Here is a 112,284-nt window from a genome sequence, read left to right as displayed (position 1 = left end):
TCCCAACCTGGGACTTCAGAACCTCAGGCATAAGAGTCTGTTTGCATAACCATTAGGCTATCCTACCCTCCATCCTTTAATTTCTTTATTGGGGCATTAATGGTTTACAGTAAAATACAGTAGTTTGTACATAACATTTCCCAGTTTGCCACAACAATACAACCCCCACTAGGTCCTCTGCCATCATGTTCCAGGATCTGGATCCCCAGCCCCACCCTGGAGTCATTTACTTTGGTGCAATAGAGAATATGACATTTCCACTTTAGAACAATAATTTTAAAAAAGCAACATGTGGTCTGGGAGGTGGCACAGTGGAGAAAGCACTGGACTCCCAGACATGAAGTCCTGAGTTCAGTCTCCCAAAAGCACAAATACCAGAGTGGTGTCAGGTTCTCGTTTTCTCTCTCTCTCTCTCTGCGTCTCTCTCAAAAATAAAATATTTTTTAAAAATTGGGGCCTGAGTGGTAGAGCAGCGGGTTAAGCACACATAGTGTGAAACGTAAGGACCAGCATAAGGATTCCAGTTCAAGCCCCTTGCTTCAAAAGTGGGTGAAGCAGGTCTGCAGGTGTCTATCTTTCTCTCTCCCCTCTGTCTTCCCCTCCTCTTTCGATTTCTTTCTATTCTATCCAACAACAGCAGCAATAACATGGGCAACAAAAATGGGGGGGAGGAGAGAAGGCCTCCAGGAGCAGTGGGTTTGTAGTGCAGGCACCAAGCCCTAGCAATAATCTTAGAGGCAAAAAAAATTAAATATTGTTGTCCAGAAGGTGGCGCAGTGGCTAAGGCACTAGACTCTCAAGCATGAGGTCCTGAGTTCAATCCCTGGCAGCACATGTACCAGAGTGATGTCTGGTTCTTTCTCATAAATAAATAAATCTTTTTAAAAAAATTAAATATTTTCTTATGAAGTAAGTACTAAAGATAGTACTAAGTGCTTAAAGGGGAATAAATGTAGGAATGAGACAGAGGTCAAACTCTGAAGGCACTGTTACTGCTAGATTGTGAGGAATAATCCTGTGTCTTGGCCCAGAAGTTCTGAGTCAAAGCAGACTGTCAGTGATGGCTTCCCTTAACATGGAGACATTGGGAACAGTGTGCATCCGTCCGGAACTGGCCTGCAGCAGTCAGCATCTACCCAGAGAACAAGACCGAGTTACAAGCAGGCTCTAGCTGACCATCTATACCTGCACTGTATGGACAAGATTGAGCACCTTAAAGGGGTGGGGGGAGGCAGATGGTGGTATGCCCAGTTGAGCACACGGACCAGGTTCAAGCCCCCCCTCCAAGTTGTATGCAGGAAAGCTTCATGAGCAGTGCAGCAGATCTTCAGGTGTCTCTCCATCTTCCCCTCCCCTCTTAATTTCTCTCTGTCCTATCAAGTAAAATAGAAATAAAGGACATGAAGGAAGGAGAGAAGGAAAGAAAGAAAAGGCAGTGGGTGGGGAAGATAGCATAATGGTTATGCAAAAAAATACTTTCATACCTGAGGCTCCAAAGCCCCAGGTTCCATACCTCAAAACCACCATAAGCCAAAACTGAGCAGTGCTCTATGGGGAAAAAAGAAAAGATACCATAGTAAGAGAAAACAGAATGCCTTAGCTCCCGTCATGTCTATCTTCTCTCAAAAATGAAAGCTGGAGACCATGAGCAAGCAGCCATCACAAGCGCATTCACTTCTGCCTCCTGCTGGTACTGACCACACTGTCCAGGAGACAGGGGCCAACTGTTAGATAATTGTGTCCAGCTTCTCTCTAAACAGGAAGCCCTGCAATCCACTGATACCCAGATGGTCCTATAAGAGACTCAAGGGATATCTTTCTCGTTTTTCACATTCAGCTAATTAGACTGTCTACCAAATAGACACTAGAAGACTTTGATGGATGGATTCTAGTGGATTTACAGTGACAGACTTGCTCCCCGAGGGGCATGTAGCTTGCTGGCCAGGAGAGCGTGATGATTGAGCTTGGCTTCCTTAGTTTGCACATCTCTCACGCTGGCTTGCTGTAGATTTAAGAACATGCTCTCCTTAAGATAGGATGCCCCATCTGAGAATACTTGTCTCCAAAGGCAAAAGGAGTTCCAAAAGTAAAGTTAGTGTGCCCCTCTGAGACCACTGGCTAGAAAGCTGTTAACAAACCCTACTTTGGTGCACATGCAGGGAGTTCAATTCTCTGCTCCAGAAAGATGCCCAGATCAAGAGCCAGGTGGTGGCACACCTGGTTGAATGCACATTATAATGCACAAGGACCCAGGTTTGAGCCCCTGGTCCCCACCTGAAGGGGAAACCTTTGTGAGTAGTGAAGCAATGGTGCAGGTGTCTTTCCCTCTCTACCTCTCCCTACCCTCTCAATTTTTGACTGTCTCTATCCATAAATAAAGATAATTTAAAAAAAAAAAAAGTGCACAGTCCAACCCTGAGTCAAGTCAAGGAGTAGGTATGTCTCAGGGTTGTAGGTGTCACTGTCTCTTTCCCTCAATTTCTGGCTGTCATTCGATAAATAAATAAATATTTTAATTTTTTGGTTCCGGCTCTGGTTGCCCATTCAAGCCCCTAAGACAGCTCCCTTCACTTTGATCCATGGCCCCCTCAGCAGCACCTGTTGGCCTCAGGAAGCCCACCACAATATAAAGCCCCTTCAGTGCAAGGTACTGACAGGTTAGTGCTCCTCAGGCCACTAACCTCTTGCCTTCTGGGGGGTTAGATTCTCTGCACACAGCCCTATGAGGAGAATTTGCACCTGGAGCTACAGCTTGCTTCTGAGAGCAAACCAAAAAGTGGAAAAAATAATAATCCTACAAGATGCATTTGTGACCGCAGACTTTGCAGTCTGGGTTACACATAGCCCCAGTTAAATTTCTTTTTAATTTTTTATTGGGGGATTAATAGTTTACATTTGATAGCAAAACACACTAGTTTGTACATGCATAACATTTCCCATTTTTCCACATAACAGTTCAACCCTTACTAGGTTCTCCTCTGCCATCATGTTCTTGTCAAAAATGTAATCAAGTACTGGTGAACACACAATCCAGGTAGATTCTAGGGATGTTGTCATGGTACTCTGGAATGTCCTTTTATACACAATTAACTTTAACTCAGCCATCTTTTCCAGGGACAGGCTCTTTTCTCTAGGTTGAGAATTTTTTTTCTCCTTGGGTGAGGTCTATTCTTCAGTGTGTGTGGGAAGTCTTTGGAAAGTCTATATAGGACAACACATCTTTTTTAGCATTTGTTGACTATATGTATATTTTTAACCCCTTTGTGTATGTGCCCAATGATAAAATGAGTGATGGTTTAAATCAGTGTTAGCAGACAAGCTCTGCTCAGTGATGGTTGTCTGTCTGAATCACAGGATGTTATGAATATATCTATTTGCACTACTTTAAAATAAATATTTACTTATTTAAAAAAAAAAAAAAAGGCCTGAGATCACAGGCCCATGCCTGGAGCAGCCCTGTCCCAGCATTCCCCCAGATTCCTACAGCACTCCAGGAATGCAGGGGAACTGTTTAAGTGACATCAGAAAATGTCAGGAGGTTCAGTGCTTTGCATTACTCTGTAAAGGATTTGTTTAAGGCCCAGGCAGTGGTGCACCTGGTTAAGCACGTTATAATGTGCAAGGACCTGAATTCAAGCCCCTGGTCCCCACCTGTAGTGGGAGGCTTCATGAATGGTGAAGCTGGGCTGCTGGTGTCTGTCTCTTCACTTCTCTGTCTCCCCCTCCCATCTCACTTTATCTACTCAATAATAAATAAATACTTTAAATAAACATCTGGGCGGTAGCATAGTGGGTTAAGTGCAGGTGGAGCAAAGTGCAAGGACCAGTGTAAGGATCCCGGTTCAAGCCCCCGGCTCCCCACCTGCAGGGGAGTCGCTTCACAGGCAGTGAAGTAGGTCTGCAGGTGTCTGGCCTTCTCTCCCCCTCTCTGTTGTCCCCTCCTCTCTCCATTTCTCTCTGTCCTATTGATGACATCAATAACAACAACAATAATAATAATCACAACAATGATAAAATAACAAGGGCAATAAAAGGGAATAAACAAAAACCTCTTTTTTGTTTGTTTTTGCCCCCAGGGTAATCACTGGGACTCGGTGCCAACACTAGGAATCCACAGCTCCTGGCGGCCATTTTTTCCATTTATTGGATGGGACAGAGAAATTGAGAGAAGAGGAAGAGGAGATAGGCGGGGAAGAAGACAGATACCTGCAGACCTGATTCACTGCTTGTGAAGTATCCCCCCTGCAGGTGGGGAGCTGGGGGCTCAAAGCCAGATCCTTACATGGGTCCTTGAAATTAGTACTATGGTGTGCTTAACCAGGTGTGCCACTGCCTGCCCCCCTAAAAATAAAAATATTTTTAAAGGGGGCAGGGGGTTTATTCAAACAAGATCTTTCATGGAAAATGTCATATCAGATCATGAGGAGCCTGTATATTAGCCTTAAGATGTCAGGACATTTCTATCCGCAAAAATTATTTTACCGGTCGGTAGTGCAGCTGGTTAAACATAGGTGGTTAAACATAGGTGGTCTGCAGTTGTCGCTCTACCTCTCTACCTCTCTCCTCTCTCCCCTCTCAAATTCTGTCATTATCCAATAATAAATAAAAATAAATTTACATAAGTAATTACTATTATTTTTTAAAATTGGATTTACAGAGTAATTAGGCAGATATTAGAGTTCCTGTCTCCTGGGAACACCTCTTCACCCTGTCCCAGTACCCCCAGTCTCTTATATCTATATTATTTTACTGTTTCCAATGTTTTAGAACACACACACACACACACCCTTTATATTTTTAATTGGCACCAGTATTATCACTGGGGCTCTGTGTTGGCACTGCTAATCCATTACTCCTGGTGGCCTTTTTGGTTTTCTTTTTTCCTATTTTGTTGAATGAGATAGAAATTGGGGGGAAAACAAAGCATGAGAGAGAAAAAGACACTTGCAGACCTGCTACACTGCTCGTGAAACATCATCCCTGCAGGTGTGGAGTGGGTGCTCAAACCCAGGTCCTTTCAGATGGTAACATGTGCTCAGCCAGGTGCACTATTGCTTGATCTGTGTTATGCCCTTTGCAAAATGTCACAAAACTGTAAAGACAATGCTTTTGCCTTCTGTTTGCTCATTGCAAACTGGCTTCTTACTGATTTATTCATTTATTTATTATGAGAAAGATAGGGAGAGAAAGAATCAGACATCACTCTGGTATATGTGCTGTGGGGGATCGAACTCAGGACCTCATGCTTGAGAGTCGAATGGTTTATCCACTGAGCCACCTCCAGAACCCAAATTGGCTTCTTTGATACAGCAGGTCTGTCTATTGAAGGGTCTTGACAGCGGAGAGAAAGAATCAGACATCACTCTGGTATATGTGCTGTGGGGGATCGAACTCAAGACCTCATGCTTGAGAGTCTAATGCTTTATCCACTGAGCTGCCTCCAGAATCCAAATTGGCTTCTTTGATACAGCAGGTCTGTCCATTGAAGGGTCTTGACAGCTCATTTCCCTCAGTTTTATTGAAGTATAATTGAGCAATAGAACTACATCTATAAATAGTATACAACATGATGATGTATACCTTGTGGGACAGCTACCACTTTCAGGTAACGTTAATTAACATTACCTCAAATAGTTCTCTTTTTTCTTTTTCCATTTTTTTTTTTTTGTTTTGTTTTTTGTTACCACCAGGATAACCGATGGGCATTTGTCCCTGATCCACCACTCCCAGCAGTAATTCACCCCTCCTTTTTTTTTTAAACAAAGAATAAAGAAGGTAAAGAGGTGGAGAAAGAAAGACACCTGCAACACTGCTTCACCACTTGTGAAGTTTCCCTTCCCCCTTGCAGTATGTGTTTTACTGGATGAATTCTTTCCCAGTCCACAGTGCTCTCTGAATTTTTTTTTAATGAAAAAGTCAACCCAGGAATAGTGAGATTGTACATTCTCTCTGCACCACACATGAGTGTGCGCACACACACACACACAGTTGTACACATTATCAACTACAGTTTATTATTCAAGGCTGGTTCAATATTTGAAAAGTCAACTAATGTAAGGTACAGTATTAACAGACTAAAGAGGAAAACATAATATTAGATCCACAGATGTAGAAAAAACATTTCTTTAAATTTATTTTTTATTTTTTGCCACCAGTGTTACCACTGGGGCTCTGTGCTGGCACTATGAATCCACCGCTCCAAGTGCCTGTTTTTCCCTTTTTCCTTTTTTTCTTTCTTTTCATTGTACTTGATAGGACAGGGAGAGATTGAGAGGAGATGGGGACGGGTGGTGGCACACCTGGTTGGGTGCACAAGGACCTGGATTCAAGTCCCTAGTCCCCACATGCACAGGAAAAGCTCTACAAGTGGTGAAGCAGTGCTACAGGTACTGTGTCTTTCTTCCTCTATCTCCCCCTCCCCTCTGGATTCCTGACTGTCTCTATTAAATAAATAAAGGTAATAAAAACTAACAATGGTAAGGAGTCTGGCGGTAGCACAGCAGGTTAAGCGCAGGTGGCACAAAGCACAAGGACCCGAGTAAGGATCCCGGTTCAAGCCCTCAGCTCCCTACCTGTAGGGGCATCGCTTCATAAGTGGTGAAGCAGGTCTGCAGGTGTCTCTCTTTCTCTCCCCTCCTCTGTCTTCCCCGTCCTATCCAACAACAATGACATCAATAACAATAACTATAACAACAAAAAAAAAAAAACAAGGGTAACAAAAGGAAATAAACCATACTTTTAAAAAAAATTAACAGCAGTAGTGGTCCAGGAGGTGGTGCAGTGACTAAGGCATTGGACTCTCAAGCATGAGGTCCTGAGTTCAGTCCCCGGCAGCACATGCACCAGAGTGATATCTGGTTCTTTCTCTCTCTCCTATCTTTCTCATTAATAAATAAAATCTTTTTTTAAAAGTTCATGTAAAAAAAAAAACAGCAATAACAAGGGCAACTAAATGGGGAAAATGGCCTCCAGGAACAGTGCCCTAGTGATAACCCTGGAGACAAAAAATAAAATGAAAGGGAGGTAGAGGGAAGATAGAAAAAGAGACACCTGTAGACCTGATTCACCATTTATGAAGTGCCCCGTTGCAGGTGGGAAGTAGGGTGGGGTTGAACCCAGTTCCTTCTGCATGGTAATACGTGCACTTAACTGGGTACACCACCACCCGGCCCCCTAGGAAAAAAAAAGCATTTGTTAAAAGTCTAATAACTAGGGGCACTGCTTAACTACTGAAGAATTTCCCCATGCAGATATGGACTGGGGTTTGAATCCAGGTCCTTGTGTATTGTAACATGCAGCATGTAATCTTCTTCTAGCGTTTGCCCTTCTTCCGTAGCCAGTCAACAGCGTCAGGTTGAGCCTGATGTAAAGTTTCGAGACCTCCTTTGAATCTGGAGAGGTGGCAGTCGTTGACTATGTGGGTCATAGTCTGTCTGTAGCCGCAGGGGCAGTTCGGGTCGTCTCTGGCTCCCCAGTGATGGAACATAGCGGCGCACCGGCCATGATCGATAGCTATTGAGGAGGGCCCAATCATAACGTGCTAGGTCAAAGCCGGGTTGACGTTTGCAGGATGTAATAATACAGTGCATCACTGCCTGGCCCCTTCTGGAATTTTTTTTTATTATTTATAAAATAGAAACACTGACAAGACCATAGGATAAGAGTGGTACAGTTCCCCCCACCAGAACTCCATATCCCATCCCATCCCCTGATAGCTTTCCTATTCTTTAACCCCCTGGGAGTATGGACCCAGGGTCATTATGGGGTGCAGAAGGTGAAAGGAAGGGCTTCTGTTATTGCTTCCCCGCTGAATGTGGGCATTGACAGGTCAATCCATACTCCCAGCCTGCCTCTCTCTTTCCCTCAGTGGATCAGAGCTCTGGGGAAGTGGAGCTCCAGGACACATTGGTGGGGTAATCTGCCCAGGGACTGTCTGGAATTTTTTTTCCCTTTTGTTGCCCTTGTTGTTTATCATCGTTGTTGTTATTAATGTTGTCATTGCTGGATAGAACAGAGAGAAATAGAGAGGGGGAAGACAGAGATGGGCAGAGAAAGTTAGACACCTGCAGACCTGCTTCACTGCCTATGAAATGAACCCCCCTGCAGGTAGGGGAGCCGGGAGCTCAAACTGGGACCCTGATGCTGGTCCACTGCACAGCTTCCTGATTGTCTGTGATTTTTAAAGGAAAAACAAAAAAGTCTATCAGATGACCCAGGAGGCAGAGCAGTGGTTAGACTCTCAAGCATGAGGTCCCAAGTTTTGTCCTTGAGATCATCTGTGCCAGATTAATGCTCAGATTCATTCTCTGTAGTCCTCTTTCTCCCTCTCTCTCCCCCTGCAATATAGGTACATATCTGTGTGTATACATGTATGTGTATATGTATATAACTCCCAAATTACAAAAGAGACTGCCTGAAGTAGTGGATCTCACAGGCACAAAGCCTTGAAAGCAAGAGAGAAACTAAATGTTTTCTTCTAATATAGGGGACAAGTGAAAGATAGCTCCATTCCACCATTGCCGCTAATTATCAGGTTTAAACAGGGAAAAAAATGGTCTTTTTATGCAGCGTGATTTTTCTTAAGAAATAATTACTGAAAGTAGATAAAAATGAGGGGATTTCTTTTTGTTTGTTTTCATTGCCACCAGGGTTATTGCTGGCGCTTTGGTGCAAGTACTACCAATCCACTTCTCTTGGCACCAATTTATTTCCTTTTTTTTTTTTTCTTTCTTTCTACATTTATTTTTATTTACAGGACAGAGACAAATTGAGAGGGAGGAGAAGATAGAAAGGGGACCAGGTGGTGATTTACTTGGTTAAGCGCACATAGTACAAAGCACAAGGACCCACTCAAGGATTCTGGTTCGAGTCCCTGCTCCCCATCTATGGGGGGACTCCTCACAAGAGGCAAAGCAGCTCTGCAGTTGTCTCTTTCTTTCTCCCTTTCTCTCCCCCTCCTCTCTCAATTTCTCTCTTTGCTATCAATAAAATGTAAAAAATGGCCTCCAGGAGCAATGGATTTGTAGTGCAGACACTGAGCCCCAGAGAGAGAGAGAGAGAGAGAGATGGGGAGAGAAAGAGAGAAACCTGCAGACCTGCTTCACTGCTCATGAAGCCTCCTCCCTGCAGGTGGGGAGAGGGGGCTTGAACCTGGATCCTTGTTCAGGTGATATGTGTGCCACTGCCTGGCCCCCAATGAAGGAATTTCTTGCCAGTAGATCTGATTTATAAGAAATGTAGGGAGTGGGGTGGTAGCGCAGTGGGTTAAGCGAATGTGGTGTGAAGTACAAGGACCAGCATAAGGATCCCGGTTCAAGCCCCCTGGCTCCCCACCTGCAGGGGAGTCGCTTCACGGGCGGTGAAGCAGGTCTGCCGGTGTCTATCTTTCTCTCCCCCTCTCTATCGTCCCCTCCTCTCTCCATTTCTCTCTGTCCTATCCAACAACGTCGACATCAATAACAACAACAATAATAACTACAACAAAAACAAAGACAGCAATAGGGAAAATAAATAAAAATATTTTTTAAAAGAAATGTCAAGGGCAGGGGAGATAGCATGATCTTATCTTTGTTTTTCTACATGTAAGTTTTCCCCTCATGTGGCTTCTTTCAAGATTTTCTCTTGTCTTTGGGTTTTGTCTTCTGTATTTTGAATAAAGTATACTTGATTGGATATGATTTGGTATTTCACTGCTCAGTGTTGTCCTGAATTTGTGATTTATTTTCTGTCATTAATTTTGGAGTATTCTCACCCATTACTATTTATTTATTTATTATAATTTATTTTCCCTTTTGTTGCCCTTGTTTTTTATTGTTGTTGTAGTTATTATTGTTGTTGTTATTGATGTTGTCATTGTTAGGACAGAGAGAAATGGAGAGAGGAGGGGAAAACAGAGGGGGAGAGAAAGACAGACACCTGAAGACCTACTTTGAGGCTTACGAAGCATCCCCGCCCCCTGCAGATAGGGAACAGGGACTTGAACCTGGGTCCTTGCACATGGTAATATCTGTGCTCAACTAAGTGCGACACTGCCTACTTCCCTCCCAACCCCCAGTACTACTATTCTCTCCCTTCACCTACTGATGTCCCTTTTATCATTGTTCTACATTCCATGTCCCCCTGCACCCCCCTATCTGTTTTGTTCATTTTTTGTTCTCTAGCATTCCAGTTTGGGAAAGTTTCTGTTGTCATATCTTCAAGCTTGTTGATTTTCCTCAGCCATGTCCTGTCTACTGAAAAATGTCAAAGACAGTCTTTTTCTGCTTGTGCTTTCTGACTTCTCTCATTTCCTCTTGATTCTTAGAGCTTCCATCTCTGTTTATATTGCCCATCTCCTCCTGTCCACCATCTATCTGTTTCTTTTAGAGTTCTTATCATATTAATCACAGTTGTTTTCAGTTCCCTATTTAATAGCAAAATCCCTGCCATATCTGAGCCTGTCTCTGACACTTGCTTTTTCTTCAGAATGTGATTTTTTTTTCTATTTTTAGCAAGCTTGTCATCTTTTATGAAATCTTGGGTAACAGAACAGGTGGCTAGGCCTTCCCTGTGAGATTTTTATTATATTTCTTTATTTTTTCCTGACTAGATGTCCGGCTATTTACTGATTGCTCAGCTGTAGCTATCAGAGGTTGAAATTTTCTGTCTTTGTTATCTCTGTTGACTTTGGATTACCTAGAAACTTCTTATGTATAGTTTGAGTCTTGCCTTCCTTTAAATATATATACAATCTTTATTCGGGGTAGCCAGAAATTGAGAAAGAGAGGGAGATAAAGAGGAATAGAGAGACATACCTGCAACCCTACTCTACCAATCGCAAAGCTTTCCCCCTGCAGGTGGGGACCAGGGGCTCGAACTTGGGTCCTTGTGTTGAGCCTTGTCTTTCTTTCAGCTGTAATCCTCATTTATACCAGAGTCCTGTGCACGGGGCATCAGGAATTGGAGGCAAGGGAACTATTCCACAGTCATGGCGTCAGGTCCAGTCGTTTAGTGAACCTGTGACCCTGGCATGTGGTTTTCACAAGTGCTTCTCAGGGCATTTTTGCCACTTTGGGTAAGACAGGTTAGAGGGGGCTGGAGTGTGTATGTCCATTCCTCTGTGCTGGGTGAGACCCTGGGGAAGAGCTAGCTGACTTTGCTAGCTAGCTACCCTTTCCACTGAGGAATAGTCTGGGCTTACTTCCACTTCTTTGCCCCCTCCCCCCAGTCAAACCCAAGGTGATTTTCCTCCAGACTTCTTTTTTTTTTTTAAATATTTTATTTGTTCATGAGAAAGATAGGAGGAGAGAGAGAGAACCAGACATCACTCTGGTACATGTGCAGCCAAGGATTGAACTCAGGACCTCATACTTGAGAGTCCAATGCTTTATCCACTGTGCCACCTCCCAGACTGTTGGTATGCTTTTAAAAACCCCTTCTGTTTCATTTGGTTTAAATCCCCCCTGCCTAACACTATTCTATTTATTTACATAACCACTTCATTCTATTTACATAACCGCTGTTAACAAGCACCACCCTCCCTCCAGGGCATTGGTGGTTCAGTGATAGGATTCTCACCTGCTCCACCCCCTTCTTGTCACACTCTGATTTTCACCAGTCACTTTTCTCTCCACCCTCTCTATGTCACATCCTGTTTCCACCCTACTTGGCAAGTATATATAAAGACAGCATTGTGAGTTTTACGGTACCTTTAGTTTAGTTTAGCTTGGTATAGATTGTGCTGCGTCCTGCATGAATAAAGAGATACTGCCTACAGCTCAACCATGAGTCCCTGGTCGTCTGTTACCCGCCCGTGAAGCCAGCCCAGCAAAAACAACATAACCTGTCGAAAACAACACCAGACCACTTCTTTTTTTTCTTCTTGTTTTTGTATTTATATATTCACTCTTTAAAATAGGGGAGAGTGAAAATTTGGTCCCCCACTACCACCAATTATGCAGTCGAGTTTCCCACATTTGGGGAAATTGCCGGCATCAGCACATCCAGAGTGTAATGGATAAACCTCTCCCTGGGTAAACCACCTTCGTGATCATGGTATCGCCCCTGCCAAATAAGTAGTCCTCCAGTCTTCTTTTAATCCTATTATTATTTTTTTCCCTTTTCTTGTCCTTGTTGTTTTTCATTGTTGTTGTAGTTATTGTTGTTGTTATTGATGTCGTCGTTGTTGGATAGGACAGAGAGAAATGGGGAAGACAGAGAGGGGGAGAGAAAGATAGACACCTGCAGACCTGCTTCACCACCTATGAAGCGACTTTGCTGCAGGTGGGGAGCCGGGGGCTCGAACCGGGATCCATACACCGGTCCTTGGGCTTTGCACCACGTGTGCTTAACCCACTGCGCTACCACTCGACTCCCCTAATTCTATTATTTAAAAAAAAAATTGTTTGGGGCCAGGCGGTGGCACACCTGGTTAAGCACACATGTTACAGTGCGCAAGGAGCTGGGTTCAAACCCTGGTTCCCACCTGCAGGGGGAGGCTTCACAAAGGGTGAAGCAGGGCTGCAGGTGTCTCTCTGTCTCCCCCTCCACTCTCAATTTCTCTCTGTCACTATCCAGTAAATAAAATAAAATAATTTTTAAAAAGAAATTTAAAAATATTTTGTTTATATTTAATGAGAGGTACAGAAAGATCCTGAGAGAGAGACCAGAGCTATTCTCAGCTGTGGTTTATGGTGGGGCTAGGAATTGAACCTGGGACCTCAGAGCCTCAGGCAGGAAGATCATTTGCATAAACATTATGGAGTCTCACCAGCCCATTCCAGTCTTTATTTTTTAAAATAGAACTATTTCTCTTACAGGATTTTTTTTTGCCCTTGGGGGGTATTTATTTATTATTTATTTATTTTTCCTCCAGGGTTATCGATGGGGCTCGGTACCTGCACTACAAATCCACAGCTCCTGGAAGTCATTTTTTTCCCATTTTGTTGCCCTTGTTGTTTATTGTTACTATTCTTTTTTTTTCAACATTTAAAAAAACTTTATTTATTTTCCCTTTTGTTGCCCTTGTTGTTTTTATTGTTGTTGTAGTTATTGTTGTTGTCATCATTGTTAGATAGGACAGAGAGAAGTGGAGAGAGGAGAGGAAGACAGAGAGGGGGAGAAAAGAAAGCCTCTTTCTCATGCCTGAGGCTCCAAAGCCCCAGATACAATCCTCAGCCCCCACCCCTGCACCACCATAAACCAGAGCTGAGCAATGCTGTGGAAGAAAAAAAAGAAAGAAAAAGAAAAACCTCAAAAAAAAAAAAAAAAGTGTAGAGTCCTCATAGACTGAGTCCCCATGAGGGTTTTATTTGCTTGTTTGTTTTTATAGAGCTTAGACCTTGGCCATGGGCACTTTCACTGCTCTGAGGGAGACCTTTTGCGTTCAAAGAGATAGAAAGCAAGACAGAGGGAGACAGAGACACCACAGCACTGGAGCTTCCCCCATGGCATTGTGATACTCCCCTGTGGTGCTGGAGCTCCATCCAGGGCCTCTGCATAAAATAGCTCCTCCAAGGTGAGATTTTTGTCTCAAATCAGTCAACACCCAGACTATAGCATTTCAACCATGTTACACCATAAGAAGAGGGTGAGTGGGGGTGGGGGGTAGATAGCATAATGTTTCTGCAAAGAGGTTCCAGACATTCCAAAGTCTCAGGTTCAATTCCCTGCACCACCATAAACCAGAGCTGAGCATTGCTCTGGTAAAAAAAAAAAAAAAAAAAAAAGTAAAGAGACATTTGAGTGTTTCCTCCCAGTTCTAACAGGCTGTGATTCTGTGTCATTTTGTTTTCTGTTGAGACAGAGGCAAGAGCATTATAGTAGGTGATGTCAAGGATAGAAAACAGTGGGGAGACGGGTGGTAGTACAGTGAGGTTAAGTGCACCTGGCCTGAAGTGGCATAAGTATCCTGGCTCTCCACCTGCAGGGGGGTCACTTCACAAGTGGTGAAACTGGTTTGCAGGCGTCTATCTTTCTCTCCCTCTGTCTTCCCCTCCCCTCTCAGTTTCTCTCTGTCTCTATTCCAACAATAAAAATAAATAAAAATATTTTTTAAAAGAAAGAAAAAAAAAAAGTGCCTCCTGCATTCAAGGTTTGCTCAGCCAGGAATCCACTTTCTTAGCTCCATAATTTTGTTTTCACCTGTTCCTATAGTTTTTGGAGTGAAAACCTGGCCTATTGCTTCAGTTCTCTAGTGGGTCCTTTTTAAAAAAAAAAATCATTGATTTTCTGTTTTATGGTGCTTCTTTCTTGCAAGGGGTGGGTGTGATGACTTCCAAATGTTTCACATGCTAAAGCTAAAACTGGAATTCATCCCTATTTTTATGCTCTGTACCAAAATGTCTTTCCTGACAAACACATCTAGAAGAGCAGGCTGTGCTCACCCAGCAGGTGTGTTTGGAAAAAACTGTTAACGCCACTGGCTTAGACAAACTGAAGGGCTGGGGAGAATACATACCTGCAAACCCCATTTCACATCAGCCAATGTGATCTCATCAGCAACTGGAGTTGATCGACAGAGGGAAGTCTTATAGGTCATGGGTGAGCACAGATAGAAGTTTGTTTTCCAGGGGCCAGGATATAGCCCACTCAGTAAAGTGCACAATTTGCCCTTTGTGAGAATACATGTTTGAGCCCTTGGTCATCACATGGGATGACTTTGCACAGGGGAAGGCTCACAAATGGTGGGGCAGTGCTGTGGTGTCTCTCCTTTTCTCTGTCTCTATCTTTCCCTCTCGCTCACTGCCTCTCCCCCTTTATCTAGGAAAAAGAGAACTGGAGAGATAGCCTATCTCATGCCCAGGTTCAATCCCAGCACCACCATAAGCCAGAGCTGAGTGGTGCTCTGGTAAAAAATTTTAAAATAGGACGAGGGTAGATAGCATAATGGTTATGCAGAGACTCTGATGCCTGAGGCTCCAGAGTCCCAGGTTCAATCCCCTGTACCACTATAAGCCAGAGCTGAGCAGTACTCTGGATATATCTTTCCTAAGGAGCCCAACACACCCATCCAAAAAGATCTGTGTACACATATGTTCTTGGCAGCACAATTTGTAATAGCCGAAACCTGGAAGCAACCCAGGTGTCCAACAACAAATGAGTGGCTGAGCAAATTGTGATATATATACACAATGGAATACTACTCAGCTATAAAAAATGGTGACTTCATCGTTTTCATCTTAACCCCCTAAGCTACCGCCCCACTCCAAATCATAGTTATTTCTGGGGTTCTGTACATGATTCCACTGCTCCTAGCAGGTCCTCTTCCTCTTTTCCTTCCCTTTCTTTTTCTTTCTCGGTTCTTTTTCTCCATTATTGTCAGAAAAGTCACAACACATTTTTGCAGAGCGTGGTGCAAAGCGCAAGGACCGATCCCTGTTTGAGCCCCTGGCTCCCCACCTCCAGGGGAGTCACTTCACAGATGGTGAAGCAGGTCTGTAGGTGTCTATCTTTCTCTCCCCTTCTCTGTCTTCCCTTCCTCTCTCAATTTCTCTTTGTCCTATCCAACAATGAACGATATAAACAACAACAATAACCACAACAAGGCTACAACAACAAGGGCAACAAAAGGGGAAAAAAAGGCCTCCAGGAGCAGTGAATTTATGGTGCAGGCACTGAACCCCAGCAATAACCCTGGAGGCAAAAAGAAAAGAAAAGAAAAGAAAAGAAATAACTCTGATGGCAAATAAAAAGGAGTCACAAAGGGGCAAACACCTTATTTCATTCCCAACTATAGTCAACCAAGAGTGTCTACAGGTGAAAATAGATTCAGTGTCCTTAGTTATTAAGAAGCTGCAAATTAAATGAAAGATGAAGTGGCATTTAGTACTTACACTACTTTGCATCTTTTAGCAAGAGAGAAATGATAAAAGGCAAACAGAGTTGCGCGGAAACATGTACCCTTTGGCGTGACTAACAGTGCCATGAATGAATAGAGTAGACTCTGACAGACATGACTGTCAGAGACAATCAGATGTGTTTTGACTCAGTGATTTCATTACTGGAATATTCTTCCCTAGACAGTAATTCAAGGAAGAACAACCATGTACACAAAGATGTTTTTCTTTATCTTTTCCTTTTTTTTTTCCCCTCCAGGGTTATCACTGGGGCTCAGTGCCTACACTATGAATTGACTGCTCCTGTGGCCATTTTATTTTTTATTTTATTTATTTTTTTTTGATAGGACAGAGAGAAATCGAGAGAGGAGGGGAAGACAGAGGAGGAGAGAAAGATAGACACCTGCAGACCTGCTTCACCACCTGTGAAGTGACCCCCTACAGGTGGGGAGCTGAGGACTCGAAGCCGGTTCCTTGTGTGCAGGTCCTTTTGCTTAATACTGTGTGTATTTAACCAGGTGCACTACTGCCCAGCACTCTCCTTCCAGCATTATTTTTCTTACAGAAAAAAAAAAAGTAAGTAGCCTTCAAGCCCAGGGAATGGTCTCACAAATGTAGTGAGTTACTACAGCAGTTGCCAAAAGTGTAACTTGTCTTCAAATCGCCTCTCTCCCTTGCTTTGAGCCTCTCTCTAGCACACAGGTTCAAGTCACACAGGATCAGGTAGTCTCTGTCTATGTCCCTGGAGTAACAGGGCCCCCTCTCGTGTCCACTTGCTAGAATGTTCTTGAAAAAGCATGCTGTCTAGGTTGCTTGTTTTGCCGTGCCTGCTCTGACCCAAAGAAATACTCTATGAAGAAGGGAGCTGGGGCCTCGGGGAACAGGGGTAAACAGCATAATAGTTATGCAAAGAGACTCTCATGCCTGAGGTTCCAAAGTCCCAGGTTCAATCCCCTACACCACCATAAGCTCTGGTAAAAAAAAAAGGGGGGGGGACTGGGCAGCAGCATCTCCTAGGTACTCATTATTATGCTTGAGGACAGTTTCCAGCCTCAAATCCCCACCTGCAGGGGGCACTTCACAAATGGTACAGCCATGCTGCAGGAATCTCTCCTAGTCCCTCTCTATCTGTAAAAACAGAATGAAAAAGTGGCCACCCAGAATGGTGAACTTGTTGTGCAGGTGTTGTTGCTTCAAGACTCAGAGCCAGCTGATGGAGTCAACAAGAGGCTTTATTAACATGAATGAATGGGCCACAGAAACAGCTCATTCTCTTAAAGAATTCTAGCTCCAAACAAAGGGACGGTCCAGCTTCTATAGGGGCTGCAGGCTGAGAGCAGAAAGCTCATCAATAAAAGCAGAGGCTGCAAGGTTAAGGGGTGGGACTTGTGCCCATTGCTCAGGATCTGGTTGCCTTAGTTACTGTTATCTTTCCAGCATATCTGTGTCTGGAGAAAATTTTAGCCTCAGGACTCGAGTGGGGGGACTTTCTAAAGGCCTCCAGCTATCTGGGGCTTTTCTTTTTTTTTTCCCCTCCCCTATCTGGGGCTTTTCTTCTCCCTAGAGTTTAGTTACTTAACTCTTTCTTTGCCTTAACATTCTCTCTTTTTCTTTTCTATTTCACAGGTACCTAGGCCCAGTGATTACCCTGGTGTCAGAAAGGAGGAAAGAAAGAAAAGAAGGAAGGAAGAAGGGAGGGAAGGGAGAGAGAAAGAAAGAGCTCTAAAAACCAAAAACCCTGGTGTACAAAGTGTGGCTTGCGGATCAGCAGCAGTGCCACCACTAGGGAAATGTTAAAATGAAAAATAAAAATCAGGTTTAATAGAGTAAATTTGGAGCCAGAAGATTGTTCACCTGGCAGAGCAACACTTGGCCAACAGGAGGGTCCTAGATGTCAACTCCTAGTACCACATGGGAGCCCCAAGCACAGAATCAGATCCTCTCTCTCTTTCTCTTTCCTTTTTTTGCCACCAGGTTTATCACTTGGCTCAGTGTTGGCATTTTTTCAATTTTTTTTTCCTTTTAAGTACTTTATTTTTATTTGACAGGACAGAAAGAAATTGAGAGGGAAAGATAGACACCTGCAGCCCTGCTTCACTGCTTATGTGTCCTCCCTACAGATGGGGGGATGGGAAAGGGCTCGAACCCAGATCCTTGCACATAGTGATATGTGCCCTTAACTGAGTGTGCCACTGCCTGGCCCCCTTTTCCCTCTCTTTCTTTCTTCCTCTCTCCCTCTCGTTGTTTCTCTCTATCTAGAGAAAGAATAATGGCCACTGTGAGCGGTGGAGCAGTGCAAGCACCAAACCCCAGCAGTAACCCTGGTAGCCAGTGGATTTTTTCAAATAGAAACACAGAGACAGATAGTGAGGGCAAGATAACTCTGGCACCAAAGCTTCCTCCAGAGGGTGTGTGGGGCGGGTGGAGGTGCAGGGAGAGACGTAACCCTGGGTTACATGCATGGCAAAGCAGGGCTGACAAGATAGCCCAAGTAAGCTATCTTGTCAGCCCAATAGTTAACTGTTTCTTTCTTTTTTTGGTTAATATTTATTTATTTATTCCCTTTTTGTTGCCTTTGTTGTTTTATTGTTGTAGTTATTATTGCTGTTGTTATTGATGTCATCGTTGTTGGATAGGACAGAGAGAAATGGAGAGAAGAGGAGAAGACAGAGAGGGGGAGAGAAAGATGCAGACTACTTCAGACCTGCAGACCTACTTCACCGCCTGTGAAGTGACTCCCCTGCAGGTGGGGAGCTGGGGGCTCAAACTGGAATCCTTACGTGGGTCCTTGTGCTTTGTGCCACCTGCACTTAGCTCACTGCAGTACCACCCGCCTCCCTAGTTAATTGTTTCTAATGAAACATATTCTTCATGTTTTTCCGTGACTATGAGAGGCTCATCTCCATCTTCCTCAAGTCCTTCCTTTGCATGAAGGATGGGGTGCTAACTCAGTGGCAGCTGGCACACTCTGAGGACAGTGTGATGCCATGGCAACTGCTTCCATAAGTAACTTCATGTCATCTCTGCATTTACATCTTTCTCTCAGTCCTGAAGCTGGGGGGGGGGGGGTTAATTTGGAAAGAATAGAAGATGGCATGTGGTTGCTATGCCAACAGCAATGGCCTACTTCCTGATGGGCTTGCATGCCATGAAGGAAGTGATCAGCAAATCATGGAATCAGGTCCCGATGCTTACCAAGCACACTCATCCCAGCCCCTAACCTGGCTGAGGAGATCACTAGGTAGGAGGTAAGACCCCTCTGTTGCAGTCACACCTGCACAAGCTGCTTAGTCTGGCCAACTCCAGGCTCCCAGGGCAGAAGGCAGGATGGGAGACTCTTTAAGGGGATTTGCTTTGGTTGTAAAGAAGTGAAATAGCTCACTTGGATAGCGTACTACTTTGCCATGTGTGTGACCCAGGTTCAAGCCCAGCTCCTACTGCATTTGATGCTGTTGTCTGTCTGTCTCTCTCCCTCTTTATCTTTTTTAAATCTTTTTTAATTTTTTATTTTCTTTATTTATTGGGTAGAGACTGTCAGAAATCTAGAGGGTAAGGGGACATAGAGAAGGAGAAATAGAGATACCTGCAGCCCTGCTTCACTACTCTCAAAGCTTTTCCCTTGCAGGTGGGGACAAGGAACTTGAACCCTGGTCCTTGTGCATTGTAACATATTCACTCAACCAGGTGCACCACGACCCAGCCCCTCCTCTTTCTTTCTCTTTCCTCTCTGCTTTTATCTAAAGAGAAAGAAAGAGAAAAAAGGAAGAAAGAAATTGCTATAACAGATTATGTCAGCCTGGGCAGGGGGCATGGGGACACACACACACACACACACACACACACACACACGTGGTTAAACAACTGGGATCCTTTCTTGTGGCTCTGGAGGCTGGTAATGCAAGACCAAAGTGTCCACACACGGGAGGCTTCTCTTTAGCTTGGAGATGGTTGTTGTCCTCCCCAACCCTCCACCCCTGGGTTCTCATGTTTGCCCCTCTGAGTGTATCTGTGTCTCTCATAATGATTAGGACTCACACTTTTTTTGCCACCAGGATTTTTGTTGTGGCTTCATGCCTACACAAATTCCACCAGTCCCAACAGACGGTTTTATATCTATGATAATCTTTTTTTAGAGGCAGAGAGAGAAGCCACAGCACCAAAGCATCCTTCAACACAACACTGGACAGGCTAGAACCTAGGTTGCGTACATGGCAAAGCAGCCCACTATCCAAGTGAACTATTTTTTGTCAGCCCTTTAAAATGTGTTTTTGTTTTTTTTAACTTATTATTGAGGGTGTGAGAGAGAACCAAAACATCACTCTGGCAAATGCAATGCCAGGGACTGAACTTGGGACCTCATGCTTGAGAGTCCAACACTTTATCTCTGGGGGCACTTCCTGGGTCACTGTATTTACATGTTTATTTATTTTTGCTATCAGGGTTACCACAGGGGCTCAGTGCCTACATGATGCCATGTTCCTAGTGGATTTTTCCCCTCTGTTCATTTCTGTTTGTTACAGGGTGAGAGAGAGAGGGAGAGAAAGACAGGGAGTACCTGCAGTACTGCTCCACCCACTAATGAAGTTTTCATCCTGTGATGGGTACCATGGACTTGAACCAGGGTCTTCAAGTGTGGTCAATATAGGTTCAAGTGAGCCTATTAAGTGAACTATAACTGCCCTCCCATACACACACACTTTTTTTTAATGGAAAGTACAAAAGAGAAGAATTGCTCCTCCACCGCTCATGAAGCTTCCCCTTTGCATGGTCCTCTCACGTAGTGACCAAAAGGCCAAAACCTGGATATTCATACATGGAAAATTGTGCGCTCTACTGGTTGGGCCATCTCTCTCTCTCTTTTTTCCTCCAGGGTCATTGTTGGGGCTTGGTGCCTGCACTACAAATCCATTGCTGCTGGCGGCTATTTTTTTTTCCATTGTTGTTCTTGTTGGATAGGACAGAGAAAAATTGAGAGAGGAGGGGAAGATAGAGAGCAGGAGAAAAAGAAAACATCTGCAGACTTGCTTCATCACTTGTGAAGCGACCCCTCTGCAGGTGAGGAGCTGGGGGCTCAAACTGGAATCCTTGTGCAGGTCCTTAAGCTTTGCGCTATGTGAGATTAACCCAGTGTGCTACTACCTGGCCCCCTAACCATCTCATTTTTAACTTAATCATATCTTTTTTTATTTTTGAAATTTTTTTTGTCATGGTCTGGGAGGTGGTGCAGTGGATAAAGTGTTTGACTCTCAAGCATGAAGTCCTAAGTTTGATACTGACATTGTGTGTACCAGAGTGATTTCTGGTTCTCTTTCTCTCTCTGTTTCTCTCCCCCCCCTTTTTAATAAGTAAACAAATTCTTTTTAATATTTATTTATTCCCTTTTATTGCCCTTATTTTTTTATTTAAGAAAGGAGACATTAACAAAACCATAGGATAAGAGGGGTACAGTTCCATACAATTCCCACCACCCGATCTCCATATCCCATCCCCTCCCCTGATAGCTTTCCCATTCTCTATCCCTCTGGGAGTATGGACCCAGGGTCATTGTGGATTGCAGAAGGTGGAAGGTCTGGCTTCTGTAATTACTTCCCTGCTGAACATGGGCACTGACTGGTCGATCCATACTCCCAGTCTGTCTCTCTCTTTCCCTAGTAGGGTGGGTCTCTGGGGAAGCAGAGCTCCAGGATACATTGGTGGGGTCGTCTGTCCAGAGAAGTCTGGTCAGCATTGTGCTGGCATCTGGAACCTGGTGGCTGAAAAGAGAGTTAACATACAAAGCCAAACAAATTGTTGAACAACCATGGACCTAAAGACTGGAATAGTGCAGATGAGGTGTTGGGAGGTATTCCCTGCAGGCTCTTGTGTATGTCTGCTTTCAGGTATATATTTTTCCCCTAGTTTATGGGCACGTGTGAACATATGCTCTATCTCAGGGGACCTGGACTATATCTAGGTTTGGGGACTTTATTGGGGAGTGGAACACCTGGAATGGAATTAGAGAATACTATGAAAGGAAAGGTCTCACCCGAGTGATGAAACTGAAGGGTTGTCATTCCACACCTGAAGTCTCTGGTCACAGTCTGAAGTGAAGCCTGCTGGGGCAGCACTCATTGTGTTGATTGGGCTGCAATCCGTGGATGCAATATTACTTGATTTGAATTGAGAGCAGCATGCAGGAAAGTGGGCCCCACCCTAAGGTTCCAGGACTGGGGGAAATATAGGCTCTATAGTGGAAATGTGAGGTTCCTGCTGTCTTAGGGTTCAAGAAGACAATGGATAGTTATTGTTATCATCACATTATTTGGTGATTGGGTTAACTTTGAAAAGTCCCTTTGTTAGGGTTTGCTTTATAATACTCAGCATCTTGTATATAGCTGTGCTACCAGTTGCTTCTGTTCTCCCTGGTCTAGGCTTTTGAGAGAGTCAACATATCGAAGACAGCCTATGTATTAAAAAGACTCAGTCTGTGTTTTAAGAGGTTCTAGACATATGATCAATTTTCCCCTCTCATATTAATTAAATAGTGATTTATATGTCTATACTTTAATAGGAGTGTACATAAACACCATACCCACCACCAAAAGACTGTGTCCCATCCCAACCACCCACACCTACCCCCCATCCCTCCGCCACACCGGGAAGCCCAATGGCCACCCTCCCCTTCACCACAGGGTTTTTACTTTGGTGCCCTGCTCTCAATTTAATAAGATCCTGCTTTTAGTTTCCCTTTCTGTTCTTCTTTCTCAACTTCTGTTAATAAGTGGGGATATCCCATACTCATCTTTATCTTTCTGGCTTAGCTGTCTTAACATAATTCCTTCTAGCTCTGTCCAAGATGGGTCAGATAAGGTGGGTTCATTGTTCTTTTTTTTAATATTTATTTTATTTATTTATTCCCTTTTGTTGCCCTTGTTGTTTTATTGTTGTAGTTATTATTGTTGTTGTCGTTGTTGGATAGGACAGAGAGAAATGGAGAGAGGAGGGGAAGACAGAGAGGAGGAGAGAAAGATAGACACCTGCAGACCTGCTTCACCGCCTGTGAAGCAACTCCCCTGCAGGTGGGGAGCCGGGGTTCGAACCGGGATCCTTATGCCAGTCCTTGTGCTTTGCGCCACCTGCACTTAACCCGCTGCGCTACAGCCCGACTCCCATTCATTGTTCTTAATAGCTGCAATTGCCCTTATTTTTTATTGTTGTAGTTATTATTGTTGTTGTTATTGATGATGTTGTTGAATAGGACAGAGAGAAATGGAGAGAGGAGGGGAAGACAGAGAAGAGGAGAGAAAGATAGACACCTACAGACCTGCTTCACCGCTTGTGAAGTGACTCCCCTGCAGGTGGGGGGCCGGGAGCTCTAACCGGGATCCTTATGCGGGTCCCTGCGCTTTGAGCCACTTGCGCTTAACCTGCTGCGCTACTGCCCAACTCCCAAAATCTTTTTTTAAATATTTATTTATTTATTCCCTTTTGTTGCCCTTGTTGTTTTTCAAAATCTTTTTTTTAGTATATTTATTTTTTATTACCACCAGGGTTACTGCTGGAGCTCGGTGCCAGCACTATGAATCCACGGCTCCTGGAGGCCATATATATATTTTTTCATTTTGTTTTTGCTTGACAGGACAGAGACAAATTGAGAGGGAAGGGGAGATAGAAAGGGAGAGAGAGTGGTCCGGGAGGTAGCGCAGTGGTTAAGGAACTAGACTCTCAAGCATGAGGTCCTGAGTTAAATCCCCAGCAGCACATGTACCAGAGTGATGTCTGGCTTTTTCTCTCTCTCCTCCTATCTTTCTCATTAATAAAATAAATAAAATCTTTAAAAAAAAAGAAATAAAGGGAGAGAGAGGGGCTGGGTAGTGGCGCACCTGGTTGAAAGCATGTATTACAATGCGCAAGGACCCAGGTTCGAGCCTCCAGTCCCCACCTGCAGGGGGAAAGCTTTGTGAGTGGTGAAGCAGTGCTGCAGGTCTCTGTCTCTCTGTCTCTCTCTCTGTCTCTCTCTCTCTCTCCACTGTTTCCCTCTTGATTTCTGGCTGTCTCTATCCAATAAATAGATAATTCTAAAAAAAGGGAGAGAGAAAGATAGACACCTGCAGACCTGCTTCACTGCTTGTGAAGCATTCTCCCTGCAGGTGGGGAGCTGGGAATTTGAACCTGGATCCTTGCGTATGGTGATATGTGTGCTTAATTTGGTGTGCCACTGCCTGGCTCCCAAATAAAATCTTTTAAAAATTATTATTATTATTTTTACCAGAGCACTGTTCAGCTCTGGCTTATGGTGGTGCAGGGATGAACCTGGGACTTTGGAGCCTCACGCATGAGAGTCTCTTTGCATAACCATTATGCTATCTACCCCTACCCCAAAAATGATTTATCTATGAGAGTTGGGGAGAGAAGAACCAAAGGATCTGGGGAGACAGCAGGATGGTTCTGCTAAAGACTCTTCATGGTTGAAACTCTGAAGCCCCAGGTTCAATCCTCAGTACCACCAAAGCCAAAGCTCAGCAGTGCTCTGGTCTTTCTCTCTGTGTCTCTCTTTCATTAAAATTAAATAAATATAATTAAAAAAGAAAGAAAAAAACAAAGCACCACTCTGGTACATGCAATACTGGGATTGAACTCAGGACCTCATGCTTGACAACCTCATCCACTGCTCCACCTCCTGGGTTGCTTAATTGCCTCTTTAAAGACACCATCTACAACTACCACGACTCTGAGGGCATGGAGAACACAGTTCCACCTGTCACTTTTAGTCAGTCTGGATTCTCTGTGTGTGAGCCCCTGTGCAGCGTCAGCTCCAAGACATAACAGCCCCCACATGTTCTCCAGCTGTATGGGGGCTAATTCGTTGTTGTTAGATAGGACAGAGAGAAATGGAGAGAGGAGGGGAATACAGAGAGGGGGAGAGAAAGAGAGACACCTGCAGACCTGCTTCACCACTTGTGAAGCAACTCCCCTGCACATGGGGAGCCGGGGTCTCGAACCGGGATCCTTACTCCAGTCCTTGCGCTTTGCACCACTTGCACTTAAGAGTCAATCCTTTCTTACCAGGCATGTTTGCTGGTAACTATTGTGGCACCGTGGTGCCTCCATATGCACAGACCCTGGATGACTGTTGCTGCCACTCTCCTGGGTGTGTGGGAAGCACTGCCAACCACCAGGACAGACTCTTTTCTTTTCTTTCTTCCTTCCTTTCTTTCTTTTTTATATCCAGGGTTATTGCTAGGGCAAGAGCATAAATCCACACTGCTCTTAGCAGTAATTTTTTCCATTTTATTGGACAGAGAGAAATTGAGAGAGGAAGGGAGATAGAGAGGGAGAGAGAAAGAGAGACACCTGCAGACCTGCTTCACCATTATGAAGTGATCTCCCTGCAGGGTGGGAGCGGGATCTTGAACCTGAATCCTCATGCATAGTAATGTATGTGCTTAACCACCCACCCACCCCCCATTTTCTTAATTTTTAATATGGCACCAGAATCACACATGTTCATGGTAACACTGCTTTTCATATGAAGGAAAGAGAATGGAGACATGGAGAGACTGACAAAGGAGAGCTCCAGTCGTTCCAGTTGGTGCCAGGACTCAAACAAGTACCTCATGCATGATGAGACACACACCCTAATGCATGAGAGGGCTCTCAGCACCTGTTCCTTTGATAAGAGAAACTAGAGCAACTGGACGAGCACCACCACTCTGGCTCAAACCTGGGTCATGCACATGGTGAGCTATTTCACCAGCCCTATAAATGCAATTGTTATGCTGTGTTTTCTGGGCTTTTTTTTAAAAAAAATTTTCTTTATTGGGGGATTAATGGTTTATAGTCATCAGTAAAATGCAATAGTTTGTACATGTATAACATTTCCACATAACAATATAAACCCCACTAGGTCTTCTTTCATCATGTTTCAGGACCTGAACCCTTCCCCGCACCCCAGAGTCTTTACTTTGGTGCAATACACCAACTCTAGTCCAAGTTCTGCTTAGTGTTTTCCCTTCTGATCTTGTTTTTCAACTTCTGTCTATGAGTGAGATCATCCCATATTCATCCTTCTGTTTCTGACTTATCTCACTTAACATGATGTCTCCGAGCTCCATCCAAGATGGGGTAAAGGAGGTGAATTTACCATGAACCTAAGACTTTGAAGCCTCGGGAATAAGAGTCTCTTTGCATAATCATTTTGCCATCTACCCCTGTTCACACATTTCTCAGTTTTCCATGTAACAATTCATAGCCCCTCTAGGCCCTCCTCTGCCATCATGTTCCAGGACCTGAGCCCTCCCCCTCAGCCCCACCCCAGAGTCCTTTACTTTGGTGCAATACACCAGACCCAATCCAAGTTCTCCTTTGTGTTTATTGTTCAACCTTTTTAAAAAAAATTGGATTCATTTCATTGAATGCCTTTAAAATTAGATGGAAGGGACTGGGCGGTGGCACAGCAGGTTAAGTGCACGTGATGCAAAGCACAAGAACCAGCATAACGATTCCAGTTCAAGCCCCTAGCTCCCCACCTGCAAGGGGAGTCACTTCACAAGTGGCAAAGCCGGTCTGCAGGTGTCTGTCTTTCTCTCCCCCTCTCTGTTTCCCCTCCTCTCTGGATTCCTCTCTGTCCTATCCAACATCAATGGCAACAATAACAAGGGCAACAAAATAGGGGGAAAAAGGCCTCCAGGAATAGTGGGTTCATAGCACCGAGCCCCAGTAATAACCCTGGAGGCAATATATATATAGCCATGTGCAAGAACCTGGGTTCAAGCCTGGTATCCAGCAGCAGGAGAGTGATGCAGAGAGGGAGAGACAGAGAGAAGGAAAGACGCCTGCAGCATTGCCCAACACTTATGATGCTTCTTCCACCCTGCAGCTAGGAACTGGGGGCTTGAACTTGCATCCTTGTGCATGTTTGATAAAACATGTGCTCTATTGAGTGTATCACACTCACCCCAACAAATAAACCTTTTTAAAATTAAAAAAGAAAAAGTGTAGTGGGCTAGTGAGATAGCTCACTTTGTAGGGCCCTTTCCTTGCCATGTTCAATTAAAGTCCCAGTCCCACATGTGAGTGCCATAGGACAATGGACAGGTCTGGTGTCTCTCCATCTCTCTCATTTTTTTCCTTTTATTGCCCTTGTTGTTTATTGTTATTGCTGTTATTGTTGTTGGATAGGGCAAAGAGAAATGGAGAAGGTAGGGGAAGACAGAGAGGAAGAGAGACCGACACCTGCAGACCTGCTTCACCACTTGTGAAGTGACCCCTCTGCAAGGGAAGCTGGGGGCTCCAACCGGGATTCTTATGCCGGTCCTTCCCGCTTAGTGCCATGAGCGCTTAACCTGCTTTGCTACTCCCGGCCGCCTGTCATTCTTTTGTTTCTGTGTTTGAATGAGAAAGAAGCCTGGGGCCCTTGAGAATTAAAAAAAAAAAAGCAACAAAAAAGTAGCCTACCAAATTGGTATTAAAAAAAAAAAAAGGGAAGTTGGGCGGTGGGTTAAGTGCAGGTGGCAAAGCGCAAGGACCGGAGTAAGGATCCTAGTTCAAGCCCCTGGCTCCCCACCTGCAGGGGGGTCGCCTCACAAGTGGTGAAGCAGGTGTCAGTCTTTGTCTTCCCCTCTCTGTCTTTCCCTCCTCTCTCGATTTCTCTCTGTCCTATCCAACAACAGCAGCAATGACAATGATAAATACAAGGGCAACAAAAATGGGGGAGGGGGGAAATGGCCTCTAGGAGCAGTGGATTCGTAGTGCAGGCATCGAGCCCCAACGATAGCCCTAGAGGCAACAAAACAAAACAACCATAAGGTAGTGCAAGCATTGCCATGCCGGAAGGCCGGGATTCCCAACGGGAAGAGTGGAAGCTTTTACAAGAGGTGAGCAGTGCTTGGTGTTGCCTCTCTCATCTGTCTCTCCCTCTCTGCCTCTCACCCTGTACTAAAAATAAATAAATAGGGAGTCAGGCGGTAGCGCAGCAGGTTAAGCACAAGTGGCGCAAGACGTAAGGACCGGCCTAAAGATCCCGGTTCGAGCCCCTGGCTCCCCACCTGCAGGGGAGTCTCTTCACAAGCGGTGAAACAGGTCTGCAGGTGTCTATCTTTCTCTCCCCCTCTCTGTCTTCCCCTCCTCTCTCCATTTCTCTCTGTCCTATCCAACAATGACGACATCTATAATAACAATAATAACTACAATAAAGTAAGGGCAACAAAAGGGAATAAATAAATATTAAAAACAAAACATTTAAAACTAAATAAATAAAATGAAAATCAGGTGTTGTCATTTTGCAGCTAGAATTGTAGAAGCAGAGAATTGGCATATCTTGAGTAACTGTTGTGACACGTTTGAGGTGTTTTTAGAAGTATTTTAAATAATAAACGGGTCGGTCGGTGGCACACCTGGTTGAGTGCACATAGTACCATGCATAAGGACCCAGGTTCAAGTCCCTGGTCCCCCCCGTGCAGGGGGGATACTTCCCAAGCAGTGAAACAGGGCTGCAGGTGTGTCTCCTTCTCTATTGTCCCTCTGAATTTCTCTGTCCTATCAACTTAAACATAATAAAAATAGAGGCCGGACAGTGGCACACCTGGTTGAGCACACGTTACAATGCGCAAGGACCCAGGTTCGAGCCCCTGGTCCCCACCTGCAGGGGGCAAGCTTTGCAAGTAGTGAAGCAGGGCTGCAGGTGTCTCTTTGCCTCTCTCTATCACTCTCTTCGCTATTTCTGGCTGTCTCTATCCAATAAATCAAGATAATAAAAATTTAAAAGTAATAAAATAATAAACAGTTGTCCCGAGAGACAGCGATCCTCACAGCTACACTGACTTGCAAAGCAGCAGCAATAGGGGTCTAAAGGCTGCTAATATGTATAAAAATGAATGTAAGAGATACATTGTAATTGTGGCACCGGATTATATCATTGGTGTAACTGGGGTGAGAGCACAGAAACACCGAGAGCTGTGAGGCCAAAGCAATGTCGTGGGTGCAGCGGGCCGAAGTGTGGCCGGGAGTGGGTCTCACGGGGAGCACACAGCGCTGCCCCCCAGTGGGGCTTCTCCCGGGGAGTAAGGGGCAGGAGCAGAGGCCTGGGAGTCCAGGGAGGCGGTGCCGAGGAACCGCTCCTTTGGGACTGGGTGCAGTGAGGGGCGGGGCGGGGCAGGGCGGGGCAGGGCGGGGCAGGGCAACACCAGCCAGCCCAGCGCGCTGACTGCCTGGATAGTCCCAGTCCAGTGGCTCTTGCACCCATAGCAAACCCAAACCTCTCAGTCTCCCAGCCCCGCCAAACCTGCGCTTGCGCGCGCGCTCCCCGTTAAAACCCCGCCTCCTCCCGCGGGCCTCGCCCCCCAGCATCCCTTGGCTCCCATAGGCTGGGTCCGAGGCCGCGCTCGGCAGTATGACCAATGGGAGCGTGGCGCGCCCCTCGGCACGTGTGGCCCCGCCCCGCCCGCCGCCAGCCAGCAGGCCGAGCCTCTGGGGGCGAGCCCCAGGGGCGGGGCCTCGGGGGGCGGGTCTAGGGGCGGTGCGGCGCGCTGATTGGCCGGCATCGCCTCCGAGGCCGTTAACGGCGGCGCGGCGGGGCCGCGGCTCCAAAACAAAGGGCTGGCGGCCCGCGGGGCGGCGGCGGGAGGATGCCTCGTGCCCTGCCCGGGCGCCAACGGCCGCAGCGCGGCCCGGGCCCCACCGGGGCCCCCTGAGAGCCGAGCCCGCGCCGACCGAGGCCCGGGCCGGATGGGCGCTGCGGGCGGGGGCGCGCACCGCCGAGCGGCAGTGAGTAGCGGCGGCCTGGGCGCTGCGGGCGGGGCGGGGGCACCTGTTGGGCCCCGGGGCGGGGGGTGCAGCTTTGTTCCCGCCTCGACCCCCCGTCCCAGCTGCCGGACGTTTCCAGAAAGTCGAAGCCCGATGATAGAAAGGCTCTTCCTTCTTGGGAGCAAAAGGAAGGAAGGAAGGAGAGAAAGAGAGAGGGAGAGAGAGCAAGCAAGCAAGCAGGGAAACAGCTTCGTGGTTGTGCAGAGAGACCCTCCTGCCCGAGGCTCCGGGTCGCAGGTTCCCCCGGCGCCGCCGTCAGCCGCAGGAATGTTCCCAGGTCGCCCCCGTCGGGGCTCCGACAAGAATAAGTCGCCCCCGCTTTGCTTCCCCACTTGTGGCTCCGCCGAGCTGCCGCCCCCGGGCCTGCCTGCGCCCGGCCTGGGATCTCGTTTCAGGCTGGTTTCTGGGTCCCCCACTCCAAGCCTTTTCTGTTTCCATCATTTGTCACTCCTCCCTCTCCCTTCCTTTTAATTTGTCTTTTTTTTTTTTTTTTTTTTATGGGAGAGAGACAGAGACCCTCAGCCCTGTGAAGCTTTCCCCCTGCAGGCGGGGACCAGAGGCTTGAACCTGGGGCCTTGCGCCCTGTAACTGCGCGCTTAACCAGGTGCGCCACCTCCGGGCCCCTCATCCTTCTCTTTCTATCCCCAAACACTTGCTGATTTTGTTATTCATCCCAAGCACCCGTCGGGGCCTCCAGACGAGGCTTACCTGCTCTGGGTCATCCCTTCATTCTGTTCACCTGTGTTCCCGGGTCTCGGCTCCATTCCAGCAGATGGGACACAGACTTGTTGGGTCCCTGCCCTGTCCTAGTGCTGGGGGTGATCCTGGATCTTAGTGCCGAGGAGCCTTTACAGTCACTCTGTGGCACCAGTGGGTACTGCCAGTACCAGGAGTCCCAGGGTCCGGCTGCTCCCTGCCTGGCATCCCTCAGGCCCAGTGTGTCTTCTCCTTGTGGGAAGTGCTGAAAATTAGTACAAGGCAAGAGCATGTCCTGCACAGCCATATAGCACAGGGGTGGGGCAGTGGCACATCGGGTTCAGGATACAAGTTACAATATGCAAGGACCCGCTTCAAGCCCCTGACCCCCACCTGCAGGGGGAAAGCAGTTCTGCAGATGTCTTTCTGTTTTTATCTTCTTCCTTCTTGATTTCTCCCTCTATATCCAATAAATAATAACATCTTTTAAAGAGTCATTTTTTAAAAAATCTTGCCACCTGGGGGGGTGGGGGTAATGGACACATAAGGTGTTGGACTCTTAAGTTTGATTAACTCCTAAATTTGATTCCTGGCATTCATTGCATGTGCCAGAGTGATGCTCTGGTGCTCTCTTTCTCATAAATAAATATTTAAAAGAGATGGATGGGTAGTGGCGTGCCTGATCAGAGTGCACGTTACCATACCTGAGGATGAGGGTTCAAGTCCCCTTGCTGAGAGGAAGCTTCACAAGCAGTGGAGTTCTGTTCCAAGTGTCTCTCTCTCTCTCTCCCTCACACCCCCCCATGGCTCTATTATAATAAAATTTGAAACTGTTCTTTAAAAAGAAAGTAACATAAACAGGGTAATAATACCTCCATCAATTACCAACAGACTTTTTTTTCCATTCCTGAGGCACCAGATTTTTTAAAAAAATTTATTATTTATTTTTCCTTTTGTTGCCCTTGTTGTTTCATTGTTGTTGTAATTATTGTTGTTGATGATGTCATCGTTGCTAGATAGGACAGAGAGATGGAAAGGAGGGGAAGACAGAGGGGAAGAGGAAGACAGACACCTGCAGACCTGCTTCACCGCCTGTGAAGCAACTTCCCTGTAGGTGAGGAGTCGGGGCTCTAACTGGGATCCTTACGCCGGTCCTTGCGCTTCATGCCATATGTGTTTAACTCACTCTGCTACCACCCGACCCCCGATTCTTTAAATTTTAAAACAATGTTTTATTAAGAGGGAGGGAGGAGAAAGATAGGAAAGCATTCTCTCTCTCCCTCTCTCTCTCTCTCTCTCTCTCTCTCTCTCTCATAGAACTCATGTATGGAGCCAGGGCTCAAATCCAGGGCTTCGTGCATAGTCAGGTACATTCTACTAGGTGAGCTCTTTCCCAGCCCCAAATGTTTTATCATTGTTTCTTTCTCTTAATATTTTATTATTTGTCAGTGACAGATACACACAGATATCAGAGCACTGATATCACTGATATGATGGTGCTGAGGAAAGAATCTGGGGCCTCAGAGCCTCAAGCATGAAAGTCTTTTTTTATGACTATTATGCTATGTCTTCCACTCTAAACATTTTAAAATGGGACCGGGCTGTGGCACATTGGGTTAAGTGCACATATTACCAAGAGCAAGGACCAGGGTTTGTGCCCCTAATCCCCACCTACAGGGAGTCTGCTTCATGAGCAGACTTTTTTTTATTTTCCTTTCTCTCCCTCTCTCTCTGTCTTCTCTTGATTTTTCTCTGTCCTATCTAATCAAAATTAGAAAAAGTGGACACCAGGTGTTGGAAGACCTGGTGAAGTGCACGCATTATAGTGCACAAGGATCCATGTTTTTTTTTTATTTATTTATTATTGGATAGAGACAGAGAGAAATTAAGAGGAGAGGGGGAGATTGAGAGAGGGAGAGACAGAGAGAAACTTGCAGCCCTGCTTCACCACTTGTGAAGCTTTCCTCCTGCAGGTGGGGACCAGGGACTTGAATCCGAGTCCTTACACACTGTAATGTGTGTGCTCACCCAGTTGCGCCACCACCTGGCTCCGAAGGATCCAGGTTTAAGCCTCTGGTCCCTGGGGGAGAACTTCATGAGTCGTGAAGCAGGGCTGCAGATGTCTCTCTGTTTCTTTCCCTCCTAATCTTCCTCTCCTCTCTCAATTTCTCTGTCTCTATCCAATAGTAGGTAAATTAAAAAAAAATTTTAAAGGGTCACCAGGAGCAGTAGATCTGTAGTGCCAGCACCAAGCCCCAGCAATAACTCTGGTGGCAATAAAAATAAATAAATCATTTTAAAACAGTAGTAAGATCAGATCAGTGAAATCTTAAGGAATGGGAATGTAAAGGGAGATTGGAGAAAGCTCTGAACTCCAAGAGTGGAGGATTGAGGGTTCTGAGAAAGCATTGCTTTGACTTTGGGATAGGAGTTGTCACCCCACCACCACTGTCCAGTGAGAGAAATCAGAACACTGTTGAAAACTTGCCCTCATGGTCCAGGAGGTGGCATAGTAGATAAAGCACTGGACTCTCAAGCGTGAGGTCCTAAGATCAATCCCTGGCAGCACATGTAGCAGAGTGATGTCTGGTTCTTTTTCTTTCTCCTATCTTTCTCATGAATAAATAAAATCTTTTTTAAAAAGTGCCCTCTGATAGTAGAATGGAGATCCTGGAGACACCACTATCACCTCCACCCTGGGAAGAGCCCCCTACTCTAGCACCTTGCACCCCAGCCCCAGGACCAGAATTCTCAGCAGCGGGGGTGGGTGGGGGTGGGGGGATGTGTGAAAATACTGAGAGGAGCATGTCCCTTTCTGCTTTATAACAAGGATAGGCTCTTGTGTTATTCTCTGGAACACCTTGTGAATCACACCTTAGACCTGTTTTACAGACAAGGTGACACTGTTTGTTTCTTTGGCTCAGTTTGAGTTAGTTCCCAGCTTCAGCTCTGTGTTCCCTTAACTGACACTTTGGCCCCCACCCCTCTTGGTACCTTCCCAGTGACCATACTCCCTGAGTGTTGACCACCACACGCACCCTTTCTGATTCTCTGTTGTGTCCTACTGCTTCTCAACCCTTGCCCAACACAGGGCCCTTGAGTCTTGTTTGTTTTTATTGCTTCCAGGGTTATTGCTGAGGCTTAGTCTGCACAATGAATCCACTGCTCTCAGTGCCCCCCCCCTTTTTCTAATAGAGACAGAAAATGAGAGGGGGAGAGGAGAGAAACATCTGCAGCCCTGCTTCACTCTTCCCCTTGCAGATGGGAATATGGGCTTGAACCTGGTCCTCATGCATGGTAACGTGTATTCTATAACCCATTATTAGTTTTGTATTTCCTCATTTCGTAATGATAGAGAACCAGAGCATCACTCTAGCACATGTGGTGCAGGGGATTGAGGTTGGCTTCATGCTTCTAGACTCAGTAGTCTTTTTTTTTTTTCCCTTTTGTTGTCCTTTTTTTAAAATTGTTGTAGTTATTGTTGTTATTGATGTCATAGTTGTTGGATAGGACAGAGAACTAGAGAGAGGAGGGAGCGAGAAAGATAGATACCTGCAGACCTGCTTCACCGCCTGTGAAGCAACTCCCCTGCAGGTGAGGAGCCAGGGACTCGAACCAGGGTCCTAACGCTAGTCTTTGTGCTTTGCGCCACATGCGCTTAACCCAATGCACTACTGTCCGACTCCCTTTTTTTTTTTCTCTTTCTTACCAGAGCACTGCTCAGCTCTGGTTGATGGTAGTGTAGGGAATTGAATCTGGGACTTTGGAACCTCCAGTATGAAAGTCTCCTTGCATAACCATTATGCTATCTAACACTACCCTAGTCTCAGCATTCTAACCACTGTGCCACTTCTCTGAGTTGCTTGACTATGTTTTATTGGGTTGTTGGAAAAGTCATGATGTATTTTTCTGTTTTTCTATGCAAAAATGCTTCATGATTTTTCTGACAACCCAATATTTAGCATAGAATTAATGAAACTGATAGTTTAAGATTCCCAAATTCTTTCCTCCTGCTTCAATCCAGTCTATAAGGCCTAGCTCCCCCCTCCCCCTTCTGACTGGCAAGAAAGGCAGAGTTGAATATGTACCCTGTGGTTTTTTTCCCTTCTTGTTGGCAGTGAGCCTCTGCAAGGATGAGTCCCATGGCTGCTAGTGGGAGAAATAAGCAGAGAACCTATCGTGCAGGTTCTTGAGGAAGACAGCCCTGAGCAATCACATTACTCAATAGTTTCGTGGGAGGCAGCTGAGAGCCGGGGTGGGAGTGAGAGGTTCCTGGGCCCCTGGGTGGTGGAGGCACACAGCCTCTCCGCTTCCTTGGAGAGACAGGGCTAGGTGGGAGCTTACCAGGGCTTTGGGTCAGGGGAGGGTCCTGCCCAGAGAGCAGCTATGCAGGAAAGCTCCTTATACCTACCAGGGCACAGTGCTTCAGCAAGGCTGCAGCCCCTGCACCATGGAGAAGAGGATTTTGTCCTGCAACCCAGGTCACAGTCAGTGTGCATGTGTGAGGGAGGCCAGGATTGCCCGAGACAGTGTCCCTGTGCCATTATTCTCTGGACCTTGCCGCACCTGTGTGTGCTCACACCGGGTGTGTCTGAATCATCCCACCACTTGACATTAAAGCTGTTGGAAGGCCCCTTCCCTGCCTTTCTTGCTCCTGGTGGAAATATTTCGGACCCGCATCTACTGGTACATTTAGCCAGTTTCTCTTCCTAGGCTGGATGTGGATTCTAGGTAGTTGCTACTGCAGGTGATATTGTAACAAATCTTTATCTAGTTATTTTGTATTCCTGGTCCAGGATGTGAGTTGATAACATGCCTCATTGCCGCCTACCCTGGCCTCTAGTAGTGTCTGTATTTTTAAAAAGTTTATAAAAAGTTTATGTACTTCATGAGAGCAGGAGAGAGGCTGGATGACCATTTGATTCCATCATTCCAGTGCTGGGGCCTTGGATCTGGGGCCTTACATGTGCTGGTCCTATGCTCTGCTTGCTGAGCTCCCTCACAAGCTATTCTGTTCATTCTGCAAGTCAACAACTTTTCATCTTCGCCTGCCAGCATGCCTTTAATTATTTTCCATCGGAACACTGCTCAAGTTGTGAAATTTCTGCATGACTGTGACAGTGTCTCACGACTCTCCAGCATGCCTCTAATTTGCACCTGTGAGTGCAAATCACACATCTTTTCATGTGTCTACAGGCATAATGGTTCTGAATGTGAACTTTGTCTTTGAGCCAGTTCCATAGCTTATTAGCTGTGAAACCTTGGTAAGCTGGTTAATGTCTTTGGGCATCAGGACTCAGTTTCCCTGTCTGCACAAAGGGGCTAATTACACCCTCCTCCTCCTTTATTTTATTGCCACCAGGGTTATCTCTGGATCTCAGTGCCTACACAGCAAATTCATTGCTACTGGCAACCACTTATTTTTCTTTTTTTATTTAATAGATAGAAATTGAGAGAGGGGGAGTCGGGCGGTAGTGCAGCAGGTTAAGCGCACGTGGTGCAAAGCACAAGGACCGGCACAAGGATCCCGGGTTGAGCCCCTGGCTCCCCACCTGCAGGGGAGTCGCTTCACAGGCGGTGAAGCAGGTCTGCAGGTGTTTATCTTTCTCTCCCCCTCTCTGTCTTCCCCTCCTCTCTCCATTTCTTTCTGTCCTATCCAACGACGACATCTGCAACAACAACAATAACTACAACAATAAAAAAACAAGGGCAACAAATGGGAATAAATAAATATTTTAAAAAAGAGAGAGAAAAAAATAAATATGGTGAGCCCCCACACCTATGGACATCTACTCTTTGACAAAGGGGCCCAGACTATTAAATGGGGAAAGCAGAGTCTCTTCAACAAATGGTGTTGGAAACAATGGGTTGAAACATGCAGAAGAATGAAACCGAACCACTGTATTTCACCAAATACAAAAGTAAATTCCAAGTGGATCAAGGACTTGGATGTTAGAACACAAACTATCAGATACTTAGAGGAAAATACTGGCAGAACTCTTTTCCACATAAATTTCAAAGACATCTTCAACGAAACGAATCCAATTACAAAGACGACTAAGGCAAGTATAAACCTATGGGACTACATCAAATTAAAAAGCTTCTTCACAGCAAAAGAAACCACTACCCAAACCAAGAGACCCCTCACAGAATGGGAGAAGATCTTTACATGTCATACATCAGATAAGAGTTTAATAACCAACATATATAAAGAGCTTGCCAGACTCAACAACAAGATAAATAACAAGAGCACCTTCAGAGCTCTGTGATTTTTAAAAAATATTTATTTATGTATTCCCTTCTGTTGCCCTTGTTGTTTTATTGTTGTAGTTATTATTGATGTTGTCATTGTTGGATAGGACAGCGAGAAATGGAGAGAGAAGGGGAAGACGGGGGGAGAGAAAGATAGACACCTGCAGACCTGCTTCACCGTCTATGAAGCAACTCCCCTGCGGGGGGGGGGGGGGGCTTACGCTTACAGCTGCACTACCGCCGACTCCCCCTCCCTCCTTTCAATGCCTGACAGAGAAATAGAAGGAACGAAAGGAGAGACACCACACACCATAGAAGTATCCATCGTCTGTGAAGCTTCCCTGTGTACGGTGCTCTTGTGCTTCTGGCTTGAACCCAGGTTCTAACTCATGGTAAAGTGTGTGCTCTACTGAGGTGCTCTTGTGCTTCTGGCTTGAACCCAGGTTCTAACTCATGGTAAAGTGTGTGCTCTACTGAGGTGCTCTTGTGCTTCTGGCTTGAACCCAGGTTCTAACTCATGGTAAAGTGTGTGCTGAGTGAGCTATCTTCTAGGCCCACGGTACTTGTTCACCATTGACTACCCGAACCTAATCCCCTTGACTTGTCAACCACTAATGAGTTTTTATCACAGCACTGTTCAGCTCTGTCTTATAGAGGTGCCAGGTATTGAACCTTGAACCTTGGAACCTCAGGCTTGGAAGATTTTTGTCTAACCATTATGCGTAAAAGCTTTGCAAATTGTTTATTTCTTCAGATCTTTCTCATGTGAAGGTTCCCAAGTACATAAAAAACTGTATGCTTTTCTCCTGCCAATCTTAGTCAGTTTAACTTTTAGACCCAGTCAGGAACTTTTAAGAAGGCTAGGGCGATAGCGCAGCGGGTTAAGCAAAAGCACAAGGACCAGCATAAGGATCCCGGTTGGAGCCCCTGGCTCCCCACCTGCAGGGGAGTCGCTTCACAGGTGGTGAAGCAGGTCTGCAGGTGTCTGTCTTTCTCTCCCCCCTCTGTCTTCCCCTCCTCTCTCCATTTCTGTCTGTCCTATCCAACGATAGCAACAGCAACAACAACAATGATAATAACAACCACAACAATGATGGAACAACACTGGCAACAAAAAGGGGGGGAAATGGTCTCCAGGAGCAATGGATTTGTGGTGCAGGCATGGGAGCCCCGGCAATAACCCTGGGGGCTAAATAAATAAATAAATAAATATAAAAAAAGGAAGGCTAAGGGCCCGCAAAATAGCTCATTTGGATAGTGTGCCGCTTTGCTATATGTATACCATCTGAGTGCAAGCCTGGCCCCCACTGCATTGGAGCAAGCTTTGGTGCTGTGGTCCCTCTCTCTCCCTTCACTCTCTTTTCCCCACCCTTCTCCCCTCCCTCTCTGTATCTTTAAAAAAAAAGGGTTGAGGAAAAATTTTTTCACCCCTATAGATACTTCTAGGATAACTTTTAACACTATTTCTCTTTCCCTGATACATGCACATAAATACACATCTACCTTATTTCTGGATTTATATTTGAATTACTTTTAATTAAAAATTACTTTTGGGCCACCTGGGAGGTGGCCAATGGATAATATGTTGGGCTCTTTCAAGCATGCAGCCCCCAAGTTCAGTCTCTGGCATTGTATATGCCAGAGTGACACTATGGTTCTCTTTCTCCTCCTCTCTAAGTCTTTAAAAAAATTTTTTTAAGTGGTCCAGGAGGTGGCACACTAGATAAAGCACTGGACTCCCAAGCAGTAGATCCTGAGTTCCATCCCCTCTGTCCTTTTACATTTCAAACAGTGAGAGCTGGGGAGAGAGAGAATGAGGAAGAGATACAGCAGAGTACCACTCTTCCATTTCTCTCTGTCTTTCTAGGGGAAAGAAAGAGGGAAGAAAAGTCACTAGATGTGGTGGTGGTGGTGGTGGTGTTCTTGCAAGCACTGAACCCCAGTAACAACATGGTAATGAGTGAGGGGAGAACTGGAGCATCACAGTGGCACATAGGATGCTGGGGATTGAGCTCAGTGCCCCTGAAGTGCAAGTTCAACTCTGGGGCCACCCAGTTTTTTACTCTATATATTTTAATATATTTATTTTAATGAGAAAAATATAAGGAAAGAGAACAGAGCACTGCTTCACTCTGGCTTGCGATGGTGCTCAGGATCTGTCTAGATATTTTAGAGGAGAGACCCCAAAGCACACCTCTCATCATGGCACATGCACATGTTCTCTCTCTTTCTCTGTCTCTCCCTCCCTCCCTGCCGTGTGGTGCTGGAAATCAAACCCAGCATCTCAGACATGGTAAGGTCCCAATCCTCATTTTCCCTTCTTTTTGCCTGCCAAGGTTTTTGCTACAGTGTAATCCCACCACTCCTAGAGGACTCTTTTTTGTTTGTTTTTTAGATAAAGCTTGAGAGACAGAGATAAAGAGACATCAGAGCACCCCACTCATGAAGTTCCCTGTGCAGGTGCTTGAACCAGGGGCCTTGTGCATGGGAAGTGCACTGTCAGGTGGGCTACCTCCCAACTCCTCCCCACATTTCCTTTTTGGATAGCTATTATTTATTCTCTCCTACTTTTTTCTTTTTTTAGATGTATTTACTAGTTAGGACCAGAGCACCATTTTAGTGTATTTGATGCAAGAGATTGAGCTCAGGACCTCAGACTTGAGGGTTTCCACTTTGCCCTTCCCTAGGCTAGGTTTTTCCTTTTTTCCTTAATTTTATTTTAACAAGAAAGAAAGAAGGACACACAACAGAGCACTGCTCAGCTCTGGCTTAAGGCGGTACTGGGGACTGAACCTGGGACTTCATTGCTGCAGGCATGAAAGTCTTTTGCACAGCCATTATGCTGTCTCTCTAGCCCTTTTTTCTTTTTAAATTTTATTTTATTGTATATGAAAGAATTTCACAAGAGCACTACTTGAGTGAACTTCAGACTCCTTCCCACTCTTACCAGCGCACTGGCGGGCCTTGTTTTGTTTTGGCCCCCACAATCTGTTATTTATTTTATGTGACTGGAACCTGATGCTTGCATGACTCTGCCATGCCTGGAGGTATGTATTGTGATAGAGGTTGAAGGACAGAGAGAGATGGAGAGGTAGACAAGAGAGACACATGCAGCACTGCTCTCCTACTTGTGAAGCTTCCTCCTGAAGGTGGGGGCCAGGAAATTGGACCCAGGTCCACACATATGGTGATACGTGTGCTCTTATTATTTATTTATTTGTTTATTTTTTGCCTCCACAGTTATCACTGGGGCTTGGTGCCTGCACTGAAACCCACTGCTCCTAGAGGCCATTTCCCCCACTTTGTTGCCCTTATTGTTATTGTTGCCATTGCTGCTGCTGTTGGATAGGACAGAGAGAAATGAGAGAGAGGAGGGGAAGATAGAGAGGGGGAGAGAAAGATGGACACCTGCAGACCTGCTTCACCGCCTGTGAAGAGACCTCCCTGCAGGTGGGGAGCTGGGGGCTCAAACTGGGATCCTTGAGTCGGTCCTCGTGCTTCACGCCATTTGCGCTTACCCCACTGGACTACCACCCAGCCCCCTACTCTTTAGTTTTCATGAGCTATAGACTGCTAGACAGACCAAAGTACCGCTCGGCCAGAGCATACAGAGTACTAGGGTCTTAGCCAAGTGAGCCCTCTGCTCTACAGATTAGTTATCTCTGCAGCTGTACTGTCAGTTCTATTAGTCACCACTCACTCATAATAAAATAATAAAATCAATTGTAAAAGGAAAAAAGTGGGGGGTGGGGTGGGGTGGGCGGTAGCGCAGTGGCGCAAAGTGCAAGGTGCAAAGTGCAAGGACCACCTTAAGGATCCTGGTTCGAGCCCCTGGCTCCCCACCTTCAGTGGGGTCGCTTCACAAGAGGTGAAGCAGGTTTGCAGGTGTCTGTCTTTCTCTCCCCCTCTGTCTTACCCTCCTCTCTCCATTTCTCTCTGTCCTATGCAACAACAATAAACAACAAGAGCAACAAAAGGGGAAAAATAGCCTCTAGGAGCAGTGGATTTGTAGTGCAGGCACTGAGCCCCAGCAATAACTCTGGAGGCAAAAAAAAAAAAAAAGAAGAGAAAAGAAGGGCTAGAGAAACAGCATACTGGCTGTGCAAAAGACTTCCATGCCTGCAGCTCTGAGGCCTCAGGTTCTGTTGAGTGTTGTTCATGTAGGTCAAGCTCAGAGCCTCAGGGCTGGTGAGGTGTTTGTTTGGACCCACTGACTCATCTCCCTGTTCTTATATTTGGGTTTAAATCTTATTTTTTCTATTGTGTTTACCTCTTCTTTCTTACATCCTTTATACTGTCAGTTTGTCATTCCTTTATAGGTTTAGACGTTACATACACTTTTGTTCTGATATGTCATAGGAAATTACAGTGGGGGCAAGGCAGGAGGTGGCACACCTGGTTAAGCTCACATACCATCATGCATAAGGACTGGATTCAAGTCCTTGTTCCCCACCTGCAGGGGGAACACTTACTGAGTAGTTAAGCAGGTCTGCAGGCGTTTCTATCTCTCTTCCCCTCCCCTCTCGATTTCCCTTTGTCCTGTCAAATAAGATGAAAGAAAGAAAGGGAGGGAGAAAGGGAAACAGAAAAAATGGTGAATTCAAAGTGCTGGCAGTAGGGTAGGGGAGATAGCATAATGGTTATGTAAGGAGACTCATGCCTGAGGCTTCAAAGTCCCAGGTTCAGCCCCCCCCATACCACCATAAGCCAGAGCTGAGCAGTAAGTACTCTGATAAAAAGAAAAAAAAAAAAAAAGACTTTTTGCAAGGACCCAGGCTCAAGTCCCCAGTCCCCACCTGCAGGGGGAAAGCTTCAGGAATGGTAAAACAGGGCTGCGGATAGCTCTTTGTCTCTCTCCCTTTCTTCCTCCCTCTGTCTCTATTCAATAATAAACAAATTAAAAAATATTTTTAAAAGTGCAAACAATGAGCCCTAGTGATAATCCTGGTGGCAGAAAAAAAAAAGAAAAAAAATCACATTTATCCTAAATTTACCATTTAATAAAGTTAATGTTCATTTTGATATTGGAACTCTAGAAATTTTTCAGTCTTTATTCTGAATTACTGTATTATAGTGAGTACTTGTTCAAGTACTACAGTTGATCTTTTTAAAACTTTAAGACATCATTCTGTTTACCCCTTTTTATCAGCTTTGTTTACATTACATTTTTATTTTTTAATTTTTTTTAATTTTTTTAAATATTTATTGTATTTATTCCCTTTTGTTGCCCTTGTTGTTTTATTGTTGTAGTTATTATTGTTGTTGTCGTTGTTGGATAGGACAGAGAGAAATGGAGAGAGGAGGGGAAGACAGAGAGGAGGAGAGAAAGATAGACACCTGCAGACCTGCTTCACCGCCTGTGAAGCAACTCCCCTGCAGGTGGGGAGCCGGGGTTCGAACTGGGATCCTTATGTCGGTCCTTGTGCTTTGCGCCACCTGCGCTTAACCCGCTGCACTACAGCCCGACTCCCTTTACATTACATTTTATCGTGTGTTGATTTTGCTCTGTTTGAAGCATATCCTTGAGCTTGCTCTGTGACATTTTGCTGAAATCAGACTTGATAGTTGTCTGAGAAACGTCATTTCCTAAATTCTTGAAAGATAATATTACAGACTGTGGAATTCTGGGATAGCAGTTAATATCTTTCAGATCCGAGTCAAGCCTGCTGCTGCCTGGGCTCCATTGTACTTGAGAAGTCGTTCTGTTGAGCAGAAATTCTCCCATCCCTTTTGAATATTTAAAACATCCCCCCTACCCTAGCATATGATATACAGTTTTCCCAGTACCATTTGTTGGAAAAGTATGTCCTTTCTCACATCAAGTGGTCTGGGTCCCCTTGTCAAAAATCACTCTACCATGTAGGAGGATTTCTTTTTTGACGGATACAGAATTAAAAAAAAAAATTTAAATTATCTGTATTTATTGGATATAGACAGTTAGAAATTGAGAGGGAAGGGAGGGGTTGAGAGGGTGAGAGACAGAGAGACACCTGCAGCACTGCTTCACCACTTGTTAAGCTTTTCCCCTGCAGGTGGGGACTGGGGGGCTTGAACCTAGGTCCTTGTGCATTGTAACACATGTGCTCAAACTGGTGCACCACCACCTGGCCCCCCAAATTTTTTTTTTTGCCTCCAGGGTTATTGCTGGAGCTCGGTGCCTGCACCATGAATCCACTGCTCCTGGAGACCTTCCCCCCCCTTTTGTTGCCCTTGTTATTGTAGCCTTATTGTGGTCATTATTGTTGTTGATGTCATTCGTTGTTGGGTAGGACAGAGAAACGGAGAGAGGAGGGGAAGACAGAGGGGGAGAGAAAGACAGACACCTGCAGACCTGCTTCACTGCCTGTGAAGTGACTCCCCTGCAGGTGGGGAGCCGGGGACTTGAACTGGTATCCTTACACAGGTCCTTGCGCTTTGTGCCACGTACGCTTAGCCCGCTCGCTACACTACCGCCCGACCCCCCCAGAATTTCTTAAAGATCAAAACTGGAGGTGGTGCAGTGGATGAAGCACTGGACTCTTTAAATTCGAGATCTGTAATTCAATCCCCAGCAGCATATGTAGCAGAGTGACATCTGGTTCTTTCTCTCTCTGTCAACCATTCTTCATGTAGTAAAATACTACATGTAATAAAATACAATCATTCTTCAATAAGTAAAATCTTAAAAAAAAAAAATTAACTGGGTTTATCACACATGTACCTAACTGTCATAGTGCTTTGAGTCATTAATTTTGTGAGTGGGAGCAAGATGCCTTCAGTGCTGGCCTCAGACAGCAGTCTTGCCAGCAGCTTGTGTCCTTCTTGCTTCCTGAAGTCACATGCGGTTCCAGAGTAGTCATGTATTTTGCTCAGATTACTTGTCTGTGAAAGTAATTTACCTGCCACTTCCAACTAGCTGTAGATGGTGACTGAGTATTAATACTGTATGCAAATAAGTATATGGAGAGTGGGCTTTTTTCAGTTAGATCCAGTCTTGCCCTCTGCCTCATTGCTCCTGCTGCATCCACCATGATCAATTTCCTTCTCTCCATAACTCATGATTTTGTCTCCATTTTTTGACAGGTTGTGACATTTTCCCCTCATTCCAGCTGTGTAGACAGTGACACATTTCACTCACTGGATCTGTGTGGACAGTGCCACACGCCCTCTGAACAACAACGGCTCTTGCTTGCATACTACAGTGCTTCCTTTGTCAGAGAGCCCAGCACAGCCATAATTCTTCCTGTGCCAGCCCTGAGCTGAGCGAGGTGAGCCTGGCAGAGATGGTGAAGATGACAAAATCCAAGACGTTCCAGGCTTATCTGCCAACCTGTCACAGGACGTATAGCTGTGTCCACTGCAGAGCCCACCTGGCCAATCACGATGAGCTCATCTCCAAGGCAAGTGGTTGTTGTCCAGACACTGAGCTCCCCTCACTCTGCTGACCGTCATCTTTCTGTGGCTTCCCAAGTCTTGTCCTAATGTGAGCTAGAGCCTCTGGGCAGCATTTATGACAGCTTTATTTGTGCTTAAGGGTGATAACATTGTCACCACTGGCCTTGAACTCTGCAACCCATCTGAGAGGAAGTTGTTCTGACTGCTGGTGTCAGTCATATGCCCTCATCGAAGAGAAGCGCTCTGAAGGCCCCGTGGAACAGAGGTGCTCCTGAATATGTGGGGAGAGCTTGGAGAAGTGAATTAGCAGATTCTCATAAATCAGAATGATTCAGAAGAAGCAAAGAGGCTCTCCAGGGGGCATGGATCTTTGAGAAAATGTACCGGAGGGAAGCTCGGGACCCTCTGGGTGAGGCGGGAGCAGCTTCCCAGCTGTAGGGGGACATCCCTGCTGCCTCATTGAGCCAAAGTTTTTATTATCACATAGATGTTTACAGTCAACCAGCGAAAAACATTTGACACAGTCCACACTGTGACTGAGTAAGTGCTTGCTCTGGAAAGTGTGCTCACGGGCCAGCCTTCACAGCTGCCTTCCAGGGCACATGGACCCCAAAGTGAATTCTCAACTCTCGCTCTCGAAGCAATTTTGTGTGTAGATTTCTCATCTCATTCAAGTAGAATACCCCCCCCTTTTTTTTTTTTTTGCTATCAGGGTTTCTTGCTTGCCACCACTCCAGGCAGGTTCTTTTTTATTTACTTATTTATTTTTCAATTTTAGAAACACAGAGAGAGAAAAGGAGAGAAACAGGGAGAGAGGGACAGAGACAAGGACAGAGACGCCATGATGAAGCCCCTTCACCTGTGCATGGTGCTTACAAGTGACACGGGGGCTTGAACCCTGGTCCTGGCACATAGTAAAGGGAGAGCTATTTCCCTGCTCTAAGTAGAGTATCTATCTACCTGGAATGTAATTCACTGGTAAGTAAACAGTCCTATTTCTGTACATCATTGAAATTAAAATGGCTAAAATTAAGGCTTTAGAGGGACCAAGTGGTGGAGCACCTGGCTGAATATACACATTATAGTGCTCAAGGACCCAGGTTCCAGCCCCCCCATCCCCACCTGCGGGAGGAAAGTTTCATGTGCTGTGAAACAGTGTTGCAGGTGTTTCCCTCTTTACCTCCCCCTTCCCTCTCTTTTTCTCTGTCTCTATCCAAAATAATAAAATAAGAAAGCTTTAGAAGTATCTACTCTCTCTCTTTTATTTTTTAAATATTTGATTTATTTATTAATGAGAAAGATAGGAGGAGAGAGAGAAAGAACCAGACATAATCTTGGTACGTGTGCTAATGGGAATTGAACTCAGAACCTCATGCTTGAGAGTCTAGTGCCTTAGCCAGTGCACCACCTCCCAGACCACTCTCTCTTTTAAATAGAGACAGAAGTGTGGCCCAGGAGGTGGTGCAGTGGATAAAGCATGAAACTCTCAAGCATGAGGACCTGAGTTCAATCCCTGGAAGCACATGTACCAGAGTGATGTCTGGTTCTTTCTCTCTCTCTCCTCGTATCCTCATGAATAAATAAATAAACATATATTTAAAAAATAGAGACAGAAGTTAGGAGTGAAGGGGGAGATGGACAGAAACACCTGCAGCCCTGCTTCACCTCTTATGGAGCTTTTGCCCCTGCAAGTGGGGACCAGGGGCTTGAACCCTGATTCTTGTGTACTGTAATGTGTGCGCTTACTCAGGTTCATCACCACTTGGCCCCTCTTCTTGGTTTCTCTTTCCCTTCAATGTTTCAAGTCAGAAATAGAGGCTCTAAGGGCACCTAGTTCCAGTGTTCTCCGACGCAGGCTTAGTGTGAACAGGTCTGGTAATTTAAGGATGGCAGAGCCATCAGATTAGGTCTGAGGCAGGACTTAGCTGAGCTGCTTCTGGACCTGTAGGGAGCTGAGGACCCTGGCCTAGGTGGAGGAGGCTGTAAGGGAGGGAGGGGCGGCCTCTGGTTGCCACCTCATGTTGAGGCCCATGAATAAAAACTGCTCCACTTTTGTTCCAAAATGTAATTCTCACTGTTAACTTTTCATCTTTCATCACAACATATCTTTTAAGACTCTTTTTTTATTCTTACAGTCCTTCCAGGGAAGTCAGGGACGAGCCTACCTCTTCAATTCTGTGTGAGTATCACTGCTGTGCAGATGCGCCATGGAAGGTCATAGTTGTTTCTGTACATGCATTGTTCAGAATTGGAGTATGTGAACAAGTTCACCAGTGGTCTGGACTTTTTTTTTCCCTCATATTCTGTGTGACGGCTTGTTTAGGTTGTTGAGACTTTACTACTCAGGGCTGACTTTTTCAGATAGAGACAGGAGTAGGAGCCAGGTGGTGGCACATACATTACAGTGAATAAGGACCTGGGCTCAAGCTCCTGGTCCCCACCTGCAGGAAGGAAGCTTCACAAGTGGTGAAGCAGGGTCTCTCTTCCTACCCCACATTCCCTTTCAATTTCTCTGTCTCTGTCCAATACTAAAGATATTTTTAAAAAGAAAGAGAAGGAAAGCTTTATCAAAGCCACCCTGGGTGGTGGTGGGGCTGCTGGGTCAGTGTGAGGAAAGGGGTGCACATGCCGTGTCCTGCCTCCTTCCTGCAGGGTGAATGTGGGCTGTGGCCCTGCAGAGGAGCGCGTCCTTCTTACTGGTCTCCACGCAGTCGCAGACATCTACTGTGAGAACTGCAAAACCACGCTCGGCTGGAAATACGTGAGTGACCTTCCTGCTCAACAGTTGAGAAGGGACAGCATTGATTTGTGAAGCAGAATTCCCCTGGAAGTACGATATGAATCAGGTCACAGAATACGTTTTCAAGATAGCTATTTTGTTTAAAAAAAAAAAATTCAGGGAGTCGGGCTGTAGCGCAGTGGGTTAAGCGCACAGTGGTGCAAAGCGCAAGGACCAGCGGAGGGATCCCGGTTCAAGCCCCCGGCTCCCCACCTGCAGGGGAGTTGCTTCACAAGCGGTAAAACAGGTCTGCAGGTGTCTTCCCCCCCCCTTTCTTCCCCATCTCTCTCCATTTCTCTCTGTCCTATCCAACAACAACATCAACAACAATAATAGCTACAACAATAAAAAACCTCTTTAAAAAATATTCAATTTTTTTTTTTTTAACTAGACCACTGTTCAGCTCTGGCTTATAGTGATACTGGGAATTGAACCTTGAGAACCTCAAGAGTTTCAGGCATGAAAATTTTTTTAGTGTAACCATTATAACCCCAGCACCTCAAGTATTACTTCCCTTGACTCAATTAAGATTTATTCATTTGTTTATTTGTATTGCCACCAGGGTTATCACTAGGGCTTGGTGCAAATCATGCATCCACCACTTCTGGTGGCCATTTGCTTTTCTTTCCTTTTATCTGATAGGACAGAAGTTGAGAGGAAGGTAAGATGGAGAGGGAGGGAGAGACACTGCAGCACTGCTCCACCACTTAGAAAACTTCCTCCCTTTAGGTGGGGACTGGGGACTTGAACCTGGGTCCTAATTTATGATAATATGTACTTTAGAGGGGGCACCACCCAGCCCCAAGATGTATGTATTTTATGAGACACTAGTGAGCAGAGCAGTGCTTGTTCATGACAGCACTGGACTTAAAGCCAGGCCTTGAGGCTTGCAAAGCAGGAGCTCCCTTTTTAGCCACCAACGCCCTAAAAATATGACATATTCACAGAGGTCCCGGTCTCTGGAACCAGTTAAAGGTGGATGTAGTCATATGGGCCAACATTATCCACAGGCTAGGGGTGACCACCCACAATGGATAACTTGTTCCATGGAAGCTCTCTGAGGGGAAAGAGCTTTCTCTCCTATCCAGAGGGTGCTCAGTAGAGGCTCAGGGTGGCCAGTGACATCCCACTACAGTGGTAGCCTCAGGAGACCTCCCTGTGGCCCCTGGCACTATGGATGCCCAAGGCTTGTTTGGGATTTAAAGACAGGAGCAGCTCTCCACCTATGGGCCTCTGTCCCAGCCCCTTGTCCAGACTTTGAGCTGAGCCTCTAGATCCCACCCTCCGCTAGCAGCCCCTCATCCACCAGCCCATGGTCTGTAGCCCCAGCAAGGCCTGGCCTCCCTTTGCTTTGTGACTTGTGGGAAACTTCAGTGCTCCTTTTCCCTTCTCTCCTCCCCCCAGTTCCGCCGGAGTCTACCTCCTACCTATTGAAAACTGCAAACCTGCACCTTTGCACCTGTTATGGGCATGCGTACATAGACTCTTGACATGTAGGGCCTATCTTGTATGGAGTCTCTTACAGCCATTCTGATTGATTTCCTTCAGCATGGAGATGGGCCCAGCAAGGCTGGCCTACACATTCTGCTTAAGTGTTAGGCCCAGGGAACATCTAAGTAGATGTGAAGCTACAGATTTGCTTGTGGGAGTCGGGTGGTGGCGCAGCAGGTTAAGTGCACGTGGCACAAAGCCCAGTGTAAGGATCCTGGTTCGAGCCCCCGGCTCCCCACCTGCAGGGGAGGCGCTTCACAGGCGGTGAAGCAGGTCTGCAGGTGTCTATCTTTCTCTCCCCGTTTCCCCCTCTTCTCTCCATTTCTCTCTGTCCTATCCACCACCACCATCAATAATCACAACAATGTTAAACAACAAGGGCAACAAAAGGGAGAATAAAAAAAACTTTAAAAGAAAAATTTGCTTTCTTTACCAATAAATAGTGTAATGAGATTGAACACTGAGGGCCAGTGAAGTAATTCAACCCAGGTTCGAGCCCAGCACCCACCACATTGAAGGAAGCTTCAGTGCTGTGGTTCATTCACTTTTCTCTGCTTCTGTCTCTATCTTGAATAAAAATAAGTCTCTTAAAAATTAATGAAACATTTTGTTCTAAAACCTTTTTTTTTTCCTTTTCCTTTCTTTTCAAGGAACATGCGTTTGAGAGCAGTCAGAAATATAAGGAAGGAAAATTTATTATTGAGCTTGCCCACATGATCAAAGACAATGGTTGGGAGTAAAGTGAGACTTTCCGTTCTCTTTTGAATACTATTTTGTGAAAGAGACTGCAAATGTCACAGAAACCTAGGAACATCTGGATGGCAGTTCATTCACACTTGGCCTCTCCCAACTGTTAACTTGGGTAAGGTGTCCTCCAGTCTGTGTATTCTTTGTGTACATGGTTGTTTCTGAAAACTTCAATGACCTTTTTCTAACTTTTCATGTTCTAGAGAAAGAATTAACCAATTGATGACTTGTCTGGTCAATGCCTTCCTTTACCCTGTGCTCTTCAGATAGCGTATGGCTGTACTTTCATATTGAATAGAGAACTAAGGCGGTAGGGCAGAACTTCTTCAGAGAGCAAGTCTCAGCCAAGAGTGTTGACAGTGAAGGTACTGTAACCTCTTTTTCCTAACTCACAAAACTACAGTTGGCTTGATCAATGTCCCTTGTAGATGAGCTGTACAGGCATTGTGCTCACTTAGGAATCTACAAAGTCAAGAAATCAACTTACCAAAAATGTGTTTTTCCCCCTAGTGTTATTTAAAAATAGTATGCCACTGACATCATTATATTGATTGATAAGCTATAAAAAGAGAAAAGTGTCTGCTGGAACATCTCATAGATTGGAGTCAGTAGCTTCCTTATCCAGAAAGTATGAACTTGGCCTTCACAGACTGAGGCTCCTGGGGCTGCAGGCAGCCTGAGCCAAGGGCAGGGCCACTATGGCTCTGCTCATGGGTCTGTTAGCCATGCACTCAACTCAGTGTTAACAGAATCCAGGAAAATTGGGTTTCCTTTTCTACTGATTAGCTTGAAAAGAAAATCTTTTGTATGTAGAAGAGGTCAGAACCACCAGGAAAAAGCCCACCTGTGGTGGGCTGGCTGACTTGGAAATGTTTTCAGAAAAGGTTCGTGTTGCAAGACAGGAGCTTAAGAGCTTTGTGTCAGAGGGTCTGCTATGCTGGACTACTCACTCCTGGCTTTGTCCTTGCGCTGACACAGGGCCTGTGCAGCATCCTCAATCCTGTATTTTATATTTTTCCCTTTTTCAAGAGCCGGGGTTTCCTGCATGTGCAATTTCATTGCCCCTGGGCTGCTTTTTGATTCACTTACAGTGACAGAAATTCCTGTGCTACAGCTCCTTGCACTGGCAGTGCCAGGGACTTGACCCCAGGCCACGCGTATGGCAAGGCATGCCTCCTACCAACACTCAGCTCTCTCTCCAGTTGCTTGCCATGTTTTTTGTTTGTTTGTTTGTAACTAGAACATTGCTTAGCTCTGACTTATGTTGCTGGAGATTGAACCTGGGACTTCTGGTGTTTCGGGCATGAGTCTTTTGCTTATTATGCTGTCTCCTCTGCCCCTGTGTATTTTTAAAGTTTCAGTCCACCCATGCCTCTACCTGGTCAGTGGGCACTAAACACAGGGTTGAACTAACTCAGAGAGTAGAGGACAAAAAAAACATTCTCAGTAAGTTTTAGTTTTCAGAGTTCTGTCCCAACTCCTGCTAAGGATCTGCAGTGGTCTCCAGTGGTCATTAACATGCGACTCAAGAGACCAGTGCTGATGGGTAGGGAGCGAGGAGACGTGCCCAAATATCTCTCAGCCTGAAGCCAGCTATGAAACTGCCTTCAAACAAGGTCAGTTTGGTGGCGCGAACTGGCTGGGACATGGAGAACATCCCGGTCTAATGGGGGTCCCTCCCAGGATCCCATGCCCCAACCTGGGCCAGGCTTAGCGCACACCTCTGGCTTTCCCTTTGGCACCATCTCCGCCCATGACCCAGTTGCTGCCTGCTCTTGACAGTGTGCTCAGTGTGACTGAGCACAGGGAGCCCTTGCTTGATACACATCTGAATACACATGTGAAAGGAAGGTCCGGTATGCAAGTCTTTGAACTTGCATCTACTCCAGCAGATGTAGGGTATCCCCACAGTCTGTTTCTAAGGTGTTCAGCTATGCAGCCTCCAGACCCCCTGAGCAGTCACTGAGAGGCAATACCCTCACACCATGAGGAGAAATCTGAAGGCCCTTCACTGGCAAACATTTCAAATGTTTGTCTTTAGGGAGAACTTGGAAAGGACTGGAAGACATCTTCCTTGGCTGAATATTAGAAGCTGAAAACTTGGCCTGTGACTTTTGCCCTCGTCTTGGTTCCTCCCCGAGCCTGGGTGGTATGCAGAGGTTCCCCATGGACTTAGGGTGTGTGGGCTGTGCCCAGACACCTCACAGAGCACCACAGGCAGCAGGCTCCAGTGCTTCACATAAACTGAAGGGTCTCTAAAATTCTTCCCATTTTTGTATATGCTGAAACTTCTATTTGAAGTTTTTTTTATGTTCCGGGCAAGTTAACTGCTCTTTCAATCTGAGCACTTTTTTTTTTTTTTTTTTTGTATTGTCTTTTGTAATAGCACTGAAAACTTTTTATTAAGTGGTCTTCTGACTTTTGTATTTTTTTTAATTGATACCAACAGACCTTTGATTTTTGTTGGTCTTCTCCAAAATCCAAGATCCTTTTGAAACCAAATGAACTGGCCATGAGCTGGCTTCAGCAAAGAATATTCAAGATTCAGCCAGATGTGCTGGTGAGGTGTTAAGTGTTCCACCCTCTAAAATTCATAAGTAACTATCATCCTATAGTATTTATTTATTTTAAATGTTTTTTTTGAGAAGGGCAGGTGATGCTAGGATTCACAATGCATTTAACCTCAACTGTGTAGTAGTGTCCTTTTGTGTAGTATTTAGAAACATGGTTTTGTTTTACTGCCATTTTATATATAATATGTAAAGTATTTTTATACCTTAATGCTTATTCTTGATGGCATCTGTCAGATATTAGGATCAGAAATGTGAATTTTTTCAAAAGTTCTTTAATTTACCTGATGAACCCCACCAGGTACTTAACAGTATCCAAGTAGTTTTAATACCTAGAAAAAAACCCTACAATTTAAACTCCCAAACCACCTACAAAAATGGAAAGCTTTCCTTGTGGAGGGCCCTGGGCAGGCCAGTCTTCCCGACGTGAGGCAGCTCATGGCACTGCAACCTCCCTCAGCAGGCGGTGTTGCTGAGAGTTGAGGCTGGACATAGTGGACAGCAGCACGGGGCTGACCTGAAGCTTCGTCTGGTGGCGCCAGCCTGGTAGCCACTCTCACGTCTCTCAGCTCTCTGTGTTCAGGCCTCAGGCCTTCCTGTCTGTGTGAGGTTTCAAAATAAAGCTTCTAATGTCATGTTTCCTCCAAGAAGCCATGACTTTATCTATCTGCCCACCAGCACACCCTCTGCCATGTGCCTTTCACAAGTGCATTTGACATCTAGCTGGAAGGGGTGGCAGTAGAGACAGCGTGAGGAGGCCTAGTGTAGAGGCCTAGGAGGTCACTCTCAATCCCAGATCTCATTCTCAGTCTGGTGGGAAGGGAGGGGCCCAAAGCAAGATGACGTAGTAGACCAATAAGCTGCAGTGCCTGTGGTGTTAGTTCCCTGGATAGAAGCAGAGAATCTCCAGGCTGGGATTTCAGCATCAGAGATGGAAGAGAGTCGAGGTGCAGTGTGGAATTGACAGCAGCTGAGGCCTGTTGGTGAATTTGAGGTTTAGAGCACAGGAAAAGGAGCCTAAAAGATTTCAGTGTTGATGAGCTCGAGGGAGTGACCCCAGGACGACAGACATTGGTGTATGGAGTGGCCAGTGACACTTCCCACGCCTCCCTGCAGAGGCACTTTGGGAGCCCAAGTAGTGGTGTCCAGGTCAGAATGGAGGCCAGACTGGCACAAGCTGCAAAATGAACAAAAGCAAGAAATGGCAGGCAAATACGGTTTTTTGTTTTTAGACATTTAATAGCAAGTGGGGCCCCAGGAGGGGATCTTGAAGTTAGGAAACAGGTCACTGGCCTCATCACCATCCTGAGTGGGGTGAAGACCAGAGCAGGCACAGAGGGGCTGTCTTTGACTCATGGTCCTGGGTGGCAAGTAAGTGGGCCCCAGGGAGCCCAGGCACAAGGTGGCAGAAGAGTTGCAAAGCTCTAGCGAGGAGTCCCACCACTGCGGAGTCTACAGCTCAGAAGGTCTGGGGTCTGAGAACCTTTTAGCCATGATTCATGTACTTCTGAATGAGAGTGGGAAAACGAGAGTCCAAAGCTGCACTCCAGGAAGACCCCCCACCCCACCCCAGACCATGTTCTTGGTCCAGACCCCCCAGGCAATCCTGCACTGGATGAGGAACAAGGGAGCCTGTGGGCTCCCGGGGCAAGAAAGGGGATGTGAGCATCAGACCAGATTCACTGTGCCATAGCCAAAGGGCAGGAGACAAGTGCCAGGACTCTACCTCCCAGTTAGTTCTACCACGAGCTGAAGTCCCCAAACCCTCGGCTAGGCTTCTTCTTGGCCACGGGGGGAGCTGCACTGGTTGATGATTCCTCCTCTGCTGCACGTTTCCTAGAAAAAACCAGACCCTGCTGCTATGGGGGTACCACCTCCAAACCCCCACGCAGACCCCCAGTTCCTTTAGCCTGTACTGAGGCCCCCTCTCCGCTTACGTGGCTGCCGGGTTGATGTACTTGCCCACTCCCTGCCGGTATGTCTGGGGGCCCTGGTTCCCCGCCTTGGGCTGGCTCCCTGCCTTTACTGTGCTCTCGAGCGGCTCCTCCTTGACCTCTGTCTTGTTTCGTTCCTCGGCAATCTACGGCAGAGCAGAGCACTGAGCCAAGCACCTGAGCCAGCAGAGTAGCCCATAATCCTCCCCACACCAACTGCTCTCACCTGAGCATCTGCCTCGTCGTAAGGGTCCACAAAGACAGTGGTGGAGTTAATGCGGATCTCCTCCTGGCAACAGAGGGCAGGCAGTGAGCAGGGCTGGCAGCAGGTGGCACTCCCCCCCCCCCCCGGCCATATACCTTAGGGCGGTCAGTTTTGGGGTCACTCTCCACATTTTCCATGGCAGTCAGTGTGTCAAAGCCTCCAACAACCCTGTGGAAGGACTGGGCTGTCACTGAACACCCCTGGAGCCACCCCCAACAGCAGGTGCCAGGCAACAAACACACAATTTTCAGTGGCCATCAAAAAAAAAAAAATTTTTTTTTAAAGGCAAGAGCTCATATTTTCTTTTTTTAAAAGAGTTTATTTATGAGAAATAGGAGAAAGAGAGAACCAGACATCATTCTGGCACATGTGCTGCCGGGGATCAAACTTGGGACCTCATGCTTGAGGGTCCAAAGCTTTATCACTGCGCCACCTCCCAGACCACAAGTCATCAAAATTTTATTGATAGTCACACCCTTGGTATCTGTGCTGTCTGTAGCAACTCTTGTGGTACAAGGAAAATTTGTTAACCTCTGGGTGAGAAGCTGTGACTGACCCCTTGTGAGCAGGGCCCCAGAAGGACTGCAGGATGAGGCTGGAGAGGCAAAGCTCCCCATGCCCAAGTTCCCATTTCTAACATCTACAAAAGCGAGGGCTAACAAGCATGGCAGGTGGGGGGGGAGGGGTAAAGAGGCAGGGTCCCCAAGGGAGAGGGAAGCTGCCTGTGTTAATACCCCAAACCTCCCACAAGGTTCTCTTACCTCCCAAAGATGGTGTGCTTCTTGTCCAAGTAAGCGCAAGAGCGAAAGGTGATGAAGCTAGGGAGAGAGGAAGAGTCCTGGTAAGAGTCTGTGGGCTTCCCTGCCCAGCCTGCCAAGGACTGCTGCCACGATCAGCCCCCCAAGCCTGCTCCTGGAAGCTGGGGAGACCTGTATGCATGTGTAAGCAGTCCCCACCCCTGCCTACCACCGAGGCTGTACCAATGGCTGAGGTCTCTAGCTCACAGAAGGCCCCAAGCACAGCCAACCAGTGAGGGAGTGTAAGTGAGCCATGAGCCCAGCTCCGTCCACAGTTGCCCTGGAGAGGCATCGGTATGGGGGGCAGGGGAGTGGAAACTGGCCCCATCTCTTAGAAGCCTGTTGAAGCAAAAAAGACTCAGATGAGGGGTGGGGGGTCGGGTGGTAGCGCAGCAGGTTAAACTCATGTGGTGCATGTGGTGCAAAGCACAAGGACTGGAGTAAGGATCCCGGTTCAAGCCCCCAGCTCCCCAACTGCAGAGGAGTAGCTTCACAGGTGGTGAAGCAGGTCTGCAGGTGTTTATCTTTCTCTCCCCTTCTCTGTCTCCCCTCCTCTCTCCATTTCTCTGTCCTATCCAACAACGATGACATCAACAACAATAATAACTACAACAATAAAACAAGGGCAACAGAAGGGAAAATAAATATTAAAAAAAAAAAAAAAAAAAAAGACTCGGAAGGAATGTAAAAACATTGATATATCAGTCTTTCTCTCCCCCTCACTGTCTTCCCCTCCTCTCTCCATTTCTCTCTGTCCTATCTAACAACGACGACATCAATAACAACAACAATAAAAAAACAAGGGCAACAAAAGGGAAAGTAAACAAATATAAAAAAATTAAAATGTTGCTATAGATAGAAGGGACAAACATAAAAGCTAAGAAAACTGTAATATCTGATTAGGTACCCCAAAAAGGCTGGAGTTAAAATACCTAGCCAGGGTGACTGGAAGGTTCTTGTTTGGGAGGTGTTGGAGATATTAAGGATAACTGTAGACTTCAAGTAGATTATTTAGAGAGAAGACATAGCATCCAAACAATGAGGAGAAAGAAAAAGGAGGCTGGGAAGTTAAGCAGTGGATGGGGTGTCCCTGAGTCTGATTCCCAGCCAGCCACACTATCTATGCCAGAGTGATGCTCTGGTTCTTTATCACAGACATGGAGGCAAAAGCCTCAGGTCTGTCAAGTTGCAAGGGACTGTGAAGGCACAGGCAGGCTGCCCTGCGTGACTCAGGAGCTACCCACATGCCCAGTAGCCCCCACACAGTGAGAGATGAACACTTAACCTGCATTAGCCAACCGACCAGGCCTGCACTCCTTCAGAACCCGCCCACTCCCACCAGAGAAGGCCAGTGTAGTGTAGACTGAAACCACGCCGCTTGTCTACATCTCTCCTGCTAATGTCCAACACCAGTGAGCTTCAGGAAAATGAAATAAACCTGGAGGAAAATGTAGAAAAAGTCTGAACCCCTGCTCTCCACCTGCAACAAGGACACTTCATAAGAAATGAAGCAGGTCACAAGGTGCCTTTCCCTCTACCCAATTAAACAAAATGGATGTGGCGGGGGGGGGGGGGGGGGTGGTGGTGGCTGCCAGGAGCAGTGGATTCACAGTGACATTACCAAGCCCCATCAATAAGAATGAAAGGGAAAGGTAATGAAGTATAGTTTCCCTAACGCCAGGGAGATCCAGGACCGAGCCCATAAGAGGTGCTGGGTTACCAGAATGCCTCTCTCTGAACAACAATCCGGAGCAGTGAAATTGCCTCTGTGAGGCCCCATTTCCACAAAAGAAAAATTACAGTCTAAAATTAGATCTGTAACGACCCAAGCAAAACCTCTGGCAACTACTGTCAGAGAATTCATAAAATAGTCAAAAAGATACACCAACTCAACAGTTTATGGACAACTTAAAAGTAGTAATAAGGGGGTTGGGCGGTAGCACAGCAGGTTAAGCGCACGTGGTGCAAAGCACAAGGACCGGTGTAAGCATACCAGTTTGAGCCCCCGGCTCCCCACCTGCAGGGGAGTCGCTTCACAGGCGGTGAAGTAGGTCTGCAGGTGTCTATCTTTCTCTCCCCCTCTCTGTCTTCCCCTCTCTCCATCTCTCTGTCCTATCCAACAACGCCGACATCAAAAATTAAAAAAGGGGGGGAGGGCAACAAAAGGGGAAATAAATAATAAAAAAAAAAGTAGTAATAGAAGGGAGTCGGGCAGTAGCGCAGCGGGTTAAGCACATGTGGTGCAAAGTGCAAGGACCTACATAAAGATCCCGGTTCAAGCCCCTGGCTCTCCACCTGTAGGGGAGCTGCTTCACAAGCGGTGAAGCAGGTCTGCAGGTGTTTGTTTGTCTTTCTCTCCCCCTCCCTGTCTTCCCCTCCTCTCTCCATTTCTCTCTGTACTGTCCAGCAACAACGACATCAATAACAACAGTAACAATAATAACCACAACAATAAAACCAGGGCAACAAAAGGGAATAAATGAATATTTTAAAAAGTAGTAATAGAAGGGAGCCCCGCTTCAATCCCCAACAAAAACTAGAGGTAAACTCCCACCTTAACCTTTAGCTAGGAAGATGGTAACGGATATGCCTTCTAGCCAGCAGCAGACAGGAATGCACTCTCAACACGACACCTTCAGTGGTGAAAAAGCAAAGTATGGAACTGGGCTCGGCAGGCGGCAAAAGGGAGAAAGCTTTTTTTTTTTTAAATTAATTTTCCTTTTTGTTGCCTTTTAAAAAAAAATTTTTTTTTGCCCTTGTCATTTTATTGTTGTAGTGATCATTATTGTTGTTATTGATGTCGTTGTTGTCGGTGTCTTTCTCTCTGCTTCTCTGTCTTCCCCTCCTCTCTCCATTTCTCTCTGTCCTATCCAACAACAATGACATCAATAACAACAATAATAACTACAACAAGGGCAACAAAAGGGAATAAATAAATATTTTTTAAAAAATGGTTATGCAAAGATTTTCATGCCTGAGGCTCCAAAATCCCAGGTTCAATCCACAGCACCACCATAAACCAGAGCTGAACAGTGCTGGTATCTCTCCCTCTCTGTATCATTAAAGTAAAAGCAAAGGGGGTGGGCGGTAGGTAGCGCAGCAGGTTAAGCTGTGTGGCACGTGCAGGTTAAGCACACATGGCACAAAACACAAGGACCAGCATAAGGCCCCTGGTTTGAGCCCCTGGCTCCCCACCTGCAAGGGAGTCGCTGCACAGGCGGTGAAGTAGGTCTGCAGGTGTCTGTCTCTCCCCCTCTTCTCTCCATTTCTCTCTGTCCTATCCAACAACGAATGACATCAACAATAACAATAATAACCATAAGACTACAACAACAAGGGCAACAAAAGAGGGGATAAATGACCTCTTAGAAATTAGAAATAAGGGGAGTCAGGCTGTAGCGCAGCAGGTTAAGCGCAGGTGGCGCAAAGCACAAGGACCGGCATAAGGATCCCGGTTCGAACCTCGGCTCCCCACCTGCAGGGGAGTCGCTTCACAGGCGGTGAAGCAGATCTGCAGGTGACTATCTTTCTCTCCTCCTCCCTGTCTTCCCCATCTCTCTCCATTTCTCTCTGTCCTATCCAACAACGACAACAACAATAATAACTACAACAATAAAACAACAAGGGCAACAAAAGGGAATAAATAAATAAAATAAATATTAAAAAAAAGAAATTAGAAATAAATAACAGGTGTGGCAGTCAGAGCTCACCAGTTAAGGTGTAAGAGCTACACAGAAGTGCTACAGCTTCTCTCCCATTCTCGGAAATGAAATGAATGAAAAAACTGATCTGGGACCCATTCAATCATGTGAGACTGAAGTTCCTCAAAATGAAAAAAAAAAAAAAATGAATTAAGAAAGAAAGTAGACGGGGTCGGGCGGTAGTGCAACAGATTAAGCGCACGTCACACCAAGTGCAAGGACAGGCGTAAGGATCCCGGTTCGAGCCCCCAGCTTCCCACCTGCGCTTCACCCCATGGGTGGTGAAGCAGGTCTGCAGGTGTCTATCTCTCCTCCTCTCTCTGTCCTATCCAACAACAACAACAATAATAATGACAACAACAAGGGTAACAACAAGGGCAACAAAGTGGGAAGAAATGGCCTCCAGGATTTGTAGTGCAGGCACTGAGCCCCAGCAATAACCCTGGAGGCAAAAAAAAAAAAGTAGACAAAACAGCAAGAAACAACTAAAGATAGAAAAGATAGAAACTGAAGTAATTACATGAGCCGCTAACAAAAACAAGGACTTTGATGGACCAGAAAGAGCAGACACCAGGAGTGGAGAGGCGCAGGCGCTGATCCCAAGTGTGCATCCATTCCCACATGCTCCATGCCGGGGAGGCCCTGACTTGAAGCACTCAGCTCCACGTGACTTCAATGAGTCCAGCCGGGCTGTGCTCAGGGCACCCAACCAGCACAGCCGAGTCAGACAGGACCAAGGGCTGGCCTGGGGTTCCTCTAGGACAAAGTGAAGGAAAGGCTAACACAATGTGGTACCAACACAATTTTCAGGAGCGATACATGAGCCTAAGTGCTGTAATAGCTGGGACCAGAAAAGGGCCAGAGTGGTCCGGGAGGTGGCGCAGTGGATAAGGCACAGGATTCTCAACCATGAGGTCATGAGTTCGATCCCCGGCAGCACATGTACCAGAGTGATGTCTGGTTCTTTCTCTCCTCCTATCTCTCTCATGAATAAATGAATAAATTCTTAAAAAAAAAAAAAGAAAGAAAGAAAAAGAAAAGGGCCAGAAACTGCAGTATCCCCTACAAGAGCAGGCCCACTACAATGGTGGGCAGATGGCAGAGGACAGAGCAGTGTGTCCCTTGGGAGGGTGCCACCACTTTGCCCTCACAAGGCCAACACCGAGATGACTGGCACACCAGACATATGAACATCTATAAAATCCAAGGCCAGGGGCAGGGCAGGAGTGCACCTGTCACCATGTGCAAGGACCCAGGTTCAAGTCCGTGGTCCCCACCTGCAGGGGGGAAGCTTCACAAGTGGTGAAGTGGAGCTACAGGTATCCCTCCCTCTCTCTATCCACCCCCCTCAATTTCTCTGTCCTATAATATAAGAAAATCCAAGGCTAGCCAAATTACAATTTGATAAAAGTATATTTTTCTCTCCATACACAATAATCATCTACAACCCAAAAAATACATTTACAAAGCTATCACAAACTGTAACAACGTAAAGGAGTAGCTATATCCAGGAAGGCAACTATCACAATAAAAGATATAAAATATGTCCACAGGCAAATCAAGTCACATTCTCAGATAAAAAGTCATGCATAACTACTAATCCAAATGTAGATATCACATCCCTCCAATTAGAGGGCCAACAAGGTGTTATCAAATTCTTATGTAAAATCTTCAAGTAAACTGAGACAGTAAATAGTAGATCCAAAAAGGGTGGGGGCTGGGCAGTGGTACATAAAGTGCATGGACCTAGGTTCAAGCCGCAGGTCCCATCTGCAGGGGGGTAGCTCCATGAGTGGTAGAGCAGTGTTGTGGGTTTTCTTCTCCTTTCTTTTCATTCCCCCAACCCTACTATCAAAGAAAAGGGGGGGGGGGGGGAGTGGCCACCAGGAACAGTGGAGCCACTGTGCAGGCACTAAGCCCCAGTGATAACCCTGGTGGCAATAAGTAATCAGTGAGGCTGGGGCGACTGCATAATGGTGGTGCAAGACTTCCACACCTGAGGCATCAGGGTCCCAGCTTGAAGAATGAGGGTAGCCCCCACCTGAACTATTGTTGTACTCATTCTACTGCCAACAAGGTCATTGCTGGGCTTCAGTGCCTACATGATTATGACCCCACTGCTCCCAGCAAACATTTTTTTTCCCCATCGGGAAAAAATTAAGGGGGATGGGGTGCAGGGAGCAAGAATGACACCTACAGCAGTTCCATTGTTTATGAAGCTGCCATCACCCAGCCCTGACCATCACTTTTCTTTCTGGATTTTTCAAGAGCATGTGTCAGCACCAGACAGCTGAGCACTACTGCTAGGGAGAAGCTGAGAGCTCAGGGTCAGGACCCTGAGGCCCCAACTAGCCCGACCACCTAGGAAACTCACAACTGAGACTTATTGCTGTTGGGTCCTGAGTTGGCCATGCTGAGGATACCCCGACCAGTGTGTGAGAGGTTGGGCCGGAACTCATCTTTGAAGGGTTTTCCCCAGTATGACTCCCCACCTGAAAGAGAAAGAGCAGGGCTGGCAACAAGAACACTCAACAGGAAGCAGCCCAGTCCCAGAAATCTCTCAAGTCTACAAGGACACTGGGCACTCTTGGGACTGTATCTGAGGTGGGGACACTAGAGGGCAGCCTTGACCAAGGCCCAGAAGGTAGGAAAAGGGCCCTGGTCACAGATCATCACTACTCACAGCACAAAGAATGTGCCAAAGGGCCGACTGGCTGAGGTGGCAAGAAGACAGCCAGGGGTCCGGTGCTGAGCCCACCAAGCCTGTGCTGCAGCCCCCTGGTGCCTCCCTTCATTGCCTGTAAAGGTGGTGCCCTGTAGGTCCTGGGAGGAGGGTACAAGTGCCACTCTCCCATCTACCACTGGGCTTCCCAATCTGATGTGAGAAACTGAGGGGCGCGCACACCTGTGGTGCAGACTCTCCCAGCAGCACCACTTACCTGTGCCTGTGCCAGTGGGGTCGCCACCCTGGATCTGCAAGAACAATAAAGCCAGTGAACAAGTGGTGCCCCTGGGCTGCCACCGCCCATCATTCGCCAAATGATGAATGCCCCCATCCACCAGGAGGGCACCGTGAGGGTCCCAGCTCTTGGTGAGGACCCTTCCCAGGCCACCTATCTGCACGAGCTGAATGTGGTTAGGCTGGGGACCCAAGGGACCAGCCTGAGAGCTCCCTAAAAAGCTCAGAGCCCCCTCAGTCCCCACCTGTAGGGGGAACGCTTCACGAGTGGTGAAGCAGGAAGCAGTGCTGCAGGTGTCTCTTTCTCTGTCCCTATCTCCTCCTGCCCTCTTGGTTTCTGACTGTCTCTATCCAATAAAGACAGATAATAAACAATAAAAAAAAAAAAAAAAAAAAACTCAGAGGCAAGACAGGATGCAGCTGATCTGCCCAGTGCCACTCAGCTCTATCCTCCCCTAGGCTTTAGTCAGTGCCAACCCCCGTCGCTCACCACAAAGTTCCTGATGGATCTGTGGAAGATGGTGCCGTCGTAATACTGCTTCTTACAGAGCTTTATGAAGTTTTCACAGGTTTTTGGTGTCTGAAAAATCACCCAGACATTTCTGAGGCAAGCAGTAGTGGATGGGAAAGTCCTTGTCACATGAAAGCAGGTGGCTAGTAGCCCAGCTGATGAGGCCAAATGACAGGGCACTAGCCATCACCGTGACTCGCATCATGAGACACAGGGGAGACATGAAATGGGAGACATCGGAGCACCTGCCACCCCCTCCTGTGAAGGGAATGTGCGTCCTGCTCAGGGCACAGCTAAGGACAAGCGAATAGGTGCTGACAACCTCCCTGCTGGGGAAGGGCACTACCTCCTGGGGGCAGGGTTGATTCTGTATTCAGGCCCAGAAGGCCCCTCCTTGGGCGACGGGGCATGACACCCACCATGTCACAGTGCAGCTCCAGGTTGAGGTCGCCCCTGTTGGTGTGCAGCCGCACGTAGCCCTTCTTCTTCACAAACTGGTAGCGTAGTACGTCCTCATCAATGGCGGCTGAAAGCAGAGGCCCAAGCTCCAGGGCTGCACTCATGCTGGAGTGGCCCCATGTCAGCCCGGCACTCAGACTCAGATACCAACCACCCAGCCGTGGCATGGCCCAGCTGGCAGAGTCTGAGCTCTGCCTGAGAACACAAGTGGCAGGAAGAGCCAGTCACAGGTGCAAGGGGCAGTTAAGGGAAAGGAGGACGCTGAAAGTGCATGAAGGCAGGCAGGCGTTGGGGGGGGGGGGGGGGCGCTGACAGGATATGAGAGAAAAGGGCTTAGGAAAGATGCCGGAAAGCCTCAGTGGAGGGCTGAGGTGCCCATGGGCAGCCTGTATAGATGCCAAGGAGTTGAGCAGATGCAGTGGGACAGCTGTCCTGCCCGACAGAGCCCTTAGTATCCTCAAATGCACTTTCAGAAGGGCCTGAACTGGGTGCCACTTGGAGCTTTTGCTTTGCCATGTGTGAGAACCTGGGTTCAAGCCCCTGGTCCGCATCTGCATGAGTGGTGAACAGTGCTGCAGGTGTGTCTCTCCCTATTTCTTTCAGTCTCTATTAGAAAGGGGGGGGGGGAGCAGCAGTGAACTTATTATATAAGCACCAAGCCCCAGTGGTAACCCTGGTGGCAAAAAAAAAAAAAAAGCAAAGCTGAGGAGGGCAAAGAGGAGCCCCACCCTTTGCCTCGTCAAGTGGCATTGCTGGTGGCTGAGGTGCCGGGACTTACCTGCTTCATGTGTGGTCTCAGGAACCATGGCAGTGGAGGTGAAGGAGGCGCTGACCTTCCCGGTGGAGTAGTGAGCCTGCCAAGAAAACCCCAGTGACATTCAGCAGGGTGCAGAGATACAAGAGAGCAGGAGCATGGCCCAGCAACCCCCGTTCAGACCCTGCCAGGATGCCCCTTCCTGAAGCTCTCCCTCAGGGCTCAGCAGCCGAGAACATGCCTTGCACCATAGTTAAGTGGTACAGTGGTGCTCTGGCACATGTGACGGCAGGAATCACAGTGCCCTAGTCACTGTGCCACCTTCCAGGATACTCTAGTTTCTTTTTAAAGGTATGAAGCCTCTAAGGTAAATGTATTTTTACTCAGGAGAAAAATGGAAGACCCAGGGCTAGGTGATGGCTGACCTGGCAGAACTCATACACTAACGTAAGTACTACATGTGTCCCAGTCCCATCCCAGGACAACCCAGAGAAGCTGGTGCTGGTCCTACATCTACTCACGGCATTCAATTTGTCCACCTTCTTTTTCTCAGGAGCCTTCATGGTGGCTGCCAGGATCTCATCCCCCTTGAACTCCTTGTAGAGCTCTTGCAGGGTCTCTCTAGTCTCAGCATTTGTATTTTTTAAATAGTAAGATGGGTCCTGTCTGGCCTTTTCTTCATCTACAGAAAAATAGAGGGGCCCTAAGCAGCTGAGCACCCTCCCCAGATGTGCATGACGGCAACAGGACAGAAGCAGCTGTTAACGACAGACCCATGGGCCAGGGAATAGGCCCACCACAGCCTGTATTACAGTGATGCCTTAGGCAACGTGCCCTGGAGACATGGGGAAAGAGACTGAGGAACACAGCAAATCTACCCACTGCTTTCCGTCCTGGTCTCTATGTCTAGTCTTGGCCTTGAGCCTCAGGACCCTGGGGATGGTGGCAGCCACCCACACAAGACCCACCTCTTGCCACCTGCCCTAAACTGGCTGTCCCTTAAGTGAGGGCAGTGATGATTCCTAAGGAGAAAGGAAGGCCCCAAACACCTAAGGACTGGGAAGAGAGAGCCAAAGACTCTCCAGAGGTCATAGGAGTGGCCAGGGCTACTATCATCTGAAGGCAATCCAAGGTACACACCTCACATCTGCCCTAAGGGCAAGGCATGGGCCAGGGTGGTCCTACCAATGTGAGCAAAGCTGACGACTGTCACAAAATATCCAAGGTTTATCTAGGCCAGAGTACAATTCCTGGACTTCTGGGAGCACTGACCTACTTCACTGCAACTCCAGGCATCCAGAGCAGCCCTGCTCACACATACCTGGGTCTATCATCTTGATGTTATTCTTAACATGAAAGAAATTGGAGACGTTGAATTTGTCCAGATTGGTGGGATCCTGTAGCAAACAGAACACGGCAGCAGAGTGAAGCCAACATCGCAGCCAGGACCTGCTCTAGACTACCCCCAGCAGTGGGTCCCCACCAGTGAGTGGAGGCACGGGACTCTGACTCAGGCAGGAGTGGGGTGAGAACAGCACAAACCGCTATAGCAATAAGCGTCCCTTGCTGTTAGGCAGAGGACAGATGGCAGTGGGCTGTCACAGGGTACTCACCTCAAGGCCTCCCACACACCACCTAAGACTCCCTCAGCCCAACTGCCAGACTCCACGGCATGTCAGAACAAGGAGACAAGTGTGTGCTGAGGTCCAGTTAGCACAGGGCAAGCTATATAAAGGAGTGGGCCCAGGCTGTTAACTGCTACCTGGGTTACCGCTAAGGCTTGGGGCCTCAACAGTGAATATGCTCTTTCCCTTTTCAAGGGACAAGATCACTTCATTATTTTTTTTTTTTTTGCCTCCAGGGTTATTGCTGGGGCTCAGTGCCTGCACCATGAATCCACTGCTCCTGGAGGCCATTTTCCCCCTTTTGTTGGCCTTGTTGTTGTAGCCTTGTTGTGGTTATTATTGTTGTTGCTTATGTCGTTCGCTGTTGGATAGGACAGAGAGAAATGGAGAGAGGAGAAGACAGAGGGGGAGAGAAAGACACCTACAGGCCTGCTTCACCGCCTGCGAAGAGACTCCCCTGCAGGTGGGGAGTCGGGGGCTTGAACCGGGATCCTTATGCCGGTCCTTGCACTTTGCGCCACCTGCACTTAACCCGCTGCGCTACCACCCGACCCCCCACTTCATTATTTTTTATCCTTTTTTATTGTCACTAAGATTATCACTGGGGATTGGTGCCAGCACTCACTATGAATTCACCCATTGCTCCTGGTGGCCATTTTTTCCTTTGTTCCCCGATTATTTTGATTGGCTAGGACAGAGACAAATGGGGGGGAGACACCTGCAGGCAGACCTGTTTCACCTGCCCCCCCTATATGTGGGGAACGGGGGCTTTGAACCTGGGTCCTGCCTTGAGTATGATAGAATATGCGCTCAACTGGGTGCACTACTGCCTGACCCCACCCCACACCCCCAACTTTTTTAAAGATAGAGAGGCAGAGGGAAGGAGACCACAATGCAGTGGAGGCCAGGTTCAAACCAGGGTCATATGTGCCTGGCAAAGCAGCACACTACCCAAGTGAACTATCATGCCGGCATCCTTGCCAGTTTTCTGTGTCCATGTTTCCCTGAACTTGTTAGGTTTCCTAACCCACAGGGCTGTCCTGAACTAAAAGGTAAGGTACATGCAGGCCCCAGTCAGGGGTTTGGCAGAAGCAGCAGGCTTGCACTCATGGTGAGATGGCCCTGACACAGGCAGGCACCAGGGTGCGGATGATGCAAGAGTCAGACTGAGCAAGCAGCTAGCAACAGTTTGGTGGGCTGAGTGGGGAGTGATGGAGGTAGGGGCTGGCAGGGATCTGACAGGCAGGTCACAAGGAGGCAGCCACTGACCCAGGGGAGTGTGAACTGGAAGGGAGAAGCGTTGCCAAAAGCTCGGGTCTGTCCCTCCCAGGGCTGGAAATACCCACCTGGAGGGTAATGATGTCCTGACGGGTGAAGGGCTCATCTGTTTGCAGGTCTCGGAAGTTCTTGGCTTTGATATTGAGCTGCTCCACGGCCTGAGCCAGGAGAAAGTGCGCTGTTGCGCTGCCCCTCCAGCTCTGGCCAGGGAAGCCCAGGGCCTGCCCACTTGCTGTGCCAATTCAGAGGGTACAAAAAGGGAACAGCTGTGGACCCACCACGGGCTCACAGCAGTGGCTCCACCACTGAGGGGCAGAGCTTGCTGAGCCTCAGATGAGCTCAAATTCAGTCCTATGAGCAAATCCTTGAAGGGCGCTTATCAAACTACTGACTATAGTCAGCAGCTCTAAGAAGCTTCCCAGTGCCCAACCCTTAATCTGCACACATCAGGCCAAAAGCCACCACACTAGTCTGAGAAGCAGCATCAGACCCCATTCCTGCCCCTGAACCTCCCACCCCACTTCCCCAGCACAGGAGGGCTATGAGTACTGGGCTGACACTCCCCCACCACCCACCCCCCAGCTGGCATCCACTTCTCATGAAGCCTGCCAGAAGCCAGGGACCCAGACCCCACCCTGCAGCCCTGGAGCCTGTTCTGGTAGAGGTTCCCTGCTCGGAGTCTGATCTCTTGAGAGGACTCCTGGGATACAGACACTCAGCAGTCAGAAATGCTGGTTTCCAGGGCTGAAGTCACAGGCAGATTCTTTTTCCTGGCTGGCATCCTGACCAAGGTTTCTCAGCCACACAGCACCTCAGCGCTCCGCTAAGGGCTCCCTGGAGCCTACAGAACCTGGACGGACACCACACACTTCCTGAAGTCCCCACCTCGTAGGCATAGACGTTGCCAGTGGTTCTCACAGCCACAATGTGTGTGTTGTTGGTGAACACTGTGTACAGCACAGGGCAATGGTACTTTCCTAGAAACAAGCAGGTGCAGATTCAGAAGAAGAGCCAAAATCACACTAAGGAAGGAGGTAGAACCCTGTATCAGAAGCCCAGAGTGGGGACCTAGAGGGACAGTCAAGTAGGGGGCGTGAGTGCTTGAGACATACACCTCGCACACAATTAGGGAACTCAACCCTCCTGCTCTCCCGCCCCTCACCCATGGCTTTTTGGAGGAGTAAGCTTCCTTGGGCCCTCTGGCAACTGGGCCCCCGCCTCCTTCTCCACCTAAGCACTCAGCTTTTCCAGAACTACTGAGACTACTCAGCCTTTCACCCCACACACCTGGCAGCTCTGCCTCCAACACATGCGCACCCCAGCAGGAAACAAAGAAGAGACTTTCCTTCTGGACATAACTGGCATGTGCTAGTGTTCTCCCTCACTCAGGCCTTCTAGGTCGCCTCTTCTTGGCCACGGCAACCCGCTCAGCGGCCTTCATGCTGGGCTTTCCCATCTCACTTCTACTTAGCTATGGCTAGTAGGAAAACTTTGTCATTGTGTTATCTGCGTCAAGTCAGGGGTCAACTGCAGATGGTAGAAAGCAGGTAAGAAATATCCTTTGTGGGGCCGGGCGGTAGCACAACAGGATGAGCACACATAGTGCAAAATGCAAGAACCGGCATAAGGATCCCGGCTTGAGCCCCCAGCTCCCCACCTGCATGGGGGTCGCTTCACAAGCGGTGAAGCAGGTCTGTAGGTGTCTATCTTTCTCTGCCCATCTCTCCTCCTCTCTTGATTTCTCTCTGTCCTATCCAACATCATCATCATCATCAGTGCCAACAGTAACAGTAATAACAATAGGGGCAAGAAAATAGGAAAAAATGGCCTCCAGGAGCAGTGGATTCGTAGTGCAGGCACCGAGCCCCAGTGATAACCCTGGAGGCCAAAAAAAAGAAATGTCCTTGGGGGGAGGTCTTTAGTGCCCAGCACAAAGATCCTAGATGCTAACCTCACAGTCTCAGTGCTTTGAGTCTGTTTTTAACCTGCAGGCTGGGTTGAACACACTCACCACTGGTGCCAGAGGGACAACCTGCCCTTTGAACTCACCAGCACACCATCCCTTTCTCAAACCCCAAGTCTGAAAATGAGATGATTCACGGAGACATGAGTATCATCCTATTAGTCAGCTACACCTGAAAATAAACCTGTCTGCTCTCTGGGAGGCGGCACAGTGGCTGGAGCATTGGATTGAGAAGCACGATGTCATGAGTTCAAGCCCAGTATCACATGTGCCAGATGAAACTCTGGCTTGCACTCTCTCTTTCATACTCACAAATAAAATCTTATTAAAAGAGAAAATAAATGGACCAGGAGGTGGCATACTCAGTAAAGCATTCACATTACTATGTTCAAGCCCCCAGTCCCCACTTGCAGGAGGGAAGCTTCATGAATGACAAAGCAGTACTACAGGTGTCTCTTTCCCTATCTCTCCCTCCCCTCTTGAGTTCTGTCTCTATCAAATAAAAAATAATAACAAAGGGGGTAGAGGAAATAACTGCCAACAGTGGTAGATTTGTCATGCAGACACAAAGCCTCAGTGATTAACACTAATGGCAATTAGAGAAAGAGGGACAGGGGTGGGTGTTAAATGTTTTTATGCCACAGCACTGCTCAACTCTGGCTTATGGTAGTGTGGCGGATTGAACCTGGGACATTGGGGTGGGGGAGGGGCACACACACATTATGTAAACAGAAGCCCCCTTTCATCCAGAGAGTTCTGGCCTGTTTTGTTCTCTAGCCATGGCAGCTGCTTATTAGACATTTGCTGAAGGAGAGATAGGCTATAGGCTGCCTTGAACTAGACCATCTCATGGTCTGGGAGGTGGTGCAGTGAATAAAGTGGAGTCTCAAGCATGAGGTCCCAAGTTCAATCCCTGACAGCATATGTACCAGAGTGATGTCTGGTTCTCTCTCTCCTCCTGTCTTTCTCATTAATAAATAAATTCTTAAAATAAGTAAGACATCCTGTCTCAGATGTACAGGGAAGGCACACAGCTCCAAGCACCTCTAGTCCAGGAGTGCTGTGCTTACCGACTTGGCCAAGGCCCACTTACTCATTCCCAATGCACCAGCACCTACTGTGGGCCAGGTCTCCTTTCATGGGACACACAAGAAATGAGAACAAGGTCATTGCCTGTGAGGTAATCTGTCAGTCAATGAGAACTAGAGGGTGTGCAGATCCACTGGTAACCACCAGCCCCACTGGCCACCCGCCCCAGGTTTCAGTCAGAAGGCCTGGACCCCACCCAGTGTGTCACAAATGCCACAACTGGCCCGAGTGGTCCAAGTGCCCCAAACCTGAGGTTTCATACACCCTACCCTAGCTTTAAACTACCTGCACCTTTAAAAAGAAATCATGGTGCAGCTCTGAGTCTGAATCAAAGTATCCAGCCAGGTCAGATTCTGTGAAGAAGTTAGTGACAGGCAGGACATCTGGATCCCATTCGAGTGACAGCTGAAAAGGGGTTACTCACCTTCACTGTTCTTTGCAAAATTCAGTTTGATTAGAGACCTCCCATCCAGTTTCTGAAAAATAGTTAAAAGGTGAGGGTAGATAGCACAATGGTTATGCAGAGACTCTAATGCTTGAGGCTCCAAAGTCCCAGGTTCAATCCCCCGCACCACATAAGCCAGAGCTGAGCAGTGCTCTTGGGGGGAAAAAGGAGGGGGGGAAAGGCGAGAGAAGTATAATTAGTAACACAAACAAGTGATTAATGTGAAGAAATGCTATAACTATGAAGCTGGGTGAAAAAGAGAGGAAGTCTCTAATTACACAAGTTTCTACAGCTGCAGACAAAAAAGGAGGACTGAATGCTGACAGGGGTGAGGGAGGGCACTATCATGGAAAACCAGTACAGTCCTGAATGAGAGAGCTCTCTGGGCAAAACCAACCTCAGACACAGGGCTGACGTCTTGGATGGAAGCCCAGGCCAAGAATTTGTTTATGAGAAAAAGGAAGAGGGAGAGGCATACAGACAACCACCAGAACATCACGATGGAACCAGCTTGAGGCCTGACGCTTACACATCTGCTGCCCTACCCACTCTATACTATACCATCTCCTGGTTTAGTTTTTGATAAAGATAGAGGCAGAAAGAGAATGGAAGAGACTACAGTATTGAAGCTTCCTTCAATGAGGTGGGAGCTTGACTTGAGTCTGGTCTGGATGCGTGGCAAGAGAGCACGCTAGCCTCAGCCTAACACAAGTGTGTTTTAGACTTCTGTAACTAGTTTAGACATTTTCATGGTAAACACCCAAATGGTAAAATTGGTAAAATTCCAAATGAATGTAGTAGGTGACTGGAGAAGTAACTCAACTGGAAGAGAATCGGGCCACTTGGACCCCTGGCATCTCATGTATGAGAACAGTGTTCTGGCCCTTCTCTCTGTGCCATGTGCAGCTCTCTCGTATATGACTATTTTCATTATTTTTTTTTTTATGAGTGTATTGGGGCTAGGAAGATAATGGCTACAGAAATAACTAGCATGGGAGTGCTCCCAAATTCAATCCCTAGCACCAACCCTAGGCAGAGCTGAGCAGTTAAAGAAAAATAAATATTGGAGGCCAGCAGGTGACGGAGCCCGTAAGCAGATATTTGGCCATGTGCAAGGACCCAGGTTCTAGTGCCAGATCACCACAAAGAAACACCTGTAGGGAGGAAATCTCACAGAAGTGAATTTACGGGAAAGAGAAACAGAGGCAGAAGAAGCAGTATCATAGAAACTCCTATACTATATGGCATTCCCATGGGGTGGCAGGGGCTCAGACCTGGAAGGGGAGGTGTGTACCCTCCTGGGTGAACTACATATCCTCCCAGGACAGCATTCTTTTTATCACTTACACTCCTTACAGCCACCTACCTCTCCATTGCTAGGGTTGGTTCCATACTTCTTAAGCCAAGGAACAATATTCCTGGAGAAGAACACAAAAGGATCATTCTGGGAACCAAGTCATCCAGGCTCCGGTACTATGTGCTATTAATCCAGTGTACCACCACCCGGCCCCCACTTCTTCATTCTTTTAATCTCAGATATAGAGACACATACAGCACTGGGAAAGTATACAGCTCTAATTATGCTCTGCTTTCATAAATGGAAAATACTTGTCTCATGAACACTGCAAAACAGCCACAGGTGTGCCAGGTCAAACACTAGGACTCTCATGTAAAGGGGGAAAGGGGTTGGGAGGTGTCTGTCACATCCTGGACTCATAGCATGGCTGTACCTCACCCGAGTCCCCAAGAGGTCCACCCACCCTGGTCTCTCAAGGCTGCTGGGACAGACCTCAGGTGGCATCAGCAAGGCCTAGTGTGGCACTGCCTGGAATCACAAACCTTCAAGCTGGCCCAGCATCCCCTTCCTGAGTGGATGTCAACAATTTTGCCCAATTTGTTAGGGGAAAAAATCAAGGGAAAACTCACAGCAAGTCAAAGACGACGCCTTCTGGGGTACAGACCGGGTAGACGAAGGGCTGCAGAGAGAGACTGAAAAAGAACAGAATCACTCCTGGGAGTCACCTGAACTGCGACCATGCAGCAGGCTAGTCACGCCACTCCACCTGCTTGCCATGACTGCTCTCCTGCTCCTCCCTCCTTAGGATGGCCTCTGCCAAGTGCAAAGGTGTCCCCTATACCCCCACCTCTATGAATCTCCCAACACAAACCAGTTAGTACAAGGCAAAGGCCCTAGGAGGTGCTCAGGGGGCCTTGGGAGCACAGCAGCCTAGTTCTCTTCACACGCCGAGTCACACAGCACCAATGTGATCAAGCTCAAGTCTCAAGGAGGTACCTGGAGGAGACCTCTGGGAGGCAGGACTGGAACTTTCTCTCCAAACCTCACCATCAGCTATGGCAGGCCACACTCTGAGGATGCCTTGCCTGCTCTTGAACTGAGCTGCCCCCACAGATGAAGAAGATAAAGATAAAAAAGGGACTGGCAGGGAAGATAGCATAATGGCTATCCAAAGAGACTCTCTCATGCCCGAGGCTCCAAAGTTCCAAGTTCCAGGTTCAGTCCCCTGCATCACCATAAGCTGAGCGGTGCTAGGTAAGTAAATAAATAAATAAATAAAGATACAAAAGCTGGAAAAGAGCCAAGAGACTGGCTCACTTAGTGGTGGTATGCCCTGGGACCCTAGTCAGGGAATCCTTGGATTCCCCTGTAGGTACAATGGGCCTAGACCTCTAACAGACCCCTCACTGGTCACTTCCATCAAGACTGTCAACATAAGCCCTTTTGAGAGCCCCTGCAGGACCTGTAGAGCAGCAGTGGTAGGGACTCCCCACTCTTTGAAGGGAGGCTGGGTCAACATACTCTGCCACCTGAGGGAGACTGGTCCTGAGATGAGTGCAGCTAGAATGTGACCATGGACTATGAGCTCAGACTGACTGGGGCTCAGAGGTTACACAGGTTTCTGTGCTAAATATGAATAGACATGGGCCCTGGGTCAGATCAATGTGGTAAACAGTTAACTGAATTTACATATTTTCTTCAAGTTTGGGAGCTACTCTCTGTCCTAATCCAACTTTCCAGTTCTATTCTCAAATCTGACACCATCTTCACAGACAGTATTTTAGTCCACCTCCATGTTAACTATCAAGCTTGGGCAAAAATCATGAGTCCCAAGGAACATACTTAAAATAAGACTTACTAGCTTCTTACCACCCTAGAATCCCTATTCTAGGGTGTGGGGTCAAAGGAACCCTCCTGCACTGCTGGTGGGAATGTAAATTGGTCCAACCTCTGTGGAGAACAGTCTGGAGAACTCTCAGAAGGCTAGAAATGGACCTACCCTTTGACCCTACAATTCCTCTCCTGGGGATATATCCTAAGGAACCCAACACACCCATCCAAAAAGATCTGTGTACACATATGTTCTTGGCAGCACAATTTGTAATAGCCAAAACCTGGAAGCAACCCAGGTGTCCAACAACAGATGAGTGGCTGAGCAAGTTGTGGTATATATACACAATGGAATACTACTCAGATGTAAAAAATGGTGACTTCACCGTTTTCAGCCGATCTTGGATGGACTTTGAAAAATTCATGTTATGTGAAATAAGTCAGAAACTGAAGGATGAATATGGGATGATCTCACTCTTAGGCAGAAGTTGAAAAACAAGATCAGAAACGAAAACACAAGTAGAACCTGAAATGGAATTGGCATATCGCACCAAAGTAAAAGACTCTGGGGTGGGGTGGGTGGGTGGGGAGAATACAGGTCCATGAAGGATGATAAATGACATAGTGGGGGTTGTATTGTTGAATGGGAAACTGGGGAATGCTATGCATGTACAAACTATTGTATTTACTGTTGAATGTAAAACATTAATTCCCCAATAAAGAAATAAATTTTTTTAAAAAATCAATTTATACCCACTCTGTATGAGACCACCTTCCCATAAGGTTAATGAAAAAGGCCCAGTGGGGATGAGGAAAAACCCAGCCACAATAGTCCAGGCCTCACTGCTCATGCTCCCTGAGCACATGCTAAGAGTGGACAAGGCCCTGACTCACACTGTGTGGGAGTGGCCTAGCAGGGAGAAGGGGACAGCCTGCAGTGCAGAGGCATTTCTGCACTGACCCTCCTGTCCCTTTCACCACCCTGTACTATCTAGTTGACCTGCCAGATCACAAGGTAGCTTTGCAGCTCTCATGCTTCATCCTAATTTACAGAACGACAACTGGAGTGGACGTGTGTGTCCATGGCAGTGACCATGGCTTAGGCCGAAAGGGATCAGCAGACAGCCACCTCCCATAATCAAAATGTATCAGTGCCACTTCCCCAACAGACCCCTCTGTTCATAACATGGTAACAGGACAGGGAGAAACATTGAGTGGCTCTAGCACCCTGTGTCACCGTGGAAGAGATAGGGGCTCACCATATCATGACTCCGGACCAGAAGTAAAGCACGAAAGACTTGAGGCACAGAGTCAGAACACTGAATTCAGGCCTCAGTGGCACTACTACACAGATGTAACACCCAAGGAAGGGATTTGACCCTTTTAAGTTTCAGTTCTCTCAACCATGAGAGATTTAACCATAGTCTACTATGGCAAAATGTAAGAATGAGGATGAAAAAACAATGTATTCCAGCGTAAGAATCCCGGTTCAGCCCCAGCTCCCCACCTGCAGGGGAGTCGCTTCACAGGCGGTGAAGCAGGTCTGTAGGTGTCTCTCTTTCTCTCTTCCTCTGTCTTCCCCTCCTCTCTCCATTTCTCTCTGTCCTATCCGACAATGATGACATCAACAACGATAACTACAGCAACAATAAAAAAGGGCAACAAAAGGGAAAATAAATAAAATATTTAAAAAATGCATTTAAACATGACATAATAACAGAGAATGACGGTTAGCTATTGTCACTGTTGAACCGCCTTCTCCCAGTAAAGGGGAGAACTTGAAGAAGGAATGAAGACAGAAGCCACATCTCCAAGGATCAGATTCACTGCCTAATAACTGAGTAATAACTGACTGATCAGTTGGGAAAGATAAATTCTCAAAATGCTTACCTGCAGTGGTCAAAAGGTAAACGTCGAAAATTTGTTTGTGGGATATCTGTTAAAATGAGAATAGGAAATAGCTTATTCTGTTAAAAAAAAAAATTCTTTTGAGTGTGCCTACCCATAATCTACTTACATTTCCAGAAAAACTATCCAAATTGCATAATGTAAAACTGTTGTAGTTTAAAATTTTTCAATACAAACAGGGAGTTGGGCAGTAGCGCAATGGGTTAAGCACAGGTGGCACAAAGCACAAGGACCTGCATAAGTTAGGATCCAGGTTCAAGCCCCACGCTCCCCACCTGCAGGGGAGCCGCTTCACACGTAGTGAAGCAAGTCTGCAGGTATCTTTCTCTCCCTGTCTTCCCCTCCTCTCTCCATTTTCTCTCTGTCCTAACCAACACCGACGACGTCAATAACAATAACAACAACAATAAAAAAAAACAAGGGCAACAAAAGAGAGTAAATATTTTTTAAAAAAACTTTTTTTTTTCCAATAGAAGCAAAACACAGGTATACATATGACCATAAAGGAAAAAGTACAATTTCAGTCACTGTGGTCACATTCTTAACAGCCCTCTGTACTTCTTTGCTTTCCAAAAAGGCTGTAATGATTTCCTCCTGTCAAAATTGTAATGAAAAAAAAAAAATTGTAATGGTGTGGTCCAGGAGGTGGTGCAGTGGATAAGGCACTGGATTCTCAAGCATAAGGTCCCGAGTTCAATCCCTGGCAGCACGTATACCAGAGTGATTCCTGGTTCTTTCTCTCTCTCCTCCTATCTTTTTCATTAGTAAATAAATAAAATCTTCAAAAAGGGAGCAGTATAAGGATCCCAGTTAGAGCCACCGGCTCCCCACCTGCAGGGGGGATGTCGCTTCACAGGCGGTGAAGCAGGTCTGCAGGTGTCTGTATTTCTCTCCCCGTCTTCCCCTCCTCTCTCCATTTCTCTTTGTCCTATCCAACAACGACATCAATAAGAACAACAATAAAACAAGGGCAACAAAAGGGAAAACAAATAAATAAATGAATAAATATTCTTTTAAAAAAAGGGAGTCAGCAACAATTTGTTTGGCTTTGTATGTTAACTCTCTTTTCAGTCACCAGGTTCCAGGTGTCATCAGGATGCCGGCCAGACTTCCCTGGATTGAAGACACCACCAATGTGTCCTGGAGCTCAGCTTCCCCAGAGACCCATCCTACTAGGGAAAGAGAGAGGCAGACTGGGAGTATGGACCGACCAGTCAACGCCCATGTTCAGCGAGGAAGCAATTACAGAAGCCAGACCTTCTACCTTCTGCAACCCTCAATGACCCTGGGTCCATGCTCCCAGAGGGATAGAGAATGGGAAAGCTATCGGGGGAGGGGGTGGGATATGGAGATTGGGCAGTGGGAATTGTGTGGAGTTGTACCCCTCCTACCCTATGGTTTTGTTAATTAATCCTTTCTTTAATAAAAAAAAAAAAAAAAAGGGAGTCAGGCGGTAGCGCAGCAGGTTAAGTGCACATGGTGCACCTGGTTAAGCACACACATTACGGTGCACATTACAGTGCACAAGGACCTGGGTTCAAGCCCCTGGTCCCCACCTGCAGGGGGAAAGCTTAATGAGGGGGAAAGCTTAACGAGTGGTGAAGCAGTTTTGCAGGTGTCTCTGTCTCTCTCATTCTCTTTATCTCCTTCCCTTCTCAATTTCTCTCTGTCTCTATCCAATAATAAATAAATAAAAATAAAAATAAATAAAAATACTAAAAAATATTTTTAAAAAGTTGTAGTTCATTAAACTACTTTGAGAGAGGTAATAAATAAATAAATAAATAAATAAATAAATGGAGCCAAGTGGTAGCACACCTGTTTCTATGTGTTACCATGCACAATGACCTAAGTTCAAGCCTCAGTCCTCACCCTAAGGTGGGAAGCTTCAGGAATGGTGAAGTCAGGCTGCAGGTATCTCTCTTTCTCTTTACTGCCCCCTTCCTTTCCAATTCCTGTTTCTATGCTATAAAGAAATAAATAAAAAAAAAAAAATTTTAGGGAGTTGGGCGGTAGCACAGCGGGTTAAGCGCAGGTGGTGCAAAGTTCAAGAACTATCGTTAAGGATCCTGTTTTGAGCCCCTGGCTCCCCACCTGCAGTGGAGTCGCTTCACAAGTGAAGCAGCATCTCTCTCCCTCTCATCTTCCCCATCTCTCTCCATTTCTCTCTGTGCTATCCAACAACAACAACATCAATGGCAACAACTACAAGGGCAACAAAATGGGAAGAAATGGCCTCCAGGAACAGTGGATTCCTAGTGCTGGCACCAAGTCCCAGCAATAACCCTGGTGGCAAAAAAAACCCAAAAAAGTCCTATCCAACAACAACATCATCAATAACAATAAAACAACAAGGGCAACAAAAGGGAATAAATAAGTATTTAAAAATATATATAATTTTAAAAATCACTACTGAGGGCAGGGGAGAAAGCATAATGGTTAGGCAAACAGATTCTCATGCCTTAGGCTCCCAGGTCCCAGGCTGAATCCCCCACACCACCAAAAACAAAACCTAAGAAGGGCACTAGTAATAACAACAAGAAGAATAGTAGTAATAGTAAATCATTCCCTGAACGACAGAAACAGCATGGGTTTTTTTTTGCCTCCAGGGTTATTGCTGGGGTTTGGTATCAGGACTATAAATCCACTGCTCCTGAAGGCTATTTTTTCCCCTTTTGTTGCCCTTGTTGTTTTATCATTGTTGTGGTAATTATTGTTGCTATTGCTGTTGTTGTTGGATAGGACAGAGAGAAATCAACAGAGGAGGGTAAGACAAACAGGGGGAGAGATAGACACCTGCAGACCTGCTTCACCGTTTGTGAAGCGACACACACACACACACACACACACACACACACACACACACACACACTGCAGGTGGGGAGCCAGGGGCTCAAACTGGGATCCTTACCCTGGTCTTTGCGCTTCGCGCCATGTGCACTTAAGCTATGGCGCTACCGCCCGGTCCCCCAGTATAGTAGTTTACACACCACTTTCCTGCCTAAGATACAAGAGGTTCCAGGTTCAATCCTTGGCAACATCAGAAGCCAGAGCTGATAAAAAAAAGAGCTGGTAAAAATAAATACATAAATATCTAGTAAAAATAAATCACCACAAAAGAAATAAATCACTACCCAAATTAACCATTTTCTCATATGTTTGGTATAGTTCTTCTTTTATGAACTGTGATTTCTCCTCATTTGTCTATTATACTTTTTTTTGTTAACTTTTACAGACTCATACAGTCCAAGTGTTGGCATGAGATCCCAAATTCAATCCCTGGAACTGTGTATGCCAGGGTGTTGCTCTTGCCTCTCTCCTTGTCTCTCATGAAATAAATAAAATTAAACCTTAAGTTAAAAAAGACTTTTACAGACAGGGTCAAGAAGACTTTTAGGGAGCTGGGCAGTGACACAGCAGGTAAAGTGCACATGGTGCAAAGTGCAAGGACCAATATCTCTGATGAACATAGATGCGAAAATATTGAACAAAATTCTAGCCAACCGGATACAGCAGTATATCAAAAAGATTGTTCATCATGACCAAGTGGGGTTTATCCCAGGCATACAAGGTTGGTTTAATATATGTAAAATCAGTCAATGTGATCCACCACATCAACAAAAGCAAGACAAAAAACCACATGGTCATAGCAATAGGTGCAGAGAAAGCCTTTGACAAAATACAACAACCCTTTATGATCAAAACACTACAAAAAATGGGAATAGATTCCTGAAGATAGTGGAGTCTATATATAGCAAACCTACAGCCAACATCATACTCAATGGTCAAAAATTGGAAGCATTTCCACTCAGATCAGGTACTAGACAGGGCTGCCCACTATCATCATTACTATTCAACATAGTGTTGGAAGTTCTTGCCATAGCAATCAGGCAGGAGCAAGGAATTAAAGGCATACAGATTGGAAGAGAAGAAGTCAAACTCTCCTTATTTGCAGATGACATGATAGTATACATGGAAAAACCTAAGGAATCCAGCAAGAAGCTTTTGGAAATCATCAGACAATACAGTAAGGTGTCAGGCTATAAAATTAACATTCAAAAGTCAGTGGCATTCCTCTATGCAAACACTAAGCTAGAAGAAATTGAAATCCAGAAATCAATTCCTTTTACAATAGCAACAAAAACAATAAAATATCTAGGAGTAAACCTAACCAAAGAAGTGAAAGACTTGTATACTGAAAATTATGAGTCACTACTCAAAGAAATTGAAAAAGACACAAAGAAGTGGAAAAATTTTCCATGTTCATGGGTTGAAAGAATTAACATCATCAAAATGAATATATTACCCAGAGACATCTACAAATTTAATGCTATCCCCATCAAGATCCCAAGCACATTTTTTAGGAGAATAGAACAAATGCTACAAATGTTTATCTGGAACCAGAAAAGACCTAGAATTGCCAAAACAATCTTGAGAAAAAAGAACAGAACTGGAGGCATCACACTCCCAGATCTCAAACTGTATTATAGGGCCATTGTCATCAAAATGCTTGGTACTGGAACATGAATAGACACACTGACCAGTGGAATAGAATTGAGAGCCCAGAAGTGAGGTCCCACACCTATGGACATCTAATCTTTAACAAAGGGGCCCAGACTATTAAATGGGGGAAGCAGAGTCTCTTCAACAAATGGTGTTGGAAACAATGGGTTGAAACATGCAGAAGAATGAAACTGAACCACTGTATTTCACCAAATACAAAAGTAAATTCCAAGTGGATCAAGGACTTGGATGTTAGACCACAAACTATCAAATACTTAGAGGAAAATATTGGCAGAACTCTTTTCTGCATAAATTTTAAAGACATTTTCAATGAAATGAATCCAATTACAAAGAAGACTAAGGCAAGTATAATCCTATGGGACTACATCAAATTAAAAAGCTTCTTCACAGCAAAAGAAACCACTACCCAAACCAAGAGACCCCTCACAGAATGGGAGAAGATCTTTACATGCCATACATCAGATAAGAGTTTAATAACCAACATATATAAAGAGCTTGCCAGACTCAACAAGACAACAAATAACCCCATCCAAAAATGGGGCAAGGACTTGGACAGAATAATCACCACAGAAGAGATCCAAAAGGCTGAGAAACACATGAAAAAATGCTCCAAGTGTCTGATTGTCAGAGAAATGCAAATCAAGACAACAATGAGATATCACTTCACTCCTGTGAGAATGTCATTCATCAGAAAAGGTAACAGCAGCAAATGCTGGAGAGGGTGTGGGGTCAAAAGAACCCTCCTACACTGCTGGTGGGAATATCAATTGGTCCAACCTCTGTTGAAAACAGTCTGGAGAACTCTCAGAAGGCTAGAAATGGACCTACCCTATGACCCTGCAATTCCTCTCCTGGGGATATATCCTAAGGAACCCAACACATCCATCCAAAAAGATCTGCGTACACATATGTTCTTGGCAGCACAATTTGTAATAGCCAAAACCTGGAAGCAACCCAGGTGTCCAACAACAGATGAGTGGCTGAGCAAGTTGTGGTATATATACACAATGGAATACTACTCAGATGTAAAAAATGGTGACTTCACCGTTTTCAGCCGATCTTGGATGGACCTTGAAAAAATCATGTTGAGTGAAATAAGTCAGAAACAGAAGGATGAATATGGGATGATCTCACTCTCAGGCCGAAGTTGAAAAACAAGATTAGAAAAGAAAACGCAAGTCGAACCTGAAATGGAATTGGCGTATTACACCAAAGTAAAAGGCTCTGGGGAGAATACAGGTCCTTGAAGGATGATAAATGACATAGTGGGGTTGTATTGTTGAATGGGAAACTGGGGAATGTTATGCATGTACAAACTATTGTATTTACTGTTGAATGTAAAACATTAATTTCCCTATAAATAAATAAATTTAAAAATAAATAAGTAAATAAATAAACTCTCATGCCTGGGGCTCCAAAGTCCCAGATTCAAGCCCCCTACCCCACCAACACCCCCACCCCGGACACAACCATAAGCCAGAACTGAGCAGTGCTGTGACTATAAAATTAAATACAGTTACAATAAAGGTACGATCCCTTAATTACACCACACATACACAAATCACGGGGAACAGAAGAGACTTTCGTGTATTACCTGGTTTCTTGCCACCATAGAAGTGAGTATATTCAGCACAGGTAATGTACCTGAGAAGAGAGGAAAAAATCTTGCAAAAAGAACAGAGTATCTGGAAGTAGTGACTAGTTCATGAAAGAGTCATTTTGCTCATTCAGCATATGTTAGTGTCAGGTACGTAACGATAAACATGAGAGCACAGGGATTCACAAGCTAGTAGGCAAATATGCAGTGCTGCGTTGTTCTAAAAGGAAAACACTGAAGTTAACAAAAAGCATTATAATGAGCTATTTGAAGACGTGGGTGAAAACTTTCTAGAAGAAGGGTAACACAAACAGATCATGTATAAAAAGTAATTCAGGGGGAGTCCGGGCGGTAGCACAGCGGGTGAACCGCACATGGCGCGAAGCGCAAGGACCCCAGTTCAAGGCCCCGGCTCCCCACCTGCAGGGGAGTCGCTTCACAGGCGGTGAAGCAGGTCTGCAGGTGTCTATCTTTCTCTCCCCCTCTCTGTCTTCCCTTCCTCTCTCCATTTCTCTCTGTCCTATCAAGCAATGACAACATCAATAGCAACAACAGTAACTACAACAACAATAAAAACCAAGGCAATAAAAAGAAAATAAATAAATAAATATTTTTTTAAAAAAAGTAATTCAGGGAGTGGGGTAGATAGCATGATGGTTACACAGAGACTCTCATGCCTCTCAGGCTCCAAAGTCTCAGGTTCAATCCCCTGCACCACCATAAGCCAGAGCTGAGCAGTGCTCTGGTAAAAAAAAAAAAAAAAAAGTTGCCATAAACTCATAAACTGTCCGTATGGAGGGGCTGATCATTAATGGACAACATGAAAACAAATCAGTTCCTGAAAGAGTTAGCAAGGCTCATTGCTGGGCAAAGTGACAGCTGGTGAAAGTGTCACCTAGGCCAACTCCTAGACTTCTTATCCTACCTGACAGGCCTCAAAAAAAGAAGGTGGGTTTGGGGAAAAGATGTTAAGATGTATATTGGGTGGTCTGGGAGGTGGCTGGCTCAGTGGATAAAGCATTGGACTCTCAAGCATGAGGTCCTGAGTTCAATCCCCGGCAGCAAATGTGCCAGTGATGTCTGGTTCTTTCTCTCTCTCCTCCTATCTTTCTCCTAAATAAAACATTAAAAAAAAAAAAAAAAAGATGGGAGTCAGGCGGTAGCACAGTGGCTTAAGCGCAGGCGGCACAAGGCACAAGGACAGCGTAAGGTTCCTGGTTCAAGCCCCTGGCTTCCCACCTGCAGGGGAGTCGCTTCACAGGTGGTGAAGCAGGTCTGCAGGTGTCTATCTTTCTCTCCCCCTCTGTCTTCCCCTCCTCTCTCCATTTCTCTCTGTCCTAGCCAACAACAATGACATCAATAACAACAACAATAACCACAACAATAAAAAACAAAGGGAATAAATAAATAAATATTTTTTTAAAAAGATGTGTATCGGACCTTCAAGTGGAAATGTCAAGTAAGCTACTGCTACTGACCTACTGCAAGACTGGAGAAATCACCACAGGAGAATGTAAACTAAAAAAAAAAAAAAGTAGAGAGTGGGGGTAGATAGCATAATGGTTATGCAAAGAGACTGATGCAGGAGGCTCCAAAGTTCCAGGTTCAATCCGCCGCACCACCCTACGCCAGTGCTGATCAGTGCTCTGGTAACAAATAAATAAAATTAATCCAAAAATAAATTTTTTAAAAAAAAATCTGGAGTATGTCCACCTATTTGGGAGAGGATCCAGCAATGACTTATGAAGTCAGTGAGTTAGACTGACAGACAAGCAAGCAAGCTGAGCCCATACCAGCACCTGAAGGAGATAAGTGTCCAACTCTCACGTGCTGTTGGGAAGCCCAACAAAATTATGAGAATGGGTCCCTATGTGCCCAGGCGGTGGTGTAGGGCTCATGCGTCGGATGCGGAGGCATCCCACGTAACAAAGTGATGCTCTGGCTGTCTCCTTCTCTCCCTGTGTAATAAACAAGATTAACTTTAAAAAAGAAAAAGAGGGGACCGGGCGGTAGAGCAGCGGGTTAAGCGCACATGACTCCAAGCGCAACGACTGGCGTAAGGATCCCAGTTCCAGACCCCGGCTCCCCACCTGCAGGGGAGTCGCTTCCCAGGCGGTGAAGCAGGTCTGCAGGTGTCTAGCTTTCTCTCCCCCTCTCTGTCTTCCCCTCCTCTCTCCATTTCTCTCTGTCCTATCCAACAACAATAATAACTACAACAATAAAACCGCAAGGGCAACAAAAGGGAAAATAAATAAATATATAAAATTAAGGAAAAAACGAGAACAACATGGGCAACAAAATTGGGGAAAATGGCTTCCAGGAGCAGTGGATTCGTAGTGCAGGCACCGAGTCCCAACGATAACCCTGGAGGCAAAAAAAGAGAGAGAGAGAGAAAAGAGGGGGGCAGGTGGCGGCGCACCTGGTTAAGCGAGCGGACACGTTACAGAGCCCAAGGACGCAGGTTCAAGTCCCTGGCTCCCGTAGCAGGGGACGCTTCACGGGTGGTGAAGCAGGGCTACAGGTGTCTCTCTTGTTTCTCTCCCGTTTCCCCCCTCCATCTCAATTTCTCCATCCAAAAAAAATTTTTTTAATGTAAAGAAAGGGGCTAAAGAGGAGTGGGCGTAGAGAGGAGACAGGACGACCTGGGCAAAAGCGAAGGGGTGCTGGGCGCTCAGGTGACGCGGTTAACGCCCGGGGCGGGGCCGCGGCTTTAGAAGGGAAACCACATTGGAGGGGGGCCCGGGGTCGAGGCGCGGAGTCCACAGCACGCGGGGCTGAGAAGGGCAGGGCCCTGCTCAACTTACATCTTGTCCTTCTGGTGCTGTCGCTTCCCCATGGCGGCGGTGGCTGGGAACCCGGTAGAGGCCAAAAAGCCACAGAACACTAACAACCCCGCGCCTCCGCGGAGCTGCCCCGCAACCACTTCCGGGATCTCGCAGGTCCGCCCCGGAAGCAGATGTTGTGGCTGCGCAAACTCAGGAGGTGCATTCTAACCCCTATTGAGGGCCCTTCCTGACAGAGCATGCGCAGTCGATTTTTGCCGCAAAGGGGTTAAGTTGTACCTGTCAGTTCTCCCGTTTTCCAGATTCCTCTCCTTTCCTGAACTTCATTGCCAACCACCTCTCTTGGCTCAATGCCAAGCCTGCTCAAACCTGCCTTATGTTACCAGGTCTTTTTAACAGCCCCGTGTGGGGGCCAGCTAGTGGTGGACCTGGTTGAACACACATGCTACATGGAAGGTACATGTACTGCTGGGAATTGAACTGGAACCTCAGGTATGCAAGTCCAATACTCTGCCAGTTGAACCATCTCCTCAGTTCCTTTTTTTTTCCCTATAGAGACAAAGAGGCAGAGAGAGAAACAGACAGAGACAAACAGCACAGCACTGAAGTTTCCTTCAGTGATAGAGTTGAGCTCCAACCTAGGGTGCCTGGATAGCAAAGGAGCACACCACCAAGTTAACTATTTTGTCACCCTCCCTCTGGTTTCTTCTGAAAGGCCTTTCCTTCACCAGATTATTGTCTCTGTGCCCAACCTAAGCCCTTTATCAGTATGCTCAAGCACAGGGCAATCTTTTTTTTTTTTAATTTTATTTATTTTCCCTTTTGTTGCCCTTGTCTTTTTATTGTTGCTATAGTTATTATTGTTGTTATTGCTCTTGTTTTTGGACAGGACAGAGAGATATGGAGAGAGGAGGGGAAGACAGGGGGAGAGAAAGACAGACACCTGCAGACCTGCTTCACCGCCTGTGAAGCGACTCCCCTGCAGGTGGGGAGCCGGGGGCTCAAACCAGGATCATTACACCAGTCCTTGTGCTTTGCGCCGCTTGCGCTTAACCCGCTGCGCTATTGCCCGACTCCCGCACAGGGCAATCTTTACCTGCGCATTAAATGCCTTGTGCAGGCCAGTAAGATAGTTCACCTGGGAGGGCACCTACTTTGCCATGAAAGTGACCCAAGTTCATGCCGAGTCTCTACTACACTGGCGGAAGCTTCAGTGTTGTGGCAGCTTTTTCTCTCTCCCTCTGTTTCTGTCCACCTGAAAAAGCTGGTGAAGCCCCAATGACAATTAAGTAAATATTGTGTGTACCCTTTAACTCCCAACTGTAAATTTTCAGTACTCCAGACTCCTGACTTCTACTTGAGTACCCACTGATCTCAAATTTAACATGGTCTGGTCAACGCAGAGTACTCTATCCCTCTCTATCCCATCCTCTGCTGTATTGCACAGTACCACTACCCACATTCACACACCACCAATGGTCTTTTTCACACCATGGCTGGACTCCTCAGTTTCTCTAGGTGAGTGTTCTGTGACCACCTAGACTAAACATCCACATCTTAGCTTCCAAAGAGCTTATAACTTGTAGCCCTGTATGAACTCATGTACTGGACGGACACACACACACACACACACACACACACACACACACACACACACACACGGTGGGATGTAAGTGCCTTAAGGTCAAGGACCCACCTGTCCCAAGCAAGGTGCCAGCATACAAAGGAGCTCAGTGAGTATCTGTCAATATCCCACAATCAAGGGTATAGTGAGGTCTCATGTCTCACATGAAGGCTCGATTCTAAGGTGAACATGTGAAGTGATGTAGAGGTCACGTGTTGTTGGCATCCTTATGGAGGTATTAAGTTAGGAACTGATACACTGGCTCATTCTCCTCCAGAGAAGCAGGGAAGACTTTTTTTTTTTTTTGAGAGAGAGAACTTGAGAGGGGAGGAAAAGACAGAAGAGAAGAGAAAGAAAAAGACAGAGACACCTGTTGCCCTGCTTCACTTGTTAAGCTTCCCTCCTGCATCTGAAGAGTAGGGACTTGAATCCGGGACCTTGCACACTACACTATGTGCTCTACAAACTGTGCCACCACCCAGCCCAAGGAAAGCAGTATCTCTAAACTTGTGTGCCAAGACCATGTTTGTGTTCGCAGGCCAGCTGTGAGGAAAAATGCCAGATTTGCACCTGAGTGCAGCCAGCTGAGGCTCTATAAAGCCACTGACACTGAGAGCAAGGGCAACACACTTTCATCTATTTCTCTCGCAAAACATACATGCTGGATATTCCCGTGCAGGAAGGCAAGGGAGGAACTTCCCAGGAATGTGGCCCTGGCCACTACTGAATGCAGGCTTAGAACTGCAAGAACCTGACAACCCTTTGGGGCTGAAGAGAACCCATGGGAATGCACAGAGTCCAGCACAAGAAAAGCACCTCCATGGAAACTTTATTCACTTCTCAAGCTGTGGTCTGTAGTGCAGAAGTTATGGGTTCTTCTCGTTGTGCACAGATTTTGCGCTGTCAAGGTCATTCTCTGAGTCATCTTTGGATCTGGATACAGGCTGGAACTTGAACAGGACAGGAGGGGTGAAGATGGAGGCCTTCACAGGAGGGGATGGCATCTCCTCAGTGTTGGAGGAGCCACTACAGGCTGAGGTCCTATGCAGAAGACAGCCAAGAGATTTCCATGAGGTGGGTCACCACATACAGGGCCCTCAGAGGTATGTGTGGCAGACCCCCAAATATCTGTTAACTCCTCTCTACTTCCAGAAAGTAACCACATGAGTCTCCATTAAAAGCTGTCAATCAGGGGTAGCTGTAGCACAGTGGGTTAAGCGCACACAGTGTGAAACTCCAGGACCAGTGTAAGGATCCCGGTTTGAGTGCCCGGCTCCCCACCTGCAGGGGGTTCACTTCACAAGCAGTGAAGCAGGTCTGCAGGTGTCTGTCTATCTTTCTCTTCCCATCTCTGTCTTCCCCTCTATTTCTCCATTTCTTTCTGTCCTATCCGGCAACAACAACATCAATAGCAATAATAATAATAACCACAACGATGATAAAAACAACAAGGGCAACTGAAAAGGAAAATAAATTAATAAATAAAACATTTTTAAAATCCTGTCAATTCTAGCAATTCTAGCAATGTTTGTGATTCTGAAAGTGCAGAGGGGCTGACCGGTGGTGCACCCAGCTGAGCACAAGCATTACTATGTTCAAGGACCTGAGTTCAAGCCCCCCTGTCCCAATCTGCAGGGGAAGCTTCACACAGAAAAGCAGATGCACAGGTGTCTCTCTCTCCTTTCCCCTCTTTTTCCCTTTCCCTCTCAGTTGTCTCTGCCATATCAAATAAAAGAAAAAGAAAGAAGGGGCCAGCGGTAGCACAGTGGGTTTAGCGCACGTGGTGCAAAATGCAAGGATCTGCATAGGGATCCCGGTTTGAGCCCCGGCTCCCCACCAGGTGGGGTGTTGCTTCACAGGCGGTGAAATAGATCTGCAGGTATCTATCTTTCTCTACCTCTCTGTCTCCCCCTCTCGATTTCTCTCTGTCCTATCCAAAAACAAGGACAACAATATACAACAAAGGTAACAAAAGGAAAAAATGGCCTCCAGGAGCAGTGGATTTGTGGTGCAGGCACTGAGCCCCAGCAATAACCCTGGAGGCAAAAAAAAAGAGAGAGAACGAAAAAGGGAGAAAGAGAGGCGCAAGCTCCACAAATAGTGAAGCAGTGTTGCAGGTTTCTATCTCTCTATCTCCCCCTTCCCTCTTGATTTTTCTGTCTCTATCCAAAATAAAATAAAATAATGGAGTATATTACCACCCAGTCCCATCCCCCATGTGTCTTTCCCTCTATTTCCTCCCTATCCCCTCTCAATTCCTTTTTTTTTTTTTTTTTAACCAGAGCACTGTTCAGCTCTGGCTTATGGTGGTGAAGGGGATTGAACCTGGGACTTTGGAGCTTCAAGCATGTTAGTCGCTTTGGATAGCTATTATGCTATCTACTGTCTGCCCACCTCACAATTCCTCTCTCCTATCAAATAAAATTTTAAAAATAGAGGGGGGAGAGTGCCCCCTGAGTTAATATAATGGTTATGCAAAAAGACTCTCATATCTAAAGCTATGAGGTCCCAGGTTTAATCCCCCACGCCACCATTAGCCACAGCTGTGCTCTGGTGGGGGAAAAAAAAAAAAAAGGAAAAAATGGCTACCAGGAATAGTGGATTCACTGTACATGCCCTGAGCCCCAGCAATAACCTTAGTGTCAATAAAAAATAAAAATAACAAAGATCTGATTTCATATGAGATAGTGAAAGCTTCACATGAGAGAAGGAGAGAGAAGCCAGAGCTCCACCACTCTGTCATGTGTGGCCCTGAGGTTTAAACCAGGAGCCTCATGCATGCAAGTCTTTCCCTACAAGCAGAGCTATTTCCCTGGCTTCACCCCAGGATTACTTTAGGGACCATTCTGGCTATGGAACGGACAGCACTGCCACAATATTCAGAAATAGCAGCACGGTGTAATCAAAGGAAGCTTAGAAGCACACTTACCAGGGGAAGCCAGGGCAATGGAGTGTGTGTGTACTATTTTCAGACAGGTATGAAAAATGGAAGCCTCCGGGATTGAGGACCAAGGGAGTCAGATCAACCATGTGACTTCAAGAGAAGCAGAGAAGGGAATGTCAGTTCCAGGCCTTTCCTGTCCTCAGCAGGCATCCCTGACATGGGCATAGAGACACCACACACACACACACACACACACACACACACACACACACACACACACACACACACACACTCCAGCCCCACACATAGGATAAACTCTCCCAATTCAATGAGATTACTCAGTCAGGGGAGGATTAACTAGGAGGTGGGGGAGGGAAAGTTTCTAAGCCTAGCACATCCCAGCAAACGCTTCTTTTTCATTTGCCTGGAGCCCAAAATAAGTTTCTTCCACCTCTTTGGGTTTGATGACAAGCCAGTCCAGTTTAATTTGACATCAGACCTTGAAACGTCCAAATTCTCTATCTGCAGGAAACAAAGGAAATCTCCAGATAAGTTTGGAGCCTGGCAATGAAGAAAAACACCTTATACAAAGTCAGTAAGAACCACAGGGCTCCCGTTCCTTCAGCAAACACACCAATCTCTGCCTACAAGTCTACTGAGCTTGGTATGAGGCATACAGGGAGCAAGATCGGAATTGAGCAGGTTCGAGCCCCCGGTCCCCACCTGCAGGGGGAAAGCTTCACAAGTGGTGAAGCAATGTGGCAAGCATCTGTCTCAGTCCCTATCACCCTCTTCCCTCTCGATTTCTGGCTATCTTTACCCTATAAGTAAATATTTTTAAAAAATAGGAACTTGAGGGTTCACTGGTGCAACAGCCTGAAGTAAGAATGCAGAGTAAGTGGGGCTCAGGAGGAATAAAATGTTCTGCAGGGGAGTTGCTTCACAAGCGGTGAAGCAGGTCTGCAGGTGTCTATCTTTCTCTCTCCCTCTCTGTCTTCCCCTCCTCTCTCCATTTCTCTCTATCCTACCCGGCAACAACATCAATAACAACTATAATAATAACCACAACGATGATAAAAAACAAGGGCAACAAAAAGGAAAATAAATAAACAAAAACCATTAATATATATGTTTTTTAAAAAAATTAAATAGGGAGTTAGGCGGTAGCAAAGCAGGTTAAGCGCAGGTGGTACAAAGTGCAAGGACTAGTGTAAGGATCCCGGTTCGAGCTCCCGGCTCCCCACCTGCAGGGAAGTCGCTTCACAGGCAGTGAAGCAGGTTTGCAAGTGTCTTTCTCTCCCCCTCTCTGTCTTCTCCTCCTTTCTCCATTTCTCTGTCCTGTCCAACAACGACAAGAGTAATAACTACAACAACAAAACAACAAGGGCAACAAAAGGGAATGAATTTTTTTTTAAATTAAATAAAATATTTTAAATTAGTAAATATGAAAGCTAAGTTCTTAATCACTGCTGCAGGCTCAGGAGAAAGAGCCACAGTTGTTCTGAGCAGGAGGGCAGAGACTGCCCACCCAGACTTCCTGAGGTGGGAAACACTCACTGACCGACTTGCTGGGCAGCGGAGGGAAGGGGCCAAAGACCCTAGGCATAGTGTAGACAGGAGGTGATGGGGTCAGCACAGAGGCCATGGTGGCAGTAGGTGGTGACAGAGGTGGCGATGGCAGGAGAGCTGATGGAAGGCATGGAGAGGTGGACTGGTCCCTCAAAAGGATGAGCTCTTGTTTCTTGGGCTTTGGTGTTTTTTTCTTCTTGGAGTCTGCAACACAAGGTGCCAGTGAGCACCCACACTGTGCTTGTCACAAGGCAGAATGGGGCCTGGCAGTGTCACAGGGTCTTCATAAGGTCCCTTCAACAATGAGGTGAGGCAGTCGCCTCCCTCCCCAAGGATACCGTATAGTAATATCTATAGAAATTCTTATTTTTCTTCTTTTTTTGCCTCCAGGGTTATTGCTGGGGCTTGGTGCCTACACTATGAATCCACTGCTCCTGAAGGCTTACTTTTCCCCTTTTGTTGCCCTTGTTGTTTATCATTGTTGTTGGACAGGACAGAGAGAAATCTAGAGAGGAGAAGGCAGAGAAGAGAAGAGACCTGCAGACCTGCTTCACTGCTTCTGAAGCGACTCCCCTGCAGATGGGGGGCCGGAGGCTCAAACCCAGATCCTTCTACCTGTCCTTCTTTTTAGCCAGGGCCTTGCAGATACACGATTTCACTGCTCACAGGCTGTTTTTCATTCAGGGAGAGATGGGGAGACGCCAAGCATCAGACCTTCCCCAATACCACAGTACTCCGCTTCCAGGAACTGCCAAGGTTTACACCAGGAATGGGAACTTGACAGAGCATGTGCCCCACCCAGTGAGCAGCTGGCTTCCAGAGCAACTACTGGCAGGTACCAAAATCCACCATGTCTGTCCCTCCCTCCCTCCCTTATTCCCTGCCTTTCTTGCTCTCTCTGCCAGGGCTTCATGCCTGTATGGTTCCAGCACTCCCAGTGGACTCTCCCCCCCCCAAAGAGAGAAACACCACAGTACCATTCCACTGCTTGTGAAATTTCCCCAATGCATGGTGCTCCCTGAGTAGCTCAGGGTTCAAACCCAGGTGCTAGCACACAATGAAGTGGTTCTGCAAAGCCTCATGCCTGAGGCTCCAAAGTCCTAGGTTCAATCCCCGCACCACCATAAGCCAGAGCTGAAAAGTGCTCTGGTATTAATAAATTTAAAAAAGGGAGGGGTTTAAGTGCGCACACTATAGTACACAAGAACGCAGGTTCAAGCCCTCACCCCGGAGGCTCCCTCAGGCCGGGGGCACCTCACCCTGGGAGTAGAGGTGCACACGGTAGATGCTCCTCTTGAGCCGCTCCAGGCGCTGGTGCATCTCCCGCGCGCCCATGCTGTTGCAATAGTTCAGTTCCCCCTGGACCGCACTGAAGAACTTCGCCTGCATGATGTTGGGAGCGGCCGGACAGAGGGACGAGGGACGTCACGTAGGTGAGGCCAAGGCGCCTGCCCGCTCAGCAAGCCCAAAGCAGGGCGGCCTGGGGCCTGAAATCCCAACCACCTGCCCGACCGCCCCCCTCATCCCGTCCGTCCCCCCCCCCGCCCCGTCCGTCCATCTGTCTGCCCCCAGCCCCCGGAGCCGCACCCAGAGGAAGGACAGGAGCCCGCGCCGCTCGCACTCGGCCTGCTTGCCCTGGCGCACCACCTTCTCAGCCAGCGCTGGGTTGCGGTCGATGCTGCGGAACAGGCGGCGCAGCGAGCGGCCCGTGTAGGTGGCCGCCTGCCGCTCGAAGGCCTCCCTGGAGATGAGCCGGCAGAAGGTCACTCGCTGCGGGAACTCGCTGTCGAACTCGTCCAGCACCTCCATCCCCGACGGCCGCGCGGGCCTGAGCTCCCACGCCGGGACACGGCCCACCCTCACCCCCCACGCCGGGTGAGCGGCCGACGCCGAGGGAGTCGCGGCCTGGGTCACCGTGTGCGGCAGGGATCCCGAAAACACATCCGATGGCGCCCCAAAGCGGCCCTGCCACCACAGGCTCCGGCTGTGACTGCCTGCGCGCCCCTGCCACGCCCTCCGATCTCCCCCAGAGATCGCAGTGCAAGGCTAGTTCCCGCGAGACTGCCTCACGTGACAATGCCCGTGCCCTGGGCATGCGCACTGCCGCTTTCGACAGGCAAACACGTGCGCGGGGCCGAAGTCCACCTCGTTGAGGCTGGTAAGGTTAGGGCATGAAGTCAGCCATCTGTTTTTTACTTTTAAGTTTTATTTATTCATTTACAATAAGTAGACAAAGAGAAATTGAGAGGGGAAGGAGAGACACCGGCAGCCACTCCTGAGTCTGCCCCCTGCAGGTGGGGACCAGGGGCTTGAACTCAGGTCCTTGTATTGCACTGTGATGTGTGCGCTCAACTAGGTGTGCCACCGCCTGCCCCCCTTTAAATAATATATATACATTTAAATATTTTACTTATTTATTAGTAGATACAGGGAACTTGAGAGGGGGGAAAAGTAGGTAGAGAGGGGGAGAGAGATACTGCAGCTCTGCTTCACCACTCGTAAAGCTTCCCTGTCTGTAGATGGGGACCAAGGGCTTGAACTTGTGTCCATGTGCGCTTAGCCAGGTGCACCACTGCCTGGCCCATATATATATATATATATATATATATATATATATATATATATTTTTTTTTTTTAAATACAAAAGTTGAGAGGGGTGGAAAGATATAGATGGATATGGATAGATAGATGATAGATAGATAGATAGATAGATAGATAGGGTCAGGGGTAGATAGCATAATGGTGATACAAAGATTCTCATGCCTGAGGCTCCAAATCCCCAGAGCTGAGCAAGGCTTTGATTAGAGAAAGATCTTCAGCACTGCTTGTGAAGCTTCCCCCCTGCAGGTGGTGACCCCTTGTTGAACTCACCTGTGCCCTTGTGCATGGTAATGTGTGCTTCTCCAGCTGGCCTTCTAGCACTTCAGCGGGCCATCCTGTGAGCAATCTTCCACCCCTAGACCAGCCTTCAGTCTCCTCCCAGCCTTCAATCAGATAAAATCCTCTTCCTTGTACGAGGACCCAGGTTGGAGCCCTGGCTTCCCACCTGCTGGGGGTAAGAAGCTTCATGAGCAGTGACGCAGGTCTGCAGGTATCTTTCTCTCTTCCTCTCTATCTCTGTCTCCCCCGCCCTCTCCTGACTCTTCAGTACCAAGCCACCCCTAATAATAATTATTATTAATTTTAAAGACTTATTCACAAGAGAAAAGGAGAACCAAAGCATAGCTCTGGCACATGCAGTGCTGGAGTTGGAACTCAAGATCTACTTCAAAGTCCTGGTCTCCTTTGTACTACAATTATTTTTTTTGCCTCCAGGGTTATTGTTGGGGCTCGGTGCCTGCAGTACGAATCCACTGCTCCTGGAAGCCACCTTTTCCCATTTGTTGCCCTTGTTGTTGTTACTGTTGTTGGATAGGACAGAGAGAAATGGAGAGAGGAGGGGAAGATAGAGGGTAGAGAGAAAGACACCTGCAGACCTGCTTCACTGCCTGTGAAGCGACTCCCCTGCAGGTGGGGAGCGGGGGGCTTGAACCAGGGTCCTTATGCTGGTACTTGTGCTTTGCACCATGTGCGCTTAACCGGATGCACTACCACTGGACTCCCTGCACCACAACTATTATACTTACTTCATATGAGATGGAATTTCTAAAAAGAGAAGTCAGAGCATGACTCTAGTACATCTGGGGATAGAACTGGGAGCTTCAGGCACACAAATTCTGCACTGTATCAGCTGTTATTTCACTGTCCTATAACCACTTCTTTGCTACATACTCACCATTGCCTCTTTAGCATCTCCAGTCCTCCTTATGTGTTTTCCAAAGGTTTTTTTCTTCATCATACCATCCTGGACGACCCATTTGTCAGTCTCAATTCAGAGCTGACTTAACTAGGCTAAGCCAATGCCTTAGTCTTTTGAATTCCAGATCCACACCCTAGTGTCTGCTGGGGGTATGCCTCATGCAGCTCACTCTACACACATCCAGACATGCTGGGGCTCACGTGGAGTGGCTCCAACAAGGTAGGGGGCTGGTATGACAAGAATTGATGCGATACATAAAGGTCAAAACAATTAGTCTCCATGATGCAGGCAAATTAATTATCCAGAGGCATTTGAGAGAAGCATAGTGGTTAAGGTGAGGTAGAGAAGAAGAAAAAGCTTGATGTAAATCACAAATATCAAAGGACACAAGGAAATAGAAGTTGTGTTTTTTCACTACCTGGTGTTGGGGAGGTGTGTGATAGAGTGTATTCTCCTTTATGATTAAAAGGTGAAGTGGATGAGTGAACTTTGAGTGAACCCTAAAGTAGGCAGCCATTTGGCCTGCTGCTAGCAGGGGAAACTTAAGTGTGAGAGGCTTGTAGGCTTTCTGTGAGCTTGAGAGACTAACAAGGAGAAACTGAGACTGGGAGACTTTTCCCTCTTGGCTCATCTCTATAAGGAGAGAGGCTAACAGGTGGGGTGTCTTTCCAGACCTCCATCCAAGAATTGGAGAACTCCCCTAAGCTCTACCAAGCTTTCACATAGTCCCACACAGATGGACACACTTCTTTCCTTCCACCCGGAAACCTGTTTCCCTTTCTTTCTTTGATCCTACTTGATCCAGCAGATGACATTAACTTCCAGCTCAATCACTAAAGGACTGTTTTCTTCCTGTCCCCTCCAACTTACCCCACTAGACCCCAAATTCATACAGCATTCCTGAAAGTTTATAGATTTTTCAGGTTTCATAGCCAAACCATCACTCTCAGCTCTTCCTATGTGCAAAGACCCAGGTTTGAGACCCCACTCCAAACCTGCAGGGGACACAGCATGAGTGTTGAAGCAGGTCTACAAATACCTTTCTTTTAAATTAAAAAAAAATTATATTTATTTATTCCCTTTTGTTGCCCTTGTTTTATTGTAGTTATTATTGTTATTGATGTCATTGTTGGATAGGACACAGAGAAATCGAGAGGAGGGGAAGACAGAGGGGGAGAGAAAGATAGACACCTGCAGACCTGCTTCACCGCCTGTGAAGCAACTCCCCTGCAGGTGGGGAGCCGGGGGCTCGAACTGGGATCCTTCTGCCAGTCCTTGCGCTTCGAGCCATATGTGCTTAACCCACTGCGCTACAGCCCGACTCCCTCTTTTACATTTTTTTATATTTATTTTCCCTTTTGTTTCCCTTGTTTTTAAATTTTTGTTGTAGTTATTATTGTTGTTGTTACTGATGTCGTCATTAGATAGGTCAGAGAGAAATGGAGAGAGGAGGGGAAGACAGGGGGAGAGAAAGACATCTGCAAACCTGCTTCACCACCTATGAAGCAACCCCCCTACAGGTGGGGAGCTGGGGGCTCGAACTGGGATCCTTACACTGGTCCTTGTGCTTTGCGCCTTGTGACTTAATGGGCTGTGCTAAGGCCCGACTCCCCTCTTTTTTTCAATCAGCACTGCTCTGGTTTATGGTGGTGCAGGAAATTGACTCTGGGACCTTGGAGCCTCAGGCATGAGTCTTTGCATAACCATTATGCGATCTACCTCCACCCCTTTTTTTAAATTCACAGTACAGAGGGAAATTGAGAGGGGAGGGGATATAGAGAGGGAGAGAAAGATACACCTACAGACCTACTTCACTGCTTGTGTAGCTTCCCCCATGCAAATGGAGAGTGGAGGCTCAAACCTGGGTCCTCATGCATGTTAATGTATGTGCTTAACAAAGTGCACCACCACCTTCTCCCCCTTCCCCTCAATCTCTATCTGTGCTATCTAATAAAAGTGGAAAGGAGAAAAAATGGCTGCCACGAGTGGTGGATTTGTAGTGCCAGCACTGAAACCCAGCAGTAACCCTTGTGGCAAAAATAAATAAATAAATAAAAGGCAAAAGTAATAATGATAAAGGAGGATACAGGGCATTGATGTACTTGGTAGAGCACACATGCACAAGGATCTAGGTTCAAGCTCAGTCTCTACCTGAGAAAGCTTCATGAGTGGTAAAGCAGTGTTTTAGGTCTCTTTCTCTCTCCTTCCCTCTCAATTTCTGTTTGTCTTTATCCAATTAATTAATTGTTTTCTTAAATATGTAGTCCAGGGCAGGGGTAGATAGCATAATGGTTATGCAAAGAGACTCTCATGCCTGAGGCTCCTAAATACCGGGTTCAATCCCCCACACCACCATAAGCCAGAGCTGTGCAGTGCTCTGGTGTTTCTCTCTGTGTCTTTATCTCTCTGCATCTCTCAAAAATAAAGTACAAAAAATAAAATAAAGAAAGTACAAAAAAACAACAATGTAGTCCAGAAGGTAGCACAGTGGCTACCCAGGCATTGCATGTACTAGAGTAATGCTCTGGTTCTCTTTCACATTAGTGGATAAATCTTTAAAATAGTTTAGAGAAATAGCTCATTTGGGTAGCATACTGCTTTATCATGTGCAGGACTCCAATTGGAGCTGGGCCACCACTGCATTACAGGAAGTTTTGGTGTTGTGGTCTTTTCTACTCTCTCTACCTCTCTGCTTCTCAGTTTCTATGGAAATAAATAAATATGGGACTGGGAGCAGAGGGTAGATAGCATAATGTTTATGTAAACAGACTCTCATGCCTGAGGCTCCAAAGTCCATTCCTTGTGAAATTTCCCCAGTGCATAGTGCTCCCTGAGTAGCTCAGGGTTCAAACCCAGGTCCTAGCACGTGATGAAGTTGTTCTGCAAAGCCTCATGCCTGAGGCTCCAAAGTCCTAGGTTCAATCCCCACACCACCATAAGCCAGAGCTGAACAGTGCTTTAGTAACAAAATAAATATGGAGCTGGCAAAATAGCTAACTTGGATAGGTCTGAATCCCCACCACATTGGTGGCAGCTTTGCTGCTACAGTGCAACACACACACACACACACACACACACACCACCCCTCAATTGTGTGTGTTGATATATATATATATGTATTTGTTGGAAAAGATGTAGCATATTTTTTCATGTTTCTCTGAGCAAGGTAAGTGAAGAGTTATGGAGCCCCCCAACAAGACAATATACAGTATATGGGGCTGTGATGTAGCTCAACAGTAGAATGCACTTTTATTAAATCTTTATTTATTTGATAGAGACAGGCAGAAACTGAGAGGAAGGGGGAGATAAAGAAGGAGACAGACACCTGCAGCTCTGCTTCACCACTTGTGAAACGTTTCCCCTACAGATGGGAACCAGGGGCTTGAATCCGGGTCCTTGCACACTGTAACGTGTGCTCAACCAGGTACACTACCACCCGGTCCCTAGAATGCACTTTGTATGTTTTGGATTATGAAATGCTGGGTTCAAAGTCCAGCACCAGAAAGTAAGTATATCTTTAAAAATAAAGGCAAATAGCATAATATACAAAAATAAATATTTATTCATTGTTAGCGAGCATAAATCAAACCACCATCCACTGTAAGGAAGCAAAGATGTTTATTGACGAATTGCAATCCGGGCCGAGATGGTGACTGGTGTTAGTCTACCAAGCTCGACCCTGAACAGGGCTCAAATCATACAATTTATAGGAATTCAGACTACACTCAGGGAGGGGGAGCACATCACCTTATCAACCTACATCCAATAACAGGCTATAGCAAACACAAGATCCAATCATTTCAAACTTAGCAAAAGCATGATCCATTCAAAGCAAAGCACGGGCTAGTTTCAAATATAGTAAGATCACACAACCAATAGAATTCAACCAGGCACATCCTCCTGCCATCGGCTATGACCACCCATCCGGTAGACAGCACACCACAAAGTCTGTTCAAAGGTCCTGATAAGGCTTGTCCCCATGTAGGGTCCTTCGAACAATGGGTGGCCTTCACTGATGAGGTCCTGTTAAGGCTTGTCCCCAGGCAGGGTCCTTCGAACAATGGGTGGCCTTCACTGATTAGGTCCTGCTTATTCAAGGGGGAAGGGGCAAGGAATTTTCCACCTCATACTACAAGCAACTCATACTAAAAGCACTTAACAAACAACTGCATAAAAAGGGAATTTCAAGGCTACTGCCTTTTACATTCATGAGAAAGGAAGAGGACAGAGAACCAGAACATCACTCTGGCACATTCGATGCTGGGAATTGAACTCAAGACCTCATGCTTGAAGAGTCCAATACTTTATTCACTACACCACCTTACACTGGCCCTTGCGCTTCACACCACGTACGTTTAACCCACTGTACTACTGCCCGACTCCCAATGGGAAGCAGAGAAGCAGTGTGGTGGTGGTTTCTCTTACCTCCTCCTTTTTTTTCTTTATTGGGGAATTGATGATTTACAGTTCACAGTAAAATACAATAGTTTGTACATGTCTAACGTTCCTCAGTTTTCCACATAACAATTCAACCCCCACTGAGTCCTCCTCTGCGATCATGTTCCAGAACCTGAGCCCTCCCCACCCTAGTTTTTTTTAAGATAGAGATAGGAGGCAGAGAGAGAAAGACCACCGCATCAAGGCTTCCTTCAGTGTAGTGTAGGTTGGGCTTAAAAAAAAAAAAGTCAAGGCCGAAGTTGAAAAACAAGATTAGAAAAGAAAACACAAGTAGAACCTGAAATGGAATTGAAGTATTACACCAAAGTAAAAGACTCTGGGGTGGGTGGGTGGGTGGGTGGGGAGAATACAGGTCCATGAAAGATGATGAATGACATAATGGGGGTTGTATTGTTAAATGGAAATGGGGAATGTTATGCATGTACAAACTATTATATTTACTGTTGAATGTAAAGCATTAATTCCCCAATAAAAAAAAAAAAAAGTCAGCTGCAGCCACAAAGCCCAGCAAGAACCCTGGTAGTAATAATTGTAATAATGTTGCACTGGGTCCCTCCTTTATGTCAGGTATTGCCAGAGAAAATTTTAAAAATAGGGGGTCGGTTTGGAGTTTAGAACTCACGGCAGAGAGAAAAAAAAAATAGGGGGTCGGGCGGTAGTGCAGCAGGTTAAGCACACGTGGCACAAAGTGCAAGGACCAGCATAAGGGTCCTGGTTCAAGCCCCCGACTCCCCACCTGCAGTGAAGTCGCTTCACAAGCAGTGAAGCAGGTCTGCAGGTGTCTATCTTTCTCTCCCCTCTCTGTCTTCCCCTCCTCTCTCCATTTCTCTCTGTCCTATCCAACAACAACAATAACTACAACAATAAAACAACAAGAGCAACAAAAGGGAATAAACAAATATTTTTAAAATAATAATAATATGGGGTTCAGGAGAGAGCACAACCAGTGGAGGCTTACTGTGCACAATGTCCCTAGTTTATGCCCCCAAATCACATGGGAGCATGATAGCACCAGAAGCTCTAGGGATGATGGAGCTGCTATAGTCTTTGATGGGGGAAGAGGGGAAATGGAACCAGTAGTAACAGAATTCCAAATGTGTAAGGGAAAAAAAAAAAAAAAAGAGGCAGACAGACATGGTCCCCCTGAGGGGCTCCCGGTCTCAGCCAGAGAGAAAGCTGCAATTTAACAGACTGCTAGAGGGACATCAGATGCCAAAAGAAGTGAGCTGAGCCCAGAGTTCACAAGCTATAGTAAGGACAAGAGACAGCTGCACAGAAGACTCTGATCGGTGGATAAAGAGAGCGCACACAAGTAATGGGTGACTCCCTCAGTCCTGGTACCTGGAGCCCATATAAGGGGAAGATGGGCTGCTTCAGGAGGCCTTGGGTTGAAGGAGCTCCTAAGGGTTAGTCCTAGAAGGCAGAGGGGCATCTCCTTAAGGGAGGGGTGGTGATGGGGCCTAGATGGTCTCAGTCAAGGTTGAGGAGTATTCCCAAAAAGCCATCTAGAAACCCAGAATGCAAGCAAGGAGAGAGCTTGAGCACTTGACTCTTTTGCATTTGGTCAGGTCCTGGTGGTGGAGTTACCCTGCTGCATCCCTGGGCTCAGGCTCCTTGGCAGTTCAGCTTCAAACCCCCACACACACCCCAATTCCACTAGTGAGCACGGGTATGCCAGATGTCTCAGTGCAGCACATCTCCCTGTAAGAAAACAAGCTGGCGTGATTGATGGGTAATGCCTGCAGGTTTTGTGTTCTGAATCCATCTATCCACCCCAGATGGTGCTGTTCCTGCTGAGAATCCAAGACATTCTCTCCAGAGCCTTCAAGGAGGGCTGGTTTCAGTTGATTTCCTCGTGGTAAAAGCTGGGCTGGAAATAGGACAGGCTATGGTGGGCCCTCCATGCAAAGTAAAGGCCCTTCTCTCCACAGGGCCCCAATCAAACCTAGAGATCTCTCTGGGAGCTGGTGTACAAATCAGAGGTTATTGGCAAGGGAGAGATTGTTGAGTGGTTAGAGCACATTTCTTGTGAAGCAGAAAATAGATGCATAATTCCTTAATATAACCTGCACTCACATTTCCCTGTTGTCTGATGATAAAGGGGGGCAATTGCTGCTGTCCCCCCACCCCCACTGGCTGAGCAGAACAGCACCAGGGGGGAGGGGCAATTCCTCCCGAGATAAGTTCCATATCCTCTTTTGCCTAGTCGTTTTGCATCTAAATAACACACTAATTCCTTAATATTTATTTATTCCTTTTTGTTGCCCTTGTTGTTTTATTGTTGTAGTTATTATTGTTGTTATTGATGTCATCATTGTTGGATAGGACAGAGAGAAATGGAGAGAGGAGGGGAAGACAGAAAGGGGGAGAGAAAGATAGACACCTGCTGACCTACTCCACTGCTTGTGAAGTGACTCCCCTGCAGGTGGGACCAGCATAAGGATCCTGGTTCAAGGCCCGGCTCCCCACCTGCAGGGAAGTTGCTTCACAGGCAATGAAGCAGGTCAGCAGGTGTCTATCTTTTTCTCCCCTTGTCTGTCTTCCCCTCCTCTCTCCATTTTTCTCTGTCCTGTCCATCAACAATGACATCAATAACAACAACAATAATAACTACAACAACAATAAAAAAACAAGGGCAACAAAAGGGAAAATAAAATAAATAAATATAAAATAAAAAAAATAAAGAAAGAAATCCTGGCTTTAATCCCCATCACCCTCTAAGGCAGAGATTGGCCCCTCATGCTCTTTCTCTCTCTCTCAAAAATAAATCATCAAACCCAAGCTTTTCTAGATCTCATCTGTGTCCTTGCACCAGTCCAGTCATGACCCAAATGAGGAGATCAGGGAATCATTCTCCAGCTCTGCACTTACCCGGTTTTGATAGAAGGTCCAGTCCAGCTCTGCACCTGAGCCTACATGCTGGGAAGTGGAGTGAGACTGCCACACTCCCACCCCTTTGCATTGTGGTTGCTGGGCTGGGCCTGACTGATGCCCTTTCATCATTGCACTGCTTCCCAAAGGCCCACAGTAGTGCAACAGGGAAAGAGTGTCAGGCAGGCCTGCCAGGACCTCCCCTGCCAGCTGACACCCTCCTAGCCCCTACGGCTGTGGTTAGGGGAGATCTGAGACCAGGAATGCAGGTCTAGGGGCGGGTTTCTGCCTGGGGGAAGGGTGCCCTCTGACCCCAGAGGCCCAGGCCTGGCCAGGATCTCAAGTTTCCATGGAGAAGGGAATGAGCTTGGCAAGTGGGGGAGGGGTGGACAAGGGGCCCTACTTAAGGAGATGAAGGTGGTGGTGTGGGGGAGGAGGGTCCCCCAAGGCTGGTCCCAGATGCTTTGACAATATCATTGCACTGCTTCTGGGTGCACAGTAGTGCAATCTCGTCAGAGCACCTGCGGCCAGCAGGGGGGACCCCAAAGTCCCCATTACACTCAGGGCGGGAAGCTCAACAGTGGGTATGTGGGTCTAGGGGCCCCATCCTGTACATCAGGGGGTGCATTTTGGGGGGGATCTTCAGGATCTCGAGGCATGTGACCTTACCCAGACCCCAAACTGGAGGGCAGCTCCAGCCCCCAGGACAGTAATGAACAGAGGAGGGGAAAGTGCACACAAAGGAGAGAGCCCCAAGCTCCACTGCAGTCCCCAGCCCACTCAGCTCGGCCCTGCATGGGCACAACCCAGCAAGCCTGAGCCCTCGTCGGGCTCTGGGGTCCAGGAAAAGGGTGACTTCACAGGGTGGCCTCCTTCTAGGACCAAGCTCACCACCACCCTCACTCCAACCCTCTGGCTCCTGGTTTTCTACTTGGGTCCGAATTCTGTGCGTCTAGCAGCTTCTTCTGCCCAACGGCCCAGAGGGGAGCACTGGGGCAGATGGGGGCTCCCCAACCTCGCCCCCGCCCCAAGAGGGGTCCAAACTGCATCCCTCTTTACACAGTAGGGTTCCCCACCCAAGACCTTGCTTACTCAAGAAGCGGGACGCCCCTGCATGCGAGAAGCCCCCGGTAGGACGTGGGAATTATCCGGCGAAGGTTCCAAGCGATGCTCGCACCGTCTCCCCGCGGGTAGAGTCCAACCGGAACCTCGTGGCGCTCTCTGGCCCAGCGACTCCATTTTTAAGTCGCTGACAGTCGGTGGGGCCGACCCCCGACTCCTTAACATAACTGTATTCTCATTGGCAGCCGCCAGCGCGGGGCTTTGCCTCCCGCTCGCCTATTGGTTGAAAGCGGAACGATTTCAAAATAGCCTCCGGGCCTTGATTGGTCGGAGCGGGCCAGGGCCTCCAGCACCGTGATTTTAACAATGAGTTCCACGGACACTTGCTCTCCATTCATAACTTCCCAAAAGCAGCTTTGCCCGCCTTTTCTCAGCTCCAGCCGCCGCGGAGTTTTCCAGCTAAGGCGGGCAAGAATTTTTAGAGTTGCATTGGGGTTGGGGGCGCAGGTCCCAGGGTTGAGCCCACCCCAAGCAGAGCTGCAGGCTCTTGAGCTGCAGGGTTTTGAGCCGTGGGCTTCCGGACTGGGGGTGCTCCCCTCCTCTCAACTCCTCCCCATCACCTGGTTTGCCCTGGTGCAATTTACCTGAAGCCACCCGGGTAGGACTGGCCTGTACAAAGTCATCCTTTGTGACCCTTGGAGTCTTAGGTATCTGTGAGTGGCCAAAAGTGGGGGAAGGAGGATTGTTGGTGGGTTACACAATACCCGTCAGAGACCTCACAAGGAGAGAGAAAAAGAACCAGACATCACTCTGGTACATGTGCTGCCAGGTATTGAACTCGGGACCTCAGGGTTGCGAATCCAATGCATTATCCTTGAGCCACTTCCAGGACTGTGTCTCTGCCCCTCCACCCCTTCTCTTCCTCTCTCCCTACCCCAGAATGTTTTTTGTTGATGTAACACCCTCCTCACTTTATATGGGTATGTGGTTGCAGGGAGTACAGAGCAGACTTGTAATCTTATAACTTGAGGAACAGGAATAGACTAGAGGGGTGTTAACTTAGCTTTGCACAATCCGGTCCACAGTGTTGGTGCCCCATCAATATACTCAGTGCCAGTGCCTGTGGCTTACCTGAAGGTTATTACTGAGCTGTAGATTTCCTAACCTATGTTCAGGGCAAGGAGGGAAGTGCTGTCAGAGAATCCCTGACAACCTTCAATGAAAGAGATACTTTGGTTGGGTAAGAAACTCCATTCCAGAGGCCAGTTAATGGCACACTGGGTTAAACACACATAGTGCAAAGTGCAAGGACCAGCTCAAGGATCCCAGTTGGAGCCCCCAGCTCCCCACCTGCAGAGGGGTTGCTTTGCAATCAGTGAAGCAGCTGCAAGTGTCTATCTTTCTCTCCCCCTCTGTCTTCCTCTCCTCTCTTAATTTCTCTGTCCTATCCAACAATAGCAGCAGCAGCAACAGTGGAAAAAGATGGCCTTTAGGCTCAGTGGATATGAGTGCAGGCACCAAGCCCAAGCAATAATCCTGAAGGCAAAAGAAAGAAAGAAACCCCATTCCTTGGGAGCCAGGCAATGGCACACCTGGTTAAACAAACACAATACAGTGCACAAGGACCCAGGTTCAAGCCCCTGGTCCCCACCTGCACAGGGAAAGCTTCATGAGAAGTGAAATAGGGCTGCAGGTGTTTTTCTGCCTCTTTCCCTTTCTATATCTCCCCCCTCCTTTTTCAATTTCTCTCTGTACCTAAAAAGAAATTAAATTAAAAAATTTTTAAATAAAAAGAAACTGTATTCCTTGAGGCTAGACAGTGGCATACCTGGTAATGTGTTACCACAATCAAGAACCCAGGTTCAAGCCCCCAGTTCCCACCTGCAGGGGGAAAGCTTCAAAAGTGAAGCAGTGTGGCAGATGTCTCTCTGTCTTTCTCCCCTTTCACTTGATTTCTGTCTCTATCTAATACTATAAAAATAGATAAATAGGGAATTGGCTGGTAGTGCAGCGGGGTAAGCACACGTGGTGCAAAGCTTTAATGGACCAGTGTAAGGATCCTGGCTCCCCACCTGCAGGGGAGTCACTTCACAGGCGGTGAATTAGGTCTGCAGGTGTCTATCTTTCTCTCCCCCTCTCTGTCTTCCCCTCCTCTCTCCATTTCTTTTTTATATATATTTTATTTATTTATTTAAAATGTATTTATTTATTTGTTTTTTTTTCTTTTTTATTGGGGAATTAATGTTTTACATTCAACAGTATCCTCTCTCCATTTCTCTGTCCTGTCCAACAACGACATCAATAACAACAACAATAATAACTATAGCATGGGAGTCGGGCTGTAGCGCAGCGGATTAAGCGCAGGTGGAGCAAAGCACAAGGACCGGCATAAGGATCCCAGTTCGAACCCCGGCTCCCCACCTGCAAGGGAGTCGCTTCACAGGCAGTGAAGCAGGTCTGCAGGTGTCTATCTTTCTCTCCTCCTCTCTGTCTTCCCCTCCTCTCTCCATTTCTCTCTGTCCTATCCAACAACGACAACAACAATAACTACAACAATAAAAAAAACAACAAGGGCAACAAAAGGGAATAAATAAATACATAAATAATAATAACTATAGCAATAAAACAACAAGGGCAACAAAAGGAAATAAATAAAATAAATAAATATTAAAAAAAGAAAAGTTTTAAAAATAAATAAATAAATAAAATTCCTTTCCATGGTTGGGAAACTGATATTTGTCTTACACTAAGTCCTAGAACTCCCCATGGTGGGATAAGCTTAAGTTGCCCAAAAGGACACTAGCTTGATAGAGCAACTTTTAAGAAATATTTTATTTTTATTTATTATTTTATTTTACTTAAAAAAATTTTATTATCTTTATTTATTGAATGGAGACAGCCAGAAATTGAGAGGGTAGGGGAGATAGAGTGGGAGAGAGAAAGAGAAACACCTGAAGCCCTGCTTCACCACTTGCAAAGCTTTTCCTCTGCAGGTGGAGACCAAAGTCTCGAACCCAGGTCCTTGAGCACCGTAACATGTGTGCTCAACCAGGTGCGCCACCACCAGGTCCCCTATTTTTTATTCATTTTTACTAGAGCTCTGCTCAGCTCTGGCTTATGGAGGTGTGGATGATTGAGCCTGGGACTTGAGAGCCTCAGGCATAAAAGTCTCTTTGCATAACCATTATGCTATACCCCCACCCTTTATTTATTTTTCAGATCAGAAAAAGTAGTGACAATGATAGTGATAAGAAATCACATTTTAGGGGGCCGGGAGGTAGTACACCTGCTTAAATGCACACATTACTAAGTGTAAGAAGCTGGAGTTCGAGTCCTCTCTCCTCATCTGCAAGGCGGAAGCTACATGAATGTAAATCAGGTCTGCAGGCCTCTGTTTGTCTGTCTCTCCCTCTCTCAAATATTTTATTTATTAATTAATGAGAAAGATATATGGAGAGAAAGAAAGAACCAGACATCACTCGAGTACATGTGCTGCCCAGGATTGAACTCAGAACCTCATGGTTGAGAGTCTAATACTTTATCCACTGTGCTATCTTCTGGACCACACTCTCTCCCTCTCTATCTCTTCTTCCCTCTTAATTTATCTGTCCAATCAAATTTAAAAAAGAAAAAAAGAAATAAAGAAAAATGTCCACCAGGAGTGATGGATTTAGGAATTTTGTGCAGCTACCAAGCCCCAGCAGTAACCCCAGTGGCAATAAATCACATTTTACAAATAAAACATGGTTGAGGCAAAATACAAATGGAGCATTTTGGAAATTATGTTTCTTGTTGAGGAGAAAGGATAATGGTTATGCAAAAGACTTGCATGCCTGAGGCACTAAAGATTCAATGTTAAATCCCCAGCACCAACATAAATCAGAGCTGTGTGTTAAAATATAAAGAAAAAAGCAAAAATAAAAAATTAAGTAGCATCTAAAATGCTGGAAAAACAGTTTTAATGATAGTGACTTCTGACAGTTATGTTACTTATTAGCTGTAAAATCAGTTATGATTTCTTCATAGATATTTAGAAAATACATATTAGTGGGAGTCGGGCGGTAGTGCAATGGGTTAAGCTGCGAAGTGCAAGGACTGGAGCAGGGATCCCAGTTCGAGCCCCCGGCCCCCCACCTGCAGGGGAGTCACTTCACAAACAGTGAAGCAGGTCTGCAGGTGTCTGTCTTCCCTTCCTCTCTCGATTTCTCTCTCCTATCCAACAACAACAGCAACAACAATAACAACAACAATGCTGATGGGCAACAAAGGAGGAAATGTAGCCTCCAGGAGCAGTGGATTCATAGTGCACGCACCCAGCCCAGCAGTAACCCTGGCAGAAAGAACGAAAAGAAAGAGGGCAGTGGTAGATAGAATAATGGTTATGCAAAGAGATTCTCATGCCTGAGGCTCCAAAGTCCCAGGTTCAATCCCCTGCACCACCACAAGCTAGAGCTGAGCAGTGCTCTGGTAAAAAAAAAAAAATTGAAAAGAAAAGAAAGAGAGAAAAAAAGAAAGGAGGAAGGGAGTGTTGGGCATTAAGCCAGCTCCCCCTGCTCCACCCTGCATTGCTGATAGTATGGCCAATTACATAATCATTGTTTTGTCTGAAAGATCCCCACCCATTCCATTCCTTTGATCTATCTTCTTGGAGACCCACCCTGCCTGCAGGGTAACATTAATCCCACCAGTTAAAACCATCGCAACAGTTGCTAAGGAAGTTTATACGGTTGTTGAGAAGGTCCACCAAACACCTAGGACCAATTAAATAAAGAAAAAAGGGGGGATACATCCCCCAATATTCAGTTGGCTAAGGCATTGACTACATTAAACCTGTTTTAATATCTATAAGGATTCAAACCAGACACCCTGTTAACCATGGGAAGCAGATTTGTATGTGTTTCTTTCACAGAAATCCCTGGAAACCATCTTGACCCCTGCCCTCCGACATCGCCCACAAGATGGTATGACTACAATACCCCCTGAAACCCATGAGGTGACCTGGCACAATCTGAAGAACCTGATTCAGAGTCCAAGGACAAAACTTTCCTACTGCCCTTCTCTTGCCCATCACTGTCTGCCCTTCCTGCTTCTGCTTCACCTGTCACCTTTTGGTGGTTTCATCTCACTCTCTACAGAAAAGCAAAATTTTGTGGCTGTCTTCCCCCATCAAGATAAGATGTGCAGTGTCTCTTCCCCTGGTCATTGGCATTGGACTAACACTTCTTCTTCTTTTTTTTTTTAAAGTTTTTTTCTTTTTTAAAAAATATTTTATTTATTTATTCCCTTTTGTTGCCCTTGTTGTTTTATTATTGTAGTTATTATTGTTGTTGTCGTTGTAGGATAGGACAGAGAGAAATGGAGAGAGGAGGGGAAGACAGGAGGAGAGAAAGATAAACACCTGCAGACCTGCTTCACCGCCTGTGAAGCGACTCCCCTGCAGGTGGGGAGCCGGGGTTTGAACCAGGATCCTTATGCTGGTCCTTGTGCTTTGCGCCACCTGCGCTTAACCCGCTGCGCTACAGCCCAACTCCCACGGACTAACACTTCTATCGGACTTGCTGGTGGAGTTTCTTGGACACTCCCTTTACACTGCTGGACTTCTTCAGGACTGACTACAGCAGTCCATGGACTTCACAGACAGCTGTCTCGGGACTCTGCAACACCAGATCACCCCTCTCACCCCTCAGCCTATCAGGCCCCTACTCCTCCACCTATCAGGCAGTGCCCCCTTCCATCCATCAGGCAGCCCCTCTCCACCTACCAGGCCTCCCCTTGGCCTCACGCTGGCTCTTGCTGCTCTCTTACTTATCACTCCCTGTCTTATTCCAGTTCTTTTAAAAACGCCTGCACAAAATAATTTAGGTTTCTGCCCAAAAGGTTTCTGTTCACCCCTACACTGCTATTCCCCTGACAGAAATGGAGTCTTTTACAGACATTGACCCATTTAACTATGGCCATTAGAGAAATAGTAAAAGGGAGATGTCGGGAAGTTGTGAGGATGTGGTTGAGCTTGGCAGGGCTTGAACCTGAGGGGTGCGTCTATCCTGTCAGTCTCTCTCTCTACTCAGAGGTTGAGCAAGGAGAGACAGTAGTAACCTCAAAGGTGTGCCTCGTCCTATCAGACTCCCTGCCTCAAAAAGCACCCCAAATTCCTGATATTATGGCCTCAGACAAAAAGAAAGGGGGAGATGTTGGGCATTAAGCAGCTCCCCATGCTCCACCCTGCATTGCTGATAGTATGGCCTATTACATAATCATTATTTTGCCTGAAAGATCCCCACCCAAACCATTCCTTTGATGTATCCTCTTCGAGACCCGCCCTGCCTGCAGGGTAACATTAATCCCACCAGTTAAAACCATCGCAACAGTTGCTAAGGAAATTTATACCTTCCCAGCCCCTCCCATTTTTCTCCACCCTCTCCTAAATACGTATAGGATTGTAAAGCCACTTCCCTTTCTGTCTTCTGACTTAGGATATATCCCCAGGAGAGGAATTGCAGGGTCATAGGGTAGGTCCATTTCTAGCCTTCTGAGAGTTCTCCAGACTGTTCTCCACAGAGGTTGGACCAATTGACATTCCCACCTGCAGTGTAGGAGGGTTCCTTTGACCCCACACCCTCTCCAGCATTTGCTGCTGTTACCTTTTCTGATGTATGACATTCTCACAGGAGTGAAGTGGTATCTCATTGTTGTTTTTATTTGCATTTCTCTGACAATCAGAGACTTGGAGCATTTTTTCATGTGTTTCTCTGCTTTTTTTCTCTGTTTTTCATGTGATCTCTTCTGTGGTGAATATTCTGTCCATGTCCTCCCTCCATTTTTGGATGGGGTTATTTGTTGTCTTGTTGAGTCTGGGTATCTTCCCTTTTGTTTCCCTTGTTGTAGTTATTATTATTGTCATCGTTCTTGGATAGGACAGAGAGAAATGGAGAGAGGAGAGGAAGACAGAGAGGGGGAGAGAAAGATAGATACAGAAAGATAGCTTCACTGCCTGTGAAGCAACTCCCCTGTAGGTGGGGACCCCGTTGATTTTTTAAATTTTATTTTCTTATTTTACTGAGAGATACAGAGAGAATGACACAGAAATACCAGAACACTGCTTAACTCTGGTTTATGGTGGTGCTGGGAATTGAACCTAGGATCTTAGAGCCTCAGCCATGAAAGTCTTTTTGTAGAACTATTATGCTATTTCCCCAGCTCCGGTAAACTAGATTTTCATGCCTGAGATCCCAAAGGTTCCAGTCCCAACATCACCATAACCCAAAGTTGAGTAGTGCTCTGGTCTCCCTCTCATTAAAATAAAATATTTATTTATTTATTTTTTAAATAAATGTCTTTTTTATTCCCTTTTGTTGACCTTGTTGTTTTATTGTAGTTCTTGATGTCGCTGTTGTTGGATAGGACAGAGAGAAATGGAGAGAGGAGGGGAAGACAGAGGGGGAGAGGAAGATAGTCAACTGCAGACCTGCTTCACAGCTTGCAAAGCGACTCCCCTGCAGGTGGGGAGCCACAGGCTAAAACCAGATCCTTACTCAGGTCCTTGCGCTTTGCACCACATACATTTAACTCACTGCACTACCGCCAGACTCCCAAAATATTTATTTAAATAGTGTTTCATGATATATTATTTAGTGCCTCCTCTTCTTCACAACCCCACTCTACAACCCCAGCATTTTCTGGATTTTTAAAAAATATTTTATTTTATTTTTTAAATTAATTGTTAATATTTATTTATTTTGTTGCCCTTGTTCTTTTATTGTTGTAGTTATTATTGTTGTTGTTATTTATTTATTTATTTTTTTAATTTTTAATTTTTTTTTTATATTTATTTATTTATTCCCTTTTGTTGCCCTTGTTGTTTTATTGTTGTAGTTATTGTTGTTGTCATTGTTGGATAGGACAGAGAGAAATGGAGAGAGAAGGGGAAGACAGAGAGGAGGAGAGAAAGATAGACACCTGCAGACCTGCTTCACCGCCTGTGAAGCGACTCCCCTGCAGGTGGGGAGCCGGGGTTCGAACCGGGATCCTTATGCCGGTCCTTGTGCTTTGCGCCACCTGCGCTTAACCCACTGCACTACAGCCCGACTCCCATTGTTGTTGTTATTGATGTCATTGTTGTTGGATAGGACAGAGAGAAATGGAGAGAGGAGGGGAAGACAGAGAGGAGGAAAGACAGACACCTGCAGACCTGCTTCAAGGCCTGTGAAGTTACTCCCCTGCAGGTGGGGAGCCGGGGCTTGAACAGGAATCCTTATGCTGGTCCTTGTGCTTTGCACCACGTGTGTTTAACCTGCTGAGTTACCGCCCAACTCCCTGGATTTTTTTTTTTTTTTTAAACCAGAGTACTGATCAGCTCTAGTTTAGGGTGGTGCAGGGGATTGAACCTGAGACTTCAGAGCCTCAGGCATGACAGTCTGTTTGCATAACCATTATGTTATCTACCCCTGCCCCAGAATAATCTCTAAACAACCTACTCCAACTATGTCTCAGGTCGGGTTAGTGATGTGAGAAGAGTAGACTTACAGTACTTGATTGTACAGGGGCCAGGAAAGGGTCTGTGTTTGAACAGAGCAAAACATGGGGATGGAGAAGCAAGGGACTCAAGAATCTACACAATATTGTCCTAAAATAAAAACATAAATAAAAATAAAAAAGACTGACCTCACAATTGGCTAAAAACTTTCTCCCGTGAGATCAATTGATGTCTCAAATATAAGGCGCTCTGGCCATAATCCTCTGAATCCCTTCCAACCAGTTTCCGTCCCCAGTCTCTCCCTAGGTGTTTTATTCTGTCCAGGAAAAAGACATCCTTTATTCCCAGCAGCATCCTAAACTCTGTACTCTGACACATTCCCACCAGTTACTAGGAATCAGAAAACTCAGCAAGACTGTAATCTCAATCATCACCTCTAGAGGTCACTCACAAACCAGCAAAGCCTTCCTTTGTTAGGGTTCTAATGCTGTTGCTCTTAAGTTGCAATTCTTTGACTGTTCTCAAGTCTTTTGAGATCCCTGCAGGTAGCAGTTCCTTTGGCTACCTCCCCTTGCAATGCCTCTTGAGGTTTTGATATCCTCTTGGGACCTGGATAGATCATAGTTGTGAACAGAGACGCCATATGTCTGGGCAGGCTGAGGGGGACGGTGTGCTATTTGCACAAACAGCAAGGGAAGCAATGATGGCTAGTTTCCAGCAAGTGGATGTGAAGCTAAGGGCCTGAAAGAACCGAGGGCACTTGCCCATAGAATATATCAAGGTGCACAGGGGATTATGATGGACCAGGCCAGTGTAGGAGTACATGAAAGAGTATCAAGAGGCTTTGGTCAGGCTGAGCTGTCAGGCAGTTCTGGAGTAGAGGTCTTGCATTTAGACTATGAACTAGGGAGGGCAGACAGCTCTTGTTACTCCCAGACTCACAACAAAGCAGTCACAGCAGACTGGGAGGAGACAAAGTGTTGGACTCTACGGGGCCAGGCAGTAGCACACCGACTAGCATAAGGATCTCGGTTTGAGCCCCCAGCTCCCCACCTGCAGGGGGGTCACTTCACAAGCAGTGAAGCAGGTCTGCAGGTGTTTATCTTTCTCATCCCCTCTCTGTCTTCCCCTCCTCTTTCCATTTCTCTCTGTCTTATGCAACGACAGCAATGACAACAACAACAATAATAACAATAAATAACAAGGGCAACAAAAGGGAAAAAATAGCCTCCAGGAGCAATAGATTTGTAGTGCAGGCACCGAGCCCCAGTGATAACCCTGGAGCCAAAAAAAAAAGTGTTGGACTCTCAAAAAATGAAGTCCCGAATTCAATCTCCAGTATTACATGTGACAGAGTGACACTCTGGATCCCTCTCCTCTCACATTACTAAATACATCTTCTTTTGTTTTTTTTTTGGGGGGAAAGTAAATCTATTAGGATTTAGTCAAGTGAGACATGGAGTGGATACATCAGGGAGGGTGATTCAACCACCAGCATAGTGTTGGAGAATTATTTAGAAATAGCGCAAGGACCAGTGGAAGGTTCCCGGTTCATGCCCCTAGCTCCTCACCTACAGGAGAGTCACTTGAAGTGGTGAAGCAGGTCTGCAGGTGTCTATTTTTCTCTTCCCCAGTTTTCCCCTCCTCTCTCCATTTCTCTCTGTCCTATCCAACATCAATATAAAAAACAATAATAATAGCTAAAACAATAAAACAAGGGCAACAAAAGGGAGTATTTTAAAAATATTTTTAAAAAAAAAAAAGCACCATAAGAGAAAGATATAAAGGAATGAGAACAAAACACCTCACCAGTCCTCCCCCCCCCAAAAAAAAAAAGGTGGTGGGTGACATGTTTATAGACTTAAGGCCAGAGAATAAAGATTTTTCTTTTTTTTTTTTTTGCCTCCAGGGTTGCTGCTGGGGCTCGGTGCCAGCACTACGAATCCATTACTTCTGTCAGCTATTTTTTCCATTTTACTGGATAGGACAGAGAAATTGAGAGGGAAGGGGGAAATAGAGGAGAAAGATAAGACACCTGCAGACCTTCTTCACCATTTGTGAAGCATCTCCCCTGCAAGTGGGGAGCCATGGGTTTGAACCCAGATCCTTGCACTTAGTATTATATGTGCTTAACTGGTTCAACACCGCCTCCCCCCACTCCTTCCTTTTTTTTTTTTTTTTATATATACCAGAGTGAACTGGGAGATAGTACACCAGGACACCAGGTAGGGCATACATCTTTACATCTTACTATTTTCTTTTCATTTTGCTTCCAGGGTTATCACTGGGGCTTGCCTGTACTATGAATCCACTGCTTCC

General features: G+C 46.5%; 3 protein-coding genes and 1 non-coding gene across 6 annotated transcripts; 1 reads left to right on the top strand and 3 right to left on the bottom strand.

Moving 5' to 3' along the window:
- Nucleotides 1–11,893: 11,893 nt before the first annotated feature.
- LOC132542521 (U1 spliceosomal RNA) lies at nucleotides 11,894–12,057 on the bottom strand. The gene has a single exon (XR_009553527.1). It is a non-coding gene; the product is annotated as a U1 spliceosomal RNA (small nuclear RNA).
- A 17,293-nt stretch (nucleotides 12,058–29,350) lies between these two features.
- On the top strand, nucleotides 29,351–52,141 carry YPEL1 (yippee like 1). 2 transcript variants are annotated; one of them, XR_009550717.1, is made up of 6 exons: nucleotides 29,351–29,558; nucleotides 43,608–43,924; nucleotides 46,055–46,098; nucleotides 46,572–46,680; nucleotides 48,840–49,051; nucleotides 49,140–52,141. XR_009550717.1 is itself a non-coding variant. In XM_060194598.1 (5 exons), exons 2-5 carry the CDS (start codon nucleotides 43,808–43,810, stop codon nucleotides 48,927–48,929), a joined length of 360 nt encoding a protein of 119 aa, XP_060050581.1. In that variant the 5' UTR covers nucleotides 29,351–29,558; nucleotides 43,608–43,807; the 3' UTR covers nucleotides 48,930–49,159. The 2 variants fall into 2 exon arrangements, 1 of the variants encoding a protein (XP_060050581.1); XM_060194598.1 differs by having other exon boundaries at nucleotides 48,840–49,159.
- PPIL2 (peptidylprolyl isomerase like 2) lies at nucleotides 51,762–83,375 on the bottom strand. Of its 2 annotated transcripts, none has more exons than XM_060194589.1 (21): nucleotides 83,247–83,375; nucleotides 80,440–80,489; nucleotides 74,304–74,349; nucleotides 71,213–71,275; nucleotides 70,653–70,704; nucleotides 69,266–69,317; nucleotides 66,675–66,766; nucleotides 65,858–65,947; nucleotides 64,208–64,283; nucleotides 63,408–63,568; nucleotides 62,911–62,986; nucleotides 62,093–62,199; nucleotides 61,653–61,742; nucleotides 61,143–61,176; nucleotides 60,578–60,695; nucleotides 54,467–54,523; nucleotides 53,801–53,873; nucleotides 53,667–53,729; nucleotides 53,444–53,586; nucleotides 53,233–53,342; nucleotides 51,762–52,683 (listed from the first exon to the last, which is right to left on the bottom strand). In XM_060194589.1, the coding sequence occupies exons 1-20, from the start codon at nucleotides 83,276–83,278 to the stop codon at nucleotides 53,246–53,248; spliced, it is 1,572 nt and encodes a 523-aa protein (XP_060050572.1). In that variant the 5' UTR covers nucleotides 83,279–83,375; the 3' UTR covers nucleotides 51,762–52,683; nucleotides 53,233–53,245. The 2 variants fall into 2 exon arrangements, with proteins under 2 accessions (XP_060050572.1, XP_016049500.1); XM_016194014.2 differs by lacking the exon at nucleotides 51,762–52,683 and adding an exon at nucleotides 52,709–53,013.
- Nucleotides 83,376–85,661: 2,286 nt separating this feature from the next.
- Nucleotides 85,662–91,290, bottom strand: LOC103125641 (uncharacterized). Its single transcript, XM_007536453.2, has 6 exons — nucleotides 90,890–91,290; nucleotides 90,562–90,685; nucleotides 89,295–89,506; nucleotides 88,185–88,255; nucleotides 87,779–87,883; nucleotides 85,662–85,890 (listed from the first exon to the last, which is right to left on the bottom strand). Exons 1-6 carry the CDS (start codon nucleotides 91,109–91,111, stop codon nucleotides 85,716–85,718), a joined length of 909 nt encoding a protein of 302 aa, XP_007536515.1. The 5' UTR covers nucleotides 91,112–91,290; the 3' UTR covers nucleotides 85,662–85,715.
- Nucleotides 91,291–112,284: the final 20,994 nt, after the last annotated feature.

The sequence above is a fragment of the Erinaceus europaeus genome, chromosome 1, assembly GCF_950295315.1.
Source record: "Erinaceus europaeus chromosome 1, mEriEur2.1, whole genome shotgun sequence".
NCBI lineage: Eukaryota > Metazoa > Chordata > Mammalia > Eulipotyphla > Erinaceidae > Erinaceus > Erinaceus europaeus.
Note: the sequence above shows the minus strand (reverse complement) of the source record. Positions and strands in the feature narration are given on the sequence as shown.

What these genes read in the sequence shown, in the direction of transcription:
- YPEL1 (XM_060194598.1), top strand. Translation starts at nt 43,808, where the DNA reads ATGGTGAAGATGACAAAATCCAAGACGTTCCAGGCTTATCTGCCAACC. An exon ending in GCCTACCTCTTCAATTCTGT is followed by an intron (nt 46,099 to 46,571) that starts GTGAGTATCACT and finishes TCCTTCCTGCAG; the next exon opens with GGTGAATGTGGGCTGTGGCC. An exon ending in CCACGCTCGGCTGGAAATAC is followed by an intron (nt 46,681 to 48,839) that starts GTGAGTGACCTT and finishes TTTCTTTTCAAG; the next exon opens with GAACATGCGTTTGAGAGCAG.
- PPIL2 (XM_060194589.1), bottom strand. Translation starts at nt 83,278, where the DNA reads ATGGGGAAGCGACAGCACCAGAAGGACAAGAT. An exon ending in AGGTGGACAAATTGAATGCC is followed by an intron (nt 62,987 to 63,407) that starts GTGAGTAGATGT and finishes TTTTCTTGGCAG; the next exon opens with GCTCACTACTCCACCGGGAA. An exon ending in TGGAGCTGCACTGTGACATG is followed by an intron (nt 61,743 to 62,092) that starts GTGGGTGTCATG and finishes GTGATTTTTCAG; the next exon opens with ACACCAAAAACCTGTGAAAA.
- LOC103125641 (XM_007536453.2), bottom strand. Translation starts at nt 91,111, where the DNA reads ATGGAGGTGCTGGACGAGTTCGACAGCGAGTTCCCGCAGCGAGTGACC. An exon ending in GGCTCCTGTCCTTCCTCTGG is followed by an intron (nt 90,686 to 90,889) that starts GTGCGGCTCCGG and finishes AACATCATGCAG; the next exon opens with GCGAAGTTCTTCAGTGCGGT. An exon ending in TTGTCATCAAACCCAAAGAG is followed by an intron (nt 87,884 to 88,184) that starts GTGGAAGAAACT and finishes CTTCTCTTGAAG; the next exon opens with TCACATGGTTGATCTGACTC.